Source organism: Podarcis tiliguerta (assembly GCF_965153285.1).
Source record: "Podarcis tiliguerta genome assembly, chromosome: 13".
Lineage (NCBI taxonomy): Eukaryota > Metazoa > Chordata > Lepidosauria > Squamata > Lacertidae > Podarcis > Podarcis tiliguerta.
Genome location: NC_139546.1, coordinates 2,409,879 through 2,554,057, shown reverse-complemented (window position 1 = coordinate 2,554,057; position 144,179 = coordinate 2,409,879). Strand labels below are relative to the sequence as shown.

Below are 144,179 nucleotides of genomic sequence, written 5' to 3'. Positions count from 1 at the left end.
TCCTTTAAAAATAAATCAAACTTTAAAGGTGCCCCACACAAAAGCCCTTAAGCTGACTTGCTAGGTTTTATCCCCTCTGAAAGAAAAAATAATGCCTGTCAAATAAAATAAATAATAAAATAATTTCATCCACTTCTGACAAATGGGAGGCAAAGTTATAGCCAGTTTTTTATTTCTTAATAATGAAAGTGGGGCATGAAAGCAGATGCGGATGGACCTTGAGCTGCCTTACAAAACACCTAAGAGGTAGGCTATTTTCCAAAGCAGCAAAGCAGCATTCAAGCAAAATCTTGTGGTCAGTATATATTTTTTACTTGGGATAACACTTTGTGCATCTGTCCACAAAACACTGTGCCATAATATATCTGTTACTCTTTAAGGTGCCACAAGATTCATAGTGACACTGTTAACCTTCTGAAATGGAACTAATGTTGTTATATGTAAGAGGGTAAGTTTGTAAGAGGGCAAGTGATCTCCTTGTATTTGACATACAAATAACATCTTCCCCTTCAAGCTCTTTTTAAAGTGACAGGCAGGCAAGAGGTTCAAGAAATGAAATGGAACATCCCTAGAAGGAGGGACAGGGTCAAAGGTGATATAAAGGTAAAGGTAAAGGTAAAGGGACCCCTGACCATTAGGTCCAGTCATGACCGACTCTGCTGTTGCGGCGCTCATCTCGCTTTATTGGCCGAGGGAGCGGGCGTACAGCTTCCGGGTCATGTGGCCAGCATGACTAAGCCGCTTTTGGCAAACCAGAGCAGCGTACGGAAACACCGTTTACCTTCCCACCAGAATGCTACCTATTTATCTACTTGCACTTTGACATGTTTTCGAACTGCTTGGTTGGCAGGAGCAGGGACTGAGCAACGGGAGCTCACCCCGTCACGGAGATTCGAACCGCCGACCTTCTGATCAACAAGTCCTAGGCTCTGTGGTTTAACCCACAGCGCCACCCGCGTCCCAAAGGTGATATACCGGTAGTTTAAAAGCCTCGAAGGCTGCACAATGTAAGAATGGTCCTAGCATGCCTGAAATAAGTACTTTGAACTCTAAAACCAACAAACAAAATACTGATTAACAAGGAATTGGCAACTGAGTCCCCAGGACCAAATATATAATCTCAGTTGCCATCTCATACACACATTGTGGGAACCACAATGCCTTCTTCAGCGTGAACTAGCCACCAACCAGGAATATAAATCATAGAATCATAGAATTGTAGATTTGGAAAGTATCCCAAAGGTCATCTAGTCTAACCCGCTGCAATGCAGGGATCTCAGCTAAAGCATCCATGATAGATGGCCATCCAACCTCTGCTTTAAAACCTCCAAGGAAAGAGAGTCGACAATCTCCTGTGGGAGACTGTTCCACTGCCAATCAGCTCTTGCCATCAGAAAGTTCTTCCTGATGTTTAGTCAGAATCACCTTTCTTGTAACTTGAAGCCATTGGTTCAGGCCAGAACAGGAGAACGCATGCTTGTTCCCTCTTCCATGTGACATTCTTCTCTTTTCCAGGCTAAACATACCCAACTCCTTCAACCGTTCTTCATAAGGCATAGTTTCCAGACCCTTGATCATCTTGGTTGCCCTCCTCTGTTCACGTTCCAGCTTCTCAACATCCTTAAATTGTGGAACCCAGAATTGGACACAGTATTCCAGGTGTGGTCTGACCAAGGCAGAATAGGTGGTACTATTACGTCCCTACTATCTGGACACTATACATCCGTTGATGCAGCCTAGAATAGCATTAGCTTTTTTTGCTGCTGCATCACACTGTTGACTCATGTTGAGCTTGTAATCCACCAAAAGTTTCTATGGACATGGTACTTTGGAATCCTCTAGCTGAAATGCCCTAATTAATTACCCTCCCTAGTAGGGCTTGCCTTCTATGGCATGGGTGCATAAACTTGCTGGTTTTGCTGCCTTTTTTTGGCCTTCCCCTGGCTTTGGTTGCTGCTTCTTTGGAGCTGCATCTTCTGAGCTACTTCAATCTGAACTACAACTTTTAGGCATCTTCTGTGGCTTTGTTTTTGGGGTAGCTTTCTGTTGTCTTCTTGGCTGACTACTTTTCTTGCTCTGAATCAGAAGAGTCACTAGAATCATCACTGCTACTCTCTGCATGTCAGGAGCTGCCTTTACTGGCATTTTTGGGCAAAGCAGCAAGCTTAGCCACTTGTTTTCTAGCTGGGGGCTTCTCACCCTCATTGGAGCCATCAAAACTGGATGAAGATTCTCTCTTTGCATTCTTTGCAGGAGGACCATTGGGAACAGCTTGCCACTTTTTGGTTTCTGGTGACTTCAACCAGTAGTTGAAAGTATAAAGGAGAGAAGCAGCAGTGGACAGAGGCGCTGACTTGGGCCCCAGGTTATGGGTGCCCAATGGCACCCGTGACGTGATGTTGTGATGTCATGTTACCTCAGCAGCGTGGCAGTCTTTCTGAAGCCTTGCGGGGTCTTGGAGGTTACGTTCAAATCCTCACAAAACCTCCGACGTGACTTCTGGATCCTACTGGAAGTTGTATTCAGAGGTCTGGAAAGGCCTCGGACGTTGCTTCTGACATCTGTGGGGTCTTGGAGGTCATGTCCTAGGCCTCAAGAGCAGCGGCAGAGCAAGCTGATCGGGCCCCTGGGACAGCATGGGTGCCCTGTGCCCAGGGGCGGGGCAAGCCGGGGCAGGACGCTACGCAGGGCCTCTGAGGAGTCTGGCTGCCTCCTCCCACTCAGCCACCCTACAGCTGAGGGGGAGGCAGTGGGTGGACCATTTGCAGCAGTGCGGAGCCTGCAAGGTGCCCAAGCCACAGCATCACTCCCAGGAGAGACGCGAGGCTCAGGTGTGCTGCAGGCCCCACGGTGAGTGCCGCCTGGCATTTTCTCACCCCGCTTAGTGGAGACACCCAGGGAGCCCCGCCCCCACCGCACCCCCCTTCCTCCACCCCTGCTTGCGAAACCTCCAGTGCAACTTCCGGTTTCTACCTGAAGTCACTTTTGGAGGCCTGGCAGGGCCTGTGACACCCTCTGGGAGGTTGCGTTGGGGCTGTGACATGACTTCAAGTAGAAACCACAAGTCACATCAGAGCCCCGCATTATGGGTGCTAAGCACCCACAAATTTTCTGTGGCCCCCTAGACCTGCCGCCTATGGCAGTGGGGTCTTACTTTGTCACAACAGTCATCTTTCCAAAAGCATGAAATGGTTTTACCTCAGGAAGGCAAGGACCAGCAGGAACAAGTCACTGGGCACCATGCAGGCCTTCGCCATGTTGCCAGCCTGTAAACAGCTTGCTTCATCTCAATATGAATTTTAAAAATTCCATTCCATTCCAAAGAAAGGTTGAGTTTAAATTATTCAATGTGCAACTTGTTTAAAGCACCACTGATTATAGCTGCAGTGCAACAATGAAAGCAGCACCTTTACTGTTTGTGAAACCAGATATACGATTATAGAATCACATTTTTAGTACCGGGATGGCACTGATCTAACCTTCTAAACAACTGTTTTAAGATTATAATTCTGGATGAGGCCATAGTACTACTTGAGTTTCATCCATTCTGAGCTTCTGTTCTTAGGTTGAGTTTGGTTTTTTTAGTGTTTTATATCTGAAGCCCAAAGTCATTAAAGCTGGAAAAGCACTAATGTAGCCAATAAAATTGATTGGAAAGAATGGACAGGGTGGGCAGAGTACATTAGCAACAAATGCGAGAAACCAGTGGGGAGACCAGGTTGCTTCTTTCATACATACTATGAGAGCCAAGAGCAAACACCTAGGGAGGATCTAATTTAGCTAGCCAGCCTAATGTGGCATTAGCGGCTAATGGAAGATGGAATTGAATTATATCAGCATGCTGATGACATTGATAGAAGTGGGAAGGGATCTGAAAATTGAATAAAGTGAGAGACATCTTTTTCTTTCAGCCTCAAAACATTTAGAGTGTAATTCTCCCTCTGAAGTCAACCAGAGTCCAATTTCTATGTTTGGATAGTGCCAAAGTGCCCATTGCAGTCAATGTGCCAATCTTCCATTAAGAGATTTGAGACTGGCATCATTTGTTATATATTGCTGTGCATCTAGAAAAGCTACATCACCACCATAACTAACCCACTGGCATCTGTGCAGACAAAGTGCCCTTCCAGAAAATACAATGTCTCCCAGTGTTTTAAAAGTAAATTTATAAACTTTTGAAATGTCAGCTAATTCTATGGGTTTGTTTTGGATTAAGAAATTAATTAAACCATATGAATATATAACACTTTAAAGCTGAGTTCAAAAACTGCAATTAATGTTACATTGTTGTGTTTTTAAATTCAGCTTTCAATTAAATTTCTCAGTTCATGATAGTTCTATCAGTAGCACTTATTTAAATTAGAATTCTGCATTTAATGTCAAAAAGAGAAGTCATACTTTGTTTCACATTAGCAAGTGATAAATTAGATGTACTATTTACCAATCAACCTGTGATCTGCTATGGCAATGGAATCTGAAATATGCTGCTGGCATAAAAATGCCAAAAGTACTTCCCTGATACCCCAACAAACATATGTCAAACCAGCATAGCAGTGGTGTCCCCCAGAATCAGCACAAATCAACTATTTTCTCAGTCCATCAATTTCAAAACTACAGAGCCCTAGTATATGAAATAATTGTCTTTCATAGATGTCACAAAACCCCATGGCATTCAGGCTATGCTATTATATATTGACATAGACATTTGGGTCAGTGTGCCATTTAATGTGATGCAAGGTTAAAGCAGAGGGATGCGCATGGCACTGTGATCTAAACCACAGAGCCTAGGACTTGCCAATCAGAAGGTCGGTGGTTCGAATCCCCACAACGGGGTGAGCTCCTGTTGCTCAGTTCCAGCTCCTGCCAGCCTAGCAGTTCGAAAGCACGTCAAAGTGCAAGTAGATAAATAGGTACCGCTCCGGTGGGAAGGTAAACAGCGTTTCCGTGCGCTGCTCTGGTTTGCCAGAAGCAGCTTAGTCATGCTGGCCACATGACCTGGAAGCTGTCTGTAGACAAACATTGGCTCCCTCGGCCAGTAAAGCGAGATGAGCGCCGCAACCCCAGAGCCGACTGCGACTACGGTCAGGGATCCCTTTACCTTTTTACCTTTACCGGTAAAGCAGAGTAGTCCAATGTTTGGGCCTTGAGGTATTTTTGGCGGCCTTCGGGAACGTTTGCATCCCCCCAGCCCACACACTGCCTCCATCAAGATGGGTAAGTGAGGTGCTGGGCTTTGGGAAGGAGGGCTCTGACAGGGCCTAAATCCTTGGCAACTCACTTAGCTGGCTTTGGGGAGGCAATGCAAAGGGGGGGGGGGATTTTGGCCTCTCTCCCTGCCCCCATGCAACAAGGCAGTTTGCAGCCTGAGGGTTCTGTGTCAAAGTACTCTCACGGCCCACTTGGCATGAAAGGTTGGGCAACCCTGGAGTAAATGAAACTAAACTGAGAATACAGTTTACATCTTTATTCAATTTCTATATAAATGATATGATACCCCCTTCCACAATATGAACTTCCACCCTCCAAAACGAGCAGGAAAGCATATCCCTGTGCTGCTTTATGCAGATGATGATGTTGATGATGATTTTATTTATACCCCGCCCATCTGGCTGGGTTTCCCCAGCCACTCTGGGCAGCTCCCAAAAAAGTATTAAAAACATGATAAAACATCAAACATTAAAAACTTCCCTAAACAGGGCTGCCTTCAGATGTCTTCTAAAAGTTAGACAGTTGTTTATTTCCCTGACATCTAATGGGAGGGCGTTCCACAGGGAGGGGGCCACTACTCAGAAAGCCCTTTGCCTGGTTCCCTGTATCCTCACTTCTTGCAGTGAGGGAACCGTCAGAAGGCCCTCAGCACTGGACCTCAGTGTCTGGGCTGAACAATGGGGGTGAAGACGCTCCTTCAGGTATACGGGGCCAAGGCCGTTTAGGGCTTTAAAGGTCAGCACCAACACTTTGAATTGTGCTCAGAAATGTACTGGGAGCCAGTGTAGGTCTTTTAGGACCGGTGTAATATGGTCTCGGTGGCCACTCCCAGTCACCAGTCTGGCTGCCGCATTCTGGATTAATTGCAGTTTCCGGGTCACCTTCAAAGGTGGCCCCACATACAGCACATTGCAGTAGTCCAAGTGGGAGATAACCAGAGCATGCACCACTCTGGCAAGACAATCCGCGGGCAGGTAGAGTCTCAGCCCGCATACCAGATGGAGCTGACCTGTGCCTCCATGGACAGTTGTGAGTCCAAAATGACTCCTAGGCTGAGCACCTGGTCCTTCAGGGGCATAGTTACCCCATTCAGGACCAGGGAGTCCCCCACACCTGCTCGACCACTGTCCCCCATGGCACAGCAATCCTCTCAATAACTCCTACAGGCCTTAAAAGAACCGTGAAAACACTGGCAGTGTACTGCAAGGAGAGCAAACTAGAAGTCAATTATCAGAAAACCAAAATCATGGTCTTTGTCAAAAGGCCGAAACCTTGCTCATGGTACATTGATGGTCATAACATTGATCAGGTCACCTGCTTCAAACATTTGGGTATAACCCTTCATTCCTTGGGAAACAGAAAAGCCCACTGGGATTATGTTGCAGGGAATGCCCAGAGAAGCATAAATTCTATACAGGTGCCTTAGGACTAAAGGTGGACAATACATACCTGCAGCCCTCAAACTGTTTGAGGCCAAATCCATTGCACAGTTTGTTTATGGTGCCCTATTAGGCCCATTGTCAATTGCACACCATTAGAGGTGGTGAATTCTTATGTTCAGCCCTACAAGTGCCTAAACACATCTCCGATGCTACCATATATCTCAAAACCGGATTCGTGAGAATCGAGGCCAAAGTATGGCTTGCTACACTAAATTATTGGCTGAGACTATCCTTCCCCCTGCGTGGTCTTGCTCCCTTAACCCTTCAGGACGGTTTCCAAACAATACGGAAATGTGTAGTGATAAATTAATGACAACTCTAGGCTTCGCCCCACAGATCCTACTCAACATGGGGTATGAACAAGCCCCCCAAAACCCATCAAACAGTGGGTAAAAATGCAGAACACCAAGCAGATCTAGCCAAGTCCCTGAAATTTTTAATCAATGAAACCAGAAGGCACCTCACCTCCCAGATGCCATATATAGCCAACCTTGAAATTCCAAAACAGCGAAGAGCTTTCCCTCTGGCCCACTGCCAGGCCCTCCCTTCAGCCATCCAGGAAGCCGCTTTAGGAAGACACCATATGAGGAGAGGAAATGCCCCTGTGGCTTTGGGCACCTGGAAACAACAGAACATGCCCTTTGCAAGGCCCTCTGCTGCTGTCATTGTGGGGCGGTACCGCAGGACCCTCTGCCACAGCAGGGAGGCGCGGCAAGGCCCTTTGCAGCTGCGGTGAAGCGTGGCACATCCTCTGCCACTGCAGGGAGGTAAGGTGATGTCAAGGACTGGGCAGAGGAGGAGGAGTGGTGGAGACTGCCTCCCCATCCTGACTCTTCCAGGAAGGAGGAATAGGAAGACAGTATAGATTTACAACAGTGGTTTGTGGGAGGTCACAGTTCAGAGACAGATGAGGGGAAAAGTTGGAGGAGCAGGCAGAGCCTAGCAACACCTGGCTGACACATTGTCATTAGAAAGCATTCCAGACCCTCCATCTCCCGGAGCTGGGCAAGCCTTAAAAGTAGGAGAGCAAAGAGCTCAAAGACAGAGGGCACGTAGCAGCACCTGTAGAGGAGATGATGATGACGAATGAAGAAGTGGGAGAGAAGGGGGTGGAGCTTCACTTGGGACAACACCACTATCCAAGAGGCTGGGTTCTATAGCCTCTCTCTGTAAAGATTGAAATAAAAAAGAACTGTAAGAAACTTTTCCTTGTCTTCATACTTTCCTGAGCAACCAGCTAGGAGCCGCTGACAGCAGCCTGACAGGCGGTACCCTCTGCCACCATGCGGAGGCCTGATAAGGCCCTCCACTGCCACAGGTATATACTGTGATATCATGATATTTAGCTGATGATTTTCGTGATATATCAGATATCGCCCAGCCCTAAAACTGACCACCAATGTGTTCCAGTCAGGACAAAGTGGCAAATTTAGATTCCCTAGATGACTGCCCTAGACAGCTGGTGCTGGAACCAACCAGACAGGTTGCAAGCATGGACTTAATATTGAGAGGTGCCCAGGGCCTGGTGTGAGATATAAGTATTGCTGAGCCAACTGGGAGCATTGGCCATAGTGCTATTAATTAAATATACATGAAAATGGTCAACTGCCAAGAAAATCCATCAAGAGATTGGCAAAAATGACACTGAAAGGTGAAGTCACAATTATGAGATGCTCAGCTGGAGTGTATACTGAAGATCAGGAAAGATACCATGAGGGTCAAGAGGACACCAGCATGGTTAATGAGCGGAGTCAAAGAAGCTATGAGAGGCAAGCAGGCGTCCATCAAAAACTGCCAAGTCCTGTCCAAAGGAAGAGAACAAAAAAGAACTCAAACATTGCTATAAGAAAGATTGCAAGTAAGGGAAGCTAAAAAAGAATTTGAGGAACACACGGCTAAAAACATTAAAACTAATAAATTCTATAAATAGTAGCAAGAAAATAAATCCACACCCATACATCCTGAATGCTAAAAGGGATCCAGTTGTGTGAAGTGCTGTTTGATAGCACATGTGTACGTATTTATCTATGCAACAGCTTTAGCTGTTTTTATATACGCAGCATTTATATATTTATTATACTGTAAATCACTTAAGGATCCTGCATGAGAAGAGATTCATAAATGACATTAATAATAATCATAATTACAGTTTTTACTCAAATGTAATGCTAACCTTTCTGGCCAATTTACATTGCAAAAATTAAGGTGCACATTAGATTCGATGGCGCATTAGACTTGAGTAAATACAGTACTATTGTTGTATAATTATTGTATGAAATATATTACAGCAGTTTTGATTCTGCTATTGACAGGTATTTAAGCCATAAGCTCCTAAATTAAACCGCCTCTCACAACTCATGAAAGCAGTTTGTATTTTGCTTTAATTACCTACGATACTTTGCCAGTCACTTGAGTGAAATCAGAGGTGCTAATATATACACAGTGAGAGTTAGAATATTGTGTCATTAACTCTGAGTATTATGTGCTTATCTTTCCTGGTGATGCTGTCCGTGTAATTTCCTGTACACCACAAATTCAATAAGATGGTGACAACACTGCTTGTATTAATATTTTCTTTCCCCCCTATCTCTTTGGAATAAGAAAATGGCCAGTACATTCAAGTTATTTGGAAGCTTCTGGGGCAGCTACAAAAATATTTAAATGCCAGTTAACCCTTGTTTGATGTCTTAAAATAAAACAACAGTGCCTTTTCAATAGCAGCGGTATTTCCTGCAGTAATTAGCTGTCCCTAAGTTCCACCAATTCATTCTATCTATCTATTGAGACGGGTTCCAAGATTGAGATGCACCCATATCTAAAATGGATTGCACCTGCCATTTCTTTTTCTTTTTTTTTCAATAGTTTACAGTTTTGAAAAGAAAGAAAGAGGTAGAAGGGAAAAGAAACAAGAAGAAAAGCAAAGAAATGAAAAAGACGGGTACACCATTCCCCTTATTGCTGATGCTAATTATTGCCCACAGAGCAACCCAATAAGGAGTGAAGAAAGGGAAACTGGGTAGGAAGGCAAGTCCTGGAAAAGAATGGGGAACAATGGAGGAGGAGGAGGAGGAGGCGGCAATGGCAGTTTGAAAGAGGAAACAGCAGCATTCCACACGGCAACAATCTTTGTTACAGGTTTACTTGTTCTAGATCTAGAAAATGTTTAGAAGTGGAGGTCATAATGTAGACTGGTGTTAAAGGTAGATACCCACTCTGAAAAGTTTGGCAAATACTATACTACTTCAGTTTATGTCCTAGTTTGAAATTCTGCTCTTATTTCTACACAGTCAACAAGTTTTGCATGATAAACACTCTAACAGGGCTTGTCTACTGCTAGAGTGTGGTAAGTTGGCTGCTCTTAAAGACAGTTTGGGAATAGTGCAGAAGAGCAACATGGGACCATGTAATGCCACTCTTGAAAGAGCTGCCTATTCACTACCAAGTTCAGTTCAAGATGATGGTTTGGGTCTATAAAGCCCAAATTTTTAACAATCCCGTGTGCTGAAGGAGCACCTCCTCATGTCTTGTTCTGCCTGCCCATTCAGATTTGCTGGAGAAGCCCTTTTGACCAGGCTTCTTCAACCTCGGCCCTCCAGATGTTTTGAGACTACAGTTCCCATCATCCCTGACCACTGGTCCTGCTACCTAGGGATCATGGAAGTTGTAGGCCAAAGACATCTGGAAGGCCGAGGTTGAGGAAGCCTGCTTTTGACTTGTGAAGTTTGACACTGATGAGTTTTCAGCATTCTGTGAAAAAATGTTTATTTTCTATCAGAACTATGGAATTCCTTGATATGGACTGAAAACACTTGTATTAGCTTCACTAAGCCAACCAATTTTATTTTTAAAATCTATCCTCACACCTTCTTGTTGTTGTACATTTAATTATACCCCACCTTGTTCCCTGGAAGGGACTCAAGGTGGTTTACAGATAAAAATAAGAACAGCTAAAACATTGGGGGGGGGGGGAATCACTAAAAAACATATATAATTTATTTAAAAGATACAGATAATTACAATTAAAAACAGCACGGCATCAGCCCTTTCATTAAAAGCAGTCAGTTTCATTAAAAGCAGTTGGAATAAGGAGGTTTTCACCTGCCAGCAGAAGGACAACAAGGAGCGAGCCAGTCTGCTACTACTGCTTCTGCTACTACTACTTATTATTAAAGATGGAGGGCACAAGGAGAAGGGGACAACAGAGGATGAGATAGTTGGATGGTGTTCTTGAAGCTACCAGCATGAGTTTGATCAAACTGCGGGAGGCAGTGGAGGACAGAAGTGCCTGGCGTGCTCTGGTCCAGGGGGTCACGAAGAGTCGGACACGACTAAATGACTAAACAACAACAAATACCAGGAGGTCTCAGGGAAGTTCACAGAATAAAATCAACACACAAAACCACAAAATACATAATCAAAATAAAAACAACAACCCAGTAACATCCCCCCCCCCAGCTTATCTAGGGAGGAAGTTCCAAAGTCTGGGAGCAGCCACCAAGAAAACCCTTTCCCACATCGCTACGAAGCATGCCTGTGAAGGTGACTAGACCAAGGCAAGGACCTCCCCTATAAGATCTCATAACCTAGGCAGGTTCATATGAGGGAATGCTGTCTTTCAGATAGCTTGGACCTAAGCAGTATACTATTTGGCATAAAGCTCTTCAGCCTGCCAACCATGTTGTGTCTTAGGCTAGTACATAACTATTCTGCCAGATCAGGAAGAAATTGACTGTGTAGCTGGCAGACAGAGAAAACTGTTTCTAGCTCTGGAGAAAAACCATGCAAAGGAATGGGAAACCCTGAGCAGAATGGGAGACTAGACACAGAAGTCTGCTACACTATCCCCATCACTGCAACCCTCACCAATAGAATCATAGGATTGTAGTATTGGAAGGGACCCTGAAGGTCATCCAGTCCAATCCCCTACAATGCAGGAATATTGATTAAAGCATCCATGACAGATGGCCAACCTCTGCTTAAGCAGGAGTCCACAACCTGCCAAGGGAGTCCATTCCAATCTCAAACAGCCCTTACTGTCAGAAAGTTCTTCTTGATTATTAGTTGAAATCTCCTTTATTGTAACTTGAATCCACTGGCTTAAGAGTACGGTAAAGGTAAAGGACCACTGGATAGTTCAAGTCCAGTCGAATTTGGCTATGGGGTTGCGGCGTTCATCTCCGCTTTCAGGCCGAGGGAGCTGGCTTTTGTCAGCAGACTGCTTTTCCGGGTCATGTGGCCAGCACGACTAAACCGCTTCTGGCACACAGAAGAATGTGACAGTTGCCAGAATGCAAGGAAACGCCATTTACCTTCCCACCGCAGCAGTACCTATTTGTCTACTTGTGCAGGTATGCTTTCAAACTGCTATGTTGGCCATAGCTGGGACAGAGCAACGGGAGCTCACCCTGTCACGGGGAGTCAAACTGCCAACCTTACAATTAGCAAGCCCAAGAGCCTCAGTGGTTTAGACCACAGTGCCACCCACACCCCTACTGGCTTAAGATACCTATGCTGGGTCTTAGTAATCACAAAATGAGTTCAATTTTCTGTTCCAGGACCATTCCTGGTCCTCACTGGTCGGCTGTTACCTGGATCTTCTTTTTTCTTCTTCTTGAACATGGGGAAAACATCTGCCTGCCTCCAGTGTGTGCAGCGGTACACACAATTTATGAAACAAGCACTTGCATTCCACATACAGGATGGAGTGGTCACTTGTTGCCTTCTTGGTTTCTAAGTGGCAAGCTGGGTTTTACATTTATTTATTTAAATTATTCATTAGCTGCTCTTCAGCAGAAGCTCATATAGCAGGTTGCAAGAATAATATCCACAATAAATACCAAAGAATAAAACAGATCACAAAGCAGATAAGATTCCATCAAGAAACAAGCAAACTAAAAGGCCCAGACAGCTAAGCAACATTTCACTTGGCACTGAAAAGAAGGAAGAGTTCTAAACGAAGGATGCCGCAGCCTCCAACCATTGTCTACCTCATTTCATGGTCCTGGTTCCAACTGGTAAACAAGTTGCTGTATTCTGCACTAGTGAGATCCCCAAACAGTCTAATGCAACAATTTATTAAAGTTTTTTATTATGTTTAATTAAAAAAAAACGATTTTATTATATTTTGTACATTGGACACCAGCTTGATATACTTCTGTGAAAGTGCTGATCCTGAATATGTCAATGCACAAATAAATAAAACAATATTCTGGTGGGCCCCCTCACCTAGGAATAGTAATGCTGAAGACTGCCAGTTTGGGAAGGAGGAATGGCAAGAGAAAGAGGCTGTGTAACTTCCCCCTCTGAAGATATTCTACAGGGGGCCAAAGGCAGCCCTCTAGACCCCTCTGACCATCCCTTGGGATCTTTCCCTAAGCCACAACCCCTCCTCACACCACACCTCTCACTGGCCCTGCTCTGCACCCTCCTCAAGGGTTTTTGCCTGGCTGGAATGGGCCCTTGCTTGCAAGAGTGGAAGACAGAGAGGTGTGTGTGTGTGTGTGTGTGTTTGTATAAACTTCTGACCTTTTTCACGACTGGATATCAGCCTATTGCACCAAGGAAAGCTTCACATACATTACTCCACCCACTTTGGCCTCGGATTCACCCACATTTGTCTCTGGCCCTGTCCATCCCTGGCATGTAGCTCCCTGGGGTTCCCCACCCTCCTACATCACAGCCCTGAAAGCATCGTTACAGGTGCTAGGAGGGATTATTTCCTTAGACTGACTGGCACTGGCGGAGGAAGGGGGTGTGGTTCGCCCCGGGTGTCATCCCTGAGGGGGGGTGACATCGGCGCCCCACCCCTGTGGGACGCTCACCGCGAGTGGTGCTGCCCCCATGCTCACTGCCCTGCCCCCGTGGAACGCTCGCCCCACCCCTGGGTGCCTCTGCTGACTGGTTCATGTTTCACCAGTGGGAGATAATAACAGGAAATGTTCCCCGAATAGCCTGAAATCTCCCTCTAGCTATTGGATGTAATACGAAGCAGAGTTTGGAAAAATGATGCCCTCCATTAGCATTAGGGATCAGATAAAATCTTTAAAATCAGTTTAAGTTTGGATAGAATTTGAGAGAGGAGGAGAATGTTGAGAGTTTCTAGGTAGAATAAGATGAAATGAGTACAGGGGCTTTCCCTGGAAATAAATATTGAAGACTGTCTGCTGAAGTAGTACTTATTTACTTGTAATATGCTTTGTTTGAATATTCATAAATAAAGCAAATTATAAAGACATCATAAGTTTCCAGTGCTCTCTTCACTCAATGCAACCAAAACTCAGTAATCTTGCCCCCAAGCCTCAAACTTCCATGAAAAAAGGGGAGCACTTAACACTGTTCTAAGGCATTTTTCTTCTTCTTTACTAGCAACCAATAGCCTTGTTTGTCTAAAACCTTGAAGCGACTCTATTAATTATTTAGACACACATCAGGAGCAGGAATCCATTTAAAACCTTCTGGGAAACTCAGATATAAAGTCACATTCATCTACATTTCATTCACAATATTGCTCTTGTAAAAAAAATTATATATATTACTAATTAAAGCTCAGTGCATTAGGCCATTAGAACCCACGTGATTCATGGTAGCATAATCATCGTGCTTATCGTTTTGTGCTTTAAGTTTATTGGGTACACAAAGGTGGGGGCAGAACCGAGCAATTTGCAAAACTGAAATCAACCCAAGAATCACTTGAAACATTTCCCCTCTCCAGAGAAGTGATTTCACTATGTGTAAAGTGCTGCTCTGGCATGAAAAATGCTTCCAATCAATAATTAAATATAATGAAAGTTTGATGTTTCAGAAGGACACCCACAAAGCAGGACAAGAAAGGAACCGTCTCTTGCCTCGGTAAGGCCCCATTTCAAGTTCAGTCCTTTACACTGAAGAAAGGAATGAAGAAACATATTGTTTAAACAAATGTTTCGGAAAATTGTTAATGTGTGCTGTTAACTTATTTCACTAGGCAAGTCATCTCGTATACAGACTTCTTTGGTGTACAAACTAGCATTCATCATTCCACTATGCAGTGGTACCTCGGATTAAGAACTTAATTCGTTCTGGAGGTCCGTTCTTAACCTGAAACTGTTCTTAACCTGAGGTACCACTTTAGCTAATGGGGCCTCCTGCTGCTGCCATGCAATTTCTGTTCTCATCCTGAAGCAAAGTTCTTAACCCAAGGTACTATTTATGGGTTAGTGGAGTCTGTAACCTGAAGTGTCTGTAACCCGAGGTACCACTGTACCTTGCATGTTGCCTTGAAACTGTTGAGTAAATTTCTCTCTGGTCAAGTTGAGAATGGCCCACCCAAAAAAAAGGGTTTTTTTTCTAAATTAACTCTTCATGTTTCATCTTTTTTTGTCCACATAGTAAATGCCAAACTCAGCTCAAATACAGCCAAACAAACACTGACAATGGCTTTTTTGCTTTGCTCCAAGGCTCCTTGCCATCAATGAACAAGCCCAGTGATGCTCCCAAGCCTAAAGGGAGGAAGGGACTGTGCAGCTCCCAAGTTTCTCTGATCAATCCAGCAGCATTCTGTAAAAACTGAAATGAGAAGCTTCCTGGAGCCTTCATGCTTTTGACCACCTCTGTATTTTGACCCTTGGGCTCTACTCAGCAGAGGCAAAGGGCCTTCTACAAAAGCCCAGCATGAAGTGAAATGAGATCCTGTCCCTCCCTTGACTCCTCTTGCCTGTACAAAAGACTGGAAGATGGAATGGCTGTGGTCTTTTCTATCACTTCACAATAGGCATCGGAGAAGGAAAATAATCCCTCCTTGCTGCTTTACCCCCTTCCCTAATGCCTGGTACTGAGCCATCTGTGACGCGAAAGGAGAAGGAAAAAGGGAAAACCGTGTTGCAGATTGCAAAGGCTTCCTGGTTTCTCACTAAGCAGGAGATTGGCTATATGGAAGCCTGACTCAAAATTGACAAGTTAATTAACAAGTTTAATAGGGTTAAACATTTATTTATCCAAGCTTTGTCCAGCAAGTTACAAAGACTCCAAGGGATACAAAGAAGGAAAGAAGTCAACTATACTTTGTACACATGACCCATTTCTCAAGTACATGCTGGTTTAAAAAGCAAGCCTCTTAAAAGCTTCAACATCAGGAGTCAGCAGTTATTTTCACTTAGGATGTTATACACTAATGCCCTTATTTAGTTTTTGCAAACTCATTAATAACAAGAGAGTGCTTGCATCTGCCACTTTGTAACTATATCTATTTTTTAAAAAATAATAATAATGAAGGAAGGCTGGAGCCACTCACCCAACAACATAAACATTGTGTTTACTGTTCCATTTAACACTGCCTCTCCCACAACTTTAGGCAGTTATGCCATATGGGTTAAACCTAGTTCTAACCAACACAAAGCATTTGTGATTGACTGAGCACTTTCACCTGTTTGCATACAAAGCAGAACTGTCCAGAGACCATCTAAATTCCTTCTGCAAGACTATGAAATAACAAAGCTTGTGTGTGTAAGACCAGAAACTTGTTTCCTCAGAAGAAATGAACATGGTGTCCAGCAGTGGTCCAATACATTCTGGTACACAAGGAAGAAAATGCAAATGGAGCCCCATAGTTGTAAATTTATATAGCAATACATGAATTACTGTACTATTTGCTGCCCTGGCTGGGCTGCTCTTGATGGTATCAGTAGTGAAAGAATGAGTGTCTGCAAATTCTGCCTCTTGTTTCTCATTTTAAGGGAAGATTGTGCTAAGAATGGAGGAGAGGTGACAAAAGATAAGGAGCTAAGATGTGGAGCATCACCTGATAACTGTTCTAACAGAGTGAAGGATTTTGGAGGAAGGCTAGTTTCAATTTAATGAAGCATTCACTTTGGCACAAAGAAACCAGAAAGTTGGGATGCTGATCAAGGGCAACCTGACAAAACACAGTATGAGGCAAAAGGTCTGAACTATTTTCAGTGACAGATTGTGGGAAAATGAGCTGGGGCAGCCTGCAGACATACTATGCGATCTCCCTAAGAACAGCTAATGACACCTGCTTCCAGGACTGCTAGGCGTGTGCCTGTTCTTTGGTCTCTCACTCTCAACTTTTCTTTGTCCTCAAGCTGTTATTTTCATGTGCACACCCAAACTGGTGAAATGTTAACAGTACTGTAACAGTGAAATCCTATATACAGGTATATCTATTCAGAAGTAAGCCCCCTTGAGTTCAGTTAGACTCACTCCCAGGTAAATGTATATATGGAATTGCAGCCTAAATCATTCATCCTCCACTGGCTTTCTGTATACTTAAGGTCCTCACAAATGTTATTAAAGTATCTCACATATACAGTCGTAAATGTTGCAAATCTCTTTTTTAAAAGAGGCCATGAGTAGAATTTGACATGTATGTTTGGAGAGGCACTGAAAATAATAATTCTAATCAATACCATAGTTATTTCTAAAATGAGACGGTTGCTCCCATTCCCCTGGAGCCACTGTGCTGCAGAAGTGGGATTGCTGTGGTATCATTGTGTGCTGTGATGCTATTAAAGTATCTCACATATACAGAGTCATAAATGTTGCAAATCTCTTTAAAAGAAGAGTCCATCGATGGCCCTTGTGGTCTCTTCCAACTCTATGATTCTATGATCTGCTATGTCATCATTGTGTTACCATGGTGTGCTGTGATGCATGGGGTGTGTGCTGTGGACATGCCCAGATCATTGTGATGTCACTGGTTGCCTTTGCTTCTGTGTATGATGCAGTATTCATTGCCAGCACCTCCATGTTTGGTGGACTGTGGTGGAAATTATGTGGTATGTATGTACTTATATCTTTCCCCTTTCCCACAAGGCTGAGTAGGCACTATGGCTGTGCTATATATCATCCAAAACCAGGTTGAAGTTCATATTGTGATATTGGTTTCATAATTTTTGACCTGGCAATATACTGTGTATGTGTGTGTGCAATGCAAAAATCACTATGGAGGAAAAAGAGCGAAGCCAGCCAATGCCTCTACATAGCTCCATCCTTATTTCAGATGTGATGTTTAGCTGGTGTTACATGGCAACGCTGAAAACCAGATATCACCCAACAGGTTTTGCCAGTTGCTGTGCCAGTACATCTGCAGTGCATCTAGGGATCTGGTGTAAGATTGTTCTGTTGGACTGCTCTGCACATCTTTGTGCTAAGAAAAGACATTTTATCAGTTTAACTGTCCTTTTCTGTACTTTTCCAGCACTACAGCATCTTTCTTAGGATCAGGTAACCAGAACTGCACATAATATTCCAAATGGGGTACACCACAAATCTACTTTAAAACATTATGATACTTGCTGTTCTGTTTTCAGCCCTTTTCCTAATAATGAACATGAAAGCAACATTAAAAAAAACTAACCACTGTTGATCACTGCTCTACACTGAAACAGTGTTTCCACAACACCGCCAAGATAACTTTCCAGGATACTCACTTTGGTGCTTATTATCAAACATCAGGTCCATCAGTCCACTGAAACATCTCTTCAACTGGGGAAAAGTTTATGGTTTTGTAATTCCACTGAAGGTACTACTTGGTCCTTAGAGTTATTTGAACAATATCATTGTATTCATTTTACAATATGCTGTCATTCAGCATCAGAACCAGTACCAGACCAGCAGGGACGCTTCCATTGTTCTCGGAATGCTAGCTGCTGACATTCCATTTTAGGCATGTTCTGTCCTTTGAAATACTGCTGTTTCCATTCAAATGTCTATAGCAGTTCTTAGATACTATAATTCTGTTTAAATGCCCTTCCCAGTACTGTTGTATTTCAGAATGTTAAAACCCCTTTGGAGATATCTGTTCTAATGACAGTTCATCGTTGTTCTACTAAGTGCTCATTTCCTTGAGTATGTGATCTTCAGATGAAGGATGGTATATAAATTTAATAGATGATGATGATGACGACAACTTAAAGTTTCCTGCATGTTTCAACTGTTCTGTTAGTCTTGTTTCCTTCATTATTATGGTATTTCTCCTTCTATGTTAATCTCTTGTGTTGCCTAGGAAGGCCTGAAAAGCATTGCACTGTAGTGCAGAAGTTAGGCTGAGAAGATCTCCTGGACAAGGTCAAATTCAATGTCATCAACTACATTGATAATTATTTTACATAGTAATTTATTTCGGGGTTGCTGTTGTTTTAAAAGAATGCCCCTGAATATTTTACATTTTATGTTGACTTTCTAAACACCAGGTCTAAAAGAGTTCCAGAAGCTGTGGTGGTTGTGGTTGGTAATATCAATTTGGGCTCTTCTTTAGGGGTCTCTTCTGTTCTATGGGGAGGTTCCCCCACCTGCCCAGCCAGAAGCAGCTGTGCTGGGTACAGCATTTCAAAGGCGAAGTCAACCATAAAGTTTTCTCTACCTTTGATTTTCAACAGAACCAGAGAAGAATCTAGGAACTTCTAAGGCTTCCTTCTTTCATTTGAGATGAGCACTACAGAAGCTCATCTCCAGACCTGAGTCTGGTGAATTTTGGTGGCATTTCTACACAGCAGTGAATCTTGTGGCACTGCCAAGGTGATGATTCCCATGGGATGAAGCAGCGGGGTCCCAGTCTTACCTTCTGAGAGCTACGCAACAGGTTTTCTAGTTCAACTTGGATGACTTTTGTTTCAAAATGAGCAAACTATACTTGGTAATACTAACTAGGCTACAAAGGCTCGTATAGTTAATCAGGTGCTAATTAAGGGTGTGACTCATCTGAAATTGAAAACGTTTGTAATCCTCTCTATGGAGAAGTTAAGGATATCTTTCGATAACCTCCCAATGAAATCAGTGGGATAAAAGTGTTCACAATAGACTGAATTCTGCCCTACTTTTGCCTTTTGTAGTGTTAGATGTGAGTCCACCTCACAAGCATTGTGATTTCATTCCGTGAATCATTAAACTGCATTCTAGTGTGCCATCGTGAAATGTTTTCATATTTATTCAGATATTCAGATATTTTAAATGGCAGAAACAACAACCACAAAAACAAACCTTCCCTTGTCACATTATGTTTTAATACTAGTTACAGACTAGTTAGTAAGTAGGAAGAGATGCAGAAGTTAAAATAGTTATCTGCCAGAAACTTCCGATCTACTTCAAACTATGCACTGTGTATTCTGTACAAGCACTTGCTGCAAACAAAGCAAATAACATATGAGAAGTAAAATAGATTAGCCACAACTGGCCATAATACTAAACATATAAGAAATATTAATTTTCTAAAATTGACAAAGCACTCCCATACTATGCTTACATTCACTCCATTTCTGATGCCATTTAAACAGCTGAACATTTTTTGTATTCCTGCAATGAATAGCTAATTAGTGTAACAGCTATTTATTAGGTGCACAAGTAGCAGGCAATGGGATGGATATGTTGGGAGAGCACAATCTGTATACTTTTCTTCTACACAGAAGTAGGTTTTACACAGTGCTTGTTTTTTAGGTTGTGTTTACACAATTTAAGATTCAGGTGTTGCTCTTTCGAATCTGTCTAGAGCCGTGGTTCCCAACATGGGGCACATGCCCCACGGGGGGGGGGCAATTAGATGGGGGGGCAATTCAAGAATGAGTTATTAACAGTGCATGTCCTTTTAGGCTTCCTCCACGTGAATAGGAGTTCACTTTTTGAATAATAAGCATTATATGCCACGGGGGAGGGGCATCAGGATTTTAGAGATGCTTAGGTGGGACATGGCCAAAAAAAGTTGGGAACCACTGGTCTAGAGGCATTGCCTATATGGGCCAGGAACCTCATAATAATGTCAGCAACACCCCATAGTTAGTTACAATCTAGGTTGCAGGTCTCTGGTGAACACAGGACTCTGCCTGTCTCCAGGTTTGCTGGTGGTCTCTTTTTGGTCAAAGGCTAAAATGAGTCAATAGCTTGTTATATTGGATAACTGATAATAAAACAGGCAGTTGATCTGAATTCCTGCAAGTCGGGATTGCTATCTTTCTGACTCAATACCACACTCCCAAACTTTTATTTAACCTGAATTTGAAATGAGATGAGGTGAGATGGCATAGACTTTTGGTCACACATACTTTCTATTATATTGTTTGGGTCTGTCCCAGCCCGCATCACAGCTACTGACTTGCGCATCCACCACTAATGTGACTTGAAGGCGAGGAAGAAACTATGTATGCATGCATACTTTAAATGAACAAATAAATTTTGATTCAAGTTGTAAAATGCCACACCACAACTTCTTATTCGAATACATTTAATAAATCTGCAACTCTGAATCCAAGTAAGATATCACTGGAAATCTCTCTCTCTCCTTAAAAAAACAACAACTGTTTTGGCAATCATTTAACGGTACCGTCTCCATTTTTCAAAAAACTGCTGTTGAGAGGAAGGGATCACACCACTGACAAAACTCCCTGTCAGGTTTCAGCAGAACAACGTAACTTTGTGATTCGCAGAACTGAACCTGCTTGCATATGACGAAAGCGGCATCCCCCCCGGAGCCCCTTCGGGATGCGGGAGGGTCTTCCTCCAGGCAGCCCTTACAAGGGTCATTCATGGGCGCAGACGGGATTTGCGGGGGGGGGGGGGGCTTTGTTGTTGACCTTTTTTTGGAAGATCACCCCACAAGTTGTTCAGCTTTTCTTCGGAGATAACGGTTCAAAATCCCGCCCTGAAAGAGGGCATTACGGGCAGCAGGGTTTGGGGGGGGCTTCTGCTGGGGGGGGCAGAACTTGAGTTAGCCGAGTATTGTTCCTTTTCAATAATTGGGAGGAACTGCCCCCCTTGGTTGGCTACAGCCCATGGGGCGACTGAAGTGCTTTTATTAATTGCCCGTTCTGGGGTGGGGGGGGTATTAATGAGCCTGTCAGATCAAAAGGAAAGGGATCCTCCAGAAGCCTGGGAGGGGGTCGTTTCACGTGCTGGGCACGGCGACCCTCCCTCGGCGACCCTCGCCCGCCCGCCCGGGATGGCGTCCCGCGAGGGGGAAGGCAGGCGCCGAGCGAGTCCCGGGAGAGGCGCCCCGAGGGAGAGCCGCCAAGGCGAGATGCGCGGCGCTTCCCTGCCCCGGCTCCCCATCGGCTTATCCGGGAAAGAAGGAGCTGGTCGGAGCGCGGAAGCCGAGGGAGGAGAAGGCAAGGGTCGCCGGTGCTTCCACGGATCCCACCCCCGAGAAAAGTGAGGGAGAGCCGCAACTCACCTTGGGAAGAGGCTGCTGCGGGAGGAGGGTCTCCCCGGACGGGGCGCGCCGGGCGGAGAGCAGCTCCGGGACACGAGGCGCGAGGCGAGCCGAGCGAGGAGGCAAAACCAAAACAAGCGGCGAAGCGCCAGGTCGGAGTGGCGCGAATCCGGAGTGAGGAAACAGCCGCACCAAGAGAGGAAGAACTGGCGGTCCTGGCGCTCTGGGAAGGAGAGGGAAGGGCGGCTGTGGGGCGGAGGGCAGCTCCCGCCGAGGGTCCGGCGCTCGGGGCGAAGGCGCCTCTTTCCCGGCTGCCTGCCTGGCTCCTGGCTCCTGGCTGCCTCAGACCGCGCTCTCGCGCTCGCTTCGGCGGGCGCGCTCCTGTGCGCAGCGGCGACGGCGCTGCTGGGCGCGGCGCGGCGGCGGCGGTGGCGGCGGCGGACTTGGCTCCTCAGCAGCGCCCTGCCCTCGGCTCAGGCGGCAGCGGGGCCCGGGCCCAGGGCCCCCTCTCTGTGGGGCCTGGGAGGGCGGAGAGGGCGAGGAGGACCCCCTTGCGGCTGGGCCTCTGGCTCTTCCTTCTGCTCCGGAGTCGCGAGGGACGACGGCGCCCCCAAGCCAGCGGGGCTCAAGGCCGCCCTAGGCATCTCCTCCGCCAGGTGCGCAGGGTCGCAGCTCTCAAGGCAGCCATTCAGTCCGTGTTCATTGGGCAAGGCTAAGTAGGAGCGATCCCTCAATGAACAGACGGGGACTGTCAAGTTCAGGGAGCAGGGAATGTGGAACAAGTCTGGGAAAGGGAAGATGCCTTCGGAAGGCAGGCAGGAATCCCACCCTGCAGCTGCCACGAAGGACGCGACTGACCTCCTGGAGTGGGGAGAGCTGTGGCGAGGACTGAGGCCCACACTGGCCAGCAGCGCGCTTATGGCTGGCTCCCTGACTCAAGGGACTAAGGGCAAAACCCCCTGGAAATGGGGACAGAGGCTGCCCCACGGCTGCAGTGCCCCCAGAATGGTGCTATTTCACATTTCGCCTTCTGGCACTGACACATTTACCCCAAAGATTGTAGAGTTTTAGCTGTATGACTGTTGGACACCAAGGGCTCACCCAGACTTCCTTTTGCACTGTGCTTTTCAGGCACATGTCCAGGCTTTAAAGCTCCATATCCAAACCAGTTTTCCTTTCCTTTCCTTTCTTGTTCCTGCATTTCCCCCAAGAAAACGTGCACTTCACCGCTGAATTGGAGCAAATGGCAGCCCACAGAAAACCCAACTGCTGTTTGCTCTGATTCAGCAGCAAAATGCAAGTTTTCCCAGGGAAAGTTGGAATAAGGAAGGTTTGCATAATGCTTTCAACTGGGGAAGTTCATCGCCCTGGAAATATGATGCTTTATGGGGACCACAAGAAGAGTCCTGCTGGGTCCGGCACATCTGGCTTAGCATTGTGTTCTTCACAGCACCTCAGCAGACTAGAACTGAAATAATAATGCTTCTGTCAGGCAGGGGTTTGTTTTTGTTTTCTGTGGTGCTGAACGTGAAAGCCATCATTGCACGTTTTGCACATTTATGCTGGAAAGCTCAGTCTGGTCAGCAACCAGTAGCCTTTACCTGGACATGAGAACGTCAGTGAAGCCACATAGTGTTGGCTGAGGTGGCAGAGCTCACAGTGGCTGGCTAAGCTGACTCAAAAATACACACTTGCACCCCACTCACACACAAAAGCAACTCTCACTACAGCCAACCAAAGACAACCAACCACACCCTCAGCCACACCCAACCTCCCTCACACCAAGGAAATGCAATGAGTGAATAGTAAGAGAACCCATAGAAGTAACATTGACACAACGCTTCTCACACACTAACAGAAGCATCACCCCCCCACTCGCCTCTCCCCCCTTCACTAATTCTTAATTGTTCAAACCAATTCATAAACCAAGAATCTATACATTGATCACTAATAATGAAACATATGTTGTAGATAGTTTTCCACATTTATTATGTTTTCTTGTGAAATACAAATGACATGAGAAAACTTGGTATATTTATTTGTATAACATTATTCTTGTTATTAAAACCCAATTAAAAAAAATAAAAGAGAGAGAGAGTGACAGAGAGCAGACTGAAGGGCCTCCTGGCTCTGAAGAATAGAAAAGTAAACTAAACTATTGGAAACTCTGGCTAGGAGTTCAATTATTGAACTCTTGGCTGAGTTGGGCTGGGATTTCATGAATGAAAACGGGAGAAATGCTCCCCCCCTTTGCTCCCCCTCCTCCTGCTGCCAATGGTGTTAGCAATGGCAACGGTGCTCTTTTCAGCATCCAGGGGCTCAGAGCCACCATAATGCCCCCTCTATGAGGGAGCACAAAGTTGCTGGCTGTCAGTCTGCCCCCGCCTGTGAAATTCACCCCCTGAGAATCACCAGGACCTACTCCCCATTTTGCCACCTGCAAATGGGACAAATAAATGGAAATTTCAACCCAGCACTAGTTTGAAAAATGCTGGACAGTTAACTATAACATTAATCTAAGTTCTATCATTATTAACTCAGAAAATGCTAGTCTGTTATAAACTAGGGTAAGTACAGTGGTACCTTACATATGCTTCAGGTTACATACACTTCAGGTTACAGACTCCGCTAACCCAGAAATAGTACCTCGGGTTAATAACTTTGCTTCAGGAGGAGAACAGAAATCGTGCTCTGTCAGCGTGGCAGCAGCGAGAGGCCCCATTAGCTAAAGTGGTGCTTCAGGTTAAGAAGAGTTTCAGGTTAAGAACGGACCTCCGGAACAAATTAAGTATGTAACCAGAGGTACCACTGTATATGTATATTTTTTAAAAGAAGCTCCTCAGGTGCTGCTGTTGATTAGTCTTGTCTTGCTTTTCTTCTGTCCAAACCATTTGAGCCACTTACGTTCAGCCTGGTCCAGCAAGACTCTTCTTATGTTTTTAATCATAACAATTTAAAATAGAATTAATGTAAAACATTCTTATTTTGCTGCTATATGCTGTAGAAAAGCAATGACTTCCTGGAGCACTTTCAAATGCATCAGCCTGACATTAGTCCTTCCGCTATGTTATTATTAGCTTAAAAAAAAAAATAAACTTTAGCAAACTCTCTGTAGAGGCTTATTGGTAATTCTTATCTGTCCAAGGAGATTACTGACAGGTTCATCCATTTTGAGGAGAGTCTAGAATGGATTTCTCATTTGGCTGTCAGTTTGTGTTCTTCATTTGTCAGGGGATTGGGGGGGGGGAGCCTTAAGCTTTTCTTTCATTTGTCAAGACTTGCCTTCCTCATCACAACTAACAACACTACTCAGGTATTTAACGGAAACGTATGGAGTGCAATGGGTTGCACCTGAGAGATGTAAATACCTATAGTTCAGAGGTGTAATGGTCAGAGCAGCCTTTCAAAACCTTGGGTCCCCAGATGTTGTTGGACTACAACTCCCGTCATCCCTGACCACTACTTCTGTTAGCTAGGCATGATGGGAGTTGTAGTCCAACAACATCTGGGGACCTAAGCTTGAGGGTTGGGCTGGGACCTGGGAGACCAGGGTTCAGATCCATGCTCAGCCATGAACCACACTGGGTGAGGGTTTGACAGTCCCCCATTATATTCGTGTGGAGAAGCTGGTGAAATGTGGGCTGGACTGTTAGGTGGATTTGCATCTGGTTTACTGATCAAACTCAAAGAGTGTTCTCTAAAGGTTCCTCTTCATCCTGAAAAAAAATGTGAGAAGTGGGGTGCCACAGGGCCCAATGTTGTTCAACATCTTTAAAAAGGATGAAGGAACTGAGGGAATGCTCATCAGATCTGCAGACACCCAACGGGGAGTGGTGTTAGAATCGGGATTCAAGATGACCTTATAGAATCATAGAATCATAGAATCATAGAGTTGGAAGAGACCACAAGGGCCATCGAGTCCAACCCCCTGCCAAGCAGGAAACACCATCAGAGCACTCCTGACATATGGTTGTCAAGCCTCTGCTTAAAGACCTCCAAAGAAGGAGACTCCGCCACACTCCTTGGCAGCAAATTCCACTGTCGAACAGCTCTTACTGTCAGGAAGTTCTTCCTAATGTTTAGGTGGAATCTTCTTTCTTGTAGTTTGGATCCATTGCTCTGTGTCCGCTTCTCTGGAGCAGCAGAAAACAACCTTTCTCCCTCCTCTATGTGACATCCTTTTATATATTTGAACATGGCTATCATATCACCCCTTAACCTCCTCTTCTCCAGGCTAAACATGCCCAGCTCCCTTAGCCGTTCCTCATAAGGCATCGTTTCCAGGCCTTTGACCATTTTGGTTGCCCTCCTCTGGACACGTTCCAGTTTGTCAGTGTCCTTCTTGAACTGTGGTGCCCAGAACTGGACACAGTACTCCAGGTGAGGTCTGACCAGAGCAGAATACAGTGGCACTATAACTTCCCTTGATCTAGATGCTATACTCCTATTGATGCAGCCCAGAATTGCATTGGCTTTTTTAGCTGCCGCGTCACACTGTTGGCTCATGTCAAGTTTGTGGTCAACCAAGACTCCTAGATCCTTTTCACATGTACTGCTCTCAAGCCAGGTGTCACCCATCTTGTATTTGTGCCTCTCATTTTTTTTGCCCAAGTGCAATATTTTACATTTCTCCCTGTTAAAATTCATCTTGTTTGTTTTGGCCCAGTTCTCTAATCTGTCAAGGTTGTTTTGAAGTGTGATCCTGTCCTCTGGGGTGTTAGCCACCCCTCCCAGTTTGGTGTCATCTGCAAATTTGATCAGGATGCCCTTGAGTCCATCATCCAAGTCGTTGATAAAGGTGTTGAATAAGACCGGGCCCAAGACAGAACCCTGTGGCACCCCACTAGTCACTCTTCTCCAGGATGAAGAGGAACCATTGATGAGCACCCTTTGGGTCCGGTCAGTCAGCCAGTTACAAATCCACTGAGTGGTAGCATAGTCAAGACCGCATTTTACCAGCTTCTTTAGAAGAATATCATGGGGCACCTTGTCAAATGCCTTGCTGAAATCAAGGTAGGCTACATCCACTGCGTTCCCTTCATCTACCAGGCTTGTAATTCTGTCAAAAAATGAGATCAGGTTCGTCTGACCTTAACTAAGTGGAGAACTGGGCCAAAAGTAGCAAAATTAATTTCAGTAGGGACAAATGTCAGGTTCTGCACTGAGGCAGCTACACAAATGTAAGACAAGGGACACTTGGCTTGCCAGTAGTACATGTGAAAAGGCTCTACAATTCTTAGTAGACCACAAGCTTAACATGAGCCAACAGCGTGATGCAGCAGCAAAAAAGCTAGTGATATGCTAGGCTGCATCGACAGAAGTTCAGTGTTCAAGGGAAGTAATAGTACTATTCTGTCTTGGTCAGACACACCTGGAATACCGTATCCAGTTCTGGGCACCACAATTTAAGAAGGATATTGACAAGCTAGAATGTATGCAGAAGAGGGCAACCCAAATTATCAAGGGTCTAGAAAGGGGCTGTCACATGGAAGATGGAGCAGGCTTGTTTTCTCCTACACTGGAGGGTAGGACTCCAACCAATGGCTTCAAGTTACAAGAAAGGAGATTCAGATTAAACATTAGGAGGAAATTTCTGACAGTAAGAGCTTTTAGACAGTGGAATGGACTCCCTTGGGAGTATAGGAGCCAACTCCTAGGGGCTGAGGTCCCTTCAGGGCCCCCAATAAAATATTTGAGGGGGCTGCCCCACCAAGTTGATGGGTATTGCCATTCAAATGGTGTGTGTTGTGTCTTGTGATTGATTATGCAGGACAGGACTTACCTGTCCCAGCCTATTTTATTCAAGTTGGCACCGCTGTTTGGGAGGTTATGGACTCTCCTTCATTGAAATTTTTTCAGCAGAGATTCGGTGGCCATTTGTCATAGATGCTTTAGTTGAGATTCCATCGTTGGGCTAGATGACCCTCAGAATTAGACCTGAGGGATATTACAATTAATGGTCTGAAATTGGTGTGATGTTCAAACCACAATACCGGTTTCACCCTTTTTGAGCTGGTGATGCATCGCAGCTCCCCAGCCAATGCCAGCACAGCGCACCTCACCCCTGCCTGCCTGCCTGCCTGTGCTGTGCTGGTGGCAGCCAGGTAGCTGTGATGTATCACCAGCTCAAATTGCCCTGATCAGCTGAGAGGTGAGCAGATTAAGGAAGCACGTTTCTCAGCTGATCAAGCCCGCTGCCTCTGGCTCACGTGAGCTGAAGGCTTCTTTAACTGCTCTGTTGACTGATGGCAGGTGTCCATCTGCCCATGCCTCAGTGGAGCAGTTTAAAGCCCCCCCCCCCATCAGCTGAGGACAGGTGGGAGGCTGCCTGCCCCTCAGCTGATTAAGCCCCCATACTCCTCTGGCTCATGTGCAAAGGAGCAGTATGGGGTAGGGCTGGGCAGTTTCAGACATTGTGATACATCAGTACATTGCGATATTTAGCTGCTGATATATCACAATGTTGAAAACCAGGTATTGCCCAGCCCTACTCAGGATCGACCCACAGCAGCAGGTAGGGTGGGACAGGGATTCCTGGGGGGGGGGGACCTGGTTCACGTCTCCTGAAAATCATACCCCCATGGCTACAGCTCCCCTTGCCCCCCCCGCAAATGCTACAGCCCTGACAGGAAGAGACCCATGTACTGTATGCCATCTTCAAACTTGGGACATAGGTGAAATGAATGAATGAATGCCCTGCTGTGTCAGAGTGAGAATCTCTAGAATTCTGTGTCTCATGGTGGCCAGCTAGATGCTTCTGGGAAGCCTACAAGTAGGTCATTGGAGTTGGCCCTGCCATTAGGAAGAGTGAGCGTCTGCCTCAGGCAGCTGATTTTGTATGTCCAGAAAGGGCAATAAATCATTAATTATTTAATTAATTGTTATATTTTTATTCCCAAAGAGAAGCACTTCTGGAATTTTCTGCCTTGGGTGTTGAAATAATTTGAGGCCTTAGAAGGGGAAGGTGCCATTTACCACTGTGGTCTACCCCAGGCAGCAATGTGTCCCGGGTCAGCCTTGCAGATCATGAATGCAAACACTGGGTTTGGTATTCAGTGATACACTACCTCAGAATAATAATAATAATTTTATTATTTATACCCCACTCATCTGCCTGGGCTTCCCCAGCCACTCTGGGAGCTTACAACACATAAAAAATTGTAAAACATTAGACATAAAAAATTTCCCGATGCAGGGTTGCTTTCAGATGTCTTCTAAAAGTCAGATAGTTGCTTATTTCCTTGACATCTGATGGAGGGTGTTCCACAAGGCGGGCGCCACTACCGGAAGGCCCTCTGCCTGGTTCCCGCAGTGAGGGAACCGCCAGAAGGCCCTCGGAACTGGACCTCAGTGTCCAGGCTGAACGATGGGGTTGGAGATGTTCCTTCAGGTATACCCGGCCGAGGCCATTTAGGGCTTTAAAGGCCAGCACCAACACTTTGAATTGTGCTTGGAAACATACTGGGAGCCAATGCAGATCTCTCAAGACCGGTTTTATATGGTTCTGGCAACCACTCCTGGTCACCAGTCTAGCTGCCGCATTCTGGATTGGTTGTAGTTTCTGGGTCACCTTCAAAGGTAGTCCCACATAGAGCTCATTGCAGTAGTCCAAGTGGGAGATAACCAGGGCATGCACTACTCTGGTGAAACAGTGCGCAGGAAGGTAGGATCTCAGACTGCATACCTGATGGAGCTGGTAGACAGCTACCCTGGACACAGAATTGACCTGCACCTCCATGGACAGCTGTGAGTCCAAAATGACTCCTAGCCTGCACATCTGGTCCTTCAGGGGCACAGTTACCCCATTCAGAACCAGGGAATCCACCATATCTGCATGCTCCCTGTCCCCCCAAAACAGCACTTCTGTCTTGTCAGAATTCAGCCTCAATCTCTTAGCCACCACCCATCCTCCAACCGCCTCTAGACACTCACACAGGACCTTCACTGGTTCTGATTTTAAAAAGGTAGAGCTGTGTATCATCTGCATACTGATGAACACCCAGCCCAAACCCCCTGGTGATCTCTCCCCATGGCTTCATATAGATTTTAAAAAGCATGGGGAAGAGGACAGAACCCTGAGGCACCCCACAAGTGAGAGCCCAGGGATCTGAACACTCATCCTCCAACACCACTTTCTGAACATGGCCCAGGAGGAAGGAGCAGAACCACTGTATAACAGTGCCCCCAGCCCCTCTAGACGGTCCAGAAGGATGTAATGGTCAATGGCATCAAAGGCCACTGAGAGATCCAACAGAACTAGGTCCGGCAGAACAACACCTTTGCCCCTAGCCAGCCAGAGACCATCAACCAGTCCCATGATGAGGCCTGAATCCCGATTGGAAGGGATCCAAATGGTCTGCATCCTCCAGGTGTGCCTGGGGTTGTTCAGCAACCACCTGCTCAATCACCTTGCCCAAGAATGTAAGATTTGAGACTGGGCGATAGTTGGCCACATCAGCTGGGACCAAAGATATTTTTTTAAAAAAAGAAGCGGTTTAATAACCGCCTCTTTCAGTGGGTCTGGGAAGACTCCCTCACAGAGGGAAGCATTCACCACCCCACAGAGCCCATTGCCCAGCCCTTCCCGGCTTGCTTTTATGAGCCAGGATGGGCAAGAATCAAGGAGACAGGTGGTCAAATGCGAAGTTTTCTTCCTGTAAAGTAATAGTCACCATGTGAGCTCCATTGTTAAGTGTACATTCCAAGTTTAAAAGCTCTGCGAGGTGTTGGCCATCAACATATCATGTGGCAAATAAAGTCCTCCTTGCGAACGCTGCGGGTTACGAGCTCCGCTAAGTAGATGTTCCCGGTTGTGAACTTTGCCCCCGGATGCAAGTGGAAGTCATGCGCCGGCAGCGCAGCAGCAGCGGGAGGCGCCACTAGCAAAAGCACGCCTCGGGTTATGAACGGTTTCCACTTAAGAACAGACCTCCGGAATGAATTAAGTTCATAACCAGAGGTACCACTGTATGCTGTTTAAGATTATGTTTCCTTTTGTCGGTTCTGAACTTACCACCAGTCAGTGACTAACCTTGATTTGTATTAACTAGTCAGTGCTTCTCTGAAGGTTTCTCATTACACATATTGCTGGTCTGCACCTCTTGGTACTTGTCCTGTTTTAGTAATTTCTGACACCGTACAGCGTAGTCCCACCTACTATTTTCTTGCAGAATCATTAATATAATAATATAAAGGTTTTGGGGTGGGGTGGTATGAGTTGTGTTCAGATCACTTAACCCGTAGTCCCCCCCATCCCCATTCTATTATGGATAACAACAAGGGTTAGATAAGGCTAATTGTAATGCTATATTGTGGGACGCGGGTGACTCTGTAGGTTAAACCACAGAGCCTAGGACTTGCTGATCAGAAGGTCGGCGGTTCGAATCCCCGTGATGGGGTGAGCTCCCATTGCTGGGTCCCTACTCCTGCCAACCTAGCAGTTCGAAAGCACGTCAAAGTGCTAGTAGATAAATAAGTACTGCTCCAGCGGGAAGGTAAACAGCGTTTCTGTGTGCTGCTCTGGTTCGCCAGAAGCGGCTTAGTCATGCTGGCCACATGACCCGAAGCTGTATGCTGGCTCCCTCGGCCAATAAAGCGAGATGAGTGCCGCAACCCCAGAGTTGTCTGCAACTGGACCTAATGGTCAGGGGTCCCTTTACCTTTACCTTTTAATGCTATTGTATTGGACACAAAACAGATGATGCTTCGTATGGAATTTTTTTATAGACTGAGCAGTACTTGGGAACATATTCAGTTGATAGCCGAGTGTGTATTGCTCGAAATCAGTCAATAAAATGACTGGGAATTCATAGTTCTCCACAGGAATATATATATTCTTGATGAATAGTTATACTGGTCTGAAATGTGATAGACCGATAGCTGTGTAGATCATTGCATCTTTGGGTTTAGGCTTATTTTCTTTGTGCTTCTGGCAAAAAAGTATACCACTACTTACAAACAGGGAAATAGATTTTTCTTAAAAGTGCTATCAGATAATTTCAAAACATTACTGAAGGGAAACAAGACCCCATGACAGCAACTTTGAGATGCTATAGGATATGCAGTATCCATGAAATTAATGGAAGGTGACATTTATTTCCAACCACCAGTGTAATGAAATTGGTTGAAGAATAACAGTGTGCTACACAAATGCTCTATTAAAGGAAAGCTTATTTCTGTCCAGCAAATAGGAGAATGTTTTTTAATAGCTTTTCCTTGTGAAAATGTGATCCAGCTATTCCCGCCACACAAGGCCAGTGAGAGTCATGACTCAGCACATGTGCATACTGAAGAATGATTGCCACCATGATCACAAGCAGTTTTCTACCCAAGTCTTTCAGAAGCAACAAATTTCAACAGACCTTTGCAAACTAATTATCCCTCTATTTTTTGAGTGGTTGTATTCAAAATAGCCAGTGTAAGGTATCAGGTGTGCAGAGTAATTGTAGGTGTTTGTACTAGTTTGCCTACATGCAATTACAGGGACCCAGTTACAGTATATTAGAGTTGGCTTTTCCATAAAACAGTAATTCATTCAGCAGTCTCATTATGGTAGAAAGACTCAGAATAAACCATACATTTAGGTAGGGAGTAGGCACACTAAAAATGAGCACAGCTCTTATGTTTTAGTAGTAGGTGCCTCTGTTACTACCTGAGCTTTTTGCTGCTGTTGGCTGATTTCCTCTTGCTAATTATATGTCCCAAATATTTAACCTGGTCTTGCATAAAGCAAAAGACACCTGCCTACTCACTTTTAGCCACGCCTTGTGCATTTTGTGGAGCACAGCTTTCAAATTCTTCAGATGTGTTGGCAGATGTCTTTGCCCATCGCTAAGGTATATAACATCTGCCCATTCCACCCTGCCATCATCCATTGGTCATGAGCAGCTTGTTCCCCAGAAATAGGTTCAGATGTGTGCAGAGATGTACATCCTGAGCAAGCATAGTCACAGCACTGAGGCAACAAATCCCACTGTGCAACAGTTATTTAATGCCCATTTTTAGTTGTATTTATTGTTCATTTCTCATATATTCTTGATGAAGGACAGTTTATATCTTAATAAATACAATTTTAATTAATAAATTAAGCTTGCGTGATATGGGTAGCACAGAATAATGAACTAGGAAGGACAGAGCTGAGGAAAAGAGGTAGCAGAATCACACACAGGCCGTTTTTAGCTGGTTAATTGAGCCTTAGCACAAGTTATCTTGCCTGAGGCGTCTGAGGACAGGAATAACATGGAAAGAATATTATGAAACTCTCCTTTAAGCAAGCTTTGAAACTTGAGCTTTAAGATTAAGGGCTATGAAAGGCAGTATAGCATTCTTTGTTATCCATATAACTTCATTTAAATTGATGGAATAATTCCAGGAGACTGTAGCAATAAGCATGCAAACTGCTGTGGTGCCTTGGGTGCTGGGGGCATAACCAGACTGGCTTTGATGTTATCTGGTATATTGCTTATTTATATTGCTTTTACAGTCAACACATAATGTTACCCATGTCTGCACCACATTGTAAGCTTAATGGCAGACCTCGTTAACTAAATCTTTCACTGTTCTTTCAGGGAAGGATAATTTTAATTGATGAGAGAAAATATTTAGTATTGAGGTTGCAAGCAAAGGGCATAGAGTGAGTGCAATTCTGTTAATTCTCCTGGACTCTTCAGTGGCTTTTGCTTTCATTGACCGTTGTACCCTTTTGTAGTATGTAAACTAGTCCTTCCATTCCTATCTTAATAATCAGCCACAGAAAGGGGTGCTCTGCCCAATGGCAGTTACACTGTGGTGTTCAACAGGTTGTCATCTTGTTCCCCATGCAGTTTAATATCTATTTAGACTTTGTGGGGTTCCCACTCCCATCAACCCCACAAGCACAGTCAGTGGATGGGAGCTGCCATCAAACAACAACAGGAAAGCCACAGATTCCCCTTTGCTGACCTACATGAGGCCACCAGGAGAAATCATCCAGGGACCTGAGCTGAGGTGTCATTGTCTCCCAATGTCCTGACTCCCAATTGCTGATGAATGCAGATGATGTCCCACCCACCAAAAAACCTTTAATGCTCAAATAAATGTGATGTGCAGGTAACTTGCAATTTATGGACATTTAACTTGTGCACATTCTGCTTTATGCTCTTGGCAATTAAAAAAAAATTAAAAAGGGGGTGGGTGTCCAGGGAAAAAGACTTTGGCAATCCACCTGCCATTGCACCCAGTGTGTTTTGACTATACGTGATTTTCACTTTATGCACTATTCCCGGAATGTAACCCCCACGTCAGTTGAAAGTTGACTATATGCAAAAATGCTGTTCAAAGGTACAACAGGCAACACACATATCTACTCAAAGGCTCATTTGCACAACGGCACTGCAGGTAATATGGCTACTCAAGCAATGGCATTGATCCAACAACAGCCCCTTGCAATCCTGTTATAGAGGAATGGGTCATGCACCACTAAGCACACTCAGTGGTTCTGTCCCAATCTATTGTACCACCTGGAGGAGGGTATGCCATGGGAGTCTATTGTTCAAAGAGGTTTGGTTTTTCCTTTCAAAAGGCCCAAAAGGCCTTCAGTGTACCCATTGGTCTCCTGGAAACTTATAGATTCTGTTCCTAACTTCATTTTATAAAGTGCAATAAGGCCAAACAATAACAAAAATCTTGTATACAATTACTTTTCTGGTCTATTTTTTTAATTGGGAGACAATTTAGTACATGTTAATTACTGATACCAGATATGTATGTCAGTGACTAAATACTTCAGTGAATTGTTGCATGTGAAATTACCTAGGCTGTTCTTTCTTATTCAAAAATATTTTTGGTTTTCCAATGCTATGGCATCCAGGCAGAAGCAGCAGCTAACAGCTCCTTGCTGACTCAGCAGGTATTGTAGTGAAGATCAAATTCTACTGCTTTCAAGGAGCCTTGAAATTAGGCAGACCTGATGAGTTGAGTAGTATCATTCTGAGGAAATGCATAAAACTCATTCGGGGATTTCAGAAAGGAACTGTGCTCTACTCAGCTATAACCTAAAAGCTCGCTGCTTCAGAAAGTGGAATTACAGTCATACCTTTGAAGCTGAACACCTTGGCTGCCGAACAAATTGGCTCCCGAACGACTGAAACACAGGAGTATTCTGGTTTTCAAACACTTGGCTTTGGATACCTTCAAGTTCTGAACTAGGAGCAGGAGGCCAGTGCTATTTGCGGCTTATCTTGAACTCAAGGCCCCTATATTCCCTGAGAGTTTGCTGTGGGAGCTGTCCTTGGACTGCACAGTTTGACCTAACCTCAGTTAGTTAGAACCTTGATCATTGCTACTTTTTTGTTGCTGGATTTTCATCCAAGCCTTGTTCAGCACTTTGTGGACCTCACCGCTTATTTATTCACCACTTTGGCTACTTAGATACAGCTAAGGCCGGGGAGCCTGCTGCCATGGATTGGACACTGCCCCCCCCAGCCCAACTGATCAATAATCTGCTTTATTTTGCCTTGGGTTGTTTGGTTTGCCTTGGGTTGTTTGTTCTCGGCTGCCCCCTAAATCCAACCCAAGGTTGATGGGAAAGGTGCGGAAGCATTGGCACTGAGAAGAAGGCAAAGTTAGGGGTCTCTCTCTCTCTGTGTGTGTGTGTGTGTGTTTGTGTGTGTGTGTGTGTGTGTGTGTGTGAGAGAGAGAGAGAGAGAGAGAGAGAGAGACAATCCGCCTCTTGCAAGATTTTGGAACTGTCCACTGCCGGATTTACGTATAAACTGTACAACCTATAGCTTAGGGCCCCACTCTCTTGGGGGCACCCAAAAAAATTAAAGGGAAAAAAACCCTGGATGTACATTTCCAAAATATAAGATAAAAAACAAATAAAATGAAACCTACACACAGCAACAGTGTTTTGTGTTGTGTAGGCTCCTATGATGTAAGTAATGGGTCCTGCTTGCTAGCCTGCTCCCTAAATTACTTTGATAAAATATGTATTTTGTTATGTGCAAATGGCTTTAGATACCTATCGGGTCCATAAATATAGCATATATTCAGCACAAAAACAGTGACAATTTGTTGTTGACAAAGGGCCCCATTACCTTCAGTAGCTTAGGACCTCACCAAACCTAAATCCGGCCCTGGAACTGTCCAAATTCCCAACAGCACACCTGGATGTGGAATCTCTAAAGGGAGTCTTTGTAGTGGGTAACCTCTCCCAGACTCATGACTTATGGGCATCAATGGCCGGTGTGTGATTGATTCAAACAGCATGCCTACAGTACTTAAATTCAGCCTGTTCCCCTACCTTTCTTCCCTGCAGGGCATCTTGTAGTGCCTTCAAGACTTAATAAATGTCTTGTGCTACAAGACTTCGTTGCTTTGCTGCCTACAGCAGAATAAGAGGCTACCTCCCTGATTTGCCTCTTGCATGTTTGTGCTGCCGCTGAGCATAGCGTCATAACGATCCATAGTTTAAAGTAGAAGTCAGCAAATGTGTCCTCTTTTTTGCTCTTCAAAATGTGGAAACCTTAATTAATGGTTCTCAACTATATAACTCAGAAGGAGAGTTTACTTATATAAGCAATTCTGTCGCAAGTGTAGTAGATTATGTGATGATTACTCATCTCTTTCAATCATCACTTCTTCTCTTCACAGTAGGCTCCGTAGTTGGTAGTGATCATCAGCCACTCAGATTTTCCTTGCATTGGTCTAATAGTGCTACCATAAAGGATGAGACTTAACTAAATTTTGAACAAGCACTACTAACTTCAAACAAGAGGATTAAATGGAATCCCTTGTTGTAAACAGATTTACAACAGAGGCTTTATTCAGAAGAGTTTTTGAAATTAAGAAACGATCTGTAACAAGTATCCAGTATTCAATTAGCAAATGAACTATATGTACAACTAATAACTTCTCAGGCCATTTTTCCTTTAAAAGGGTATCCCTCATGGAAATTACCAAATTAAAAGGGGCAATGTATGGTTTGATAAAGAATGCAGGACTTTAAAAAGACAGATAAGAGAGCATAAGGTCAAACAGATTCCTCACTGGCCTTGCAGACAACTTCATTGTCCAGAAAGTGGGAGAAGCAACAAGAGGAACAGCCATTTTAGATCTGGTCCTAACCAATGTCGATGACCTGGTTAATGGGGTAGAAGTGGAAGGATCATTAGGCGCAAGTGATCATGCTCTTCTGAAGTTTACTATACAACGGAAAGGAGCAGCCAAGCATACTAGGACTCAATTTCTTGACTTTAAGAAAGCCGACTTCATAAAACTTAGGGAAGTGCTGGGTGAGATCCCATGGACAGTAATACTAAAAGGAAAGGGAGTTCATGATGGCTGGGAGTTTGTTAAGAGGGAGATAGTAAAAGCACAACTTCAGGCAATACCAATGAGACGGAAACATGGAAGGTGCCTAAAGAAGCCAGGGTGGCTATCTAAAGAACTTTTAACTGAGTTAAGATTAAAAAAGGATGTGTACAAAAAATGGAAAAGGGGGGAAACCACCAAAGAGGAATTCAAACAAATAGCCAGCACGTGTAGACACAAAGTCAGAAAAGCTAAAGCACAGAATGAACTCAGGCTTGCTAGAGAGGTTAAATGCAACAAAAAAGGCTTTTATGGGTATGTTCGTAGCAAAAGGAAGAACAAAGAAACAGTGGGGTCACTCAGAGGAGAAGATGGTGAAATGCAAACAGGGGACACAGAAAGGGCTGAACTCCTCAATGCCTTCTTTGCCTCAGTCTTCTCCGATAAAGAAAACAATGCCCGACCTGAAGAATTTGGAGGAAATGATTCAGCAGAGGAAACACAGCCCAGAATAACTAAGGAGATAGTACAAGAATACTTGGCTAGTTTAGATGTATTCAAGTCTCCAGGGCCAGATGAACTGCATCCAAGAGTATTAAAAGAACTGGCAGATGTGATCTCAGAACCACTGGCAATCATCTTTGAGAATTCCTGGAGAACAGGCGAAGTCCCAGCAGACTGGAGGAGGGCAAATGTTGTCCCTATTTTCAAAAAGGGGGAAAGAGAGGACCCAAATAATTACCGCCCAGTCAGTCTGACATCAATACCAGGGAAGATTCTGGAGCAGATCATTAAGCAAACAATCTGTGAGCACCTAGAAAGGAATGCTGTGATCACCAATAGTCAGCATGGATTTCTGAAAAATAAGTCATGTCAGACGAACCTGATCTCATTTTTTGACAGAATTACAAGCCTGGTAGATGAAGGGAACGCAGTGGATGTAGCCTACCTTGATTTCAGCAAGGCATTTGACAAGGTGCCCCATGATATTATTGTAAAGAAGCTGGTAAAATGCGGTCTTGACTATGCTACCACTCAGTGGATTTGTAACTGGCTGACTGACCGGACCCAAAGGGTGCTCATCAATGGTTCCTCTTCATCCTGGAGAAGAGTGACTAGTGGGGTGCCACAGGGTTCTGTCTTGGGCCCGGTCTTATTCAACATCTTTATCAACGACTTGGATGATGGACTCAAGGGCATCCTGATCAAATTTGCAGATGACACCAAACTGGGAGGGGTGGCTAACACCCCAGAGGACAGGATCACACTTCAAAACGACCTTGACAGATTAGAGAACTGGGCCAAAACAAACAAGATGAATTTTAACAGGGAGAAATGTAAAGTATTGCACTTGGGCAAAAAAAATGAGAGGAACAAATACAAGATGGGTGACACCTGGCTTGAGAGCAGTACATGTGAAAAGGATCTAGGAGTCTTGGTTGACCACAAACTTGACATGAGCCAACAGTGTGACGCGGCAGCTAAAAAAGCCAATGCAATTCTGGGCTGCATCAATAGGAGTATAGCATCTAGATCAAGGGAAGTAATAGTGCCACTGTATTCTGCTCTGGTCAGACCTCACCTGGAGTACTGTGTCCAGTTCTGGGCACCACAGTTCAAGAAGGACACTGACAAACTGGAACGTGTCCAGAGGAGGGCAACCAAAATGGTCAAAGGCCTGGAAACGATGCCTTATGAGGAACGGCTAAGGGAGCTGGGCATGTTTAGCCTGGAGAAGAGGAGGTTAAGGGGGGATATGATAGCCATGTTCAAATATATAAAAGGATGTCACATAGAGGAGGGAGAAAGGTTGTTTTCTGCTGCTCCAGAGAAGCGGACACGGAGCAATGGATCCAAACTACAAGAAAGAAGATTCCACCTAAACATTAGGAAGAACTTCCTGACAGTAAGAGCTGTTCGACAGTGGAATTTGCTGCCAAGGAGTGTGGTGGAGTCTCCTTCTTTGGAGGTCTTTAAGCAGAGGCTTGACAACCATATGTCAGGAGTGCTCTGATGGTGTTTCCTGCTTGGCAGGGGGTTGGACTCGATGGCCCTTGTGGTCTCTTCCAACTCTATGATTCTAAGAGAAGCTTTAAGATCACATCACACCAGTAATTCTCCCACAATTCCCTCAGAATTCTACAAAATGGACAAGAATTATAGAAGACTAATCAGAGAGAAAAGGTCTATTATGAGGAACAATGGAAGGAATTAGGCCTCACACTCTTGCAAAAGAACCCAGCTAAACTCTGGGATATACTTGCAAGGTTGGAAAAAAGAACAGCTCTAGGCTTCCGGGTCGGTGCGTCTGGGTAATGGCGGATTTCCTCCATCTCGGAGGAAACCGCTCTCTGAAGAGAAGGGTCTGACCGCCACAGCGAGGCGGAGACCCGCAAAAAACCACAGTCGGAGGAAGACCATGGGCTTGGGATTCAGCACGTGCCTTTTGCGCCTCCCCTACTCGTGGGGAGACCCGGTTTCGGGTCTCCGGAGCAACGTGGGGTGAGTGGCGCGGCACATCGAATCGATCGCTGTTTTCGGGGAGTGAAGCCGCACAGCTGTTACCAGAAAGCGCCGACTTTTCCTGTGGACATTTGGACTTAAATAAACTTCGTAAGTAAACGGAATTGGATTACAAAAATATCTGAATTTGGCACTTGAACGTGAAGGTTTAAACAGGAAGTCCACCTTCCGTTTTGTAGAAAGATCAAAGCAAAGCCGCTGTAAGCTGGAGCTTTTGAAAAGTGCTTTGTAAAGTATAAATTTTCATCATTTAAGTTTTTTGAACCCGCCCTCGGAAGCAGGGGAAGAGGGGGAGACTCTTTTGATGGATTATTGAGACCTGCAGGACAGTAGAAAGATGACCTAACTTACTACTATCTCAAGCCTGGGATCGGGCTATCAAAAAGTTTCTATAATTCAAAAATAACAATAACGGAGGAATGGACTATACTTTTATGGAAGGAGGATCAGAGATATATATTTTTAGGTACTGATTCGTGGTACTTGGAAGGAAAAGGAGCTGAGCTGTAATTTTGTAATTTTGTAACTGAAACGCGAATGGAAAATAACCAGAGGAAACTGTCGCAGACTGAGGGTGTTTAGAAATTGGGACTGTTACATCTTTGTTACATTCCTGGACGGAAAATTCCATGGAGACTGCAAACTGCAGACTGCAGACAAGTGACCTTGAGGAGCAGTAGATAATACTGGGAAAAACAAGAAAAGCCTGGGAATATGGCTGATAGAATAACAGCTCTGTTGGAACAAGTTATAAAGAAAGTGGACATTCTTGGTCAGGGCATCTCTGATCTGAAACGAAATGCAACCATTTTGGCACAGAAAGGGAGTAATTTAACAGGAGCGGTTCGGGGAGAGGATCTAACCTCGCAAGGACGAGCATTGGAGAAGAGGAGGGGACAATCAAAACCGGTTCTGTTTCTGCAAGAGAAATTTCAAGTGGAAGCCCCAGTAATAGGGCCTCAGACTGATGGATATAAATTTAAGTTTGAGGTTTTGGAGGTTGAAGGACTGACTTGGAGAGACAGTGCCCCATGTGGACTGAGTAAAGCAGGATGGATGGTTTATATGTTGGAGGGTGGCACTGCAGGAAAATTTGGAAAGTTTGGAAAAACAGATTTCCGCAACCTCAAAGAGACTGTGGAGTACGCTTTGGAATATTTCTTGGTTCATAAGCTGAAATATGGAATTTGGGCAAGCGTGCTGAAGAGGATTAAAGGAGACGTCGGGAAAGAAGTTCCTCGGGACTCAATTTTAGGCTTGGAAAGAAACTTGCAGGCAGTCCAGGGAGATGATTTAAGAGTCTCGGATATAACGGAACCGGGTTGAGGTGACAGGAAAGACTGATAAAATTTGTAAAAAGGACTGGCAGTATCCGAAACCAGGGGGAAGAGATGGTGGAAAAAATTGGGAATTTAAAAAAAATAGTATTTAGCATAATATTGTATGATTAAGAATATTTGGGAGATGGTGGAATGACTCTATCTGGCTTTAGTGAAAGTAAGATAAAGATTTGAGATATTATTTAAGGGTATATGATATTAGGATTTAAGGGTATAAGATTTAAGGCTCTTTTTTTTACCTTTTTTCTCCATTTAGCAGATTGGACTTGGGACAATTTTGGGGGGGGGGGTTCTAGATGCTGATGGGAGATTAAAGTTTAAATGGATTATGGAATATAAGGGAGTAAGTAGTAAGCAGTAAACAGTGAAAGATGGAAAGAATTTGCTGATTTGATTAATAACTGGAATACAAAAAGGGAGGTGGGAGGAGCCCGAGGAAATACGTTATAGAAAGACGGAATTTGAAAAATGGAATTTTTTTCTTTTTGAATGTTTTTGCTCTTTTTTCTGGGTTTTGTTTTTTTGTGCTGGTGGGGTGGAGGGAGGGTGTTTTTATGTGTTTTGGGGGTTTTGCTTTTTTCCTTTTTTCCCTTTTCTATTTTGTGGTATTTGGTTTTCTGCTTTTGTAAATTTGTCTTTGTATTGTGGAAAATTCAATAAATATTATTATAAAAAAAGGAAAAAAGAACAGCTCTCGTTGGTAAAAGTGATTTGGAAAGCCATTTTAGGAGGATTTTCAATGAGCCCACTGTTTCCATGATCACCACTGAATCACTAATCTCAAGACTAAAAAAAGACAAAGCCCTAGTGAGGATGGTCTCCCACCAGATTTTTTTATTGCATTTTCTGACAGATGGGCCACCTTTTTTGCATCACTATTTTCCTTAATTAATAACTTTTGTGCCTCACTCCTAAGCTGGTCATTGGCTATTGTGTTATTAATCAATAAAAAGGAGCCTAGAAAGGATCCAGCAAAATATAGGCCAATTAGCCTTTTAGATGTCCAAGGGAAGATATATGCTAGGTCTCTTATTGACAAACTAGTTGAGTTTCTAAGAGCTGAGAACTACTTTCCAGTGAAAACTGGAAATCAGAAATATTCCACTCTCCTTCATGCAGATGATGCAAACTTGATCTCTTATACCCAACTGGGTTTGTGCAGACTGCTGAATCAGTTTAGTTTGTACTGCAAAAATTAACATATTTTTATCAATTATTAAAAAACAAAAATTATGGAATTTGGAAAATTCAAGAAAACTTACAACTGGTCACTTGATGGAAATAAACTGGGACAAGTATTTTCCTTTAGCTACCTTGGTGTGGTCTTTCAGGGGATAGGGAAATGGTCTGCACAGGTCCAATCAAGCACCTTGCAAGCTGCTAGAACCTTAAATGGACTATTACAACTTCATAGTCTGGTGCAGCCTGCTTTAGAACTCTGTAAGACCAGGGTGTTGCCAAAGCTGCTATATGGAGCACCATTGTGGGCTATGGCATATTTAGATTCACTGGAAAGAACACAAAATAATTTTTTGCACAGACTACTGCCAGTCCCTATTTCCACAAAAATATCATTACTCCGTGCAGAATTGGATGTAATGTCCATTGAAGCTGAAGCTCTTAGACTAGCCCTGCTTTTCTGGTTTAAAACTATTTTTAAGCAGGTATCAGATTTTCTCCTGACAATTTTGGAAGAGATGGGCCCAAACTCATGGAGGCATTAAATGCAGAAGGTTGCCATGAGTTTGGGATTCTCTGTCTGTTTTCTTTTGACGCAAGGTTTCAAAAGAGCTAAAGAATTAATACTTCGAAGGCTTAGGGATGTTGAAATGCTGTCACGAGCTGCTGAAATCGAGACTTGTCAACCCAATAATTTGTAAGCTTCCTTTATTCCATTGAATTTATCCCTTCCAAGATATCTGGTAGATGTCCAAATATTAAAATGAGGATAGCCTTCACACAGTAAGATTAAATTTCCTTCCACTAGCAGGTTGGATGGGCCGACACAAGGGAAATCCTAAGAAGGCGAGTTTGTGGGTGCAACTCTGTCTCCATAGAAGATACAACTCATGTGCTCCTTGGATGCCCTTTTTATAATGATCTTAGAAACAACTATATTTACCCATTGTTAAGATCACAGAAGGGAAGGTCATCCCTAGAAAAGACTTGTTTTTTGCTGACCAGTGTAGAAAAGTATATATCCTTCTGAATATCTAAATTTCTTGCTTGGGCTCTACAAATCCCTGCTATTAAATTTAAAGAGGATATGGAAAAGATTTATCCTTTAAAGATTAAGGAGCAGATATGTAAATCTGTTGTTGTTGTTGTTGTTGTTGTTATCATCATTTTCATGTGTATAATGGCTGTCTTCTAAAACACAATAAACTGACTTGACTGTGACTATGACTGTACTCCTTTTCACAGCTCTGCTGTTGAATTCCCAAGTGGTAGCTGTGGTCAGAAGTGCTTTTTCCCACTTGATTAAAGAAGTCAATTGAAACTTTTTTTTAATGAAACAAAGATATTGCCACAATTTTGCCTAGCTAGCTAAACTCAAGGCTCAATAGTTTGACGTACTCTACATGAGGCTTCCCTTAAATTTTAGTGTGAAACTGCAGCTGGTCCAGAAAATTGTGACTTACCTACAAGGATAAAGAAAATGAATAAACAAAGGAGCTTCAGAGAGTTATGGACCAGGGAGCTAAGACAGCATAGAGTTGCCAGGGCTTGACCTTGAGATGGTACTTTATTTTTAAGAATCTTGTGGAAGGATAATCATGGTCAGGTGTGATTTTTCCTGTTCCTACAGTGCTGTGACCCAAGCAACCCTAATGGCCAAGACAAGTCAGAGAGGGGTGGGATATAGATTGAAATATAGATTTGAACTGAAAGCTGTAGGCTTCTAGTACAATTTTTATTTTAGTGAATATTGATCACAATAAGCTAGCACTATAGGTTGTTCTATCTAAAGACATGAGAATGGAATAAATTGATTGGATTGTATAACAGAAACATTGGGTTGCATCTGTCTAAATCATACTCTGAGTAAGCCCTTTGAAATCAATGGGCAAGTTAGACACAACTAACAAGTTTATTGTTTTCAAATGAGTCTACAGTGGCTTGGATACAAACCCCATTATATTTAATGAAGTCATTCACATTTCCATAAAGCTAACTTGATGCTCTTTTGTTGTACAGCTCTACGTGTATCGAAGCTGTAGGCTGAAAAGCCACTTCACAGATTGAAGCCCAGGATGGGATTAGATAGGGCACTCTAGGCCCGGGTCTGCTCTCTTGCCAAGACCAGCGTTGGCGTGATTTTGTTGTTGACCAAGTCTCATCTGAAAAATTTGGCACAGCCTTTATTCATCTGAACAGATGGATTTTTAATTGGTTCTGTCACTTCATTTTTTGTTTACTAAATACACATTAGTCTGTGTGTCAGGGAACATTAGGATCAGCTGCAAGGGACACAATAATCCCTAGAAAGAATGTGATGATAAAACCAAAGCATAATTAGAGTACAAATGAGATGCTCTGTGATACACTATGCATGGCTCTAGTGAATCACTATTAAGGCTACAGACCTCTATGTACTTACCTGGGAGCAGCTCCCATTGAATTCAGTGAGATGTACTTTGGAATAAACACAGATGTTGGGGACAGTCCTATGTTGCCTGAGCTGTGGATGGTGGCAATTGGTGCCACAACCCTCCCTAAACTGCGGCCCAGCAATAAGAGTTTCTAGATGCCTGGTATTGCTAAAATGGATGAGAATTCCAGGTTTTATTTACATAATTAAATTTCAGTTTCTCCTGGAGAACTATAACAGGTTGGAAGTGAGGTTGTTGCTTAATTAGAGGGCACTGGACGTCTTTCACATCCCAAAGACCAAGGTGCCAATTCCCCCTTGTCCCTGACATCATTAGTTGCCCACATCAGAAGCAAGCTCTCTTCAGACTATGCCACAAAAGCTTTTAGGTCCTATAGTCTATGCCACAGTTTTGATAATTGTATGGAATAAATAGCATCACTGACATTAGAGTAAGATGACTGTTTAGCTTGGGGAGTGAATCTGCTTTCTTTCACAGAGTTAAATCAATTAGTGTCTAGAGGTGAATAGAAATCTGCCTGGAGCACTGTATTTCAAAAAGAGCTTGATAAAGAAATGTTGGATAAATGTTGTCTTTATTGGCAATACAGTTCACCTTTTAGCATAATAGTTCCATTTCGTATTTCACTTACCATACTTTGAACATCAGTTGTGTTGAGCTCAAAAGTTGAGACCACTGACAATGTCCTCTTGGTGGAAACGTTTTGGGTTTCATTTGAGCAGAGAGCTAAAAATGCACAACAGCTTAGTGTACTCATCTTAACAATATTAACGTTTTTGGGAAATACCTTTCAGCTGGCTCCATCTGTCTACAGCTGAGAGTTATGAAACTCCAAATATTTTTGTAATCCATGAAAGCTCATGCTGTAATAAATTTGTTATTCTCTAAGATACCACAAATGGGACGCGGGGTTAAACCACAGAGCCTAGGGCTTGCCAGTCAGAAGGTCGGCAGTTCGAATCCCCACGACGGGGTGAGCTCCCGTTGCTCGGTCCCAGCTCCTGCCAACCTAGCAGTTCGAAAGCACAAAGTGCAAGTAGATAAATAGGTACCACTCCGGCAAGAAGGTAAATGGCTTTTCAGTGTGCTGCTCTGGTTCACCAGAAGCAGCTTAGTCATGCTGGCCACATGACCCAGAAGCTGTATGCCGGCTCCCTCAGCCAATAAAGCGAGATGAGCACCACAACCCAAGAGTCGTCCGTGACTGGACCTATTGGTCAGGGGTCCCTTTACCTTTACCTAGGATACCACAAAGCTCATTTTGTGGAACCTTAGTTCATGTGCTCCTTTTAGAGGAGGGGAGGTAGCTTTTAGGGGGGAACTGCAGCAGGTCCCCCCCTACTTTAATCTAACAGCCGAAGCCCCTCCTTGCCTCTTGCACCAATCCCATGCAAAACTCCCCGTTTGCTGCTCCTGCTCGCTTACTCTGGGTCATGAGCAATCTATGTTATGCAAGGCTCCCACGTGTAGAACAGGTATTCTACAGCTTCAGCATAACTGATTATGTGTGTGAATGGCCCAGTTATGAGCACATTTATCTGCTCTGCCATCTCTATAAAGTGAAATATATACTGCATAGGAAAAAAAAGATACCTTCCACCAGACTTTCTACCTCTGGGAATCAAATTAAAACAGATTGTATTATTGTTTACACTTGCATCTGGATCATGCAAGTAAGAATGACGTTCTTGTCTTTTCTCACCTGACCTCACTGACAGGTGAACTAGGACACAGGGCTTTAAAAAATGTCTGGATACCCTTTAATGGTGAGCCCTAGAGGCTTTGATATGGAAATTCTTAGTAAAGTTATTCATTTATTCTGTTTGGAACTTGCAGCAGTATAAATACAGAGTTACAAAAACATGAAACTAACTCCCTCTATACTTAAAGAGTGAAGACCTAAACCAAACACAGTTTCTGTGCATGCCTATCTTAACAGTTTCAATATAAAAGTCTGCATTGTATCTCGGTTTCAATGTAGATCTCAATGTTTTTCAGAGTTTTATGAAAGTATTGTAACCTGAAAGCAATTTTAGTACTGTTATGTGACATGAAGCAGGAACCTCTGTACTCCAAGCTTCTAACCGTTTACACGGTACCATCCAAATGATGCACTGTATATTACATTTTATTCCCCCCCCCCTTCCTCCAAGAGGTGATAGTGTACCCCTTATCTTGACCTCCTGTTGTAAAGTTGAGAGATGGTGGTTTAATGCTGGTTTACCAACCATGATCTTAAAGAAACTTCAAATTGTGGTTTAAGCTCCAAAATGACATTAAACCACTTTAATGTTCCTCAGTTTGGACTCAAAGGCTCAACTCAACTGTGGCTTAATTAAACCAGGATATAAGCTGTAAGGAAGGGAGGGAGGATGAGCAATCATGTGGTCCTGTTGCTGGTTCCCAGCTGCTAAATGATGGTTTAACAAGCAGGGAATTGAGTGTCTAAACCAGGCCAGTATTTTCGTACAGCCAGATATTGAAGTTATTTACTCAGAAGTGCCAAATCTAGTGGGACCCATTTTCTAGCAAGCTTGCTCAGAATTGAAGCCTTAGCATTTTAATATCATAGCTTTTACAGCATCTCCAGGAGGGCCTATTTAAAGCTGATTTCCTTTGAAACAAATAAGCGCTATTTCTAGATTTTATAGCAATGCTTATTAGGAAATGGATGCCCTTCCTTTAAGCATTTGATTAGACTTTTATCATCACACTTTTGCTCACCCTATCAGTAAAGCATCAGAATGATATAAATTAGGCCAAATATTGTTTCTGTCTGATGGTTGTCATGATATGTCACAGAATAATTAATCTTCTCTTGCATCACACTTACCGGTAAGTAGTGTGCAACAACACCTCAACCTCCTTAACTAAATTCATCAGATTGTGAGGCTGATATACACTCTATTTACAGTAACTACTACATGATATAATTGGGCCATAGGAGCCAACTCCGAGGGGCTGACGGGTCTTCACCCCCCCATAAAAGATTTGAGGGGGCTGCCCCCCCCAAAGTTGATGGGCACTGCTATTCAAACAGCATCAGTGCCTTGCATCATGTAATTGATTATGCAAGGCAGGCTGAGGTGCCCATTTTATTCACGTTGGCACCCCTGACCACTGTGTTTTATAGTTCTACTAATTATAAAGTATTAAAGGTAATTTTGATAAATACCTTCATGAATTAAAAGGGCCCACTTTTATTGCATTTGCACATATGTATATTGCATTGGAACATGTGTATAAACCACCAAAGACACATAGGAACATGTGGATCAACACTTTTTAAATGGGCAGCTACTGAATTAATGTTTTCTTTTATTATTACTGGATATTGTTTAGGTTGTTTCAGGAGGAATGGGAGGGGAGGGCTGTAATTGATGGTATATTTGTTTCTGTATTCAAAATTATTTTTTAAAAATGTAAATAAATAAATACCTTATTTCCCCATAATATTTCTTTGGGTACACATTCCTAGCTTGAGAGGCCTCCAGATATCTTCTTTGGCAATCACTCGTAGCCAAGCAAGATTGTCTTCCATAAACACGGTTTTAGCAATGAGTCTGTAAGTGACTTTGGAGGTCAATTCTGGATCCACACGTCCTTCCATAGTGGGGACATTGGTTTCCAGGCGGGAGTTGATCACGGTGTGGATTTGCCAAGTGTTTCTTCATCCTAGCACATTTCTCCCTTGTGTCTTGAGTTCGAGTGTCTTCAAAGCCAATGACACCGTTGGTCAAGGCTGGAAGACCAGAATCACAGAATAATAAGATGGTGAGAATTGCATAGTTTGGGCATGACATCAAATCAAGGCCCACTCCCTTGATTTTTTAATACACTGCTTTGCAGCTATAGGGGCAGCAGTCTTGAGGGCATCAACTCCCAGTTCATGCTTGATTATTCCTGGAATTTACTTACAAAACTCTTCCAAGATCAGATTCATATGCTTTTCTGTATAGCAGTCAGAAAAAAAACTGGACAGGGAGTAAAACTTATTTTGGTTACAAAATGGTAAAAGCTCCTAAACTATTGGTGTAGGAAAACATTTGCTCCTGTCTGAAACAACAAAGGCTTGTTAAAGCCATGCAGCTGGAGGGAGCAACTCAAGAGTTCCTCACACACTGAATTCACATGTAGACTGAGTACAACAAAAGGCTTGGTTGCCCATTTCTTCCCAAGGTGAGGGGAAGTGACATAGGCTAAGTTTACTCTATGGCTTTAACCCCTGTGTGCATCAACTAGACTGGAGTATGCTGGCTACATGAGGCTGGTCACCCTACAATTATAAGGGTTTCCAGTTTATTGGCCTGGCTTTGTATGGATTTAATGTGAATTTGCTCCAGATAACAAGGGGAGGGGCAACCTTGTATCCAGCATCCACTGCAATTTTAACTGGTACAGAAGCAAGCCAATGTGAATTCTGGGCAATACAGGGGTGGGGGCTCAACCTCAGATCTCATCATGACAGTGAAAGTGCCACATGGGAGGTTCAAGAATGACCTCAAAAAGATATTCTGAATGGTTTCCAATAAGCCCACACATATCACCTAACTTTAACGAACCATTCCCTTTCCTTTCCTTCATCTTTTCACTATTTGACATTTAGGTGCAAATACAGTCTCACTTTTCAGAAAAGCACCAGCAATGCTGATAATCATAGAATAGAATCATAGAATCATAGAGTTGGAAGAGACCACAAGGGCCATCGAGTCCAACCCCCTGCCAAGCAGGAAACACCATCAGAGCACTCCTGACATATGGTTGTCAAGCCTCTGCTTAAAGACCTCCAAAGAAGGAGACTCCACCACACTCCTTGGCAGCAAATTCACTGTCGAACAGCTCTTACTGTCAGGAAGTTCTTCCTAATGTTTAGGTGGAATCTTCTTTCTTGTAGTTTGGCTCCATTGCTCCGTGTCCGCTTCTCTGGAGCAGCAGAAAACAACCTTTCTCCCTCCTCTATGTGACATCCTTTTATATATTTGAACATGGCTATCATATCCCCCCTTAACCTCCTCTTCTCCAGGCTAAACATGCCCAGCTCCCTTAGCCGTTCCTCATAAGGCATCGTTTCCAGGCCTTTGACCATTTTGGTTGCCCTCCTCTGGACACGTTCCAGTTTGTCAGTGTCCTTCTTGAACTGTGGTGCCCAGAACTGGACACAGTACTCCAGGTGAGGTCTGACCAGAGCAGAATACAGTGGCACTATAACTTCCCTTGATCTAGATGCTATACTCCTATTGATGCAGCCCAGAATTGCATTGGCTTTTTTAGCTGCCGCGTCACACTGTTGGCTCATGTCAAGTTTGTGGTCAACCAAGACTCCTAGATCCTTTTCACATGTACTGCTCTCAAGCCAGGTGTCACCCATCTTGTATTTGTGCCTCTCATTTTTTTGCCCAAGTGCAATACTTTACATTTCTCCCTGTTAAAATTCATCTTGTTTGTTTTGGCCCAGTTCTCTAATCTGTCAAGGTCGTTTTGAAGTGTGATCCTGTCCTCTGGGGTGTTAGCCACCCCTCCCAGTTTGGTGTCATCTGCAAATTTGATCAGGATGCCCTTGAGTCCATCCTCCAAGTCGTTGATAAAGATGTTGAATAAGACTGGGCCCAAGACAGAACCCTGTGGCACCCCACTAGTCACTCTTCTCCAGGATGAAGAGGAACCATTGATGAGCACCCTTTGGGTCCGGTCAGTCAGCCAGTTACAAATCCATTGAGTGGTAGCAGAGTCAAGACCGCATTTTACCAGCTTCTTTATGTATGTGAGAATCATACATAAGTGACTGTCTTCTCCAATTAGAAGTCTTTCTAATTAAGACTTCTAATTGAAGGAGATCTATTAGAATATGAATGCCACCTGCCAGGCTTTGTACCCCTGGCAGGAAGAAATTCAACAGAAACAGCCATCCCCACCACTTCATCTCTATCAGAGAGGGACTTTGTGCTGGCTGTCTGGCGATGGCTTTCCCCACCTGCCTTGCCCCACCCTCCAGCCCTAGGAGCCTTTCCCAGACCCTGACTAACAGCTGGGAGGAGAAAAGAGGAGTTCGGGGATATTAAAAAAATAATACAGTGGTACCTCGGGTTACAGACGCTTCAGGTTATATACGCTTCAGGTTACAGACTCTGCTAACCCAGAAATAGTGCTTCAGGTTAAGAACTTTGCTTCAGGATGAGAACAGAAATCGCGCAGAGGCAGCGAGAGGCCCCATTAGCTAAAGTGGTGCTTCAGGTTAAGAACAGTTTCAGGTTAAGAACGGACCTCCAGAACGAATTAAGTTCTTAACCCGAGGTACCACTGTAATTTCATAGGTTGTCTTTGTTTCTCAATTTGATCCTTTTACATGGTTTTGTATGTTTTGTGCTATTCTATGCAGTTTGACTTGTCATTCCTTTTATTGATTATAGTTTAGAAATTCTTTATGGTAATTTTGAAGTGCAAACTCTTTATTATTTGCTGGTATTTAGTTTTACTGCTTACTATTATATTCTAATGGATTGTTGGATATTGCTTTATTTGATATACAGTAAGTTGTTTATTTTAAAGTTATGTTTTTATTATGACTGTTATATTGGATCATATTGTTATTAGGTGTGTGAATTTTGCTGTCTATTTTGTTGTTTCTTCAGCTTGTAAACCAGATTGTGTTTAGTAATATAGAAAAGTGGTATACAAATTTAAATGAAAATAAATTAAAATGAAAAAATATTCACCAGTACATTTGAGTTTTGGGAACAATTCCTCTGAGATTATCTATATCCAACAAATGTTCTGCTATAAAATTTTCTACTGTATCTTTAACACATTCCTTCTTTGTTGCTGCTAAGTTAGTTGGCCTTCTCCCTGCAAACTCCTACCATCTAGAGCAGCTGGCAAAAGTGAAGCCCCCCCCCTTTGCTTGTATTTACTTTTGCCCTATTACTGGCTTTTTCTCTGGAAGGGGGTGTGGAGAGTGTGGCTGAATGGGACACAGCCATGGGCAGCCTGAGGAAGTGCTATCCATCTTGGGGCTGCCCATAAAAACCAAGTCTAGTGTGAGAGACTGGGGTGATGCCTGCTCTTCTCACTGTGAGACTTTTGTGGGTGAGCTGAGAGTGAGTTTGGACCCTGGGTGAGAACCCAGAGGCTGAGAGGGAGGGTGTGCCAACAGGAAAACAAATTGGTATTGATTTTTGTGTACGTGTAGCTTTGTATTAATGTAACATTTTTATATGTAACAGTGTATTTTTGTAATATTTTGTTTAAGTTTTCTGTATAGCTCTTAGAAATATTTTTACTATATTAAGCAGTATAAAAATTAAATTATCAATTAATCAATTTTCTATTACATTTTTCTGGAATTCTGTTCTCCCCGCAAGCTGTCACACTTTTCTTTTCTACCTTGAAAAACTTCATAACACTTAACTCCTCACTCCTTTCTTCTTCCCATAAATATTTGCCTGCTTTATTCTTCTGCTTCTTTTTAAAAAAGAAACATCAGCACATTTCAGTGGTGTCTCGCCTTCTGTCCTTTTTCACTCCTGCCAGAAGGGGGCCACCGGTTCTCAAGCTGTGTACACATGGCCTGCTTAAAACGCAGCTAAGTCTGCACTTGCTTAGAGCTATAACCCCCCAACCGAATTCATCTCCTCACCAGCGATATCAGGCCACGGGGGATGCAAGAACCAGACCCAGATGCCAGCTTCTTCCCCTTTCCTACTCTGAAAACACTCTTGCTGGAACAAATAACATCAGGCACAATATCAGGAACTCACACACTTCCTTTTTTTCTTTAAAAATGTTTAGGGGGACTCTCATTTTGACTCAAGAAAATCACCCTTTTATAGTTCAAATCGGGAAAAATAAACACAGTAAATGGACAAAAGTACAAAGATTCACAAAATGCTTAGGGGTATGCGTACCCCTGTGCCCACCCCACCCCCCAGAAAAAACCCACTGGTTTCAAATGTGGCATATGCCCTCGTCTGTTAGCAATTCTCTTCTGCATATAGGACAGATAGGCGAGGCTGTACCAGTGCTGTGCTGAAAATTTTGTTGGGGAGTGATGGGCCACCAGGGACTTCCTGGTCTTTTGCTGGCACCTTATCCTTCCAGTAGCTCCCAGTCCACACCACCAGCACCAACCAGCCAGTGACTCTTGGGGAGACCATAACTGGATACTGCCTGGAGGCACCACCTGTGCTGGAAGGGGCAGGGCAGGGCACACTTATTCATCTGCCAAATGGGTGGGGAGGAGCTTGGCTGCAGGGCCTCTGGCAGAATGAAAGGCAGAGAAGTCTGACTGATAGAAAATGCCTCAGAGGGAGAGTAGGATGAGAGATGGCAGGTGGTGGAGGCACAGGAAAGAGACTGAAACAGCTAGAACTCTAAGTGAATTAGCTGCCAAAGGCCATCTTATGGCCTTCCCCCTAAGCCCCACTGAGTGGAACTAGAGAGGAACAATTCTAGCTTCACCCAGCCCCTTTTCTCCACAGGCAGGCATCAGAGTCCTGGACTTAAGCACCAAATCCAGGCACCCTGGCAGAGGAGGCCTACTGAAGGGCCTTCTTTATCGGTGAGAGCAACCTCTGCCGATGGGGGGAAACAGATCTGGGAAACAACATACCTGATATAAAGCAATACTTGTAACAGACCAAATGCGGACCAATGCTTTGTTTCTTTAAGCCTCTTAGTCCTTCATGGGTCCATGGAAGAGATGGAGTGCTCCTCTTTTGAGGCACCCCTTTCCTTGGGGTACAGCACAGTGTGTTTTACCATTCTTCATCAATCAATGAGAAAAGGAATTGTATTCAGAAATTCAAACAAAAGGGAAACGTCAATATATTTCTCATAGATGGGGTGAGTGTTCTTTATTGAGCTTATCTTGTTTTTGAGATGTCCAAGGGATTTTGTGAGCATACAGACTTTTAGCCAGTAGTCTGTGTTTACAGTCTTCCTGGGTGTCTGCGCTTTCTAAAAACACAAAGATTTTATTGGCTGGGCTTTCCTGGAAGAATGGGAAGGCAGAGAGGATTTCCACATTCTGCAGTGCCAGATTTAGGACAGTGCAGGCAGTTCCCCCCACCCCACCCCAGGGCACCAAGCTGAGGGGACACAAAATTGAGAAGATCCATTTGGGGCCACCAATTGTTGGCCTTGCACAGGGTGCCATATTAACAAAGGGTTACCATCACCCACCCCTCCTATCTGCCTGGCAATTGCTCATCATTACTTTTCAAACGAAGTGTTTTCTGTTTTAAAGAAATAACAGCAAGCGCACCAGTCTCAGTTGCTTGACAGCTAGCATTCCCTGGCTTTCCACATTTTCAATTAAAATTCAGAGGAAGACATCACTAGGTGAGCGCAGGCTGCAGAATCCCAGAGTAATGTATAAATACATGCTGCCCTTGTCCACCTAACAATGATAGCTAAACTCAACCCAGCACCTGCCAAACTAATAAATAAATTCTAAAGTGGGCGTGGGACAGATTTTAGTATATAGCATTAGTCTCCGCACAAAATAATAGATGGACACAGATCTTCAGAAATAACAAGACTGAAACCTCAATAAACCAATAAAACTCTAAGAGAACCCCCCCCCCACGCACACACCTGCAACAGCAATAGTATGTTGGTTGAGCTAACATAATATTCTGTATCTGTTTGAGAAAGAGAGAGAGATATTAATTTAACTGCTGAGTGAAAGTATTCAACAGGTGTGGCTTCCTCCTTCCCCGCCCTCAATGCATGACGAAAGAATGGGAAAGAAGCTGTTCCTGTGGAGTTGCTGCCTGGGGTGTGTTGCACAGGTGGAAATGCAGGAATTTAACCCCCGCTGTGCTGCTCATCTGGAAGTCCCTGCACTAGGCACCTCCAGCGCTGCATTTCTCAGTCCAAAGGTTAATTATAAGAATCTTCAACCTTGGTATGGTTCAGTAAAGACTAGGATTTATATTCCTCTACCACACTGCCCTTTCTTATAGGGTTCTGGCTGGTGTAGCTGATCACTCTCCTGAGCCAAGTGCTAAGAAGGATCCTGTTACCTCTTCAGCTTCCAACACCTCCTCTTCCCAGTCCTCTCTCAGATCACTCATCATCCCCACCAATCCTGGAGCTCTGAGATTTCTTCCCTTGGGGGTTCCCCTCCCACCACTCCTCTGCATCCAGCCCTGCTGTGACACAACTATTAGTCTGCCTGGCGCCTTCATTATACACCTTTAGGCGCCAGGCAAAAATGTTCCTTTTTAGCCAGACCTTTGGTTGATTGGATTGACATCCTATGCCCTTTTAAAATGTGGTGGCGGGTTTTTTTTGGAGGGGGGGTGTTATTGGGTTGTAGCTGCTTTTATTTTATGCATTTTGTGGTTTTATATTTTATTCTGTGAACCGCCCTGAGACCTGTGGATATTGTTGTTGTTTAGTCGCTTAGTCGTGTCCGACTCTTTGTGACCCCCTGGACCAGAACACGCCAGGCACTCCTGTCTTCCACTGCCTCCCAGTTTGGTTAAACTCATGCTGGTAGCTTCGAGAACACTGTCCCACCATCTCGTCCTCTGTCGTCCCCTTCTCCTTGTGCCCTCCATCTTTCCCAACATCAGGGTCTTTTCCAGGGAGTCTTCTCTTCTCATGAGGTGGCCAAAGTCTTGGAGCCTCAGCTTCAGGATCTGTCCTTCCAGTGAGCACTCAGGGCTGATTTCCATCAGAATGGATACGTTTGATCTTCTTGCAGTCCATGGGACTCTCAAGAGTCTCCTCCAACTCCAGAATTCGCCTGTGTATATAGGACGGTATATAAATTCAATCATCAATCAATCAAATATTGAGAACTACAATTTTATTTTTTAAAAGATGGCAGCGTTCAAAAAGCCACAGTTAGCTGACCTTAAAGTACCCACCCGTGAGCAAAGAAACTTCAGAGGGACGGCAATATGAACTTGCAGTTCCTCCCGAGTTCCACGCTGCCCCCTGGGAGCTGAATCAGGCCCAGTTTTCGGTCCCCTTTCCCCCGCCCCGCTGTCCCGGGACCCCGTCTCGGAGGCGGCCGTCTCTGGCGCTGAGCCCGCGCGGCGCCGCTCTGCCCGTGGGAAGCGGCGGCGGCGGGAGGAGCCAGGGCCGCCCCGGGGGCCGAGCGCCCTTCCTGGTCGGCACGGGGCGGGCCGGGCTGCGTCTGGCGTTCGCGGAGGTTCCGCCGGCCCCTCTCTCGGCGCGCCCGCCCGCCCGCCATGGAGCGCTGGGCAGAGGCGCTGTCCTTCGGCGCCTTCCAAGGGGGGCTCCCGCGGGGCGCTGCCTACGGCTACGGCGGGGAGAGCCCCGAGGGGCTGCGGCGGAGGGAGCTCGCCCGCCTGGGAGGTAAGCCGAGCCCCGCGCCGCGCTCTCCGGAAGCCCCCGACTGGCTTCTCTGGCGGGAAGAAGCTGCCCAGCCAGGCGCCCTTTCGGGAGAGGAGGGCGGCGAGACTGTCCCGGGCGGCCAACTTTCTCCGCCGGCTCCCGACAGGCAGGCGAGGCGGGGCGGGGCGGGGGGCGCGCAATCTGGTCTCTCCGCTGCTTGGGTGCTCGGGTGCTGCTTAGCTCCGTCTCCTTTTCCCGGGACCCCCGGCCGCTCCCTCGGTGCTTTGGGCGCCCAGTTGCCGGAGAGGAAGGGGCGCCTCGCGGGACGCGGCGGGTTCGGCGCCCGGGGAAGTTTGGCCGCTGCGATCCCGTTAAGGAACAAGACCCCGGCGACTCACTCCCAGGCTTACTTTGAAGTAAACAAGAAGGGCATATCATATGTGACAGCGGGGAAGTAATTTGTCCTGCTCTCAAATATCCAAGCGGCCGTGGAGTTTTCTCTCTTCAGCATTAAACAAAAGTGGTGTTTAAAGTACACAAGCAATAGGAAGGGAAAGAAACAGTGGAGGTGGAAGCTGCCTTTATAGATTTGTACTGGAAGATTTGTGTCGGTGGTTCCGTGGCGCATGGTGCCTGCCCTAGAAAGATTCTTTTTGGTCACTGTTTTAGTAATGTTGTAACCAAAGTTGCCTTTGCAGGTTTTCACATGTTATATAGCCTTTTTGAAAAAACAGCCAGCTCATACCTGAGTTTGTTTGTTTGCTTATTTAAATGCATAGATAAACCACTCAATATTTAAAAAAACCTTTTAAGTGGTAGCTCTAATTGGCAGAATCTCTCTTCCCGCACCCCACAAAAATGTTCATTTACAGAAGCAATCCAGATGCTAAAGTATATATTATAAAGTACCCCCCCCCATCAGTATTTATTTCTAACCAGGAGCACCAGCAAGACTTTCTCAGCCTAGTTCGTTGCACATGGATTGGGCCCTCTGCTGCACTCCTAAGCAAAAAACAACCAGAATCTGCATAATGCAAATCTATTATATTGTATTACACATGTAATATAATGTCTACCAGGCAGAATATCAACAGGTGAAGCTTTCCCCATAATTGCAGTTCCATACTAGAAAATATTTACCCTGTATAATTTCTGCGTCCTGCATAACTTTTAAAGGTGATGAGAGTCCTGCTGTACTTCAATGTCAACTTTAAAGCATGCAAAAGAGTTCAAGTTTCCTAAGTTGTACATGAGCTACGCTACAGTCTGTAGGTCTTTCTTCAGCAGACCAGGCATTGCAGTTCCGATGAATGGGGATCAGAAGTGATATAAGCTTTATAGATGTTCTGTTCAGATGCACATGCTTTGCATAAATCAAAATTCAGTGTTAAAAGATGAGCAACATATTCATTTGTTATGGGTACTCATTAACATTTTATTTGTTTCTTAAATTTCTATACTGCTCTTCATCCGATGATCACAGGGCAGTTTGCAATATAAAAACACAAAAATACATACCATAATGACAAATAAAACAATACCCCCACCAAGTTTAAAAGGCCATAGATGGTTTAATTAGCCAACGGCCTGGGAAAAGAAAAATGTTTTCACCTGGTGCCAAATATATGTAATGAAATCGTAAGGCAAGACTCCCTTGGGAGAGCATTCCACAAACAGGGAGCCACCACAGAAAAGGCCCTCTTTTGTGTTGCTTTCCTCTAGACCTTACAGAGCGGGCACATGAAGAAGGGCCTCAGATGGGTCGGTCCTTGAGGTATTGCAGTCTTCAGCCATAATATATCATAATAACGGCAGCATTTATTCTTCATTTTTGTGAAGGATTTGAAATCCCAGCCAGGAAGCTCACTGGGTGACCTTGCAAAGTTGCTGTCTCTTAGCCAAACCCACCTTACAGGGTTGTGAGGATAAAAGAAAAAGGGGGACAAGCTGGGGAAACTCAGCCAGATGGGCAGGGTATAAATAATAAATTATTATAATATTATTATTTAGAGGGGGAAAGTGGGATATAAATACAACAATAGCTTCCATAAATACTCATTTGGGGTTTTTATGCTAGTAGTATCAAACTACCTGCGAGGGCCCCTTCCCTGACTCATTGAGCATAGCCTGCTATGGGCATTCAGAAGCTCATGTGAGAAGATCCCAGATTCCATCCTGTGACTTCTGAGAGGGCTTGGAATGGTTCTGTTTGAAATCCTAGAGAGTATAATGATCAGGTAGCATGCATGCTTGTTCGGGAAATAATTCCATTTATTTATTTCCCAAGCCACCTCCCAAAGGAGTCTGGAGTGGCAATGCATGAGGAAGATGAAAATCACCTGTGTACTACGCATAGTCTGCATTACATCTCTGTGCATAAAGTGCACCTGTCTCTAGAACTTCTGCAGAATACAGGACCACCCTCCACATATAAGCCACCTTTAAGAACACACAAAGAGCACTTAGGCCTATACTTGTGGGTACAGTGGTACCTTAGGTTAAGAACTTAATTTGTTCTGGAAGTCCGTTCTTAACCTGAAACTGTTCTAAATCTGGGGTACCACTTTAGCTAATGGGGTCTCCCACTGTCACTGCACCGCCGGAGCACGATTTCTGTTCTCATCCCAAAGCAAAGTTCTTAACCCGAGGTACTATTTCTGGGTTAGCGGAGTCTGTAACCTGAAGCGTCTGTAACCCGAGGTACCACTGTATAGGGCAGTATACAAATTTAATAAATAAAATAATGATAATAATTAATGCCCTGTCAAATCTAGCAACTTTTTTCTCATAATGGCCAACCAGATGGGAGGCATGCAAGGAAGACTTGGGTGCAAGAGCAGCCTTCATAATGGCGGGCGTTTCAATAGTATTTCATAATGACTCCCTGCACCCTTAAAGCTGAGGAATAAAATCTTATGAGCTGCATTATCATTCAAAGAAGGCTGGGTTATCATTAAAATAAAATGTGGCTGATGTGCTTCAGGCATGTTCTGAGTTGACAAGTCTGCACCATATTACAATTGTAAGAACTCTGCTTGATGCCATTAATTTATCAGATCTGCTCAGAAACAAATTTAATGCCTCAAGGTGTCATCTACCCATAAAGCTTCTCCCTTAAAGGGAGTTGTCAGAGCTGGCTCCAGGTCCCAGCTCACAGAGGACCAACGCTAGCCGGTAGTAATGTACAAAAGTCTTTATTGAAGTACAGTTTCCATTTTCAAGCCGGAGCGCCCCAGCTCTACGTCTAGGGTTTAGATCGGCGAAGCTCCATCTGAATCTCCGCCCCCTGTACACCAGTTCAAGATTCTAGCCTTACTCCACCTCTTCCGTCTCTCCTTTCTCCTCTGGGTCCTGCTACCCCCCGGGGTCCCTTCCTTCCTGGATTCTTCCGACGCAGACGTTGACCCCCCTGACTCCTCCCGCTCTTTTCGGCGGGCTTTGGGACCTGGCTCCCTATCCGGGCTGTCAACTGTGCCGCCCTCCTGTACATTTGAACTTGGCGCGCGCGCCCAGCCTTCAACCTTCCTCTCGACCGTTTCCTCGCTCCCCGATGGAGGCGTGGCCAATCCTGCCTCATGTCCTCCCGCTGGCAGTGCGCCGCCTGATCCCGATGCCTGGGACTCCTCCCCCCTACTGCACTCTGGTGTGGACGCTGGTCCTGATTTCCGACTGCTGCTCTCTGAGTCCCCTCTGGCCCCTTCTTCCTGGGGTGCCCCCCTAGGCACCCCCTTGCTCTGACCATGGGAGCCCCTTTCTGTGAATCTTCCGATTCGCTGGAAAGACTCAGAGACCTTGGACCGCTGTCATCGCTAACATTTCCTTCGGACTCCTCCCCCTCGCTCTCTATTTCCTCCCTTTCTTGTGCCTCTGCTCCTGAACCCCTGACATCCATCCCCCCCTCGAAGCCCCCCCTTCCCCCCTCCCCTCCTTCAGGTGTGGGTGCTGGGTGCTCTGTCGTTGTGGGGGTGAATGCCGGATACAGTTCGTCCCCCTTGGCGTGCATCCAGCCGGATAAGTCCGGCTCGTCCTCCGTGCTCTCGCCGACCTCGATTTCCTCTGCTTCCATCTCTTGGCCGCCGTGCTCGAACCCAAGGTCCTCCCCCAACACGTCCATGTCCGTCTCTCCCCCGGTGTCCTCTGGGGCCGTTGCCTGCCAAGGACCCCCCAGGCACTTCCTGCGCCACTGCTCCTCTGGTCGATCGTCCCACCAATAAGAACGGTCTGAGGCAGACCCCGAGGGCGATCCCTCCGGGGAACGTGTTTCTAGTGCCGGTTCTTCGTCCGAGGTGAACCCCTGGAACGTGCTGGCTGAAAGTGTGGGTGTGAAAAGCCAGTCGTCGAAATACGCGGCTGGCATGGGCCTGTGTGGGAACAAGGCATGAAACTCTTCCTTGAGAAGAGGCTCGTCCAAGGCATAGTCCGGCACCCAACGGTTGGCGCTGGCCAGGGTACCTTCGCTGGCGAGAAAATATTCTACTCCCTCTTCCCCCCATCTCGAGTCTAAAATCTCTGTGACCTCGTTGATGGGTTCCCCTCTTGGCGACCCCCTCCTTGTGGGCTGCTCCCTGAGCGGGTCTGGTGCCGTGCCCGGCTCCTGAAATCTGTGAGGTGCTTTGTAGGGCGTGAGTACTGATCTATGGAACACTGGGTGCATTCTGGATCCCTCCGGAAGTGTCAACCGGAAGGCCACTGGATTGACCTGTGCCTCGACTTGGTAAGGTCCTAGCTGCTTATGTCCGAGCTTCTTCTTCGCTAACGATCTGGTCGGCACTGCCTGGGCTGCCAACCAAACCCAGTCTCCCACCTGTATGTCTTCCCCAACCCTTCTGTGCTTGTCAGCCTGCAGTTTGTATGCGTGCTTTGCTAGTTCTAACTGCCTCCGAAGCTGTTCGTGAACCTCCTGCAACTCTGACGCTAAGGCTTCCGCTGCCTGTGGCTCCCCCTCCCCCAGTCTCTCTAATCCCGGGAAGGTTCTGGGATGCCTCCCGTTGTTGGCGAAGAACGGTGTCACCCCCGTGGACACGTGCTTCGTGGTGTTGTAGGCGAACTCAGCGAGCGGCAGGTAGTCCACCCATGTTGCTGGCTGCTGATTTGTGTAGCATCTCAGGTACTGCTGCATGATGGCGTTGACTCGCTCCGCTTGTCCGTTGGTCTGCGGGTGTCTTGCCGACGCTAGGTTGATCTTGACGTTCAGGAAACCCATCAGCTTCTGCCAGAAGTTCGAGATGAACTGTCGCCCCCGGTCGGACAGGATAGACCGTGGCAGACCGTGAACCCTGAACACGTGGTCTATGAACAGTTTGGCGGTCTGTTCCGCCGTGGCCACCTTCGTGCACGGAATGAAGTGGGCCATTTTGGTGAACATGTCCACCACCACTAGCACTGCCGTCTTGCCCCTCGAGCTGGGTAAATCCGTGACAAAGTCCAGGGCCACCCTCTCCCACGGTTCGAGCGGTGTCTGCAGCGGTTCGAGGAGTCCCGCCGGCGGTTTGTGCACTGACTTGGCCCTTTGCCAGGTGTCGCACCTCGAGACGTAATCCGCGACTTCCCCCCGCATCTTGGGCCACCAAAAATCTCTGGCTACTAATTCTACCGTCTTCTCTTTGCCAAAGTGCCCGGCGGTGGGTGCGTCGTGCAACTGCTGCAGTACTTTCGCGCGGAGGTCGTCTCCCAGTACGTAGAGGGCCCCTCTGCGGATGAGCAATCCGTCGCGTATCTGGAACTCGTCGTTCTTCGCCGTGCCCCTGTGCACCTCCTCCATCTTGGCTCGTGCGAAGGGGTCCTCCTGCAGCGCTCGACGTACAGCATCCAGGTCCACGATTGCTGAAGCGCACGCCCACGCTTTCGGTGCGAAAATGTGCTTGGCCGCTGCTGGTGCCGCCTCTTCGAGGTATTGCGGCTTTCTGGACAGTGCATCCGCCATGATGTTGTTGTTGCCTGGGATGTACTCTATCCTGAAGTCGAAATCCGCAAAGAACTCCGCCCATCGTATGTGCCTCTGGTTCAGGAACCTTGCCGTGCGCCAGTACTCCAGGTTCTTATGATCCGTGCGGACCTGCACTGTGTGTTTGGCTCCGATGAGGAAGTGCCGCCACGCCTTGAATGCTGCATGAATGGCCAGCAACTCCCTGTCCCAGATGGTGTAGTTCTGCTCTGACTTGCTGAGCTTCCTGGAGTAGAAGGCACACGGTCTCCAGTCCCCATGCGGGTCTTGCTGCAACAGTACTGCTCCCACGGCTCTGTCTGAGGCGTCCGTTTCAACTCTCATCGGTCTGCTGGGATTCACATGCAGTAGCTGCTCTTCGGACGAGAAGAGACGCTTGAGTTTCTGAAAGGACTGCTCCGCTTGCTCCGTCCAGATGAACTTCTTCTTCTTGGAGCTGAGCGTGTCGGTAATGGCCGCTGTCTGCATCGCGAACCCCTTGATGAACTTGCGGTAAAAGTTGGCGAAACCGACAAACCGCTGGACCTCCTTCCGATTGCGCGGGCTCTTCCAGTCCAACACTGCGCGAACCTTGGCGCTGTCCATGGCGAGCCCCTTGTCCGACAACTTGTAGCCCAGGAAGTCCACCTCCTTCATGTCGAACTGGCACTTCTCCAGCTTGGCGTACAGCCTATGCTCCTGCAGTCTCTGCAGAACTTCCTTGACGTCTCCCTCGTGGGTCTCCTCTGATTCTGAGAATATCAGGATGTCGTCCAGGAAGCAGACGCATTTCTTGTAGAGGAGACCCGCCAATACGTGATGCATGAAGGCTTGAAAAAGTGGGAGCCATTTTGTAATCCAAAGGGCATAACTCTGTATTCATAGGTGCCCAGGGGCGTGAACATGGCAGTCTTCCACTCGTCGCCCTCCCATATGCGAATCAGGTTGTACGCCCCTCGCAGATCCAACTTTGTGAAAACGCTTCCTTTCCTCACCGTTGCGAGCAGGTCGTCTATTTTGGGCATGGGAAAGGCCGTGGGCTTGGTTTTGGAATTTAAAATTCTAAAGTCTACCACAAGTCTTTTTTGGGGCGTGTCCTTCTTCTTCACAAAGAATACAGGACTGCCCCCCACTGCCTTCGACTCCTGGATGAAACCGCACTTCAAGTTGAGGTCTATGAACTCCCTGAGTTCCTGCAGCTCGTCTTCAGACATGGAATACAGTTTCCCGGTTGGCAGCGTCGCCCCTGGCAGGAGGTCAATCTTGCAGTCATAGGGCCTGTGGGGAGGCAGCTTGTCCGCTTCTTTCTCGCAGAAAACCTCCAAAAACGCTGCGTACTTGAGTGGCACTGCTTGCAGCGTGCCTAATTGTAGCTGCGGGTCATCCTCTTCCCCTTCCGGGCTAGGCAGAATGCAATGTTCCGCACAATAGGATGAGCCGAAGGTCAGTTGGCGCTGGTACCACGCCAATGCTGGGCTGTGCCTGTGCAGCCAACTCATGCCCAATACTACAGGCGTGTCCGACAGTTGGGTGACATTGAAGCTGATGACTTCTCGGTGATTCCCAATTTGCATTACCATCGGAGGCGTTTGCTGCACCACCTGCCCCCCCAGCAATTCCCTGCCATCCACCGTGACAACCTTCAGAGGCAGCGTGGCTGGCAGTAGTGCTATGTTGTGCTGTTGAATGAAATCCAGTCCTATGAAGTCTGCGTTGCTGCCAGAGTCAATGGTAATCGGCACTTCCATAGTGAGTCCATTGGGTAGTTGGAGCGATGCTGTGAGCTGCACCACTGGTTTGGGCGGGAGGGGGTCTGTGGGCTGCAAAATTTCTGGGGATTGCTTCACTGACTTGTCTGGCTGGACCCCAGTGCCTCTTCCTCCAGCCAGACTCTGTCGTTTCCCTGCTGTGGTTCTCTCTGCTGAGTTGCTTCTGTTACTGTTGCTGAGGCTGCAGTGTGCTTGTGGAGCCTCTGGGGACACTCTTTCGCCATGTGCTGAGCACTGTCGCAGATGTAGCACTTCCTGTTCCCTCTAGGAGGCTTCGCTTTGACTGCTCCCGGTGTTAGGGCTCTGGTAGCTGACTGAGCCCTGGCGCCTCCAATCTCCATCGGTTCCTCTCCCCCTCCCTGCGGAGGTGTGGATTGCGCACGCGCTGCATCCTTGGGAAAGAGGGGAGGTGCTCTCGCTGGCGTACGTCCCCAACGTCCTTCTTCTCTGTTCCATGGACGTTCTTCCAGATGCACCCTAATCTCCAGCGCCCGCTGGACCACCTGCTGAGTGCTCTTTGGCCTCTCCCCCCTTGCAATCTCATCTTTCACATTTGCATTCAAGCCTTCCCAAAAAAGGTCTCTGACGGGAGCAGAATCCTTCTCCCATCCCAGCGCATGGACTAATCCAAAAAAGCGAGAATGGTACTGCCTCACACTGGCTCTACCTTGTTTGAGCCCATGTATGTCTTTTCTGGCGATGTCGATGTCTATCTTTGATAAAAAACACGAATCCATCGCTTTAAGGAAAGCATTCGCATTTTGGAGCGCCGGATCCTTATCTCTCCACAGATTGCGTAGCCACGCTTTAGCTTCCCTATGCAAATGGGACAAGATAAATCCCACCTTCTCTTGCTCATCTCTAAAGTCTTTATCCAGCAGTTCCAGCGCAAACAGCAGGTCTGCTCGGAAGTTAGGGTACTGCTGTAAATTCCCATCGAAATGAGATACAAGGCTGCCTCCTCTTCTTCCCAGCCCAATCCCCTCTGATTTGGGTCCCGGTTGCCCCTGCTTAGCAAGCACTTCCAACCTGGCTTGGAGATCCCTGCAGGCGGCAGCCGTTTCCTCCTCCCTTTTCCTGGATGCAAGTACCTCCGCGTTGAGTTGTGTCACTGCATTTTGCAGGTCTGCTAGTTGCTGTTCTGTAGTCATCTTGCCTGACTTTTGTGAGCTCGCGAAGCACCAATCCTCTTCCCTCGCTGCGTCCCCTCACGTTACGAGGTTCTTGGTGCAAAACTTTTCTAGGAGATGGAGCTTACTGTCAGAGCTGGCTCCAGGTCCCAGCTCACAGAGGACCAACGCTAGCCGGTAGTAATGTACAAAAGTCTTTATTGAAGTACAGTTTCCATTTTCAAGCCGGAGCGCCCCAGCTCTACGTCTAGGGTTTAGATCGGCGAAGCTCCATCTGAATCTCCGCCCCCTGTACACCAGTTCAAGATTCTAGCCTTACTCCACCTCTTCCGTCTCTCCTTTCTCCTCTGGGTCCTGCTACCCCCCGGGGTCCCTTCCTTCCTGGATTCTTCCGACGCAGACGTTGACCCCCCTGACTCCTCCCGCTCTTTTCGGCGGGCTTTGGGACCTGGCTCCCTATCCGGGCTGTCAACTGTGCCGCCCTCCTGTACATTTGAACTTGGCGCGCGCGCCCAGCCTTCAACCTTCCTCTCGACCGTTTCCTCGCTCCCCGATGGAGGCGTGGCCAATCCTGCCTCATGTCCTCCCGCTGGCAGTGCGCCGCCTGATCCCGATGCCTGGGACTCCTCCCCCCTACTGCACTCTGGTGTGGACGCTGGTCCTGATCTCCAACTGCTGCTCTCTGAGTCCCCTCTGGCCCCTTCTTCCTGGGGTGTCCCCCTAGGCACCCCCCTTGCCCTGACCATGGGAGCCCCTTTCTGTGAATCTTCCGATTCGCTGGAAAGACTCAGAGACCTCGGACCGCTGTCATCGCTAACATTTCCTTCGGACTCCTCCCCCTCGCTCTCTATTTCCTCCCTTTCCTGTGCCTCTGCTCCTGAACCCCTGACAGGAGTACATTCTGTTGTGTTTTGCACTCTGGCTAGGCAATGTCCTTAATTGCATTTATCAAATGAGTAAAAGAAGAGGCAAGACCATCTCTTAGGGGACCCATTTCTTGGGGATGAGTAGTTATTTCCCTGTGCCAAGGATACTCCTCGGGTGGTTGTGGGTGTGAGTGTCTAGGAAATATGGTTGTGGGTGATTTAACAAGGTAGCACATGGCCATTGATCCCCATATACTCCATGAATTTGTCTAATCTTTTGAAGGCACCCAGTCAGTGGCCATCACTAACTCTAGGTTGCACATTCCATAGTTTAGCTATGTGCTGTGTGAAGAATGTACGGTACTTCCTTTCATTTATCTGGAATCTTCCAACATTCAGATTTGTTGGATGGCCCTAAAAGGAGAAAACATTTTCTTTATCCGCTTTTTACACACCATGCATAAATTTATACATCTTTCATGTTGCCCTCCCCTTACTTGCTTTTTCACTAAATGAAAAGCTCCTAAACGTTTGTACTGGAAGCAATATGTCACTGAATATGAGTTGCTTGGAAATGCAGGAATTGAAGGAATGCTGTTGTTCTCAAGGGCTGCTTGTGGGTCGGCCACTGTAAGAAAAGTGTTAGACTAACTAGATCAGGGGTCAGCAACCTTTTTCAGCCGTGGGCCGGCCCACTGTCCCTCAGACCATGTGGTGGACCGGACTATATTTTGAAAGGGAAAAAACCAACGAATTCCTATGCCCCACAAATAACCCAGAGATGCATTTTAAATAAAAGGACACACTCTACTCATGTAAAAACACGCTGATTCCTGGACCATCCGTGGGCCGGATGGAGAAGGCGATTGGGCCACATCCGGCCCCTGGGCCTTAGGTTGCCTACCCCTAGACTAGATGGACTTTTGGCCTTATCCAGCCGGGCTCATCTTATGTCCTTACGTGTTCTTGGGACGTTGGGAGTTGTGATCCAATATATGGATACCCACATGCACTAAACTAGCCTTTGCCAACCTCATGCCCCCCACCCCCTAATCTTTAGGACTGGCCAGCCTTCCTATACTGGCTGGGGCTAATGGCAGTCATGTTACACAGTATCTGGAGGGCAACAGGTTGGCCAATGCTGCCCTAAACCAAAGGTGTGGACTTGCAGTGCTCTGTCCTCTTCTGCAAAGCTTCACCCTTTATTTCCTATAACCATCGTTTATTGTGATGTCCTTGTTGGCACCCTATGGTTAATGCTTGTCTTCTAAACCAGAATCAGAAACCATTCCAAACCCTGAATCACCAGCCATAGTTTTCTGAGTGGGACATCTCAGTACAGTATACCGGTAATTAATTCTGGACAGAAATGCAGGAGAAGCAAAGAGTAGGCTGGGGGAAGAGGGAGTGTGCAAGTTTGGGTTTCATTCATACTTTCCAAACCACCTGCCTTCGTTGTTTGAGGTTTGATTGAATTGAACATAAGAGTCTTGTGATATCCTGAAGACTAAAATATATACGATGGAACACATTTTTATGCTTTTGTTAATCAAGAGTCAGCAAGTAAAGTGACTCCCTTGATAAATTAGTTGATGCAGTACAGTATTAGCTGCTGAATCTACATTGACCCAGCAGCTTGCAGCAGGAGAATGCAAATAGGTGAAACTGTGAAGAACTTAGTCATGCCTGAAGCTAGAACAGAAGCTATTTTTCTAGAAAAAGAGGTGCCAGAACTCACTATGAACACCTCCCTTGTTCTCTTATAATTGCAATGGTGCCCACCTGAGAGGTGCCAGAATCAGCAATGGCGCCCGCCCTGTGGAACACCCTCCCATCAGATGTCAAGGAAATGAACAACTATCTGATCACAAGGGCAGGCAGCCCTATTTAGGGAATCTTTTAATGTCTGATGTTTATCACATTATTATTATCATCATTATTATCATTATCATCAATTCTGTTGGGAGCCACTCAGAGTGGCTGGGGAAACCCAGCCAGATGGGTGGGCTATAAATAAATAAAGTTCTAAAGTGTGTTTCTAGAGCAAGATAGCTACAACTGTGACCTCATTGTTAATGGTGGCTATGGCAATTATACCAGTGACATCATGAAAGTAGACTTACCGTACAACATCTAGTTTTCTCCTTTGCTTGGTTATAGAAAAGTGTCTGATTACTCATTTATTTTTATCATTTACAATTTTAATGACTACTACATCTTTCAGTAAATGTGTTACAGTTTGTTTTGAGTAGCCTCTTGGGGAAATGGCAGTCCAATCCATTTTCTGATTCAAGTCACCTCAGGGTTCTATGGCACACTGGTTGAAAACCGAGGCCTTACACCATCGTAATGGTTGCCCCTTCCCCATCATTGGTAGCTAATAATGTGAAGTGGAGTGTTGAAATGCAAAATGTTATGACATCACAAACATAGCATGAGTGTATCTGTACATTTTGAATGCAGTTGCTATAAATTCTCTCAGATTTTTGTGCTTTGGGAACAATTTAATTTCTTGTATGAACCAACTTCCACTTAAATTGAGTGTTCTAAATTACTTCCAGCATGCTTTTTTGTCATCATAGACTCCATTCTATTCTAGCAGAGACATTTATTTTGGCATTTTGGGTGACAGAGTAGTTAACAACAGTCTTTTGTTTGAAATCAAACCTTATTATGTCTTCTTAGCAAGGAAATATTATAAATTACTTCCTAAACAAGCCTGCTTTTATAGTTTAGGAAGATTGCCAGAACTGTGTTTCAATATGCAAGTCTTCACATGCAGTTAGAATCGAAAACAAACCACTTCCATCTAAGCAAGTTGTACTCACCTTTTCAATGTAAGGGTTCCTAATTAACTTCTACACATATGTTCAGATCAAATTGGTGTGCATGGTTCACTTTTACACGCTCTAAAACTAGATGTTTTCAAGTGCAAAAGTAAGAACAGCCTCTGCCCCACTTGTTCCTGTCTGGGCATGCCTCCTGTGAGCAAGTGATTCTGTTTACAGTGGGAGTGACTGAATTCTCAGCCAATCTCTCTACTGACTGCTTCATGTGCATTGAGAAATAAATAACATCATTAGTGACTACTGTGATCCTAAAGTGGGGGGAGCCAACGGTCCCCTCCAGATGTTTTGCACCACAATTCCCATCTGCTCCAGCCGATATAGATAAATGGTTAAGGATAATGGAAGTTGTAGTCCACAATATTTGACGGTGCTACACTGGCCTCCTCTGCCCTGAAGTGCCCACCAAGGCCAGGTAGTCTCCTTTCTGAGAGGGTGTCCTGAGAGTACATGAGCCATTAATCATTTATTTCCCATATTACACTGAGCAGCAGGGGCATCACGACCTGTTTTGCCATGCCATCGTAGTGTCCTTTACCTGGGTTGTATGGCAACACCCACAAAGTGGCAGCAACAACGGCAGCTTCTGGTGAGATCTTGCTGCTGGTGGTGGGATGCCCCTGGGGGCGCTGCTTATTGGGCTTTTGCCACCCGAGGCAGCTGCCTCACCCTGTCCCGTGGATGGCCCAGCCCTGCTCAGCAGTTGTCTTCTGGCACAGAGCTTGGGAATGCTAACCTAATGACTAAAACAAACTCAGATATGTAGATAGGGTGGTAAAGGTAAAGGGACCTCTGACCATTAGGTCTAGTCGTGGCCGACTCTGGGGTTGCGGTGCTCATCTTGCTTTACTGGCCAAGGGAACTGGCGTCATGTGGCCAGCATGACTAAACCGCTTCTGGCGAACCATAACAGTGCACAGAAACTTCCCACTGGAGCGGTACCTATTTATCTACTTGCACTTTGATGTGCTTTCGAACTGCTAGGTTGGCAGGAGCAAGGACCGAGCAATGGGAGCTCACCCCATCACGGGGATTCGAACTGTCGACCTTCTGATCAGCAAGTCCTAGACTCTGTGGTTTAACCCACAGCGCCTCCCGCGTCCCTGATAGGGTGGTAGTGTAGACTTAAATATTAAATTTAAAAACCCATTAGCAATTTCTTGGTACTACTGAAGGGACAGCAATGGGAAGAGTTAACATTTGTACAATATCAGCCCTGGGGTGGTGGTATGTTAATCTTATTGTCCTCAGGCCAAGGAACTGGAGACTCTTACGCTATATATTGAATTCCTGAGCTGATGTTTAAAAGGAGACAGAAACATGATCTTGGTTATCAGCACAAACTTAATAGTTTATGATTTACTGTGGTAGAAATCACATCAGTATAGAGAAAAAGCACAGGTCTCTAGGCTGCTGGATGAATGCTCTGTACTTTGAATTAATCCTGAAGTGGGTAAATTCCTCCCACATCACTATGGTGTGAACTGGATGACCCTACATGCCAGTCAAAGTCCACATTGTGCCATGCAACTGTTGCTCTTACGTTCAGGATCAGTAGTTTGTATGGCCCTCGGGGTGATGTGGATGACAGCATTGCATCCAGCTGTTTTGCTTTCATCATTGAATGCATTGCAGCTTTGGATGTTGGGGTATAGGACAGGTCCCCATCTGAGAATGTGCAGAACTCCATGTCAACATCTTTGGAAATAAGTGCTTTTAACACAGGCTGAATTTAGTTATAATGCCAATCTATAGTTTAGAACCCAAATCATGGTCTTAGTTTCCTTAGAGTACATGAACACCATGTTTTAGAGCTATGTGTCTTTTTGTTTTCCATATTTTTGGAATAACTATGACTTGTCAGGGACGCGGGTGGCGCTGTGGGTAAAACCTCAGCGCCTAGGACTTGCCGATCGTCAGGTCGGCGGTTCGAATCCCCGCGGCAGGGTGCGCTCCCGTCGTTCAGTCCCAGCGCCTGCCAACCTAGCAGTTCGAAAGCACCTCCGGGTGCAAGTAGATAAATAGGGACCGCTTACCAGCGGTAAGGTAAATGGCGTTTCCGTGTGCGGCTCTGGCTCACCAGATGCAGCTTGTCACGCTGGCCACATGACCCGGAAGTGTCTGCGGACAGCGCTGGCTCCCGGCCTCTAGAGTGAGATGGGCGCACAACCCTAGAGTCTGGCAAGACTGGCCTGTACGGGCAGGGGTACCTTTACCTTTATGACTTGTCAGTTGAGAGAATGGCTGGTGTGTTGAATCTGGCTGTAATCAGCAAAGCTGCTCAATGACATGGATATTGGAAGCCATATTGTACAGTGGTCCCTTGGGTTACGTACCTCTCTGGATACATAATCTTCGGGCTGTGAAAGCGGCAAACCTGGAAGTATTTTTCTGGGTTTCGCTGCTTGGCAGAAGCCAACTTTATTATGAAACCTTCTGACCTGTCTTGAGAAGAGAGTGGATCCTAACTAAGAATACCCAAGCCACCTCTGGGTATAGAAAGCAGCTCTTTATTACAACTCGCACATTACACTTCCTGGTATTACCTGAGTGGTATTGCCTGCATGACTATAGTAGTGAGCTTCTTAAAAAAATAATAAAACTTTGTTTCAAGTGATTTTATTCTGCACTGACTGAAAAGATATTTTGAAAATTCCTTGATTTTCAGATTTCCAGCTTTTATAGCATGGTAGTTCAGTGAGTGATGCATTTTTGCCTGTTTCATTGTAGGAATTACGTACCTTGACCACGCAGGCACAGCACTCTTCCCACAGAGTTTACTAAAAGCCTTCACTGATGACCTCAATGAAAATGTTTACGGTAAGGAGAAATCAAGCAGGTGGGGTAAATCTTTTCTCCTTCTCTTTGGCATTGTTAAAGTTTCCAGAATTTCAAGCTGGGCTGAAATTTGCGACCTCTTGGCATGGTTCCATTCATTGCCAGCAAAAGTGGGGAGTATTTTTTGTAGCCTTTGCAACGCTGGCAAAAAATCTATGGGATTGATTGATATCAATGCAGTGCACTGCCATAATCCACTAACTGTGGCTTAATAGTAATGGTTTTCACATGTATTCAACTGATGTGGGTTTTAGTTGCAAAGAAACTTCTTTTAGAATTGTAATTATTTTCACAAAATCTCTTTATAGGAAGCTGCTTGCTTGTTAACTAGTTGCTTTGGAAAACTGTTGTAAAGAGCTTCAAGGCACAGCAGTGGAATATAAAATGAATGTTATATTTAATCACATTTATAGGAGTTTTTTGCGGCCGTGCTTGACAAAAAGATGAAATGTCTTGTTTATAAACGCCTCTCTTGCCTCTTAGGGAACCCTCACAGCCAGAATATCAGCAGCAAATTGACATATGACACAATTGAACATGTCCGATACAGGTAGAGTGGTCTTCATTTTATAAACCCGATGTTGTATTTCACATTTGCCTTGGGTCCTTAGTTTTTATTGTATTGTTGCCATTTATTGTATTGCCTCACTGCTAGAAATGCCAAGTTTCAAAGTATCATTAAGTGTGTGTGTGTGTGTGTGTGTGTGTGTGTGTCTATTACTGTATTTTAAGAAGTTGTAATTTATTGTATTTCATAGAATCATAGATTTGTAGAGTTGGAAGATAACCCAAGGGTCATCTAGTCCAACCCCTTGCACTGCAGGAATCTCAGCTAGAGCATCCATGACAGATGGCCATCTAATCTCTGCTTGAAAACCTCCAATTAAGTACAGAACACAACCTCACGAGGGAGTACATTCTGCTATCTAGCAGCTCTTGCTGTCAGAAAGGTCTTTCTGATGTTTAGTTGGAATCTCCTTCCTTGTAACTTGAATCCATTGGTTCGTGTCATAACCTCCTGAGTGGGGAAAAACAAACTTGTTCCATGAGACAGCCCTTCAGATATTTGAAGATGGCCATCATATCTCCTCCAGTCTCCCCTTTTCCAGGCTAAACATACCCAGCTCCTTCAACTGTTCCTCATAAGGCTTGGTTTCCAGACCCTTGATCATTTTTCACCCACCTCTGCACATATTCCAGTTTGTCAATATCCTTCTTAAATTGTGACATCCAGAACTGCCACAGTATTCCAGGTGTGGGCCACACCTTTTTAATTTTAATTTTAATTTTTTTTGGTAAAGTGCCCTGGAAACTTTGCTGAGTGGCAGCATGTACATATATTAAATTGTAAAAGTGGTAAATTAAGCTTACCCAAAGTGGATCCCTGTTACGATAGAAATGAGTGGATATGATGTTCATTTCAAATAGCTCAGTTTAATGTATGTGTGTGATTTTTAGCCTCTGCTTAGATTATCTATATCTCCTCCTCCCTTTCTAGTATAAATTGAGGGCCAAACGGGGCATGAAATGACACGTACTGTAAATAGGAATGGAAGAGAATTTTGCTTGGTCTGCAGATTAAAGCAAAGTGACCTAATTTGCAGTTCCTGGACTTGTACATAGATTAGAAAGCAGGTAACAATCACATTCTCTAAGTTTTACAACGCAGTTTTAGTTCAAAACCTTATAAAATTGTACAAATATATATCTTTTAGAAGGAAATGAAGAGAAAAGCGAACAAATAGCTCAGGCGGTAGAGCGTGAGACTCTTAATCTCAGGATTGTGGGTTTCAACCCCACATTGGACTAGATGACGCTTGGGTACCTTACAATTCTATGAGTCTATAAAATATGCATTGGGGGGGGTATACATACAGTTCATATGTGGGTTTGTTTTTTGGGATGGCTTCTTTCAAAAATGAAACCTGTAGAAAATGGGACAGATGCAGAATGGATGGAGCAGAAATAGGCTGATCCACCCACTCCTATCAATGCACCGTTTCCAAACAATTTTTGTTTTTACTTTAAAGTTCTCACCCCAACTTGCCTCTAGTTGCCAACTAGAACAATCCTTTTACCCATTCCCATATATTTTTGCTTCAAAGTTAAGTCTCCCTAAACTCAGCAGAACTTTTTTAAGGAAGCATTCTTGGAAGCAGAGCCAAAACATATTAAGTAGCAAAAAAGATTGATTAATGTTGGTGCCCTATTTTCCTAGAAGTCATTGCTGGTTTTCAGATGACTCTTCTATATTGAAATTTCCCTGGTTTTCCTCTGAAATGTTAGCAAAGTCTGTCTCAAAACAGTGTTGTAACTGGTAAAATACATGAAAATCTCATTTGACCTTTAGTACGCAGTAAGAAACATCCGATGCAGTACCTGCTTAGTATTGATTTGTCCTTTTGAAAGGTCACTAACTGGAGACTGTTCAGATGAATGAAACTAGAGCACTCCACGGTGCTCAGTGCATCTGTTTAAAAGCCCAGAGTCAAAGTTTTGATGGACTGAATTGCTTGTGCTTGTTTAGAGATCTCTTGTTGTTTAGTCGTTCAGTCGTGTCCGACTCTTCGTGACCCCATGGATCCCATATTTCAATGCAACGTATGTGTAAACAAATCAGATGCTGCAGAGCATTAGTCAGAACCGCTGTTACAATGCAGTCTCTCTCATCTGGACCATATGTCAGGAGTGCTCTGATGGTGTTTCCTGCTTGGCAGGGGGTTGGACTCGATGGCCCTTGTGGTCTCTTCCAACTCTATGTTTCTATGATTCTATGACTTTCACTACATTAATGACAGAACGTGGATCTGTGAGGTGCATACTAAAAGCTGGTGTAGCAACTAAGAGAACGAGCTGTGTGTTGGGAGGTTCTGGTTTGTTTGTTTGTTTGTTTGTTTGTTTGTTTGTTTAGAGATTTACACCCTGCCCTTCAACTCAATGTTTCTCAATGTGGCTTACAAGCTATAGGTAATTGTGCACCCATCCACACCCCGTAAACCTCACTCACTCTTTCTCTCAGCAGTCCTTAGCCCTCTGGCTGATGGATGTGGCTACAAAACACTTCCCTTCCATTCTGCATTTCCAGGGGGCAACTGGCAGTTGGAGACAAGTGTTCTTTTTGGCCGGGAGGGAGGGAGGAAGGAAGGAAATTCCTTGAAGCTGCTCTTTCTCTAACCAGTGGATATGGCCAAGTTGGTCCACACCTTGTTCTTCACAGTGTTCTAATCTTATTACAACCAGCAACTCCTAATGTGAGTGCCCAAGCCCTGCCCTTTCACTTTAAGCCGGTACTTAAAGAAGCAGTGCTGTGGTTTGCAGCTGGGTTCCCCAGTGTTGATGAGTGGCTCTCAGCTGTATGCTTTGCCAGGAGCATCCCAGGAGAAAGGGAGAAAGGCCTTTAACTTCAGTGGGAGGTCAGCATCGTTGCATCCCACCGACAGCTTCCTAAGGCCACTCATCGGGCTTATCTTGAGCAGTACACGGACATGTTTAGTGGCTGGGATATCCTGTGTATATTGCAAGATGTGTAATGATTTTTCAAAATTTTTTTTTAGAGTTTCCATTAGTAGAGATGCAGCAAACTACTGTCTGGCATATTTAAGTTAAAGCAAACAAACTTAAAAAAAGTTCCCTTTGCTTGGAAGTCCTGAATGTTCTCGTTTTGTGTAGAGCAAAAGAAGGGACAATACAGCCGTCTGGGGTGAACCAAAGCCACAACTTCATTAACTTAACACCAAATAGGTTTATAAACCGGTTGCACGTGAAACGCATTGAGATGGAATCCAACTTGGATGCTTGTCAACCAAAGCTGAGAGGGAGGGAGTGTGAGGAAGAGGCTGGTGTAATTCGGATACTGCTCTCCTTTGTCACTCTTCAGCAGCAGAACTTTGACTTTCCCTCTCTAGATTGAGTGCTGTTTCCCTTACGGCTTTTAAGGAGAGCCCTTGTATTTTGAGGATCATCCCATTTCTTCACAAAGCCCAAGCCCCCCTGCTACCAGCTGCTGGGGCCAGGCAGCATATGGCTTGTCCAGCCCCACTGCCAAACCAAAGCAATGCCTGACTGCTCTGTAATCATGGGGGCATGTAGCTGAATGTAATTTCATGTCCCTGCAAGGTGAGCAACCCTCTTGAAACAGCTTAGGCTGCCGGACCCGGAAATGAGGCACCATTCTAAGCTGCAGAGCTTTCTAAATCTTGCATAAATGAACTTTCATGGACACTTGGCAAGACATGTTTTACCAGGAAAAGTGAGCAGATTACCTGCATGCCTGGAAACTGCTGGGTATACCCACTGGTGATGTTCCATGCTTGGCAGATGCCATTTCCCCCTTTCCTTTTGCAGAAGTCATTATTGCCTAACTACACCCTGATTACATCCATTGGGTGTAACACTCTGGTAGCAGTGAAGGATGGGAAATCTGCCCAGCACACATCATGCTTGCCAGACTGCTGTTTAGCTGTGTGCCTTTTTCTGATGTGATACTCTATTGCCCGGCCCAGTAGTGAAAACAACACTTTTATATAGAAACATAATAAAAAGCTCCTATGCCAGAAAGGTGTGAAATGTAGCTGCAGTAGTGGAAGCAATTTCTGATCAGTGCTAGAGCAAATATTCATTTTCATGTTTTTTGCCATCCACTACCGTATTTTGAATGGTGTTGTGAATCAGCGTGCTCTAGTGAGCCAGGTAATGCTTTGTTGTTGTTGTTTAGTCGTGTCCGACTCTTCGTGACCCCCTGGACCAGAGCACTCCACTGCCTCCCGCAGTTTGGAGCCCCAGCTTCAGGATCTGTCCTTCCAGTGAGCACTCAGGGCTGATTTCCTTCAGAATGGATAGGTTGGATCTTCTTGCAGTCTATGGGACTCTCAAGAGTCTCCTCCAGCACCATAATTCAAAAGCATCAAATCTTTGGCGATCAGCCTTCTTTATGGTCCAGCTCTCACTTCCATAATGCTTGCTAATGTACTAAAATGCAAATATTGGTTGCTCTCCTCCCCCCCTTTTAAAAAGCTAGCTGCTTTACAGAAAGCATAAGAATGTAAAAAAGAAAAAAGAAAAAATAGAGGGAGAATATACCTTTAAATACTTTGGGGGTTGTTGCCATGTTGATATGAGAGATCAGAAGAACTACAAAGGGACAAGGTTTTATTGGACTTACTCCTTTGGTGCCAAAGCGGTGGCCCATATTATGGGGCAGAGCTGCCTTCCTGCCATCACAGCCCTGATCTTGCCACCACCCAGTTCATCTTCACTGAGGTAAACTGCAGCAAACCTGTTACCAAACCTGGCGCAAGAAACTTCCCTCCAGTTAATTTCAGTGGGAAGAAAAAAGTGAGGCATAACTGCCCCTTCATCTCCCCTGCTGCACATGCTGCCAAGACAGAGTGGATATGATGTTACTTGGGATGTTGAAGAAATTCTCCAGATGTATAAATTTTCATTTATGAAAAATTGTATTCCGTTTAAAAGGATCTCTAAACTTTTTAATATTTAAAACTCTCCAAAGAGTATATGGAAATAAAACATAAGAAAAATAAAACATACAAACATATACAAGCATAGCAATAAAACTCTACTATAAAAAAAATTAAAAAACAAAAACCCCCAAAATGAGAGTAGTTCTTAAAATTAACTTTTCCCAGCTCTGAGCAAAATTTCATGTCCCTGTAAGGTGAACAACCCTCTTGAAATAGTGTAGGCTGCCAGACCCTGCAATGGGGCACCATTCTAATCTGCAGAGCAGGGGTAGGAAACCTAAGGCCCGGGGGCCGGATGCGGACCAATCGCCTTCTCAATCCAGCCCGTGGACAGTCTGGGAATCAGCGTGTTTATACATGAGTAGAATGTGTCCTTTTATTTAAAATGCATCTCCGGGTTATTGGTGGGGCATAGGAATTGGTTCATTTTCCCCCTTCAAAATATAGTCCGGCCCACCACATGGTCAGAGGGATGGTGGACTGGCCCATAGCTGAAAAAGGTTGCTGACCCCTGCTGCAGAGCTTAGACACATCTATACATCATTTTTTGTGTACAATAAAACAGTATTGGGGGGGGGGGAGTGTTTAATGGCAACTGTACAGGTCCCGGTTGCAAAATAGTTTTCTACAGTACTTTTTCTGGGGGTACTCAAGCATACGCAGTACCAGCGCCTCCCCCCTCCATGTTGAAAGTGTGGCACTTACGGTAACAACTTAATGGTGTGTACCTGCACCATTTTTTTTCCTTAGAAAAAAGCACTGCTTTTGTACTAAATAAATCAAAACGAGGTTTGCAAGGAATTGATCTGAACTAGGGTAATTTAAAAGAAGAAGAAAGAGTGAGAACAATTAACAGCTCTATGTAAAAATGAAGTTCTTTGGGCTTCAGAGAGATAATTGCAATGTAAAAATAGCATGTCTGAATTTCTGCAGAGTAAGCTGGAACACTGCTGGCTGCCAGCCTCCAAACTCCTGGCTGTTCTATCTATGGCTCTGCCCGTGAAGGAAACGGAGTGGCAGGATGCACAGGTTCACATCACCAGTTACTCTCCATCCAGTGCACTTCCACTGCTAATTTTTGAAGCCACATTCACACATCCTTTTCCTGTCAGTCCTGTAGTTTCTTGGAAAATACTTGATGCGTTTTCACCCCTCAAACCAACTTCAGTTGGATTAGAAAACTGGTTGTGGTTTGCTTTAAAAAAGTCTTTGGGTTGGAACCAGATCTTTCTGTGGAAAGGGGTGAGTGGGAGCTGACTTTACTGTCCTTCCTCATTTTGGTGTCGCTCCCCCACAAAAAAATGCTCATATAGGGAGGTGGAAAGAGCCCGGTAGCAGCCATGGTTGGCTCATTCTGGGACCTCTGTGGCCTCTTTGTGGAGCCTGGAAAGTACCTCAAACTCCCACCTCCACTGCTCTCACCACTCATACAGTCCAGCAGAACAAGCAGGACAGGACCTGAAGAGCACAATTGCCACTCTGAATCACCTGCCTTAGTTTAGAATCATAAAACTGTAGAGCTGGAAGAGACCCTGACGATCATCTAGTCATTCTAGTGCAATGCAGGAATATGCAGCTGGCCCATATGACCAACAGAGCTAAATAAACTGATGCACATGAAAGAGGTATGATAGTATCAACAGGGTGTTGCCGTGAAATGAAAAGGGATCTGTTCTGTTTTGAGCGATGGCCTCAGCAGTAGGGAGTCTTATTGATATTTTGAATCTGCAGTCAGAGGGGACCCTTTGCAGAGTAACTCCCTGTGCCCCTTCTGGCTCTCCATGTGGGATAAGCCTCATATACATAAGCCAATGTGGGCAGTGCTTTTCTAAATCTCCACCAAGTCTGATAGTGTAAAACTGGAAGAGTATTTTCTGATTTGGGCCAGTTAAGCTGCACAGTGTTTGCACAGCAGGATCCTTTCAGGTGGCTAATTTGCTTCGTGTCAGAACAATCCCCATTGTAATTATGATAACAAAAACCTTCTCATCATTTGCTCCATTAATCTGTTGTGGAGGAATGAGGCATAAATAAGCTTCCACTGAACTAACCATCTTTTTCTTGATTCCTCCATCTAGAAATGTTGTAACAGAGATATCTTTGATCCAAGCAAAAGTGGAAGGGTTGAACTGATGCTTAGGTCTAATTCATGTGCTTGGGTCTTATCACACCTTATGTTAAATGTCCGCCCTGCAGTTGTAAGTGGCAGGATGGATAGGGAGCTGCTCTGGGGGGTGTGCTGTTTGGGTTTGAGTCCCAGGTGCTCCCTCTCTCGCTTTTCTTTTCCCTCCCCCAAGCATGAAAAACAGGCGTGTGCTGAGGCTTGAACTCTTGTTTGCAGTTTCCCAGCCTCGTGCCCTATGAGTGTGCCACTGTGATTGTGCAAGTGTTGATAGTGTGGTCTCTGTGTGTGTTGTGTGCATATTGTGATATAAGTGATATGGCAGGGGAGTCACCAGATGAGCGAAACGTAAGTCTGACTCTGTCCCTGATGGATGGCTGTGATGTAGGTGCCAGCCACGCTGCAGTACGTGACCTTCATTTCTATGCTAGCTTTTAATTTTCTTTTTGGCATTTCAGACAACTCCAAACAACTTAAAACAATACAAGTTACATTCAGTTAGGCACATAATTTCTTATACTTGTCTAAACATAAGGCATAATATCTTAGATTACAAAGATCTTGATTCTGAGCTAACATTCAAAGTTGTGAGTCTATCCAAACAGCTTCCATTTGCCTGAGGCAGTTTACAGGAGACAGAGAATTAATATGTCCATTCTCTTCAGGAGCTTGAAAACAAAGAGCTCTCACACAAGATGCCTACAGATTAGCATATGCATAGACCTGTCATGCAATCCTTTTCATGTGATTTAAACACCTTATGCCTGAGCCAAAAAGATACAGCCCTACTTAATAATTAACCTGTTAGGTTTTCTTCAGCTTCAATGGAAATTTCCAGTCATGCTTTACCAGTAAAATATGGGGCCATTATATATTTATTTTCCATTCCAATGTACATTAAATAATTATGCTTAATAGAGCCTGATGATGTTGCCAGCTAGCCACACAGGAAGCTTTTGGGGGGACTCTCCCTTGCTTGCTCATGGCCACGCTGAGCTGCCGCCGCCACCAAAAACAGTAAGTGGCCTTTATCACAGCAGGTGGCATCATTTCCGCCCCCCCCCCCCGGTCTGCTTGGGAAATACCATAAAAGTTCTTTCCCATGTAACTTTCACACAGCAACGTGCTCTGTTCTCTGCATGCAGGTGCTTGACAACATTGCAGTTGTCAATACAGTATATGAACTTGAAATTGGATGCTTAATTTATAGTTTAGGAACAAAACAATTTTATTCTTCTTGTGTTTTTATGACAGTGCTCTGTGTTCCTGATCAAAGGGTGTTAGATTTTACAAGTTTCCCTATCTCCTCAAACTCCTATGCTGGTATTTGTAAGGCTCCCCCCCCCCCCCTTCTCATCCAGTTTGGAGGTTTGTGTAGCGGACTTGGGATCAGAATGCCTTTGTGTTTAATGGCTATGTAGTGACGTGGTCTTACTCTATGTCCTCTGGCACCTTCTCCAGCATTAGATCAAACTACCCATTTGCCTGCATCAGTGTCACCCCAGGTCAAAAAGATTTTGCAGTGCATTGAAAGTCAACCTCCTATTTGATAGGGGAAATTAAATGTATGTATTCCCCACAGGCAATGATGGTGCCATTGGGCAACTTTGTAAAAACCACTACTTGGTGCAGCGGACAGAATTAGCAAGGCTGCCAGCTCACAAGAAAAATATTACAGTAGTATAAAATAGTGGAGGGAAAAGACCTTTTCCATGATGCTGTGTTTCCCTTCTCTTTTTTCAGGATACTGCAGCACTTCAATACATCTGTAGACGACTACACAGTCATCTTCACTTCAGGCAGTACAGCGGCACTCAAACTTGTTGCAGAGGCCTTCCCTTGGGTTCCTGAAACAGCAGAGGATCCTGGCAGCCGATTTTGCTACCTCACTGATAACCACACATCTGCGGTGGGCATGAGAGCAATCGCTGATGCAATGAATGTATTGTCAGTTCCAGTGAAACCAAAGGATCTACTGTCGGGGACAGATGACTTGGTGGCTGGAGGGAACAGCTGCAAAACACCTCACTTGTTCTGCTATCCTGCTCAGAGCAATTTTTCAGGGACTAGATATCCTCTTGCATGGATAGAACAGATAAAATCTGGGCAGCTCCGCCCCATCGAGGTCCAAGGGAAATGGAGCGTGCTCTTGGATGCAGCATCTTATGTCAGCACTTCTCCGTTAGACTTAAGCCTCCATCAAGCAGACTTTGTGCCTCTGTCATTCTATAAGATGTTTGGCTTCCCCACTGGTCTAGGCGCACTGCTGGTGAGGAATGGAGCTGCTGCTTGCCTGAGGAAAGCCTATTTTGGAGGGGGAACTGCAGCTGCCTACCTCGCAGGAGAGGATTTCTACTTCCCGAAAAAATCAGTGGCTGAGAGGTAAAGCACAAGCTCCTTAATAAAGCTCCTGTTACCTAGCTTCTAGAGTAATGTTGCATCAGACCTGAGGCACTGCTGGGACCATTCAGGTCCTGTGTCTTGACGCTGGGGATTGTTCTATCTGAAATTCACTTTGAAAATACACTTTTAATAAGTGGCGGTGCAGCTTCACATGGGGTTTATGTTGAGTCACACTAAATGCCAAGGAATTAAAAATGCACTGAAAAATATATATTAAGCCTTCCAAATCCACACCAACTAAATCTCAAGAGTGTGTGACTACGTGTTCCATTTAGACATCCAAATTCCAGCTTATGCAAAGTTACTCGTAGCAAAAAGGCAATTTAAGATGTTCAGTATCAATCATGTTTCACTTGAGATGCTTCCGGTCCCGTCCCACCCACCCCTGGCACTTAAATTATTAAGCATTTTTAGTGTGTTTTCTTAATTTGCTGGGTCCTTCTGTGATGTTGCATTTAACTAATGAGATATAAAAGAGCACTCCCAGTGATAATTATCTGCTTTAATAAGTGATCTGGTTCACTTCTACATAATCTGAGTCCATATTAGACTTGTTAACTTAAATCAGAAATAAAAATACTTCAATTAGAAATATTGTGCTGCAGGATTCTGATGGCCATTCTGAAATTTCCCATACTTTAAATAAATGTGTTTACAGTCACAAAAGTTCAACTAGGGCTGATCTGAAGTCCAGCCTGGCCAAATTATCAGAGGTTTTAGGGACAGTGGGGGCACTTGTTTGAGTGGGATCATAGAATATGGGGTCATATGACATGGGGTCATAGAATATGGGACAGGCTCTCCCCCTCCCTAATCCCTGTCAACAGCGCTGTGTCATCACATAACATCATTTCCTGGAATATTTGAAACTGTAAATTCACTAAGTACCCTCTCACCTGAAATACTTTCCTCCTGCCTCTGCCCCAAATAATTGGGAAAAGGTTCTAGAAAGGCAGATGGGAGGTGGTTTTGCCAAACTGTGGGAAACACTGCATTAATGTAGCTGTGTAAGCTGAAGTCTGTCTTTAAGCCCAACTAACTGCTAGCTCTTTGTCTCATTGTTTTTTTTAAAAAGGGTACTGCATTTTTCCATAAGAGGAAAAGGTCAAGGAATATACACAGTAGCTTTTTTCAGTGAATAAGGTTTTGCTCTTGTGATATTTCAGGTGTATAGCATACTAGCATAATATTGTACAGGGGAGTCTGATGGCATCAACTACTGTTTGGTGGTTGATGCCTTCTTGGTAGATGGATCTGTCTGGACTGCAGTGGATGATATAGTTACAGATGTAAAGGTCAGAGGGGGCACTGACATCTGATACTACCAGTTGCATAACCTGTTCTGTAGAACCTTCCTACCTCATACTGTAAGGATAAAACAAGCAGTCTTTCAAAATTGCTCTGGATTCCTTGGATGAAAAGAAGGATATAAAGTAAACACACTTATTGATTGAGGTGTTCATTCCTGGTTGTATTCTGTGCCATCAGTCTAGGAGGCTGATCATTTTGCTTCTTTAAGTAAGTATGTTTTGTGGAGAGTAAGTGTGCTTCTCAGTTTGTTGCGGCATTATTCTTCCTAACCAGAGGCAAAATGACCATGTTTTGGTGCCAACCATCTTATCAGATCTGCTTTTCATTGCTTGATGCATACCCATGAAAATATGGGTATGCATCCTATGTAAGAGTTGTAAGTGCCATAAAACTACCTCCAGAAATGGGAGCAAGAATTATATAGAAATGTGTTTTTTGGGATCCAGAAATAAAGAGGTGAAAGGATGTTAGGCCTGCTTGGGTCACAGGCATTTGTGCTGCAGTAAATTAACTAGGGGCTTGTCCACTTATTTATTCAATTTATTTCTGCTTGTCCCATGCTTCCTAGGCACAGGCCTTTGCCTGGCCACTTGCCCTTAGAAAACCCGCTCTTTAGCACTAAATCGGAACAAGCAGCAATCAGGAAAACCTGATTGCCATTTGTTCCAATTCAGTGCTAAACTGCAGGTTTTCCCAGGGGAAAGTACTGGGCCAAACGGAAGTGTGGACAAGCCTTGGTTGAAAATGAGAAGGCATCTGATGTGCCTCTGTGAGTGTCACAGATCTGGAAGTACCTCTTTCCATTCAATCTCCTCTAGGGTTTGTTAATTCTTCTGTGCCTTTGCATTTGAAAGTTTTTGCAGAGACACAGCAGTATTGCTCGCCTTCACAAGATGATTCCTGTTGATCTCTGTGAAATTCAGTATTTGGGGCTTCCCTGTTTTGCATTCAGTACAAAGGGCAGCCAACTGTTCTCCCCACCCTCCCGCCCACCCTTAGTACCATCACGACCTTTTTCTGATTGTTTGTACAATATATTTATGTGTCAGTGTGCCCCTCAGTCCTGTGTTTGAATAATTAGGTCAACTGGATAATCTTAGTTAATTATAAACCCTTGTTCTACTACGAAAGCCAATATTGGTGACGTTCAGACAAAAGCTGCAATCCTGTGCTTACGTCAGGCTTCCTCAACCTTGGCCCTCCAGATGTTTTTGGCCTGCAACTCTCATGATCCCTAGCTAGCAGGACCAGTGATCAGGGATGATGGGAATTGTAGTCTCAAAACATCTGGAGGGCCGAGGTTGAGGAAGCCTGGCTTAGATATTCATGCTCGGTTCCATTGAGTTCAATACTTCTTTGTACACAGAAGGCAGCGGAGAACTTACAGCCAGGATTGCTTATGAATTCCAAAGCCCATCCAAAATATAACCTGGTTACCTGCTCTTAGGGAGGATGTATGGAAAGGGATAATGAGATTCAGGGCCTTTTCTTTTGGGGGTCCCTGACTTTGGAAACTTTCCCTAGAGAGGCCTTCTAGCTGTTAAAAAGAACCTTCTAAACAGGAATGTCTTAACATATCTGAAGAGCTGTAACATGGCAGGTAAAGCAAGTTTGTTTTCTCCTGCTGCGGAGGGAAGGACCAATGGATTCAAGTTACAAGAAAGGAGATCTTCCAACTCTATGATTCTATGAGATTCCGACTAAACATCAGAAAGAGCTTTCTGACAGTAAGAGCTGTTCAACAGTGGAACGGATCCCCTGGAAAGTGGTGGACTCTCTTTCCTCGGAGGTTTTTAAGCAGAGATTGAATGGTCATCTGTCATGTATGATTTAGTTGCAGGGGTTGGACCAGATGACAGTCAAGGTCCCTTCCAATTTTGCAATTCTGTGATTCCATGATTTCTGGCAGGGTAGGAAGAGGGAGCATGGTTATTGCGCTCCATATTTAGTTTGGGTTTTAGAGTATTCTGTGTTAGAATAATTCTCCATTGTGTTTATTGAAATAGTGCTTACACCTCTTTAAGCCAAATGGGCTGCTTAAAAGGGGAATTGTTTTTTATAATGCCCTCCTGGTGGGAGAGCAAGACAGACTCACCCCACCCCACCCACCGGATGTGCATATTCTTTGAGACATGCATATAAAGCCATAGCATTTGAATAGGGTGCCAGGGCATAAAATGCAAAACACATAGGCATACAAATCAGGAGTGAGTTGTAGAATCCGTGAATCCATGAGCAGTGAGTTTTTGGGCCTGTGAGCACTGGGTTTTTTTGCCTTTTCAAATTGTATTCTCACACATGGAGAATTTAACATATGCACTTTATTTCCCATCATTTTCTGGGGGAAATACCAGGATTCATTCAACCAATCATTATTGAAGACACCATCAAACAGAATGCCCCTGTGAGTAAGATTATTTGTGGTCCTTGTTAACTATCTGAAGAACTGTGATATTCTTAAGAGAAGAAATTAAGTTCCTGAGCACAGTTTCTTGAAATACACATGACTACGGAGCATGGTACATTGTTCTCTCTGACACTTAAATGGAGTAGACTGAGAGATTGCCTCACAATGCTGGTGCCTTACACATGTGACCTAATGCATTGTCAGCATTGCTACTTGTGCCACATTTGTCACCAGTGTGGGGCAGTTAGACATATTATGCAGAGAATGTTAATAGATATATTTTTTCTCTCCCAGAACTGTTTGCCCAACAGTCTTCAACTTGGCATTGTCCCCTGTGAATGTTGTAAGCAAGGGCTTTTAGATTATGGTGTCAGAGTGACCTAGAGCTGTAACACAGGACATTCTGAGTAAATGTTCAATATATGCTTAGTGTAAGATAAGAAATTACATGTCAGACAAGGACATGATGATCCTTTGGTTCATGACATGGTTCATGACACGTGAGTGCTGTAGACCCTAGTTTCCACACCATAAACCTCCAGTACTTTGCCTCTTTGGCACATATACACTTTTGTAAATATGTACACTCCTATATTTAGGAATTGGTACATTGTTTAGAACCTGAGACTATGTCTGGGATGGTTCTACGCGTTTACTGGATAAATGTGTGGAAACTGGAAGAGCTCTTAAAATATATGTTAATTTTTTAATTGTTGGATAATCTAACCTAGAATGCTTCCTAATGTAAGCATTTACATTTGGCTGTGGATTATGGCCCCCAAAATGATACAGGGCACTGAGGAAATGAATTCCATCACCCATTCTCTGCATTGAAATGATTGTGGCAGAGCATACAGAGGACCTCCTTGGAGAACTTTCGAGACTCTGAATCAGAGTGATGGATTGTTCCTTTTATTTGCAGATACATTGTTTATTAATTCATTGTTTACCGGGCAACATTTGGATTGTTTTTCTTACCAACAGTGGCAATGTTTCCACCAAAGCAACTAAATTTTTAAATTCATGTGGTGTGAGGTATGTTATGCTCCTTTTTTCAAATGAATGGGGAAAAAAATGATACAAGGAATTTAGTTTTTAATGGTTTTGAATCAAGACCTCCATTCACATGGCAGGAATTGAAATGTATTTGGGAGCTATTACAGCATGTTTAATAAATTACATTCTAAAAAGATGTGGAGGTAAGAAGTGACAAGGAAGGCTGTGTTCTAAAATCTTGTAACAAGGAAAGAGTTTATATGTTTATCTTAGTGTGACTTTGTGGAGCAGAATATGTTGGTAAAATAAATCACTTTAGCAGCTTCATTTACAATGAAAATTGGGGCAAAAATCACTGGAGAAACTTTTTTTATTATGCTGCAGAGTTCTCAGGAACAAGACTAATTCCAACACAGGCATTTTTGATTAGGAAACTGAAGCAATGCAATTTCCCCCTTCTAGTGGTATGAAAAGCCTGTTTGAAGAATATATTGCCACTCGGAACATTTCTGGACTATTCTTGTTTCCCTCCCTCTGCCCACTTAAAATATTGCTTCCCTTACTTTGGATATGAGGTGTAATTGAAATGACTGGAGCTGTATTTTGTGATGCTAATATAGCTGCCCTCCTGCATTATCTGTGTCTCCTTAGAATGTGAAATCTTTGGCTTTATGAGGTAGAGGAGAAAGAGCTGTTGTTGAAATCCCCTTTCAGCCAGTGGCGTGAGGTGAAATTTTTCATAGGGGAACAGTTAGGGTTCTAGAGTTGAGGACCCCAAGGAATCTCCACTCAAGCATCCCTGGCAGATGCCTGAAAACCTTCCGTCTCCCAAGGAAGTCCATTCCCCAGCCGGTCAGCCTGCCCATTCCTAGCACCTTGCAAAAAGGGGAAAAAAGGGCTTTGCTTTGTTTTTTTCAAAAAGACAACCACAGGCGGAAGGGTGGATTCCACCCTCCCACTGAAAAAAAAACATTTTAAACACCCCCACTTTCTTCATCATCTCCCTTTCTATGATTGTGTTGTTAGTTGTTGAACGTTGCTGCTGTTCTTTCAGGTTCTGGCAGACTGGGGCTAGGTCAGGGGTCAGCAAACTTTTGCAGTATCCCTCAGACCTTGTGGGGGGCCAGACTGTATTTTGAAAAAAATTAATGAACAAATTCCTATGCCCCACAAATAACCTAGAGGTGCATTTTAAATAAAAGCCTACATTCTACTCATGTAAAAACACGCTGATTCCCAGACCGTCTGTGGGCCGGACTGAGAGGGCAATTGGGCCGCATCCGGCCCCCGGGCCTTAGGTTGCCTACCCCTGGGCTAGGTGGTTCTTTTATTAAAACACCATGCTTTCAAAAGACACACACAAACACGGAAGCTGAAGGTGAGGAGGGAGGAAGTGAGATGTGAAGGTTTCAGGGTTCTTGTCTTCCACTCCCACCCCAGAGGCTTTCTGACTGCTCTTGCTTTAAAATGAAGGAGAAGGGGCAGCCCCTCCCTGCTCTTGCATGTGTATTGCTGTGCAGGGTCATGCAGTTTTGCAGCCTTTGCGGAGGTAATCAGAGAGACAGACAAACACAGAGATGCGCATGCACACATGGGCGTAGCCAGGGTTTTTGTTAGTGGGACAGGCCTTTTGTTGGGGGGGGGCAGAACCTCAGCTATGTATTTTAATAGATTTTTATTGATTTTGGGGCTTCCTGCTTCCCTGGCTATGCCCACGGAGACACACACACACACACACACACACACACACGGAGCCTGGAGACAGTGGCTAAGCAGGTACACAGAAAGGTGCTGCTGGGAGCATTAAGGGGGCTAGGCTAGTCCCACTAGTTGATGGACTGCACACCGTTGCTTTCAGCCCTTAAAGTTCACTGTATTTCTATGGACAAATGTCACAAGATGTTATGCATTTATTTGCATACAATCTTCTGCCAAACTACCCAATTTTTATATACTAAAACAAACAAATGCAGATTTTCTCAGGCAGATTGATGGAATTTACTGGCATAGACTTTTTTTCTTCCGACTTCCCTCAGGGCAGCCCTTGAGCCGATATAAGAGGAGTAAACCTCACAATTCTCCCAAGGCTAATTGATGGCCTCATAGAACTGTGCTGAAGTTCAATATATGAACTTCAATATATGAAGTTGAATATAAATTCAATTTCTAGTTAAGAAGTTGGATTCAGTAATCGAGTGATGCTTAAGCTTGATTCAGTGTCAGGACAGTAAACTTGATCAGACACTCCCAGCCCAAAACATGCGTGCTGAAGCAGACTCTGTGTTAACGTGGAAAGAGGGAAGGAGAAAATGAAGTTCATTTTAATTTGCTCTACTCTGGAAAGTGCTGCCTCTCTTCACATCTAGTTGGAACAATTTAGTAACTTTTTCCCATTTCATCCTTTTGCTTTCTCTGCATGCCTAAATTAGGTTAATTACCATATTTCACTAAACAATGACATTGATTCAAGCACTTTCTACTGGGTTTTGGAAACTTCCCTGTGTTTTTAGCCTGAAGCTGTTTTTCTGTGAAATAATCTGCATATAGTTAGCTTTCAAGATGTTCAGCAGGACATCTTAAGAAGACTTAGTTGCTGAGTAACTGTCACACAGATGTGGGTCTTAGTATTATGTTCCAAATTACATTTCAGGCAGTATGACAAATAGCATCATAATAACTTTGACTCAGTTGTCATTAATTATAACTGAAATGTAATCACAGCTGGGATTTTGCCTAGTAATTGCAAGCTATAAAGGCAAACATTAATATGTACAGGGGAAAACATACTTTCATAAACTTAGGTAGTAAATCAAGGCAATATATCTGCATGACCTGAAAAATCCTAACAGGCTGAGGTTAAGATAGGAAAATATTTGGAACAGTTTCAAATGTTTCCTTTACAAATTTTACTGCATTGAATGCAAGATTGTGTGTGCGTGTTTTGTGTCATCCAGTTGCCAGTGCTCAGCTGTGGAAGTAGTCAGGAAAGGACAGGCAAGAAGTATAGATAAAATATTTAATCCCATATAGCGGAGCTCCACTGGCTGCTAGTTTGTTTCCAAGTTAGATTTAAGGTTCTGATATTGACCTTTGAAGCCCTGTGTGACCTGGGGCACATTAGAGTGAGTGCCTGTTTTTCATTCCTGAGGTAGAGAAATGTTTCCAGCCCAAGGGCTCATTGCCTCATAGGCCGCTTGCCAGTGTTGGGCAGGGCCCAGTGGCGCCAACCACAGGGTGTGGAAAGAGCTTCAGCCCCCTCATTATTTGTGGGTAGGGGGCTGAGCCCTCAATATTGAGGGGGCCACTCTCTTGTGTAGCCTGCTGCTGCCAGGCGGGTGTGGGATGCATGGAGGGTGAAGATCGCCCTCCACCCCCCTGCTGTTGCCGGGTGAGAGCTTGTGCAGGGGGTGGGGTATGTGGGGGGTGAAGAGCTGTGTAGCCCACCCACTGCCACCACCAGGTGAGCACTCATGCGCTGGGTGGGGGCGGGAAGCGCAGAGGGGCGCATGAGGTCATGCATATGATGGCATGCAATACCGGGCCCCCTCAACGTGGGCGGCAAGTCGGTGCCCCTGGCAGGGCCAGAGGCAAAAGTGAGTCAAGCGACATACACAACTCTTGCCTGTGTGCCGTGTATTCAAGGAAACAAGGGGGCTTGTCCCATTTCCATGACATTTCCAGCAAGGCCAAAGCATTTGGGGAGGGTCTTGAGCCAGTGAGGGGTGTGACCAGGGCAGAGGCATTGCTTGGGAAGAATCCCAGGGGCCAGGTGCAGAGGACTGGAGGGCCACATTTGGATTCTGGGCCAGAGGTTCAGTACCGGTATGTTATTGCTATATGTCAACATTGCGATCTTCTGATTGACCCCTGCTCTTTTCTTTCCCATCTCAAGTGCTGTGGTGGCCATCCAATCAGGGCAAGTACTTTGGGGCAGTGAAATGCTCCTCTTCACAGAGCCCATGAACCTAGCTCATCCCTTTGGAGAGTAAATATTTCTGCCTTGGAGCTTTCCTTTTGTTGTGTTAATTGTAGAAATAATGGGGTTTTAATATGGTTAGTTACAAAGGGAACTTACTATAAACTTTATGGTAGTAAGCCATGTTGTGTATCTGTTGACTGGAAAGGCAGGATTAAAAAATATATATTATATAATTCTCCAGCAAGGAACAGGGCTTATTGAAGCCTTGGTAGCTAATCTACTTTTAGCCCGGTATGGAGGATTCTGGTGACTCTGCTCCCAAAGGAAAAGTGATATTAAAATTCCCCAACCCAGGGTTAAATCTCTGTGTTGCTGAAATTCAAACTTGCAAATAGGTTCACAAGAGGTATCAGTCAGTGCAATGCTAGAGTGACATAAATGCATCTCTGGAAGTTATAACAGCAGAGCAGGGGGAGACGGGGCATGTCATGAGCAGGGGCGTGTGGGTATGACATAATTGTGTCACATCTGAAGACCCTCTGAGCTCATTTTTTATCTCTTGCTAGAGTGTTTGGTGTTACTTCTCTTATTCCCCCGCCTGCCTCCCCTCCCCCCATGTCACTTAAAATAGAATATAAAATTTTAAATTAGCAGGATTGTTTCACAAAATTCTGCTTTGCACACTTGTTGTACAGGACATATTTTTAGGCTTCCTCTGACTGACATTCTGCCAGTAATTCACAGTTCTGTGTATGTAAGCATTTGATACACTCATCAGGGAATCCCTTGGTTTTGGCAAGTGGTCTCAGATTTGGCAAAGAAGAGTGTCATCTCCTGGGTGATTCAGGGGATGCTTTTAGAGCCTATGTGGAGATTTACAGCAGAGGATTCCTTTGAGGGTTGTTTGGTGCAGTGATGACATATCCCCCCCCCCCCAGATGCTATGCACAGTATTACCACGTACCCCACATTCTCCCTCTCCCTCTCTACCTTGGAGATGCCTGGTTCATTTTCTCCTCCAATCCATCAGTGTTTGAGACTCTCCTCCTTCTTTCCATTTTTCCTACCCCAAGTCTACCCCAAAAGGATTGGTTTTTGTTGTTGTTTGGGCTGCTCAAGCTTCCCCGCCTAACAGCTGGCGTGTGGGATAGCGCAGCAGCAGCAGCCTCTTTCCTGCGCATCCTCCAGCTTCCTGTTGGCCCCAGAGCTTCAATTCTAGTGGTGGTTATTTTTGGATGCAGTATTTTTGGCATGGATTGGCGTAAGAGTGGCAGAGAGGGCGTTTAAAGCATGTTTGGAGAATGCTCCCCACTTTATGTGATTTAACATGTGGGGAGGGCCCAGAACATAACCCCTGTGTAAGTGCAAATGAAAAACACATCAAACATGATTTAGCCGAGTCTCTTTTGCTGTTAACATCTTTGCAACTATTTGCCAGTGTCTCACACTTGGAAAAGACAGACACTAACACATCTCATTTTTCTTTTAAAAAGAGAGAGAGAGGGGAGCAAATTATACCACCCACAGTTCTAAGTAAGACTGAACTACTTTTCTATAGCCCCCTGGCCAGCAGATTTGGAGCACAGGTTTGTGTTTTCTCCCTTGTGCAAGATTTCTGTACTGCAAGATGATAAATTGCAAATGAGGTTTTTTGTGCATGTGCTGAATTATAAGTTGATGCAATGTATACCAACTTGTAGTTTGTATCAAGAACCCCTGCTTCTCTGGCATCACTGATCATTTTCTTTTTCTCCCCCAATGCCCTGCAAATCTTGTTTCTTAGTGGGCTCATGCTAAGTCAAGCACTTTGGGGATTGGTCTGCCCAATAATTACTGTTGGAGACTTAATTGAAGTGTTTTGACAGTCTGTTCTAATTATCTTCCTTCAAACCAATGCAAGTAAGGTTTATTATGGGTTCTTTAAACCTGGGATTGGTCTCTCTAGAGAGATTAATATGTTAAATATCTGAGTTTTAATTAATACAGTTTCTTAGTCCCAATAAGACCTTGTTCAAATACTACAGGGGGGATTAAGGTAACCATTTCAAAATAAGTCCCTAAGGGAAAGGGCATTTGTACCCTGGTTGATCTCTCCCTTGTGGTGACGTGTTACAGGAGAGATTCATCAGACAGTTCTTGAGGAAGAATAATCGTACAGTACAAGAAAGCCAGGTGTGTGCTGCTTGAGCGTTTGAACCCTGCCTGGGAAACGGCGGACGTCAGGGTGTCAAATTCCCATCTTGGGGTTGCAGATACATGGAGCCACTTTTAATTTCCTTCCCATAGTCAAGAGTCAAGACTGATTTAAGATTTATTAGATGAGAAAAAATGGCAGTTCTACCAAATTCACTTTGGCTATGGTGATGTCTTGTTTGGTTGCTCTACATATTTGGATATGCTCCATGAAATATCTGAAAAGTCTAGCAAATCCCTTTCTTGTAATTTAATACTGAATATATATATTCCCATATTTTCCCTGAGAGAGACTCAAGGCAGTTTACATATAAAAACAAGAATGGCTAAAAACAGAGAAAAATATCATTAAAAACAATTAAACATTTGTTGTTGTTGTTTAGTCGTTTAGTCATGTCCGACTCTTCGTGACCCCATGGACCAGAGCACGCCAGGCACTCCTATCTTCCACTGCCTCCCGCAGTTTGGTCAAACTCATGCTGGTAGCTTCCAGAACACTGTCCCACCATCTCGTCCTCTGTCGTCCCCTTCTCCTTGTGCCCTCCATCTTTCCCAACATCAGGGTCTTTTCCAGGGAGTCTTCTCTTCTCATGAGGTGGCCAAAGTATTGGAGCCTCAGCTCCACGATCTGTCCTTCCAGTGAGCACTCAGGGCTGATTTCCTTAAGAATGGATACGTTTGATCTTCTTGCAGTCCATGGGACTCTCAAGAGTCTCCTCCAGCACCATAATTCAAAAGCATGAATTCTTCGGCGATCAGCCTTCTTTATGGTCCAGCTCTCACTTCCATACATCACTACTGGGAAAACCATGGCTTTAACTAGGTGGACCTTTGTTGGCAAGGTGATGTCTCTACTTTTTAAGATGCTAAATGCTAAACATTAATCAAATTAAAACTATGAAACTATAAATTAAAACTATAAAGCCTGTTTAAACTTTAAAACAGACAAATAATTCCCATAAAACAGCATAGCACCAGCCCTTTTATTAAAAGCAATCAATTCCCCAAAGAAGGACCTGCCAGCGGAAGGATAAAAAGGAGGGAGCCAGTCTGACTTCTCTTGGGAGAGAGTTCCAGATTCTAGGAGCAGCCACTGAGAAGGCCCTTTCCCATGTCCCTGTGGGGGTGGCAGGACTGGGAGAAGGGCCTCCCCTGAAGATCTCAAAACCCAGGTAGGTTCATTTGAAGGAACATGGTCTTTCAGATAGCTTGGGCCCAAGCCATGTGGGACTTTCTAAGTCATAGCCAACACTTTCAGGTTTCCCCAGAAACAGACAGGTAGCCAGTGATCTGTTGTAGCAAGGGAGTCATCATCTGCTCCCTATAGCCAGTCCCAGTCAGCAGTCTGGCTGCAGCTCTTGCAGCCCCATGTAGAGCGCGCTACAGAAAGTGCTCTCCCCCCCCCCCCCAGTTGAAATGGTGCCACTGCAGCTCTTGTGAGAAAGAGCCATTCTCTGCATTGTTATAGGTAGGTCAATATCTTCCTAAGGTTTGTGAATTTTTGCTAAAATACTTTTGGTTTTTATAGTGTGTAAATGAATAAGCAACAAAAGTTGACTGAATTTTGATTTATTTATTTTTTCAATCCATGTAGGTTTGAGGATGGGACTGTTTCTTTCCTTGATATTATTGCACTAAAGCATGGATTTGATGCCTTGGAAAGACTTACAGGTTAGTCTGCTGTCCTGACATTATGTTCTGTGTCCATAAAACCAAGATTTGTTGGTTTTCTGGGTAAAACACGTGAGTTACAACCTGGGTTATCCATGATCAAAAGCCTTGTGAAGCTGTAATGGGGGAAATAGATAATTACTTTGAAGCCTGAAACAGTTGAATCAGTTATCGTACAACCAGCTAGATGAGCAATGGTAAAAATCTTAGCAGTGTTCATATCACCCACTCTTCTAAAAAATTTTAAATTTTCACCAGACCCAGTACTACCAGCTGAGTGATGTTCTATCTTGGAGCATGAATGCAGAAATGTGCCTAATAGTATGACAGTATAGAAGTATATATAAACAGCAGAATGTAATATGAGATGGAATAAACCAGGGATGGAAGTTGAGGGAAGTCAGCAGGGAAGGGGGGAATTGAAATTTGAATGTAATGTAATGATTACAGATATTGTTAAAATAAAATAAAAAACCAATAAAAATGATAAAAAGATAAGGGCTAGAGACCCTGGTCTTAGACTAAGGAACCACAGCTCCCCGTCAGCTTCTTTCTTTTAAAAATTATTGTCTGGCTTTTTGCTTAATGAAAATGCACACACAACCATTTAAAGCCCAGAGTTGTCTTATTGGCAGCAAGTGTTTAAAGGAGTTGTGTCTTGTTCAAGAAGCTCTTAAGCTAAATGGACTTAATTAACTAAATGTAATCATTGACCATTTATTTATTTGATTGATGAACATATGACTGAACAAAGTTGAGTTTTGGCAATTTAATTAAGGTTTTGAGCCTAGCTGATGGATGAATTTTGGTTCTTTAAATTGGGTAAATAAAACAACATATCTCATTTGAATTTTAAACAATAGTGTTAATGAATCAGATCTTTCAGCAACTGATTTTTCAGTATGATGAACAGAGTTTATGAGAAGCCTGGAATGAGTTTGTATATTGATCAGGTCATATTTAAAGATTTATTTTTAGTTAACAAAATTGAGTTTGCCTACAAACATGGCTATGGGTCTGAATAGGCCTTGGTCACCTTCACTGGGAGAAGGACATGGGGAGTGCAGCCCTGTTGGTGGCTTTGGATACCATAGACCAGGATGGTCCAACCTCCCAAACCACGTGGGCCACAAGAGTACTTCAGTACAGAACCTGTTGGCCGCACCCTGTTGTCTGGCAGGGTGGGGGGAGCCAGGACAAAATTTGATGCCCCCTCCAACCTTTGTGCTGCCTTCCCAAAGCTGTGTAAGCAAGGAGGTGGGCTTTGGGAAGGCAGCCCAAGTGCTGAGGGGGGTATCAGATGTTTCCGCGGGCTGCCAAAAAAGGCCCTCAGGCCATGCATTCAACCACACTGCCGTAGACCATAGTATTCTCCTGAGCTGACTTGTGAGAATGGGTCTGAGAGAGACTATTTCACAGTGATGTCTGTTTTGGGGGGTGAAGCCAAACTGTTGGAAAGTTACAGCACTTGCTGTGGCTGTAGAGACTGATATGGGAGAGTCATGTTTTGTTGCATCTGGGGAAGATGAAGGCATCCAGTAAATAAATAATATTCTTTGTGCCTTGCAGTGGATCAGAATATATTCCCTTCAAATTCTGCAACATTTGTAGAACTCTATGATCTCAACAATATAGTCAGTCTGTTTGCAAATGAAATACGGTACATTCTCAAATATGAATGGATTTACTTACAACTGCTGTGGGGTTTGTTTGATGAAGAATTGTAACTGCTGAGAATTGTGATGCATGAAGTTAAAACACAGCAGCTCAGCAATGCTATGTGGGTAAAATTCATTTTCCTGTGGATGCATATTTAAATACTACTTTTTTTAAAAAAAGATATGTGTAGTATCCTAGCAGGGATTATTTTGTTTGTAGTATTTACAGTTCCTCAGCTGACTTGATCCAATCCTTTCTTCACTGCAGAAACATTAAGATAATTTCAGAAGGACCATATTAAAGCGAATGAAAGTTTGCATATTCTGTGAAATGCTACTTATTCAGAAGTTCCAGATTAAATGGCACTAATCATAAATATCAGATATAGAAAATCCTTCTGAAGTCACCGTGGGGTTAAGTCAGCTGCTTTACTCAGCCACAAACTCATGAAATATGTCATAAAGCCTGTTTGACAACTTCTCCTAATTACTAGAGGTATAAAGGACAGTGTCATGTTGTGGTTTGGGGACGGAACTGGGAAGTGAATTTAAAGTTCACTTTGAGCAGCTTTGCTGTGTGTGACAAGTTGATCAGGCCTGAGAAACACAGTCTGGGAATCTTTTATTTCCAAAAGGGAACGCTAGGATAACAGAATGAACAACCAGACGTCAACCTGCAAAGTTGTTGCAAGGGAATATAAGAACAAATCACCAGACAAGGAGAGGTTTATTTCCAAAATATTGAAAGGAATATTATTGCCTTCTCTCCCCTGCCCTCCCCGGATCCATTTATTTTGCCATTTTGACTTTCAATGGAGCTCACAATATTTTGTGAATGTTACAAGAGCCAGAGTGATGTAAGACCTGGGAGACCAGGGTTCAAATCCATTCTCAACCATTAAGCTGACTGAGTGACCTTGGGCCAGTCACTGCCTCTCAGCATGATCTACTTCGCAGGGTTGTTGTGCGGATGAAAATGGGGAGGAGGAAAAAACAATGTTTGCCACCTTGAACTTATTGGAGGAAAGGGGGGATATAAATGTTATAAATAAATATAAAAATAAATTTTCTGTGAGAACAACAATTTTTAAAAGTGTGAACATTTACTAAGCACCGTTTGAAAATTAAAATAGTAAATCACTTGCCCCCTGAAGATCTCAATCTAATAGAAATAGTAGAAAAGAAAACAGGAGTGAACATAAGCTCTGGAGTAGGAATCTTTCTGGCAGTGAGAAGAAAAGCACCTATTCTGACTCTGGTCAACTGATGTGGCAGGCTGGTTTTCCCCTGGAATCAAACCTAAGTAATCAGTAAAGATTTCTCAGATACGCAAGGACTTGCTACTTAACTTCCCCCACCCTCAAGATGTGCAGTATTTCAAGTGACCAGAGTTGAATGCAAGCAATTTATCAGGAAGTGCCATCTGAGAGTGAGACAGAACATTTTGCACCCATGTCCCTGGATCCAAAACAAGACGGTTAATTTGTGTCTCAAACTCTGTGTTTTTAAATTTCACTCAAAATACATGATAGGTTGTAATGATGGGCTAGATGTAGTCAAGATTACCCATAACTCTTGGGAAGATGCCTCACGTATCTCCCAAAAAATCAGTTGACCCTTACATAAAATTATCGTTCTAGCTTCCCCCCTTCATCTGCAGCAATTAGACAAAAAGAACGACCACAACATTCTGTGCTTCTTCCATGTTGTCTATAGATAATTGTAGCTTGCTGGATGTCAGCCATCTTATGTATTGCCCCAGGGGGATTTATGAGAGTTCTCCATTGATCAATAACCAGAGAAAATCTTTGGATTGAAAAATGATCTTTTGAGAAAGCACAGAATGTACTTTGTGGCAGCTACTGTGCATACAAGGCTGACATTTGACTCTTATTGCTGCAAGCCGAAATACCTCTTTGCTTTTTTAAAAAAAAGGAGAAGCAAATTTCTAAGATACCACAGGGGGAATTGGGCTGCAGCTTGTTCAGGGAGAAGGGGAACAAAAAGCCAGTAAAGACTATCCAATTATTCCTCTGCTACTTGATTCAATAAGAGCAGGAACATCTAAATGGATTTGGGAACTGAAAGCTTCTTTTATAGGTTGACTCAAGAACATGCACTGTCAAGCTGGCTCCCGCTTTTGAGATTCCTGGGGTCACACAGTGCTGATAGAACCCCAAACACCCGCTCCCCTGGGAGCAGCACTCCTGCCGCCGCTTGCCTGCCCCATTTTCTCCAAGCGCTGTGGGGAGGGTGGTAGGCAGTTGCCAGCAGCCTTACCCTGTAGTGACACTGCCAGGGTTGTTTTGCTGCTGTGGGCAAAATGCCCCCCCCCCCCAAGATGCTGGCTGCCCTGCAGATCCAGGTTCCCTCCCCATCCCTGTTCCTGCCATTGCATCTGCACTGGCAATGGCAACAGCACCAGACACAGCACCGCAACTGCACCCTCACCTACAGTGTGCCCATGCTGCTGTCATGGGGGGCAAGGACACAGCAGGTGCAGTGGTGAGGGGGCAGTGGCAGGGGTGAGGGCAATGGTGCTGTCTTTGGGGGGGGGGAAGCCCCAGTTGGGTAGGCCGCACAGTGGTGGGGGCAGGGACGGCGGTCAGATCCACTTCCAGAGGCAAATGGCGTCCCCTCGCCTCATGCATGGGACATGGCAACAACTGCTACCAATCTTTGGCAAACCCACTCATGCGTGAGCAGCTACCAAAGAGATTGGTAGCTGCTGCAGTGCTGCTGGTGGCCCAAGGGATGGTACCACTGGGGTAGGGCCAGGCAAAGTGTCAGCCTTGATGGGCCTTGCATGTCTGTGGACCACAGCAAATGCCCCAGTGGGCAGACTGCTGATCCTGAGCCTGTGTACTGTTTAACTTCTGAACCACCCGTAGCTCTTCAGATGAAGGGTGGTATGTAGATGACGATGATGACACTGTGGAACTGGACAACTGAGCTACATGTGCTTAACAGCTAAACCCGAACACCCAAAGTATTTTTCTGCCGCGAGGAGTTCACATTTATGTGTGAGTTGTGAATATTATTGTTGTTGTTGTTATTTATATAACACATCAATGTACATAGCTCTGTACACCAAAGGGCATGCAATAAATTGCATCTGAAAATGCTTGGTTTAGTTGACAAATTTAGTTATAATTTACTTGGGAGCCAGACTTCCCATTAATTAAATACACAAATTAAATTGGGAAACTACCTAAGCTGTCTGTTGCTGGCATATGTCCTTTTCTTCATAAGCATTAGACAAGAGATTAAATTGTAGTAGGATTTGCTGGAGTCTCAGGGTGTGATTTACTGAAATTACGGGTAGAGGAGAAATTTGTTTGGTCCACAACCTAATTAGCCAACCTAATTTGCTCATCCTGGATTTATATGTGGATCAGAATACAGCTGTCAATTGGAGTATAGTACACATGTATATGACTTTTGTGATGCACTTTAATGCACATTAATTTAATGTACGGTATTTTTAATCTTTGTTGGAAGCCGCCCAGAGTGGCTGGGGAAACCCAGCCAGTTGGGCAGGGTACAAATAAATTATTATTATTATTATTACTTTAGGTTCACAAAGTGTGCACCAAAATGCATGTTTTATGGGAAAATACATTCAAAGATTCATACTTTAGGGAAAGAATATATATAAAATGAGAAAAATTGTAGTATTTAAATGCATTTTGAGGCAAACAGTGAGATGAAACAGAACTATGATTGAGAGTATTTGAAAGTGATTTGGAATGGAAACACCCACCTGTCGCCATGTGAGCGCATGACATGTTTAAAAAGTCAGTATTTCTTGTATTAGCAATCAAGGTTTCATACAACCATCTGTTCTTCTTAACTAGAGCAAATTTTATTTTCAGATTAACAGTTTTTAATTTTTAATCTATTTTTCAGAATAACAGTTCTGTACCTGGTCCTGCCTCCGCCCCTGTTCTTCCCTCTTCTGGGTTCGAAAGGACCTGCACATCAGTGATGGCATGTCAGTTGGACACGCCTAAAATGGCCACCACCTGTACAACCATTTCAGTTTCATCTGAAGTCTCATTCACAGTCCTATTTTTTAAAACAAACAAACAGCCCTACACATAGAGGCAGCCTGGGTTGCCCTGTGTCAGAGTTGAGCGTTCGCTTATTCTTTGTTACTGGCATGTGAAATAACTGATGGGATAAGTAATGGGTGCGGAATACACACTTACAGGAAAATGAATCCTGTCTCCTGCTGGGGGCTGGAAGAGACCTCAGTAATCATTATAGTTAAGTTTAATTTTGTAGATTGCGTGTGTTGTTTAAAGACCAAAGGTCTCTCTTCTTCAGCACATAAATTTCAAGAGATTATGATAATGCTACTTTGCAGAAAATAGCTGAAAATACAGGCTGAACTGAACTCCAAGGGGCTACTTTATCTGAATGTTGCACATGCTCTCTAGCTCTCTCTCGGATAATATATAACACTGGATGTACATAAATGAGATAAACTGACTGGGAGAGGACTGAATAAAACAATTGACATAAAAGGTCTCTGAGTAATGTTGGAGCACAGCACCTTGATAAATAAAAAAATAAAAATTTGAATTCACATAGGGAGCATTTAAGTAAAGCAGCTGTTGCCTGGAACATGCACTTTCCATGTGTGAACTCTTGCCATGTGTGTGACGTGCACTGGCAATTAGGCACCTGGGAACTTGAGAGCCCCTTGGCATCAATGGGCCCAGTCTCTGGGGAAGCTGTCTCATTGGGCTTCAGTCTCAGGACCTGGGCCTGGGTTCAGATCTAGCTAGCTCCTCCTCTGTGTCAGAGTGCTGGCTGCTCTTCAAGATCAGGGTTGTGACAGCTGATGCAGACAAGCAAGTTCATTCTTCTTCACTGACACTTCAGGTGTTCTGCACTCCTCAAGAAATGTCCCTTGTATGGAAACCTATCTATTGTCATCTGTGGACTCAGCTACATTAGTCAGAATACAGTGTTATAAATGTGTTATAACACTGTAACTCCAGATGGCGCTGTAGAGCTGAATACACAACTCAATGATATTTTCAATTGTGAGATTTACAACTTTCTTTGAAGAGCGTTTTCAGAGAGATTTTTATAGCTGTGTAGATCTAGCTTGTGTCTTCAACAAAACCGGAAGAAGCGGGAGTGATAATCAAGGACTGTGCTGTCATTCATCTTTGGCCATTCTAGTCCAACAAATACGATATTTTTTATTTTAAGGGCTCACATTAATTCCAGTTCAGATGTGCTTTCCAACAGTGATATTTTTTAATGCACTGAGATGCAGTGAGCAGAACTCTTTTTTTTAATTAGAGTTTAAATTTGATATTCTGTTTTTGGGAGGCAGGCAAGGGGAAAGGGCTCTTGGGAAGCGGGAAAGAACACATTGCAGTTTCATTTCTAAGTGGAGGTTTATAATGTGATTATCAAAATGTGAATAACAATCAAAATAGTGTAGCAGTTTATTCCCAATAGGTAGATTTTTTCCTTTGAAATAAAATAAAATAGTAACATGCTTTTCCAGCAGGAATCTCCATTCATGCCAAGGTTTTTTCTACATTTGAGCAAAATGTATTTATATGATTCAAACATCAAACACTGGAATGATAAATAGCAGGAATAAAATCCTGTTTCAGGAAATGACTGCAATGGAAGAACAATTAAAACTGGCAAAAAGTTGAAAATATTATTTAAGCTTGAAGAAAACAAATGGGGGGGGGGGGAACATTGCACTGGAAACAAAATGTTAAGTCAAAAAGCAACCAGTATGGGCAACCAATGTATTAAAAGATTTATACAGTGAAGTATCAGTAGAGTGCTATATATTCACATTCATGCATCTAAATTTCTTTTTAAAAAAATAATCCAAGCCAGTGTCTTACACAGTGAATTACTCTGTAATCATTTCCAGTCTCAGTTCAGTGTTAGTGTTGCCTCTAAAGCCCCAAATAGCTTAGAACCAGGATACCCAAAGGACCATTTTAAAATTGTGTGTCCACAACAGAGCCCTTCTGCATGTCTTCTGATCGTCTGCAGCACAGGAGGCATGGATGTATTAGAAAGCACCTTGGGTGTGGAGATTTGTTTGCTTTCCATTTTTGCTGGCAACTGAAGACCTTGTTGTTTGGGAAAACCTCTGATTTGCCTAATGTTGCAAGTTGATTGTTGATTTTATTGTTTTGCTTTTATTGTGATGCATTGGCTGTTCCGTGAGAGTAGGAAGATGAAATAATGATTAATTCATAAATAAAATACATTATCGAGTTCTGTTGACTCAAAATGGAGATTAGGGGTCAAACCACATTTCAGGCTGTAAAAAATAGAGGAATTATTTTTATTCTATATAAAAAAAGCAAAGCTGCTACTCTTTCCGAAACACAGGTGAGGGTCATGTCCTGATCTGAGGGAATCACTTCACTAAACTGGTATAAAATCAGTGTGTTTCTACCGTGGATGCGCTCCTTTGGAGCATAATATATGAAGGTGGTATAGCAGTTCCTTTCCCTCACACAAATAAATATCAAGTATTTTTCAGAGAGGAGGCTGGTTGAAAAAACCTTGTGAATTAATATGAAAGCAATCAACGCTGCATGTGGCTGCATGTGCAACTTTGGTCTGTGAGAGGTTGTGGGCATATAAATGCTAAATGTTCCAGCGGTCTTGAAAAACTATACATGCTTATTTTACAACATTGAAATAAATACTGAAGTTGTGAAAAGGGAAGGCAGGAATTTTATTTCATGCTATTGGTAGTTTCTTTAAATGGAAGCAATTCTCAGGAGCTTAAGTGGTTCAGTTCATTTTGTATGCAAAGCTTCTTTCAGGGTATTAGAAGCATCTTCATTTCAAAGATTAGAAATGTTAAAGAAGAATGACAGATGGAATGAAGAGCAGGCGGGGTGTGTGTGTGTGTCCTGCTACAGGAACAGTGAAAGTGATGCGAGAGCTATTTCTAGGTGCTCACAGGTTTTCTACCTAAACCTAACTTTTGATTTCTCAAGTGATGCAGTGCACACTTTTGCCACAAGGCCTATCTGTTGATTGTAGTCAATGGTCTGCTCGGCCTCATGGGAAGATCAGTCATGGTGGACAAATTACCCTGAAAGACAGCTCAGGGAACACTGCACTATTCTGTAGTGCACAGGCATATTCTGGGGCAAGAGCTCCATTCAGAATGGTAAACATCTGAGGTCCAACAGACCTCACCTGCGCCCTGTGGAAACTGGTGCACAGAAAAGAAGGCATCGCAAGGTGGAATCCAGTGGCTGAGATGGGTTTGGAAAGTTCGCTCTGTAAATTGTTGAGGCTGCAGTTTGAATCTGCAGTATTCACTCTATAGGACACACCGGACAATAGGACGCACCGGATCATAGGAGGGGGAGAACAGGGAGAAAAAAATTCTCCCCCTCTCTGCTCAGCGTCCCTTCAGCGAAGCGGCAGGAGAAACGGAGCCGCTTCGCTGAAGGGGTGCTGCGCAGAGAGGGAAAACTGTGCAGCGCCTCTCCAGCGAAGCGTAGCCTGGAGAGCAAGAGGGATCGGTGAGCACTGACTCCTCTCACTCTCCAGGCTTCAGGCGGCTATCCGCAAGCCTTTGGAGCGCAGCGGGAACGCCTGCTGCGCTCCAAAAGCTTGCGGATAGCTGCCTGAAGCCAACAGAGTGCAGCCAACAGAGACTAAATGAGAATTAACGCAGCAGTGGGGGTATATCTTGGACATATTCTGTAATGAGAGTGGGAAACTGGTTTTGGAAATTGTATTAATTTGGTTTGATTTGTAATAATTTGGAAAATCAATAAAAATAACTGGCAAAAAATGTTTTTTTAAAACCTGAGAAAGTAAAAGGAAGCCAGAAGCAAGTAATCTACTTTGATAACTCTAGAATTGAGGCTGCTTTCTGTCACAAATTCTAAGAATGAATTTTATATCCTCCCACCTCCACTGCTAGGATTGGTAGTTTGGAGTTTTTAGAAAGCATCTTTCATTTTTCAAGTTGACCTAATCAACCATTTTGTGCCAAAATCCCAATGACTCTTTGAAGTGAATTGCATAAGAGGCTTAATATAACTGAGCTTAAATCCTGAACCTTTTGCTTTTCATCTAGCTCTGCTCTTTGAATAACAAGTTGGATTTTGAAGGAGGGGAATCTTGCTGTGAATCTCAGGTTACCAGTTCTTTTGCCAGGTGACTGTACTGACACACTGTGGTTCTCAGCAGTTTTAAATCAAATGTCGTAAGTGCGGGATGTGTGCGTATGAGTAAACATCAAGGAGCTGACTTTTTCATATCTTTTAGAAGTGGTACATTAATAGTAGTTTTTGGAATAGTGGCAAATATTGGTTATGTGATATTTTATATGCGTTACTAAGCATTTGTTAAAAAGGTTAAATTTAGAAGTTTTCATTGCTTTTGCTATCAACAGTAACTGGAAGATACAAGCCCCCCCCCCAACGTAATTAAACTCACTGATATTCTATTTATTTCATTCTGTTTGTGAATCCCTGGGAAACATCTCAAAGCAATACATAAGCTTATTTACAAAAAAATAAGATGTTTTGAAATCAGATTTACAGAAAAATGTTTTCCTCTTGTGATGCCCTGGGATGATAAATCAGTTTTATACAAACAGGAAATGTTGACAAAAACCAGGAATAAAATGAAGCTGCTTTTGGCATGCAGCTTTCAAGAGCGTCTTCTTGGCTTTACAGTTGTGGGAGCAATTATTTTACAACACTAAATTATATTTTACTCATGGGGAGAGTGCAGGGAATATGGAGTCTCCTTTTGATTTGGAGAACAGAATTCAGTAGTGACCAATAGAAAGCTGCATAATCCTGAGTGTGGACTTCCTTCAGCAGCATAAATGCTGAAAGAAGATGTCTGCTTTGTGCATCTTTGACGTTGCTGAGCTCCATGGTTTGAAAGCCCTCTTTCTCCTTCAGTTCTGGAACGGCTATTGCCAGTCTTTTTGTTAAATGGGTGGAGATGTGATTACCCTTAGGTACTTTGATCCGTCATTGGTTTGCTCGTCTTTTTGGATCAGATTACTACATCTAAAATCTAGTAGATCAGCTTGACTTCAGCTAGATCCCATTACCACTTTGTGTAATCTCCCCCACAAATTCTATATGTAAATACTATTGAGCAAGGACTACCAGTAATGGCTTTTCCTTATAAGGTTCTTTACAATTGACTCTCAAAATACAAGTTGCTAACATCATTGAGCTGAAAGGAGGAGTAGGAATTAGCTATTCAACAAAATAAGATGGGGAATTTCCAAAAGCCATCTGTTCATTAAGATAAATACTGAAAACATATCACATGTGGTCTAAGCATGCCATCCTGAATGAGAGGATTACGCTTTGGCTGAGGAGGCAGAGAAAGAGAGGAGAGAACAAAAAGGAATTGCACACCCAATTAGAACCGGGTGAAAATGAAATGCTCCTACCATTAATTAGAGTAGATGTGCGATTTCAATGCATATCTGACCCATTTTAATATTAGTTTACCCATGTCAAGAATAAATTAGATGTGTGGCAGGTGTTGAAAAAAACCAAAACATTAGGGCCCAGAAAACTTTCAGTAGAGTGATGTACCATAAATTAAACAAACAAACAAACAAACAAACAAACAAACAAACAAACAAACCTTTATTGTCACTACAGCACCTGTATGCAGTGAAATTAAACGAGCCACCACCCCCCGCCATACACTCAGTCTTGTTCGCGCTCTGTGTGCTTGTCATAAGTCAATTACAGCACTATTTTTTTTCCATTCAGCAGCCCAACAGCCCACAGATAAAAACTGTTCTTTAAACTGTTGGTGCGGCTGACTATACATCTGTATCTCCTACCTGTAGGAGATTAAAGAGGTGCTGGCTGGGGCGTGAGTCGTCCCTAAGAATTTCCCTCGCTCTCCTGAGGCAGCGGTCTCATGTGATGTCATCTAGCGAACTCAGAAGACAGCCCATGATGTCATGTGCTGTGTTCACCACCCTCTGTTAAGGACTTCCATGCTTCGTTTGTTGTTTATAAGAATTACGCCTTGTCTATTATAATCTCTTTATTTATTTCCCATAATTCATGAGATGAAACTAAATATATAAAACTGACTACTGAAAATAATTGCTTCTGTAGTTATGAAAAATGGTGTGAAAATTCTGTCACAGGTGTTAGATCTGTGATGGCTCCTCCTCATGTGAAGTCATCAACTGATGACACTGGAGCTGCTAGATTTGCCCAGGAAACACTAAGAGTGAGTGCCTGCTGCTGTAGCTTTCATGAGAAAAATCCCGGAACAAAATGTATTTCTATGTGGCCAGGTTCTCTTATTGATATGTGAGTCTTACTTCCTAAATGTCCCTTCAAAGAATCTATTTTACTATGATGTCTGCAAAAATGTATTGAACCTTCTTTTTAATTTTTTTAATATTTATGTTGTTTATGTAAACTTAATAAACACATCTTTTAAAAACTTACGTTAAATAATAATTACAATTGATTTGATTTTACGAGATCCTCTTAATGTCCCTGTAGAAATGGCTCAAAATGAAACTGGAAGTTGTTGAATTTTTCTCTCCTCTCTCCCCCTCCTCCCTGCAGGTGGAATGAAGAACATAGAACAACATACATTTGCCTTAGCTCACTACACCTACAGAATCCTCTCTACGTTAACATATCCTAATGGGGCACCTGCTGTGCATCTTTACAGCGATACAGACTTCAGCAGCCCCCAGGTCCAGGGTCCAATCATTAATTTTAATGTATTGGATGAAAATGGAGATATAGTTGGTTATTCACAGGTATGCTTTAATAATTCTCTTGTTCTCTTCTAATGTATTTTTGTGATCATTTGACCACCTTCGCTCAAAATACCTGTTCTTGCTGAATTCTTTTATTCCTTCTGAACCTCCCACATGTTGTTTTATATTAAAAATAACAAACAAGGGAAGAAATATTTTGACAAAGTGGAGGACAAGTTGTCCGAAGAAATTTGTACACGGCCACCAAGAACAGTGTTCAGTGTGGCTGCCATGTTATCTTCAAAAGTATGATGAAAACCTACCCCTTTGTCCTTTTTATGAGGTACGTCACCAGAGTCTTTTGAGTGATATTGGAAAGAGTCAAGGCCAACCTCCTCATTTTTTAAAATAAAGAATATATTGTTATGAATTAGCAATTCTAATGCTTTTAAGAGCCTACCCCCTCATTACATTAAATGTGATGAGTCCAGTTAAGATAATATTCATAGCCAGCCTAATGGCTTTTTTGGCCGTGTTCCCAACAGCCATCTCTAAACCCCCCCGGGGGGGGGGGTGATCATTCACTATTGATTTCCCCCCATTGATTTAGCAGTTAAGATTCCAGGCAGGCAGAAGAACTTGATGGACTGGAGGAAGAGAATACAAACCAGATGATGAGGGGAAAGATTCTGCTGATGCCTCCAGTTCAGTTATTCTTTTGGCCTGTATCATCTTCACTGTTGTGCAGCGAGTATCTTAGCGCAAGTTCCCAAGGCAAAGGGGTTGGATTGTGTTGTTCTGCACTACTAAAATGGATCTGATATCAGAATGGCGTTTTGTCATTACTGCCTGGCAAAGTGCATTCGCAGTGTATTTAATCAAATCCGACTATGTGTTGAAATGATTTGTCTCCTGCAGACAGTTAACTAGGTGGAAAACTGCTATCTTGGCTCATACATATGAGGACAACCTAATGGATGCATTTAGCAACTCTTATATTCTAGAAAACCTGAAAATACTAGCATATCCTCCAACATTTCTCTGAAGAAATTAGGGATATCCTATTCAACATTAGGAAGCTTCTTCTGCATTTGTTCTTGCCACACACATATACGTAATATACAAATCAACATTGGTCAAGGCAATTACAACCTCTCAGCCTAACCTACCTCACAGGATTGTTGTAAAAAAAACCTGTGTGAGGGAGGAGATTGTGTACAACACCTTCAACAGACAAATGGAGTGAAATAACATTTTAGCTGTAAGCTGTCTTGAGTCCCTGCCAGGGGAGGAAGTGGGTGATAATAATGGAAACCATGAGAATGATCAGGTACATACCTGAGAGTAAATCCTATTAGGCTCCATTTACAATAAAAGAGTAAGCATTCCATGTGTTTTTTAAAAAATGGCTGGCTGCTGAAGTGTTGCGCGTTGAGGTCCCCTCCCCAAGACACCCCCCCCCCCCAAGAAAAACACAATTGACACTTACTGTACTGCTAACTGTAGCAGGCTTAGGCTTGAATGATATGTGCAGGCCATGATGGCCTCCCTGCTTCTGCTCCCTGCCTTTTTTGTCTCATTGCAATATTAAAGGAACCCAAAATACAGTGGTGCCTCGCAAGACGAAAAGAATCTGTTCCGCGAGTCTCTTCGTCTAGCGGTTTTTTCGTCTTGCGAAGCAAGCCCATTAGCGGATTAGCGCTATTAGCGGTTTAGCGGCTATTAGCGGCTATTAAAGGCTTAAGGGATTAGCGGATTAGCTGCTAAAAGGCTATTAGCGGGTTAGCGGCTTAGAAAAAGGGGGTGGAGAGCGGAAAAAAACCCCAGGAATCGCAAGACATTTTTGTCTTGCGAAGCAAGCCCATAGAGAAATTCGTCCTGCGAAGCACTTCCAAAACGGAAAACCCTTTCGTCTAGCGGGTTTTCCGTCTTACGAGGCATTCGTCTTGTGGGGCACCACTGTAGTGCTCCCGCCCAAGGCTAAATTAAAACTCGGCCAACAGCACTGCAATCACCCAAAATAAAGCCAACCTATGGGGATACTATAAATGAAAGTGATTCCAAGTAAGCTGGGAACAGTCCTGACTAGCCCCACAATTAACAAACAGTTAAAATGGGGGAAACCTCTTTGCAAAAGAAAGCCCCTAATGGGGGCTCTCTCCCTATTGGGAAAGGCAAGCCCAGGAGGATTATGCACAGGCAGTGCTCACAGGTACAGGGAGAATCTTCCCAAAGGGCAGGGAAAGGGGTGGGGTGGGAAATCAAACAGGAAAAAAGGGAAATTAAATTAATTAAGGGACTAGAGAGGATTAAAGAGATGGGGGAAATAAAGAAATGTAACCAGACAATGAGAAGATCACTCCACGGTCCAAGCGCTCCTGATGATCCAAAGCATGCAGCGAAAGAGGACGTCCGTTGCTGCGTGCCTTGTATTTAACAAATAGGGCTGTCAATCACTAATTGGCAACATCTAAATTTCCCCAGTAACAGCCCGCCCCTATTTAAAGGATGGCTAAACCATTTGCCTAGTAACCGTGAGGTGTCTTGTCAGCCCCGCCTGCAACCTGTGCTTTCCGTGAGGGAGAGCACACTTTGCGTTAAACTGACCTTTTCCTTCAAAATTATAGGAAGGACTTTATATGCCAGTTTCACCATTTCCTTCATTTGGTGCAGGAATTTTATTTTCACTATAAACAGGACTTGGTTTTTGCACCTACACACACAAACAACTTTTAATTGTTCTCTGAGACATGGAGAGGAGAAAAAAGGAAAAAGGATTCTGGGTTCAATTCAGAAATCGAGACTGAGATATCAAGTCAAAAAGAGTTTGTGAGAGAAACTGCAATGTAGGGACAAACAGTGCTTTTTCTGGGGGGACACAGGGGTTCGCAGACCCCTAAACATTTTGTGAATTTAAGTCTGGCCTCATTGAGGGGCTGTATTTCAATATGAGTACGAAATATGAGTACCCCTAAACATTTTTTTTAGAAAAAAAGCACAGGGGACAAATATGTGTCTTCATTCCAGTCTGGTAGCTGCCATGGCGTACGTACATTGTTAAGTTATAAAATGAGGATTACATCATGATATATTTTAATGAAAAGTCTCTTTTAGGATGCAAAGGTGATATTGGGGGAAAATCTCAAGTTGCATTAGAGCGAACATGCATAAAATCTAAAGCAGCTAAATTATTAAGTAGTAGAGGAAAATCTTTTGTGATTTCTCAATTGTAGCTTTAATTGATAGCAAACTGATATCTTTATCTATGTTGAGAATCTTTCTTTCTTTGTCTACAAGGTAGACAAGTTGGCTGGGCTCTACAACATACACATTCGCACAGGCTGTTTCTGTAATACTGGAGCTTGTCAGCAGCACTTGGGGATCAGCAATAATGATATCAAAAAGAACCTGCAGGTCAGTATGTGTTAACATTATGGTTCTATTTAGGTGCTCCCAAGTGAAGGCTTCAGTCTTTCACAGGCTCCAACACTGTCCAATATTCTCAAACGAAAAGGTAATGCCATCAGCTAGTTTCTGTGCATTGCAGTCCTTTTTGGAAGTGAGCCCCGGTCACTTCAGTGGAGTTTGCTTCCAAGCAAGGTGCGCACAGCGTTGCCGTCTTAAAGAATTATGAGTCAGCACTAAACTGGACACAGGTACGATACTTGCTCTGATGTATTATTAGATCTCAAATTTTGTTGTTGTTGTTTAGTCGTGTCCGACTCCTCGTGACCCCATGGACCAGAGCACGCCAGGCACTCCTGCCTTCCACTGCCTCCTGCAGTTTGGTCAAACTCATGTTTGTAGCTTCGAGAACACTGTCCAGCCATCTCGCCCTCCGTCGTCCCCTTCTCCTTGCGCCCTCCATCTTTCCCAGCATCAGGGTCTTTTCCAGGGAGTCTTCTCTTCTCATGAGGTGGCCAAAGTCTTGGAGCCTCAGCTTCAGGATCTGTCCTTCCAGTGAGCATTCAGGGCTGGTTTCCTTCAGAATGGAGAGGTTTGATCTCAAATACGTAAGAGCAAATCCTGATCACACTCTCGAAATAAACTGTGGGCAAGATTCTGCAAAAATTATTTCTGCAACAAAAATCCTTTTTTGTTATTGCGATTGTCGTAGAGCACCTGTAAACATGTACATAGAGATATGACAGTAGTTTACCTTTTTCGGAGTCCTTACAGTATTCAGTGTAATCTCTTCTCAGCCTACCTTCTTCCCCTCATATACTTTTCTTTTTTGAAAGTCCTCTGGCCATGAAATTGTACAACAGGGCCGGGGAACACAATTCAGCCACTTTCCTTCCTGGCTAACTTTCTGGCAGTCACATGCCACTGGTAGATGGAACCACACACACAGCCACATGCTGAAGGTGGAAGTCCTGCAGGTGGGAGGATGCACAAGCCAAGGCTCCCCCAGCCTGTTTGTACAGCAAGTTCACGTGTTTATCGGGGCAAGCAAAGCCTTTATCACCCTTAACTTGCTGAGTGGGTGGCGGCTTTCCTCTGTATCCTGTTGTGGAGCAAGGACAACCTTCACACATCAGCTGCTGTTTTAAGGGACTTCAAAATTTAGTAAAGCCACATGTCCTTTGCCATGTGTGCCATTTTACTTTCCTAGTTTATTTGTCAAATGCAAACAAACAGCCCTAGCGTGTTGTACATATTAGCTTAGTGAAAAGACACAGTAACTATCATGCTGTATTTTAATGGAATGAATAATGAAAACCAGAGCCCAGCGGTGAAGCACAAAGTGTTTTTCTTTGCATGAATGAAGTCCCATGTTCAGTCATTGTATCTCCAGTGGGAAATCTTGGAGATGTGCTGACAGTCAGAGTAGACAGAATGATACCCATAATCCAGACTTCATATGTGGCAGTTTCAGATGTTTATAAAACCAAGGGAGAGCAGCGATAGAGACTTGTTTGCAAAATGTATAAATAGAATATATATTTTACTATGTGCCTAAAGGCAATATATAAAGCATAAGAAGGGGGAAAACAACATCCTAAAATTAAAATAAATACTCCTTTTAAAATTGGGAACTGCAGCAGCATATTTAAAAGTAAACCTCTCCAAGTGCCTGGTGGAATGGGTCCAGTTTTACATAAACCTAAAAGTCAGTAAAGGCAGATCAAGGTGGGTCTCTCAAGTAAGGTCTTTCCAAAGGTTTGGGGTTGTAAATAACCAAACTTGGCACAAGGAATAAAAATCAAGATTACTTCTCTCTCCAAAACGAAGTCTTGCGGGAGGGGGGACATTCTGTGTTTTTACAAGATCTTATTGCTGTAAAATACAGTACGTTACATTTTGATAGCGTATACAAAATGTTTATAATACCTTCTATCTCTCCCCCCCCCCCAACTAGGCTGGGCACGTCTGTGGTGATGACATAGATGTAGTTGATGGACGTCCCACTGGGTCTGTGAGAATCTCATTTGGCTATATGTCTACATTTGAAGATGCACAAGCCTTTCTAAAGTTCATTATAACCACCAGACTCATTGGCTGCAACCTGGTTAATATTCCATCTCCAAGACAGACTATTTCAGAGTTGGTAGCATCTCCCAGGGAGAATGGTCTCACCTGTGATAACAACAGTGCAAATAAGCTGCCTCCGAACAAGAGCACTGGGGACTCTGGACTTAGTTCGTCTCCCACTTCAGTGAACATGCCGGTCAATCTGCAGCCAGCCAAGAGACATTCAGAAAGAGACATGACTGAGGTTTTTGGGAACCCAGCAGAAGACATGCCAAGTGGTGGAAGGCCAGTCGCTGTCACCAACATTTATCTCTACCCAATCAAATCATGTGCTGCATTTGAGGTAAATGCTTTTAGTGATATTTAAAAGATTCACATTTTTTCAGGTCTGTTGATGTTTTATATCTATATATCTCTATCTCTATATCTACATCATCTACATGTATATTGTGTGTGTGTGTGTGTGTGTGTGTGTGTGTGTGTATGCATACAATGGGGTGGGTGTGTATATATCTAGATCTATATCTGCATAGATGTTTTATATGTATATGTGTGTGTGCGCATGTGCATACACACATGCAATTTTTAGCTCACGAAGGCATCCAGGGCCAGAGCCGCTTCACCTTCACGTAGACAGAGACAATGAGCCTCCTGTGCCAATTTTAGGAATACCATTAACTGGTATTAAATTGTTGGTTATTTAGTGTATGTGTCTATCCATCCATCATGGGGCAGGAGAAGTACATCATTAGGATTTTCTTCTAATGCATCAAAATGCTTTTGGCCTTCTCTGTTCAGATCAGAGAGATTTTTTAAAAAAATTAAAATCAGAATAGAGGTCAGTTGAAGCAAAACTAAATGAGCATTGGCTATATCCATCTCTTCCGGCTTGGACCATGAAATAAAAAGAAGAAAAGGGTCATTTTGGTGTCCCTGAAAGGATTGCTCCATTGGTTGGTATGATCACCAGGGAGGCTTCGGTTCATCTTAAGCTGTATTTTCCATGAATAATTGGACGCCAGTTTTATCCTCATATGCATCCCAAAAACTCTTGTGTTGTGCTACAACAGTGTGTAAACAGCAGGTAAGGGTGATTGACTAAGGCCTATGTTTCACACAAGTAGTGAACCTGCATCTGGCCTGTACAATGTCAGGTTGGGGTACACATGAAAAAGTCTTTCCACATAGGGAAATAATTATTATATTATTATTAGTGTTTTTGTAGGAGAATTGCATCACTGAGGACAGAGTGGCTGTACTCTAGCAGAAGTCCCATCTGTGATGCTTTTGCCTATTCCATTTAGAGTAACTGCTCAGAGGGTCCGCTGCAACCTCTTCACTCACTTTTTGCTCCATCAAGGAGGGGTTGCGTGCTGCATTATTTGGCTCTAGAATGGGCCTTTTCGCTTTTGAGGAGAAAGGGGGAAAAGAGGAAAGAACCCTCAGAGAAATCAGGACAAGAGATTTAAAGAGGGAGAATTGGAATATTTCTTCCTTAAGCCTGTTGGAGACAGTGGAGAAGGTAGGGCAAGGTGAATACCAACTGTTTGACCAACCTTGATGATGGGAAGGAGGAATTTGGAGAAACTGAGGGTAATGGGGAGACAGAAATGCAGGAGGGGGAAGAAAGATGGGGATCGTATGGAGGGCAAACGCAAACCCAGGGAGGTAAAGAACTCTTAGAACTCTGTAATGCAAGGGCAGTTGTAAGTCTGGAAATGGAAGACCTGAAAAAGAATAGGGTGCTTTTGGGATGGCAACCTCCAAGGCTTGTTGACAAAAGTGGTAGTGGGCTTTAGGTTAATTTTAAAGTAGGGTTTGCAGTACTTCTGATACAGCATGCTTTACTTCTCAGAGCTCTGGTGGTCAGTGAGAAAGGAGGTCCCATGTTAGCTGAAATGTGCAACAGGACCTTTGCCCACGCCATATGAGAATTTTGGCTGGAAACTCGCATCTAGATTTGACCAGGGCAGATACTTGTAGTGACATTCAGGAAAAAATGGTGTTTTTAGTCAAGGCACTATAATGGGACAATTAAAATGGCTGTGGAACTGTGCTCTCTGGCATCAGGGGGCAGAGGAAGGACTCAGTAATTTTCCTGTTCTAGCTGCCTGCATAAAACTACAAAAACTTGGAAGCTGTCAACCACTTCACAGACTACTGTGCAGCTGGAGGCTGCGCATAGAATTGTGGGTCACAAATTCTGCTGACTGGCATTCAGAGCATGAGGCAACTTCACAGCAACTAAAGTTAAACTTTTTTTTACTCATTGTCTTAAATATATGGAATGCTTAGTATCAAAATAAATATTATGATAATATTCTGTTCTCTTGAAACAGCTCTTGTCTACTCAAGGAGTTCAGTGGTGTTAACAGCCCCATATCCTTGATGACTGTTTCTGGTGGGACAGTTGCTGAACAGGTCCATATTTTGAATTGGGCAGGGTTGGACAAGCTAGCAACATTGCCTCTGCCCCATGACTTACTCCCAAATATGTCAAAACACAAGACTCCCCATGGGCGTAGCCAGGATTTATTTTAGGGGGGGAAGCGTTGTGTTAGGCAGAACCGAGTTACTTGCAACGCAAGTTAAGTATCCCCCTTGTCTCCAGTATCAACAGCCCTAGTCACTGATGGCAGGATATCAAAGAAAGATCTCTTTCATTCCTGACAGTCCCTGCGTAAATAGTAGCAGAGATTATCAATTTTCTGCTTATCTTCCCAGTTTTATTGAAGTCTGAAAGAAAACACAGCCTATATTTATGTTCATACTGGAGGGAGTGGCTTTAAGAGTCTTTTGCTTGTGCCTTGGCATGAGAGAAAGTGATTAAAGTACATAATAAACAAAGAAATAAATCAGGCAAGCAGAGGACCAATCTAGGAGGATCATTCATAGCCGACAGTGCCTCCCCTTGAAAACTGAATGCCCCCACCCCCCGCCCTGCATCCCAAAGATAACAACCCTTCTTTTGTTAGCCTACTCATCCAGGGCTGAAAGAGGGTTGTCAAGAGCTCTTGGTTTTGCCAGGGTTGGTTGAAGCTGCCTCCAACTTCTAATTCAGCAGCAGCAGCAATAGTTCAGAGACTGGACTGTAGGAATTGTTACCCCAGGGCCACTGACTGTGGCAATAGGTCTAATGTTGGGAATTTCAAGAACAGCCTCCCTGAACCGGCTTCACGTAACACATACCCATCACTACATTTTAGTTTGGGTGATTTTACAAAAATCCCCCAAAACTGCTTAGTGGAGTGCATGGAAATGAATAACTTAATCCTAAAACTTACAATAAATGTTAATTCAGTAATTAGCATGCTTGTATGCATTGACATGACATGGGCTGCAGGCAGTGATGGGCGTACAGCAATTGAGGAAACACTTGATTAACATGTTATAATTGAGAGGATGCTGATTTGCATTACAAAGAAATGTTAACATTAAAAATACATTTGCAACAAAAATACGGCATTTAAGTGTTGCGGTGCTATTTGAAAATTCTCTCTTTGAAGATTTTAATTGCTTTTCTTTTTCAAAGTTAACAACATTACCACCTTGCCTGCGACACCCCCTCACCCCCACCGTTTTTTGAATAAGGCATGATGAAGTAGCTAGATGGTCTACACACTGACCTAGAATCTGACTTTCCTTTGCAATGTATTTTGCAATGCTTTAATAGATGTCAATATTATTATAGCTTCTTTTATGAAAACTTCCTACTGTGGATCACAGCCCTGCATCTGCATGAAAATTGAGGTCAAAGCCATTGAAGGCTCACCTGCATTAAAAATATATTCTGTTCCGTAATAAGTTTTTTAGTTGCCTGGGAGTTTAAAGCAAAACATAATAAGAAACATTACCAAGGCAGTCACATATTTTTCTCAAGTATAAATGACACATTACTTTTGCATGCGATGAGCACAGCCCTTAATTCAGAGGTGCAATCTTGGAAAACGAAGACTCGAACTCCAATTCAGAATTCCATTGGCATAGCAAAGCGACTGCTGAGGGCAGAGTTATGCAAATGAAGCCTATTTACATACAGGTACTGGCTCTTCTGGCAGAATTTGCAAAGTTTTCTTTTTAAAAGAAATGAAGCTGAATTCTGCAATCTGCATGAATTATTCAGGTTAATCTAATATACAAGCACCAATCACTCAATAAAGCCAGCTTTATTTGCTGTGGTAAAAGTTGTGTTTCCAATAAAGCTTACATGGGGGGGGTGTGTGTCAAAGGTCGAATTCTCTTAGGAATTCTTTTCCTCCTTCCACTGTGTCTCTGCCTGTCAGAGAGTCCCGTTCTCTGACAGGTGGTCCCAAACACCAGTCAAGTTGACCTATGGTGGGTGGGAAGAATGGTGAGGAAGGGACTCCCAGTGGGGTAACCCCCTTGTGCTGCCCATCCCAGCAGGGCTCAGTGCCAGCTCCCTTTCAGCTCCAAATTCCTTATCTATAGCCATGCCTGTACCTGCCCTTACCTCCCTTTTGTGCATGGGCAAATCTGTTTTGACTACAGTAGCGATGGGACTGGACATCAGCAATGGAGAAAAGGATTCCATGAAAACACACACACACACACACACACACACTTATAAATGTTTAAAGCGCATGGATTTTGCATTGTAAATGCTGCAGAATGAAAAAGGTAAATTTTAAACATTAATAACTTCATCGTAACAGCAGGTTTCAGGCTCTTCATATTTGCTGAAGACTACATAAATAAAAGAGTATTTAATCTCAGATGCAATAAATACTTTAGACTCACTGAGATCACTGTGCACTAGATTTTATTCTAATTTTTAAGTGCTCCCAGGTCTAAGATGAATTATAATATTGTTCTCTTTATGTTTTCCTGAATAAATCAGTCCACCTTTTTCACTACCTCATAGCCAAATAATAAAACAGGATATTCTAATGGAACTTCCTCAGGCTGTTTCAACACCTGGCCACCGTGGTGAGCTTTATCTTTCTTGTTAAAATCTGCTTGATTGGCATCATTTTTTCTGGAAAATGCAATCTCCCTGTAGGTTTGTCAGATACCATACAGGGGAGAGGGGTGGTTGTTAAAAAGAAGGAAGGAGGAAGGCAAGAACTTTTTCTGGCAGTTTTTTTGTTTTGTTTTTAGTGAATATATATGACACAGCACTGAAAGCTTTTTAGGCCTGTCTTCAAATCCAGGCAGAAGCTGCTCCACTATCAAGTCTCTCTCCCGCCCCTCCCCCACTCCAATTTGTTTTCCTGTTTATTGAATTTATATTCTGCTGTTCCTCCCAAAAGAGTTCAGGGCAGCAAACACTTTTAATAAAATACAGTGGTACCTCGGTTTAAGAACAGCCCTGTTTACAAACTCCACTAAACTGGAAATAGTGTCCCGGTTTGTGAACGTTACCTCGGTCTAAGAACAGAATCCGAACGGTGGAAGGGCGGGAGGCCTCTTCAAGGAAAGCACGCCTCGGTTTAAGAACAGACTAAGTTCATAAACCGAGGTACCACTGTAAAGACAATAAAAATAATTTTTAAAACCTGCTTCAAAATTGTTGCCAACATCTGAAAACAAAACACCTAAAACTATTTTAAGAATAGACGTAACCATTAGGGAAGCGTTTAATGCTTAACAGACTACTGTATTTTAATACTTTGTTGAAAGCCGCCCAGAGTGGCTGGGGGAACCCAGCCAGAAGGGGGTTGGGTATAAATAATAAATTATTATTATTATTATTAACCAAGGTGGGCGTCTGAAAGAGTACTGTCATGGTGCCTGACTAATATCAACAGAACATAGGGTTCATCCACACTTCCCTTTGTCCTGTGATTTCTTCCATTTGATCTCTGTCTTCTAGGCATGGGCCCAAGAGCTTCTTTTGTCTCGCCACTTTCCCCAGGGAAACCCGGTGATTGACGTTTGCTCCAATTCAACAGGAAGCAGCGGGTTTTCCCAGGGAAAGCAGCAGCACAATTTAAAAATAATAATAACCAGATTTGTGTCTGAAGTTACAGACCGAACAGAAGTGCGTATGAGCCTATAGCCAGAAAGCTAACCATTAGCTAGAGCTGTGGGAAGTAAAGTGGACGCTCAGGTTGCGAACATGATCTGTGTGGGAGGCACATTTGCAACCCGCAGTGCCGCGTCTGCGCACGCATGGTGTCGTGATCCGGCATTTCTGCGCATGCGCGAGCGCTGAAACACGGAAGTAATCCGTTCTGGTACTTCCGCGTTCGGCGCAGTGCACAACCCAAAAACGCGCAACCGGAAGCATCTGTAGCCCAAGGTATGACTGTAGTTGTTCTGGAAGACGTGCCCTAGTAGCATCCTGGACAGAGGCAGAAAGTGAACAGAGGTCATCCTTCCCTATGGGGGGACATGTAGCGGAAATGTCACTCCAACTGCCTGCCCCCTCCATGAGGGAGGCATCAGCAGATCCAGTGTAACCCTGAGGTTTGCAGGTAGGCAGAATAATTTAGGGGGAGCCTTGAGAGAACCTACAAAACAGCCACATAAGAACTCTTCACACAGTGCGTAGCTGAACTGTGGGATCCACTTGCACAAGAATAGATGGCTCCCGCTAACTTGGATGGCTTATAAAAGCGACAAATTCAGGAGAGGATAAGGCTCTCAATGGCTACTAGCCATGGTGGTTGCATTCTGCCTCTGTTGCTGGAGGGAGAATGTCTCTGAATAAGTGAATGACAGGTGGAGAGAGTGCATTCAGGTTTTGCTTTTGACCAGTAGCTGGCCATCGGCCGCTGGACTACATGGGCCATTGATCTGATTCAGTAGGGCTGATATGTTCTGAACTCACTGGTACAGGGTGTTGACTGAGAGGGTGGAAACTGGCGAGTGGGGGTGGGAGAACAGAATGGAGTGTCTGGAAGAGGGAGAGGAGGAGGAGGAGGAGGAGAAACACATAGATATCACAAGAGGGAGGAGAGAGATTGGGATATGTTGTTTCTTCATTCACTCACACAAAAAAGCTGTATTAAAATACCCTCAGGTATGGAAGTGAATGCTGCCCATAGATGTCAGTGAAGAAATCAAAGACTTTAATGTACCTGAGACTGGGCACACGTTTGTCCACCTCCCTTCTGCAAAAAAATCAAGACAAAAAAGAGAAAAACAGCATGGTGGCCATTGAGGATAGAGCCTGATCAATGGGCATAAAATGCTGGCTGGCTGCAGGAATGACAATGTTCTGGGGTCCAGCTACTCCAGCAGGAATGACAGGGAAGTCGCTGGAACCCTGAACAAAAGCACTCAGTGCTTCAGGATTTTGTTGAAGGGCCCACTTCTATAACATGGTGACAATTATCCAGATGCCATTAAATTGTGTAATATTTATAATTTTGTATAGTGTCCTTCAATCCTGTTTTCAATATTGTGGCTGAAAAGCCAAATCTCAGTTTTTTCTTTCTATCTATCTATCTATCTATCTATCTATCTATCTATCATTCGCCGCCCCTCTGACTAGGTTGCTCAAGGCTGTTCCCAACAAAATATTAAAAACACAGTGAAACATCAACCATTAAAAATTTCCCTGGTGGCTGCCTTCCAATGTCTTTGAAAAGTCAATCACTTGTTTATCTGTTAGCCGTCCGGTGGGAGGGCGTTCCACAGGGCGGGTGCCACTACCGAGAAGGCCCTCTGCCTGGTTCCCTGTTTCCTCACTTCTCGCAGTGAGGGAACTGCTAGAAGGCCCTCAGAACTGGCTAGACAAGGGGGGTGGAGACGTTCCTTCAGGCAGGTATACTGGGCTGAGGCTGTTTAGGGCTTTAAAGGTCAGTACCAACAATTTGAATTGTGCTTGGAAATGTACTGGGAGCCAATGTAGGTCTTTCAGGACCGGTGTTATATGGTCCCAATGGCCACTCCCAGTCACCAGTTTGGCAGCTGCAGTCTGATTATTCCTAATAAGGGCAACACTCCAGATAGAGTGGCCTTCCTGCAGCTTCTCTTGGCCCGGCTGCCTAACACAATCAAGTACATTCAGCCACTGGATTCTGCTGCTGGCGAAGGAGCCTTGCCCTAAAACCAGAGGTTTTCCAGCTTTTTGAGTCAGGGGCTCCCTTGACCAACTACATTCTTTCTGCGGCATCCCTGTGGGGCTCCGGAGCCCAGTTATGTCACCCCTTGCCCTTTTTTGAACACCCTTGTGGAGTGTTCCCTCAGCCTCCTCTCCTTGAGAGTCCTCTGGGCAGCCGCTGCTGCTGCCCCTGGTCTCTGAACTTCCCCCCACAAGCCTTTGGGAGGCAGAGGCATGAGAGGGCATCAGAAGAGGGAGGGAGGGAGGGAAGGAAAGAGGGAAAGAGGCCAGGGTTGCTCGCGGCACTCCAAGATGCCACAGCACACTGGTTGAAAACCACTGCCTTAAGCTGTTCCTAACTTCCCAATTTTTACCAAGTCTTTCCCCCAAGTTATTAGTCTAACTAATTTGTATAATGTATATAATTTGTATATTGCTTTGATTTATGTTTATAATTTATATATTGCTTTTCTTTGTAAAAAAATAAACTCAGATCAATTTCAGTTATAAAATCAATAAAACATCATATATATTAAAATATATTGAAAATGCTTTCTAAAGGAAAATATTCTCTCAGAATATGTTTTGGAATTTGTGGCATTCCAAATTCCTGCACAGGTTCTGTCCTCCAGCAGAAAAAAGCTGGGGTTGCAGTGGAAAGTGATCCTCTAGAAGAGGGGTGTCCAACAGGTTGATCGCAAAGCTCAACAACTTTGGAACTTTCGTAGATCACTGGCAGTTGTTTTTTTTTATATAGTGGGAGTAGATCGCAGTCTCTTGAAAGTTGGACATGCCTGCTCTAGAACATTGGACCCAATTTCCCCCTAGACATTCATAATTCAGAAGGACTTCTTCCCTGAACCCAGAGAAGTTTGGAATGCACCTTAGTCTATTAATCCTGTTTGCTGTTGACAAACAGTATGCTATCATATCCTTTCAGCTCTTGCAATGAAGTATTGACTATTAAAAGTCTCTATTTTAAAACCAGAAGTAAATACCTACCATAGTTTTTCCATTTCTTTGCTCAGCATCTGTGCACATAGGCAGCTTAAAGACTTACTAAGTGAGAAGTGGTCTGTTTCCCATCAGGTGATGGAGTGGCCCATCGGAAATACAGGTTTGCTGTATGATCGTAGCTTCATGGTTGCCAATCACAATGGCGTTTGCATCACTCAAAAGCAGGAACCGAGACTGTGTCTTGTGCAGCCCTTTATTGACCTGGAGCAAAATGTGATGATCATCAGAGCAGAAGGTTGGTAGGCAAATCTTCATTATCATTTCATTGTAAGATGGTTTCAGTAAAATTTGTAATATCACAAATTACTAGTGTTTCTGACATGCCTTGCTGAGAATTTCTGGTGTTGCAAATCAAATAATAGATACCAAGTATGTTATGGTTCCAGCTGTTTGGAGCACTTGGACAAACTATTAAGGGGTGGCTATCCTCTACTTTTTGGGGTCTGATCAAGACCCAAAGCATTTTTTTTCTGGCCTCTTAACTGTTTTTTCACAGTGACAAAAAGAAGAGTAAGAAGTTGGCCCAGTGTTGGTTTGGGCAGATGGAAATGTGCCCCCCGTAATCAGATCAGATATTCTCCCACTCAGCTGATCTACCTGAATTATCGGAGGAGGGAGGGCGCTGTGTGAATGTGTAAATGAAAGAGTGGTGGGGTTGATGGAGAAGGGTTCTTCTTATGTTCTTAACAGGCATGTGGCAGGAATTATGAATGCAACTAATCAGCCGCAGCTAGGTTCCCCCCAACTTTGTATATTTGCTCACATGTCAGTTTGCCAATGCAGAGGATTCTGGGGCACATTCTAGGGTACACCCCATTCCCATTGGGCCCAGTTAGATTTATTGGGCCTTATTATTGTTGCTCTGGAGCTGTGCAGTGTAAAGAAAATTGGTATACAGTGGTACCTCAGGTTAAGAACTTAATTCGTTCCGGAGGTCCGTTCTTAACCTGAAACTGTTAACCTGAAGCACCACTTTAGCTAATGGGCCTCCTGCCGCTGCCGCATGATTTCTGTTCTCATCCTGAAGCAAAGTTCTTAACCTGAGGTACTATTTCTGGGTTAGCAGAGTCTGTAACCTGAAGCGTCTGTAACCTGAAGCGTATGTAACCCTAGGTACCACTGTATATGTGCAAGTCATATTTAAGTGAAGCTTGTCTGTCATTACTCATTAAATAACTCCTTTCCATCATTTCTCTGTCCCTCCCTTTCTGCAAGTAACTCAGCCTGGGATTGAGAGGCCATGTTTTGTTCAACATTCCTGAGGTAGTGACTTGTCAAAGGCAACCCAAGTGGCCATTAAGGTCCCTTGGATGGCTGAGTCAGGATTTGAACTCAGATTTAAGAGGTCCAGATCTGATACTCTAATTACTGTAGCACACTGTTCCACAGCCTTTCAGCATGTATGCAAAGAACCTTGACGTTTCTACAACATGGGAGAGGTGGGTTGTGGTTCTAACCATTTCATCGTAGGTTAGTAATGCAGTGTTTAAAAATCAGTAGCGACATCCCTGTTAGCTTGATTAGGTTCTTCACGCCTGAGTGTAAAAATACAGTAGCAGAAAGGATGAAAAGCCTTTAATATATTGAACATATATTTCACTTAGCTGCAGCAGCAGCCCTGTACTTTTCATTTTTTAAAAAAGTATTTTTACTTTTCTAAACTCATTATTTATGTCTTATATATCTACATCTGAACTATGTTTGCCTTCTCCTGGTGATCTTCCATTTTTACTTGGCCTGCATGCAACATTATTCATAATGCATGTCCATTTGTTTGAGCAACTGGTTCCAAATATGTTAAATCCTTTACCTGCTTTATTCTTAGTTGTTGCACAAAACATTGCTTCTTTTAGTTTCCTGTGAAGGATACTCCTATTTTTATGAACTGTATTACTGAAATAAATAGGCATTGAACCGGGTTAGTAAAATGTTAAACTTAGGACAACAAGCCCTTCATAGAGACCTTGAGTCCTGCCTTGGGTTTCATTTATTAACCTGATGCCATAAAAAGAAGCCTTTTATGATCACTCACTTGCGCAGAAGGAGACTGGAATACATCAGTGTTAATTGTACAAACAAATGTTTCCTTAGTAATTACTCTTCATTGATGGATTAAATACTATGAGAACAATTCAGCTAAAAAATAGACACTTTTAAACCAAGCTGATTTTCAATCTCAGTGGGAGACCTAAATGTGTTAAATGAAATCAAAAAAGCTTAAAAGTGCTTTAACTTTAGTTGGATTGTGCCCCATATGTTTCCCATGCTGTGTTTCAGGGTCATTGGCCACATTGTTCAATTTGGACTTATTTTTGCATCAAAAATCCAGTAAGTTTAAAAAATCTTTTGCCAGGGACCGATTTGCAATATAAAGCCTCCATCAGGAAAGACCTTCAGAGCAATTTTCTTCCTGCTTTCTTCAGAAATGAATATCTTAAAACCTTCAGATTCAATAGCATATTATGTGTGTGTACATTGTTTAAAAACTTGGAGTATACTGTATTTAAAAGATACCTGAAGTCAAGCTACTGTGTGGCAGCATGCGTAACTCAGAAAAGGAAGCCATTTTTCTCCCACCTCCATTGCATCTTTCAGGTTTTTCCCACTGGTTTGCAGGATGTGCCATAAAGACAAGGCTGCACTTGACATAGTTGTATTGGCAAAGTGTATATTAAAAACCTAAGTATAATAGAGGGATGCGGGTGGCGCTGTGGTCTAAACCACTGAGCCTGTTGGGCTTGCCGATCAGAAGGTTGGCAGTTTGAATCCCTGTGACGGAGTGAGCTCCCATTGCTCAGTCCCATCTCCTGCCAACCTAGCAGTTTGAAAGCATGTCAAAAAGTGCAAGTAGATAAATAGGTACCGCTCCAGCGGGAAGGTAAATGGCGTTTCTGTCCACTCCTCTGGTTTCGGTGTTCCGTTGCACCAGAACCGGCTTAGTCATGCTGGCCACATGACCCGGAAAAACTGTCTGCGGACAAATGCCGGTTCCAGTCGTCGTCTGCACCTTAACTTAACTGTCAGGGGTCCTTTCCCTTTACTTTTTTAAAATATAAAACACAGCATTGGAATGAGAAAATTTTGGGAGATGGCCCTGTTGCTTTTATCCTGATATTTTTTGAGATGATGCCTCTGCTATTCACTTGAAACTAAAATCTCTTTGGGTTAATGAAGTACTAAGATATGTGGCCCCGAGATAGTAAAATAATTTGTTTTGCCATGTAAGATTATTTTCAATTAACCACATCCAATACCATTCACATTTTTCTCTTATCTCATAAACCATTTCAGCATCTACATCCCCTCAGTTCATTTTTTCCAGAAGGGAAAATTACAGCTGAGACAGAGTTGAATTATTTTTTCATTCTTTTTAACCTGAGAAGATGTCCTTGTGCTTGCAAAAATGTTTTGGTGTGCTCTCATTTTGCCTAGTGAATATTTTTCGAAAACATATTTTAAAATGTCGAGTTTTTTGTATTTTCTTCCTTTCGAACTTCTCTTTCCCCCTCTTAAAAGAAGCCTATATTCTCATTTATTAGAGGTGACATAACTGGGATAAGACTTCTTTTCATAGGCTGCAGCTATCACGGCTGCAGTAAATTTCTGCCTATTCCAATGTATGAAATACAGAGGGAATGAAGTTACTAAAAGCTAAAATTGTGCATTGGCAAGCGTGCTGTGGGGATCAAGATTGCACAAAACTCTGCTATATCCTTGTTTAATGATCATTTGGAGCCACCTGCAGGCACAAAAATATATTTCTGTACTGAAGCTATAACATTTTGATCCAGCACAGATGTCATGCTAGCTCCCCTAGCAAATGATAGTTTGCAGAACAAAAGCTGGCCTCAGGAATGTGTATGTCCAACCTGGCATGGTTTGACAGCCCCAGATGGCACTTGAGGAGAGAAGGAAGAAGCAGTAGATCGGAGGCTGGAAGACCCAGGGATAGAGAAGAGAGGTCCTTCTCTGCTGAATCCAGGGGTCTCGTCCGTTCCTCTAGAGGAGCTCAGAGCCTCACCAGGGAGGAGGGAGGCCTTTGACCAGCCAGAGGGACCAAACAGGTGGAGCTGAAGGCAGAGGGGCAGATACAGTTTTGTTGTCAAGAACCACATGTCACCTTTGCAGGTCCCCCGCCCCCCCATAAGCTCAATAACTTATGTATCCAGAAAATTATTTAACTTTTAGAATGTCTGCCAGTATGCTTCTTACTATGTTTTTATTTTGTTTTTAATTGTTGATGTTTTGTAATGTGTTTCTAATGTTGATAAAGGATGATGATGATGATGATGATGATGATAATGGCCATCACTGCCTCTTGGGGGAGCAAGTTCCATAGTTGGGCTATGCACTGCATGAAGAAGGCATTTTCTTAAAAATTTGATCTAAATCTTCCAACATTCATTGGATGTCCATGAATTTTAGCATTATGAGGGCGGGGGGACTTTTCTACACACCCTGCACAATTTTTACTTACCTTTCCTCTAAAATGAAAGGTCCCGTATGCTTCATAGAGGACTTGCTTCATCCCCTTGATCCTTTTGCTTGTCCTTTTACGAATTTCTTTTCAACTATACAGCATGCTTTTTGAGACTGTCCTTTCCCTTATGAGGGGTCTGGGTCAGTTTATTTTTTGCTTCTGAGTCCGTACCATTACTCCGCTTCAATAAAGATCACTTCCTTAACTTACAAGTACTGACATCTGCTGCTGTGTGTTGGAGCGGGAGCCAGAACACTGGATTTGTGCAACACTGAACTCCAGCAAAGAAAGAGTGACAGAATGTACTTGCTGCCAAGGCTTCTGATTTGCAAACTGTGGTTTGCAGGGAACTAACAATCTATCTGCAACCATCTCCTGCCCAGAACCCTTTCAAACTGCCACTAAAAACATTGAAGCTTCAATCCAGACATTCTTGTTCATAGATGCATGTAGGGATCTCCAAGATGGGCAGTGCTGTTAACTCAGAGACCATTCCCCCCTTATTGAGGATTGTGGACTGGCTAGAATCAGTCCCCTATAAGCCTCAAGCAGATGATCTATACTTCCTAGTTGCACAGGCTCACCTATATGCTTACAGCCTCAGTCCACCACAAAATGCATTCTCAGGTTCTAGGTGAAGAATTTTCAAGGCAAGCATTTGGTTTACGTTAGCCCATGACTTGGATCATTCTATTCAATGCTATTAAAAATGGAGGTATGAATAATGTTTTCTGTAACTTTTTATGTAGGGATGGATCCCATTTCTGTATCCTTGGAAGAAGACAGTGAATGTCTGACTCTGACCTGCCAGAGTAAAGTCTGCTCACACAGGTGAGGGGGGGGGGGAGTGAACCCACAGAGCTCGTGTTGGTGGAATGAATGAATCTTTATTTGCATCAGCAAATATTGGCCATAGCAATAAAACAACAATACAATATACAAGGAATAGAAATAAAAAGTCAATTATATAAAATATGTTTTAGGGTTTTGAATCAATAGCCAAATAGTGGATCTTATTTTGATTGCCCCAGTAAAAACCTTGCCACCTTTGCTGTCTCCTGCTCATCTTGATCTGCCTCCAGAAAGGACACTGTGTGGCTGGAAACCAATGGCCTTCTTCCCAGGGCAGAGGGTGTGGGTGAAGGGAGCCGTGATTAATCCATATGAGCACAGTAGCTGTGTTTGGATGTAACACTAAACTATTATTTGTGTTTAAGAGTCTTAGTGGGGCTTTGGAGAGAACCAGAGGAGTTTAGTTATCTTTGGATACAAATTCTAAGGAAGGACAGAAAAGAATGATGCCACTCTGTACAGCAAAGAAGATACAGAGTCCAACAAACTAAAAATTGTAAAAAAGGGCAGATATATGCACAAAATTGTTGTGGTGGCAATACTGGGTGAAAAGAGTAGTTTAGTACTTGGGGTGTGCTATTGTTGCCCTGACCAAAATGCTTAGGGTGAGCTTGAGATGAAGAATGAAATCAAGGAGGCATCCAAAACTGGAAGTGCTGCAGTGATAGGTGACTTCATTTATTCACACGTAGATTGGGTACATGTACGACAAATACGTGACATTAAATAACAGAGCCTTAGAACCGTTCATGTTTAATGTTTATGTGTCATGTTTAATGCTCATCACTGCTAAAACCATAAAGACAAAAAATGAAACATTATTTTAAAATGTTAGTAGTTGGAAACAAGCCAGGGAGGTGTTCCTCCCTGTGGAACACCCTCTCTCAGGTGTCAAGGAGATAAAGAACTACACAACTTTCAGATGGCATATGAAAGCAGCCCTGTATCGGGGATGGGTGGATTATTATTATTATTATTAATATTATTATATCCCACTCTTTCTCCGAAAAACTTCTTTGAAACATATTTAGATGGCAAGGGAGTCAAAGTTGTGCTTAAAGGAGGATAAGTATGGAGAGAAGCTCAGTAAATCTTTGCATCTGTCTTCATGGCAGAAAAGAAAAGGCAGATCCTTGTATCTGAACTAACTTTCAAGTCCAGTCAAATTTGACTTTGGAGTGTGGTGCTCATCTCCACTTTCAGGCCGAGGGAGCTGGCGTTTGTCCACAGACAGCTTTCCAGGCCATGTGGTCAGCATGACTATACCACACCTCACCAAAGAACAAATCGAAAATCTTAACACCCCGATAGCGCTGCTGGAGGTTATTACAGTGGTTAAACAAGCTAAGTTAGGGAAATCGCCTGGACCTGATGGACTATCCTCGATGTACTACAAATTCTTCCAAGGAATACTGGCTCAACCACTGGTGGAGTTAATGAACCAAATTCTTCAAAGGGAAGAAATCCCACCTTTGTGGAAAAAGTCATTTATAGTATTAATTCCAAAACAAGACCAAAGAACTATGCACCCAAAGAATTTTGGGCCAATATCTTTATTAAGCAATGATTATAAATTATTTACAAATATCATGGCAAATAGAATGATAACGGAATTGAATACAGTAATCCGTGAAGATCAAGCGGGTTTTTGCCATCTAGACAAATGAAAAATACCATCAGAAATATTTTGAATATAATTGAATATCTGGAACAGCGCTTCTGTTTCTAGATGTGGAAAAGGCCTTCGACAATGTTTCATGGACCTTTATGACAAAGATCCTAGATGATATGGACTTCGGGCCAGCAATTTTATATTACTAAAGATTAAATGAAAATACTAACTCAGAATTTTTATATTACTAAAGATTAAATGAAAATACTAACTCAGAATATAAATAACCAAACAAAGAGAGAACTGGAAAATGACTTAGGAATTAAAGTGGAAAAGAAAATTAAATACATAGGAGTATGGATTGCATCTAAAAATCTGAACTTATTCTGAGATAACTATAATAGAGTATAGACTGAAAGACTTTCAAAAATAGGAGCGTAATTAAAATGTATGATATTTGTCCAGTCTCTCCCCCCCCAAACAAATGCCCAAAATTGGCTGCCATCAACCAGCAAAGAACAAACAAGTGTCAGGCTGCTGCCAGTGACTCCCACAGCCGGTTGCCCAGGAACATACAAAGACAAGGAATGTTCTTACCGTCCGCTTTTATGGGTGTTGAGAAATGCCCTCTGTCTTTGAGCTCTTTGCTCTCCTACTTTCAAGGCTCGCCAGGTTCTGGGGGGCGGGGTCTGGAATGCTTTCTAAAGACTCTGTTGCCCCCCTGGTTATTCCTCTTCCTCCTCCTCTCCCTTTATTTCCCAACTTTTCCTTTCATCTGTCTCTGAGCTGTGACCTCCCTCAAACCCCTGTTGTAAATCTATACTGTCTTCCTGTTCTCTGGAAGGGTCAGGCTGGGAAGGCGGTCTCCACCATTCCTCCTCTGCCCAGTCCCTGACAACAAGTAAGGAAGTGGGAAAACTCTGGCTCTTTGGATATCTGAATCAGCCACACGTTTGGGCATAATTCTTTAGGTTCAGATAATTGAATATGTTGATAATTAATGTTTTGATAGCAATGTGTGCAATGTGATCTGAATCTGACTTATTATCCTGGAATGTGAACTGATATTAAAGAAGAGAAGTAATTTGGAACTTTTTCTTAATGCAAGACAGGATCTCTATGCAGAAGCCAAGCATGGGACAGGACCAAAGAAAGTGAGGGAAGAAGGGCACATGCTGGGGCACCAGCCCCCAGCTCCATAAACCTTGGTTTCCTGAACCAGGGGTCAGTGTCCAAACCTGACCATCATGTTACCCTGGCTAATGCAAGACTTAATTTAGCCTCAATCACCCGTCTGAAATGGAAACAATAGGAAGAAACACAAGAAAACCTATAAAGCGGTTTACAGTTGTGCTATGTAAATAACAGAACATAATATTCTCGATTAACAAAATAGTTCTTCCAAATGCTGTTTTTGGCTAACACTGTGTTATAGTGGGTACAGCGGGATTGTAGGTGGCTGGCATTAAAAATATCTAATTATGCATTGCTACCAGCCTGACATTAGTTTTGCATCTGAAAGGGAGCTCTGAATTCTTCCTTCCACTTTTCCCTTACAGAGTGCAGACACACGATTGTGGAGGAAGAGCGGCTGATTGGTTTTCTGCCTTTCTTGGCCGGCAGTGCTGCCTGATCAGGCAGAGTTCAGACTTCAAAAGAAATGCTAATAAGAAAGATGAAAAAGGTATACATTTTGCATGGTTGTTAGGAAATGAATATCCCAGTGCTGCAAATGTGAAGTGTCAGCATGGCTTATATGCTCTTTCATAGATGAAAATCAAAATTGCCCCAGTGATACGGGATGCACTGAAATTACAAAATGAACACACGATGGACTGACTTTTAATACCGCACTACTAATAGGGGAAACTTCTGGGTTTTATAACAAAAAGAAAACCTTTGTATCCAACAACATATAGTGAGCACTCCAAACCATCACTGAAACTATATTCATATTGAATATCCTATTAAATAAAATTGTAATTAAAACAATGTCTGAAAATACCTTGATATTGTGCATTTCTGTGAGAAAACCAAGGACTTGAACATTACTTTATTACATGCTGCAGCATAGTTGAAGCTGCATATGCCTGTGTTGGGTTAGTGCTTTGATAGAAGGCTACTGGGATGCTTACATAGGGTGCTCCAAGCTTTCCAAGAATAAGTAGGAAACACCAATATTATTAGCAGTATTTTCCAAACACATTCATTGTATGTTGCAGCCCAAGAGAGAAGTAGCTCTTCTCCTTTGCATTACTCTTTCCCTCTGCTCTTAATGCGTAAGCAAAGAACTGTGCACTCTTTTGAGCTATAATGGACACAGGGTGCAAGAAACCTTCCCCTTGGTTTCTGGATTTAGAGTTGGGACATGTGATGAGTCAGATGAGACGTCACATGCCGATGGAAGTGAGCCAAGTCAATTCAAATGGACCAAGTAGTGGTTATGACGAGGCCAGTGGGAGGGCAGGATTGTTAAGGGTGCGTAAGTTGAATAGTAAATGGGATGTTGGATGGGTAACGAGAAGAGATCAGCAAATGGAGAGCGAGGGCTTGGAGATGCATGCAGAGTAAGGAGTTTGGGTTTGGGTTCATGGATGGCAGGGATAGATCATATTAGGAGTGGTGCTCAGTCATGGTGATTGCCCCAAGCAATGCTTCCATGCCTTTCAAGAGATAGAATCCTCTTGAAGCTTCTAAGGATTTAATATCTTTACCTGGTATGAATCGAGTGGGACTACACATCCCACTCACCATGTGAGAACATTTTGGCTCTGCCTGATAAGAGTTTTCAAATCCCACCATCTACTGTCAGAGGAAGCTGGAGAGATCAGATGGGGACACACGGGGATGGGGGAGCCTTTAATCCTTGCTTTTCTCTGTTTAGCAGCTGATTCGCAATAGATGTTCGGTGGAGCAGGAAAGTGGGCTGCGCGCTCTCTCTCTCTCTCTGTGTGTGTGTGTGTGTGTGTGTGTGTGTGTGTGTGACAGAGAAAGAAAGGGAGAGATAAGAGATTTACTGCAAATTCAGTCCTCTTCAACTTTTCAACTTCCTCTGCCTATAGGCATGGGAGCCATAAGAATTATCAAGGGACATAGCTAAGCTGTTTGTTCTTGTGGGTGTCACATGCAGTCTGGCTCCAAGCCATGCAAATAGAGGCAGCCAGCTTGCATGTTGGCCCATTCGTGTACAGCATTAGCGCATAAGCAGTGTGCTTGCCTGGCTTCCAATTCACTGACATGCTGATGCATGAAATGACATGCATGGAACCAGGGGTTTTTTTCCCAGCTGGAGGTCACTGGAGCTCAGTTCTGGCACCTCTCGGGGGGGGGGGGGGCGCCATTGCCATTCTAAGAGAACAAGGGATAAGTTTGTGGTGAGCTCCAGCACCTCTTTTTCTAGAAAAATTGCACTGCATGTAACACTTGCGCAAGTAGCAGCCACAGCACCTTTACCCCTCATCTTCATGGTGTCTGTTTTAGTCATAAGGGGCCTTTGATAGAGACTGGATTCATTCCACTGTGCTCAGAATTTCTAATAATTATCACCTTATACTGAATGTATTTCAGGAGAGACCTCTTCTGCAAGGGCCTCGCTCTCTCTAGTCAATGAAGCACAATACCTCCTGATCAACAGAACAAGTATTTTGCAGCTGAGAGATAAAGTTGTGGAAAGGTAAGTGCTTCCTCACCTGAAAAGGCACATTTCCTTGTGCTGCCTCTTTTTGTCCTTTCCATGAGCAAGACTTCTTCTGGCCCAACCTCCTTAATGTTTCACTTGTACACTGACTACTGTACATGCCCAATTATGGCAACTATTATTCTTAAGATTCTTAAGCCAGTAGCTTTTCTAGTCCAGTGTCTCGTCCATTGTCCACACAGTATTCCAGGTGTGGTCTGGCCAAGGCAGAATAGAGTAGTACTAGATTTAGAGACTAGACTTCTATTGATGCATTAGCTTTTTTTGCTACAGAATCACATTGTTGACTCATGTTGCAGTCTACTAAGACTTCTAGATCTTACATAGGTGCAGCTGGTTATTTCAGGCTGAAAGGGACAAGTGGCACTTAGAAGAACAGAAAGAACAATCCCTTCTCATGGGCTCCAGTGTTGCTGCAATTCGGGGATTTTTTAAAACGGGAAATTTTGTGACGCATTTACCTAGACTTGGGAAGGTTTAAGATGGCCGCCCTCATCTGACCATACCACCCATAGGTGCCAACTCTCTATGGCTGAGGGGATGGAGCTGGGCCTCCCCCAACCTTGAGGGGCCAGGCCTTCCTGTGCCTGCCTGCGATGAGCCCCTTTGGGCTTTCACACGCCAGCAGCGTGTGAACTTGTTGCAGGCAGCGCCTATGACACCACCTAAACCCACTGTAGTTGAGCAGTATTACGGCTGTCCAAAGAAGCAACGTGCAGGTATGAGAGATTACGTTCCCTTCTTGCTCCTGCTTTGCACCATTCTTGGGTGCTGTTGCCAGGCAGGAATAGGTGCTTCAGCTCTGCCTGTGGTTGAAACAAGAGAAACAAAGAACATGATGAGGCATTAAGAAAAACGAAGAAGAGGTGGAGTCTGAAGTGACAGGAACCAAATTCCTTCTTGCCTCTTGGGAAGTGGGGGGAAAGAAGGAAAGGAATTTCAGAGCGGGGGGGGGGGAGGACTGCGGCAAGCTGGCAGGGCTCCCAGGTGAGGAACGGTGAGAGGGGCGGCAAACTCAGCATAAGCCTAGCTACGTCACTGATTGCACTTGTTCAAACTTTGTTCATGTTAGTAATTAAGGCTATGGGAAAGCTTTCGCCTTTTGAATGCAATAGAAATCTGTCTTCATTGAACTGAGAAACATGAAAGCACAAGTGTTACTGAACTCATTTGGGTTAATATTAGACCATATTGTTTCTCCCTCTGCCTCTGTGGAACAGACTAGGTGAATCACTTCCCCCGCAGGAACTCGTCCACCGCTTCCGTGCCAACATTGTAGTCAGCACAGATGAGCCGTTCGAAGAAGACCTGTGGGAGGAGATTGCAGTGGGTCCCCTGCGTTTCAAGGTACAAATGGCTGCAGCTGTTTGTTAGTGTCATGCGGCATGCTGGGAAATAGTAGGCAGCAGCTTCTTGCAAGACAATGATTCAGGCAAGGATCTGGAACAGCTTTTTGGGATACAGAACGGCTTTGAGCTAGAATAGTCTGAGCAGCAGTGTATTACTTTGTGTGTGCAATGGCTCTCTGCTACCGCAGAAGTGACCTGGCATGGCCCTGTGATGCAAGGGCAAGAAGGCAGCCGGTACGTGTCAGATTTGTTGAATCCTGGGAGCCAAGACCCAAGTTTGGGGCAGGAACCCTTTGGTAAGAGAACCCCAGCAGAGATTTAACATCGCAAAACATTCAGCAACGAAAACCTAGTGTAAAGCCTTTAAAAAGTGTTCTTCCACTGAGTCCCTTAAATGTCCCCTTTTAAAAGCGCTTTCCAAATTGTCCCACTTCCCCAGCATAGACATTGACCACACATTTGGGTAAGTCCTAAGAGAGTTTACTTTAAAAAAAACACCTCTTCAAATGTCAGATCCATGTGCTTTTCCACACAGCAGCCAGAAAAGATGGACAGGCAGTCAAGACGTTGCTTAGTTACAAAAGGTAAAAGTTAAACTATTGATAAACTATTGAGAAAATGATCTGAAACAGAAGAGGCTGGTCATAGTCATGTGGTCTCCTTATGGAGAGAGAAATACTTATGGAGAGAGAAATACTGGCATGGTGACCTATTGCTGCTAAGGTGGAGGATGATGGCATAGGCTCAGCCTGGCAGGACAGTTTATTCTATTATTTTAACCCCTTCATACACTGGTTAGATTTACATACTAAAATTATATGAGGCTGGAACCCTACAAGACCGACCAAGAGCCCAGCCAGCAGCTCCATGATCTGGTGTTCCTTGTGGCCATGCTGTGGTGGAAGGAGGAATACAGTTGTTGGACCTGAGAGACTTATGGCACCACTCCCCGCTCAAGTAACTCCCTGGGTTTGCTTCAGGCTTCTCCCCCCCCCCCCCGCCGCCAGTTAGCTTCCTGTTCTCTTTATATTGAGTCTGCCAATGTTTCCTTTCACTCTGTCAACTTCCCTCACCCACTCCACTATTCCCTCATAGCCACTTCCAAGAGAAGCCCCTTTGGGAAAAACTTCTTCACAGTGGATTCTGCTTCTCTATTGGTGGTTCCGTGAGGCTCCCAGCATGGACTTGCCTGCTTGTCTAAAATAAATACTGCTTCTCATAGGCTGGCCAGACGTCAAGAAAATTCCTGACAAGTCCTGGTTTTGGGGGGTAAAAATGGCATCAGGGGGGAATTTTGCCAAATTGGCAAAATGTCAGGGAAAACCAGGCTGTATGGCAACGCGCTGGAAAAAGCAGCGGAAACAGCTCCAGAATCACTATGGGGTGGGGGGGGGAGGAGGTTTCCCACCAAAAGCTCAACTTTGGGGGTGTCAGGAATTTTACTTTTTGAAATATGGCAACCCTAACTTCTCATTGGAGAAAAATTAGACCAATGGGTATAATTGATAGGTATGTGAGGATCCTAGGCACTATAATTAAACACTGTCTATGTTAGTAATAGGAATACTATTATTATTACTTATTAAATTTGTATAATGCCATTCATTCAAAGATCACAGGACGGTTCACAACATAAAAATACAAAATGAGAACACAAAATACATTATAAAAACAAGAAAAAGAACAAAAACAAACCTTTCCCCCCACAAAAAAAGCCACAGTCCTTCAAAAGAGTAATGTTGATTCAATTAAGAGTTGTAGGCATTTTGAAAGATGTTCTACTTGAAACTAAGTTTATGCTGTATAATAGAGAACAAAGCTTTAAAACTAAGGCAAGCTAGTTAATTGATATAATAGAGAATAACGTGAATAAAATAGAATAAGGAGAGCTGAATGAAAAATTGTCTTGTTTTGTTATGTTTTGATTACTTGTATAACCAGTATGAAAATGTTCCCTCATGTATGCTGGTTTGTTTTTATTTAAATTATCATTTTATCTGCCCTTTCATTTGGAAGAACATATCTTGCAAGAGCTTTTGTGTTCCCAAAAGATTGGGGGGTGGGAAACCTGTTTTGCCTGGCTGGGCTGCACTGCCTCTTGGTTGGATGGATGGAGAACTGGGGGGGGGGGGGCATTTGGCCTGGCTGGGATAGATCATACAGTGGTACCTTGGGTTAAGAACTTAATTCATTCCAGAGGCCTGTTCTTAACCTGAAACCGTTCTTAACCTGAAGCACCACTTTAGCTAATGGGGCTTCCTGCTGCTGCCACGCTGCCGGAGCACAATTTCTGTTCTCATCCTGAAGCAAAGTTCTTAACCCGAGGTACGATTTCTGGGTTAGCGGAATCTGTAACCTGAAGTGTATGTAACCCGAGGTACCACTGTATTGTATCGCCCCACCAACCTATGCTTCAGTCCTGCCCACTTTTAGCTCTTTGGTGTGGATCCTCCAGAACATTTCCCATTGTGCATTGCGGCCCTCAGCCTGTTGCAAGAAATGCTATATCCTGCGAGGCAGTGGAGGTTTTCCCTTTCCTGCTGCCTTGTGGGATCTCTTCAGGAGAAGAAAAGGCCAAGGAGTAAACCCTGCACAAATCCAGAGTGGAGTGTGTAAGGCAGATGGATGGTGCTTTGAACGCCTCCCTCGGGCAACACTGCTGCCAGGCGTATTTCTCTGCTTCCTTTTGGAGCACATCAGCGAGGCTGAGAGGCTGAGCGTCTTGTCGTCTGGGTAACCCGGGACCTCCATACGCGCAGCTCAGGCTTATGCCTCAGGGAGGTCACTTCAGTGCTGCAGACACACTAAAAACAAGGCAGGAGGCTGTGTGATTTGATGTTTGCAGTCCTTATGTTAAGAGTTTCCCCCCAGATTCAATTTGGTGGCTGAAGCTGAAAGCATTCTCCAGGTGGCTGCTCATGGGATTCCAGCATGGCAGCAGTAGTTACTACTAGTTCTTTTCTGAATCCCTTATCCCAGACAGAGAGGAAGCCTTTGTTTCTTGTTGTGGCCCCTGCTCTGACAGGGTTGAGCCACTCTGTTGTGCCTGCTCTCCACTAAGGCATCTTCTGGGTAGAGAGCTACATTCTTATGCAGAAGATGGCAGAGTGCAAGGGAAGGTAGCAGCGCTTCCTAAGTCTCTGATCTGAATAACAGAGTTGTAGAGTTGGAAGGGACCCCAAGGGTCATCTAGTCCAACCCCCTGCAATGCAGGAATCTTTTATCCAGTGTGGGGCTCAAACCCACAACCCTGAGATTAAGAGTCTCAGGCTCTGCTGACTGAGCTATCCCAGTACCTTCAAGAATGAGGGAAGAAGCAAAGCCCAACGCCTGCTTCCTATGAAACTCCTACATTCTGGAGTTCTCTCTCTCTCCAGACACACACACACACACACACACATGGCATCATCACAGTTTGAGAACTTATTCTAGCCAAGCAAAAGCGCGCAGGAAGGGAGTGGAGCAGAGCCAGTAGGAGCTGTGGCGGGAGCATCGCCTGGGAGGCTCTTCAGGGCTGGGCAGAGAAACCTGGAGGGCTGCATTTCACCCCTGGGCTTGAACTTACGCAGCCTTGATTTTGCAGAAGGCTGAATAAACACCAATAACTCTTCCAGTAAGTGGGGCAAACACTTGCCATGGTTTACATCCCCACCCCTGCTCAGCTTTGCAAGCCAAAAATGTTTGGTGCTGGTGATATGGTCAGAATGGTTGCTGCTGACATTTGACTCCTCTAGAAGCAGGTGTGTTGTGATTCCTGGCTAAGTGGGGGCTTCAAGATCTTCTCTGTGCAAATTTCAGGTTATTGGGCCATGCCACAGATGTCTGGTTATCTGCATTGATCAAAAAACTGGAGAACGGAACAAGGAATTTCTTCAGACTCTGGCTGCCACTAAAGACAAAAAAGTCAGTATACAAATACTTTTTTTCAAAAAAAATGTGCCCTTTTCCCTTACAGGGAAGGCTTACAGTTAAAATAAGAACAGCTGAAAACAGAGAGAATAAAGAATAATTTAAATACAATTAAACATTAATAGAATTAACAGTAACCATGTATGTATGTATGTATGTATGTATGTATATGTGTGTGTGTATAGAGAAACAGACAAACAGACAGATAGAAGATCTATTAAAAACATACAATTACAACAAAAATAGCGCAGCATCAGCCCTCTCCTTAAAAGCGGTCAGTTCCCAAAAGCCTGTTGGAAGAAGAAGGTTTTCACCTTCCAGTGGAAGAACAACAAGGAGGGAGCCAGTCTAACTTCTCCAAGGTCTGGGAGCAGCCACCACCGAGAAGGCCCTCTCCCACATGCCCAAGGAGTGTGCCTCTGAGGGGGGGGGGGGACCAAGAGGAGGGCCTTCCTTGAAGATCTCAAGACCCAGGCAGGTTCGTATGAGGGAATATACAAATGTGAATGAGCTGCTCAATGGAGCTTTGCTGCCACTTCCACAAAACCTTTTGGTTTTAAAAAAGGGGAGAAAGCAGAAAGCAAGGCAAGCTTTCATTTGCCTTCCTCCCCCCCCCCCCCGTCAAACCCTGAAAGATCTGTAAGTATAATAAATGTTAAGCTTAATTTTTAACAGAGCATCATGCCTCCTTTCCTGTCTACATGGGGGGGAGGGTTCTTAAAAGTGTTTACCCAGTGATAACTATAGAAAGGTCAAATGCCACCCCACCCCACTAAAAAACAAAACAGGCCAGAAATTGTCCCACAGTACAGTAGGATTCAAGCTAATAAGCCAAAGTCTGGGTAACTTCCACAGCAAATACTACAGTGCTTCCTCGGAAATCTTCACATAAATTAAGGCTGAATTTAAGCAAGAAAAATGGAAATGGTTCTGAACATCATCTTAATTAACCTGACCATTGTTTCTGTTCATTGCACTGCTTATATACTTATAGGAGTACTTATACTTATAGGAATTTAGTTTAACCATCCAGAGGCATTGCACTTGTTACTGTTCCATCTGTTGGGTATTTGATCTTACTTACAAATGTTTCTCCCCTCAGACTAAGTTTGGAATATACCTGATGAATCATCCTGAGATCCAGGTCTCCCATCCAGATACATTGTCAGTGGGATCGCCAGTGTTTGCAGCGGTAAAGAACATTATCGCATGTTGACCATCGGCTGAAGAGCAAACAGGTGGAGGATTCCTCGGCTAAACCAGCATATGGGACGGTTATTCATATGTGTTCTCAACAGCAATATGATCTTCTCCAATATTATGAGTAAAAGGTCAATCACCTTTAAGAAATGACATGTCACAGCTAATCAGGTGGATCAATTTTTGCAACTCTATATCATTTGATCGTTTGATTTCTTTTTTCCATTCAGGTTCACGAGAGACTTGTTGCAGGGCAGTGATGCTGACTAGGAAATTTAATGTCCTCAAAATGCCACTTCACAAGTTAGACTGATAGTTAATAACCTCAAATAGTCAGCTGATTTAAATTAAGTATGGTGTGTGTGTGTGTGCAGTGTGTGGGGGGGGAGAAGAAATAGTGCTTTAGATAAGAAACAGAGATAGCCGGCTGGAAGCGAAGCACTTTGGGATTCCAAGGCTTTAACATGGATAGCAAATTTGCTGCCTTGCTGCAGTGCCTGCTGTGATGCACTGCTTGTAAGTAAAACAAATGCAAGTAGCACCTGCAACAAAGGACTCATCCAGACTTCTGCTTTTTTGCCAATTATTTTTATTGATCTTTAACAAATTGCCACCAAATTAATACAAGTTTAAAAGCTGATTTCCCACCCTCCCCCAAATGTCCCCTCTGTTTTCCTCCCTTCTTTGCTGCTCCCAATAAAATAACTTTTACAGCTATCTTTTCAAAGTACACTCGTCCCTTCTCCCTACACATCACCTGTTCAATTACCAATTTCTGCTATGGCTTTTATACATTGTTATAACTTGTCCTGAAAATAGTCGAATAGAGTAAATCCTCTTTTATCTATCTATAATAGTCATTAATTGGTTTTGAAACATTTACCCCTGATGCCTCTTGAGTAGCACTTTGCCTGAGAAAAACAGGTCCTGCTTCTTCCCAGACAACACACACATAGTCCTCCCTAACATGGCCTTGAACATTGCTGTCTCACATCTGGCCCCAGTAATAAACAGAGTGAAAAGGAACCCCCTAGAATTTTTTTTTGTATAAATATATAATATACATTCCCTCTCTCACACTGCCAGTCTCCCAGCCTCCCCCATACCTTGCATATCTCCAGTTTTAATCCTCAATTTGACATACAATCAGCTCATAATTAATTAATTAATTAATTAATAATCCAACAATCCAAATCTCTTCTTATTTTCAACTTCAAGCTTTGGGGCTGATGTAATCCCACTTTCTGTTTTTTACCCAGCTTTTGGTCGCTCACCCAGCAGCTGGGCTTTAGCACCAAATATAAGCCTGAATGGAGGGGGAATTGGCCTGGTTTGTGAGCATCTAAAAAAGCATGTGTTAATTATGAGGCAGTGCCATGAGTTTATCCAGAATAGATCATTCCAAACCAACCTTATCTCCTTTTTTGATACCTTTACTACTTTAGTCCTGTGCCATTTCTTTCCTATCTCTGTCTTTCTTCACCTTCATGCAGGCACTGGCCCGTTTTGCTCTTCTTGCTCATGGCAAGGCTTCACCACCACAAACATAAAACAGTACAAGATTGTGTCTTTACAGCCCAAGCCTACAGTCTCTGCATTCCAGTGCTTGCTAGTTCCGCTACATTCAGTGAGGCTTGCTCCCTGCTTAGTTTGCATAGGAACGCAGCCTGCATAGCAGTGTAGCAAGTTCATTACCCAATTTGTGGACTAGCACCAGATTTCCCCTTGTTGTGCATAAAGATTGGTTGTGACACTTCACTTGAGTGGCACATTTGACCAGGGCCACTGGCAAGGCAAGGTGACCAGCCCACTGGCAAGGCAAGGTGAGCCAACCACCACAGGCATCAAGATCACACACACACACACACACACACACACACACCATGATTTCTGAAGTAGATCTTCACTGAGCCTTTCTTCACTGGTGGGGATGGAAATGCCATTTTGTGGTTCACCTCAGGTGCCAAAATGTCTTGGGCCAGCCCAGAATCTGACCCAATGGAAAAGTGAAATGGAATGGAGAGGTTTACATGGCTACAGCCTAGATGGAATGCTGAAAAAATGCCGTGGTAAATTGAGCCGCATTTTTTATTCAAGTGAATAACTGTATTTGTGCACTGTCTACTTAAACAAAATAATTTTGCTGTACGTGAATCCTGACAAGAAATGCTTTGCAGATATTATCCAAATATTTTTGAAGCTAAATTTATTTGTCTGATATTTGAGATCTATATTTGATATCATGGGATACTTGATTCCAATATTTTATATTTAATAATATTTAATAATATTTGATATGACATATGATATATTAGTATCTGAAAGCATTTTATGGAAGACATGAAATAGACATGAAATAGGACTCTTATTTTTTGTAATACCAGCCAAAACAATCAAGAGAATGTAAACAAATCCAAAGAACTCAATTGGGAGGGGAAATGTCTCTCAGGACAAACTATTCTGTGTTAGAATTTGCATTCATCTTTCTGAAAAGCAGGTTGAAAATATTTGCCAAATTTCAAATATTAGAAAATATTTGTTTCAGCTAAAATATATAATTTGTTTTTCTATGAGTTCATTTAATTAAACGGACATCTCTTACACTTTTTGCAGAGTGGTTTGTCTGTCTATTCTCTATTGGGGGCCTTTGAGATATTGTCACCCAATCTGTGAACACAAAGCAGTTGGTTTTCCTCTGTGATGACATTTTGGATTGAGATGATGGACTGAACTGCTCCAGACTGTGCCAATTTGGACATCTTCGGATATACCACTGCCCCTTAGGCATGGTGGTTCCTGAGACAGGAGGGCAAGCAGACCTGGCATGGCAGCTGAGTGCACAGAGGAGCAGCTCGGGAGCCACCCGCCAAAGGCGCAGTCTTGCCGGCCGCAGGACTCTTTCTCACGGGGAACACAGTGATGAAGCAGTACCCTGCAGGACTGGCCCCTCCTGCTTTCTGAAGTGTTGTCAGGAGGGCAGGAAATGAGATATTTGCAGGAAGGTTCCTGAGATCAAGGAACAGGTTTTCATCTGTTCCATTGGTTTAAGTCCTCCCCTCCAGAGCAGACAAAACACAAGCCTGTTCCATCTTCCATGTGACAGCTGTTTAGATATTTGAAGATGGCTATCATATCTCCTCTCAGTTGCTCCCACAATTACTCCTCCTAAGGCTTGGTTTCCACACCCTTGATCATTTTGGTTGCTCTCTGCACACGATCCAGCTTGTCAACATCCTTCTTAAATTGTTGTGCCCAGAATCGGACACAGTATTCCAGGTATAGGCTATCCAAGGCAGAATAGAGTGGGACTATTACTTCCCTTGATCTGGACATTATACTTCTGTTGATGCAGACTAGATTAGCATTAGCATTTTTTTGCTGCTGCATCACACTTGGCTCATATTACGCTTGTGGTCCACCAAGACCCCCAGATCCCTTTCACATGTACTGCTAGTAAGGCAGGTGTTCCCCATCCTATATTTGTGCATCTGGTTCTTCCTGCCTAAGTGCAGAACCTGACATTTGTCCCTATTGAAATTCATTTTGTTAGCTTGTGCCCAGTTCTCCAATCTGTTAAGGTCAATTTGAATTCTGATTCAGTGGGCCCAGGACAGAGCCCTGAGGCAGCCCACTGGTCACTTTTTCCCAAGATGACAAGGAACCATGAATGAGTACTCTTTGGCTTTGGTCAAATCCACTTAACTGTTCATTTTACCAGCTTCCTTGCAAGAATATCATGGGATACTTTCTCAAAAGCCTTACTGAAATCAATATACTCTATGTCCACAACATTCCCCTGATCCACCAAGCTTGTAACTTCATCAAAAAATGAAATGAGGTTTGTTGGGCAAGACTTATTTTCCTAAGTGCTCACAGACCAACTGTTGAATAATCTGTTCTGTGACCTTTCCTGGTACAGTGGTACCTCGGGTTAAGTACTTAATTCGTTCCGGAGGTCCGTTCTTAACCTGAAACTGTTCTTAACCTGAAGCACCACTTTAGCTAATGGGGCCTCCTGCTGTCGCTGCGCCGCCGGAGCACGATTTCTGTTCTCATTCCGAAGCAAAGTTCTTAACCCGAGGTACTATTTCTGGGTTAAGAAATAGTCTGTAACCGGAAGCGTATGTAACCTGAAGCATATGTAACCCGAGGCACCACTGTATTGATGTCAAGCTCACCGGTATCTGATGATTGTGTTGTTTTGGTACTAATGGTTAGATCCAGCTGCTAGCTGCGTGTTTCATGGGACACCTTCTGTGACATCACAATGTGGCTATCAAATGACCTGCTCTAGTCTTTCTTTAGCGGTTTGGCCAGATGCACCATATTGCCCTCCTTTGGACTCTCCCACCTGATATTTCCATGAATCTTTGTGATTCTGCCAGGCTACTGTCTCTTACCATCTTTTCTCTCATCTCTTTCCCAATTTGAAGCTTAAAGAATAACTGCTCCAGGAACCTTACGACATTCTGGGAAGTGTCTTCTCACTGGAAATATCCAAAGCACGAAACGACCATTTCTATTGGTATGATCTGGGTTGCACCAAGAAGGCCGTGGGTGTGAGAGAGACAAATATTTCACAGAGGATGGCCTGAGAGATAAGGGTTGACCTTTTGAAATATTTAAATGTTAGCCTCTGTGAAGGAAATGTTTTCATTTTTTGTGTTTTAACTCCAACCCCCAGACCTTTGTGGGCAAAATACACTGCGATACACTTTCTGTTGCAAAATTTACACAGACGTAGACCTACAGCGTATTGCTTCTAGGGCACTGACATCTGCACAGTTGGAAGCAGTGCCCCCAAATGTCAGAGAATTAACATTAACTCTTTGGGCTGAAATAAAATAACAAGAAAACCCAACTCTACAATTCACCAGATGCTTTCCAGGTTACAACAATGTGAAATACAGCATTAAAAATTACAGTCACAACCTGAGTGGGTCTATATGCTTCCCTCATATGAAGTTGAATGAAATTGTCAGATGTACTGCCTGGGGAGGAATCTGCACAGCTTTGAGAACAGAGAACAGGGAGAAGGTGGTTGTGTATCAATGTAATGCAAAAGTGTGGGGGGGGGGTCAACAAAAGCTGACCCAGGGGTACACAAATGCCCAGACAGTGTTCCTTTTGCAGTAAAAAAAAGATGTACCATATTGGCCCGAATATAAGCCTCACTTTCCCCCCAAATTCCGACTGTGAGAAGTTAAAATGCGGCTTATATTCTCGACCTTACGGTATGCAGCCAGGAGCGTGGGGCAAACCGCCCCCATCCTCTCCCCCAAGGCCGGGATGGGAAAGAGCGAGGAAGGGGAAAGGATGCCGGTAACGCAGCATGGCTCCCCCCCCCCACTGCCCCCAGTATGCAGCCAGGAGCAGCGAGGAATGGAGCAGCTTATATTTGGGTATTTTATTATTTTTTTATCCCCCCCCCCCAATTTTAAAGCTGCAGCTTATATTCGGGTGCGGCTTGTATTCAGGCCAATACAGTAGATATACCGGTATATCTGATATATATTTAGATATATATCTGGTAAAGCTCTTGATTTTGAGATTTTTTGGTACCAGCTACTATTGATATATTGGAATAAAATAAAATGCTCCATTTTTTTCCAAGCAAAGATTGATCCAGAGAAGCAGACTTATGACACCACATTCTTGGTTTGATTTAGGGACATTTTTTTAGTCCACCCCTAGAGACACTTCCACCCCTAGGGACAATTTGGTTCATTTTAAAATAAGTGTGGTTTTAATAAGATATTATCCTGAGTCTTTTTAGATTATGAATTTTTATTCCAAGAGTTAAATGAAGACAAAACATTAAAGTCTGACACTGAATATAATTTATCTGCATAAAGGACTTTATATTAATTTTTATTAAGTATTTGCTTGGCTTATAAAGGGACTTTATAATCGGAAAATGGAGACAATGTATTTACTTTGTAACCCAAGAAAATCTTTAATAAAAACAAAATTTCCTCATTTTGCCACTAGATGGCAAACTTCCTCTTTCTGATCTATCTCTCTGTGTTCAAAAAGAAACGTACAGTGGTACCTCGGGTTAAGAACTTAATTCGTTCCGGAGGTCCGTTCTTAACCTGAAACTGTTCTTAACCTGAGGTACCACTTTAGCCAAAGGGGCCTCCTGCTGCCACTGCGCCGCCAGAGCACGATTTCTGTTCTCATCCTGAAGCAAAGTTCTTAACCCGAGGTACTATTTCTGGGTTAGCGGAGTCTGTAACCTGAAGCGTCTGTAACCCGAGGTACCACTGTAATCTCATCTGGCGCTGGAAAACAAGCAAGCAAACCCCCCTTTGGAGAGGTTGGACTACTTTAAAGGTGCCCAGCACAAAAGCCCCTCGTCCTTTTGCAATTTGACAAGTCGGGGCTCGTCTCTTATTCTGCCTGCCATTTTCAGACCAAATCCCCACGAAACAAATCTCCAG

At 43.9% G+C, this 144,179-nt stretch overlaps 2 protein-coding genes and 1 long non-coding RNA gene across 6 annotated transcripts in view; 2 read left to right on the top strand and 1 right to left on the bottom strand.

Moving 5' to 3' along the window:
• Nucleotides 1–22,151, bottom strand: part of LOC310661537 (poly(rC)-binding protein 3-like) — a 246,593-nt gene extending 224,442 nt beyond the window's left edge. For 2 of the 3 annotated variants that reach the window (XM_083407852.1, XM_083407840.1), the window contains exon 1: nt 21,805–22,151. The gene's annotated coding sequence lies outside the window, so the exon portion shown is untranslated. The remainder of the gene's footprint in view (nt 1–21,804) is intronic. The other variant, XM_083407843.1, reaches the window with a different exon arrangement.
• Nucleotides 17,270–19,546, top strand: LOC310661669. The gene is made up of 4 exons (XR_014504027.1): nt 17,270–17,422; nt 17,845–17,870; nt 18,652–18,713; nt 19,025–19,546. It is a non-coding gene; the product is annotated as an uncharacterized lncRNA (long non-coding RNA).
• Nucleotides 22,152–55,623: 33,472 nt separating the features above from the next.
• Nucleotides 55,624–140,337, top strand: MOCOS (molybdenum cofactor sulfurase). Of its 2 annotated transcripts, XR_014503966.1 has the most exons (16): nt 55,669–55,879; nt 71,123–71,212; nt 71,714–71,780; nt 80,576–81,214; nt 93,656–93,732; nt 105,995–106,194; nt 109,432–109,548; nt 111,497–111,952; nt 120,710–120,872; nt 125,867–125,948; nt 129,141–129,265; nt 131,149–131,254; nt 132,499–133,511; nt 135,148–135,653; nt 136,290–136,530; nt 137,639–140,337. XR_014503966.1 is itself a non-coding variant. In XM_083407624.1 (15 exons), exons 1-15 carry the CDS (start codon nt 55,753–55,755, stop codon nt 137,750–137,752), a joined length of 2,595 nt encoding a protein of 864 aa, XP_083263750.1. In that variant the 5' UTR covers nt 55,624–55,752; the 3' UTR covers nt 137,753–140,337. The 2 variants fall into 2 exon arrangements, 1 of the variants encoding a protein (XP_083263750.1); XM_083407624.1 differs by lacking the exon at nt 135,148–135,653 and having other exon boundaries at nt 55,624–55,879; nt 132,499–132,625; nt 136,426–136,530.
• The last annotated feature ends 3,842 nt before the right edge of the window (nt 140,338–144,179 follow it).

Coding starts and splice junctions, on each gene's coding strand:
- MOCOS (XM_083407624.1), top strand. CDS start 55,753: ATGGAGCGCTGGGCAGAGGCGCTGTCCTTCGGCGCCTTCCAAGGGGGG. Junction 71,213..71,713: donor CCTCAATGAAAATGTTTACG/GTAAGGAGAAAT, acceptor CTTGCCTCTTAG/GGAACCCTCACAGCCAGAAT. Junction 125,949..129,140: donor AGTAAAGTCTGCTCACACAG/GTGAGGGGGGGG, acceptor TTTCCCTTACAG/AGTGCAGACACACGATTGTG.